The sequence below is a fragment of the Phaenicophaeus curvirostris genome, chromosome 8, assembly GCF_032191515.1.
Source record: "Phaenicophaeus curvirostris isolate KB17595 chromosome 8, BPBGC_Pcur_1.0, whole genome shotgun sequence".
NCBI lineage: Eukaryota > Metazoa > Chordata > Aves > Cuculiformes > Cuculidae > Phaenicophaeus > Phaenicophaeus curvirostris.
Window position 1 is genome coordinate 32857353 of NC_091399.1, and position 117366 is coordinate 32974718.

Sequence of the window (117366 nt, forward strand, 5' to 3'; positions counted from 1 at the left end):
AATCAGATCATCTCTCCATTTTACCACTCATGAAAAAGCCGAAAAGGTCCCATTCTAATGTGCCAGAGGATTGCAAGATAAGGTGCCCAAGTGTGAAGCCTGGGTACTGCCATTGCCTCACGCACATTTACTACGGACAACTGCTCTCCAGTTACCTCCCTCTGGCTCTTCCTACCTAAGTTCTCTAGGTTTGCTGGGATTTCTAATCACTGCTACGGACTTGATCACCAGAATGAAATAAAGAACTTGAAGCGCAAACAATGGGTAAGATACTGTACCTAGTACTGCAGGGCAGGTCACAGAGAAGGTTGCCTTATTCCTGAATTTATTACATTAGCTCTAATTATTAGGATTTTAATGCATCTGCCAGATTACATAAAGGACCATGTGTAGTCCTCCTATAGGACTGAACCAGCAGCCTCCAATAACACTGGGCAAAAAATTCTTGTCCTCTCAAGGAAAGGCACAAGAAAGCTTCTAATACTGGGTGATGGGTTATATCCACAGGAACTAACCTTTACCTACAATCCTTTCAGATTATCCAGAACCTTCCTAGAAAGAGAAGAAAGCATATAATTTCAGTAGCCAGTATAAATAATAATGAAGTTGATTATCCTTTGAACAAACTACTGGTCCTCAATGTGTACAGGTATATTTTGGGAATACGGGAATTTAAAAAAATTCTTGCTAAGTGTGTGTCAAGACTCCACCAAAGTGATTTCATCTTTATTTTATGTAATGCAAATGTATTTCACTTTTGCCATTCACATTCCCTGTTCAAGAGAATAAAAAAAAACCTTAGACTTTTGAAAATGATAGTATTAACATGAAGAACAATAGGCAACTTTCTTTTGTCATCATGGGAAAGCTGCAATAATAATTTCTTTAAAGAAAAGATGTAAATGCCATAAATCTAAATTACCAGGGAGCAGATGAGGAGGCTAGTCAACAAATCATTTATTATTATAAAATAAAAGCATCCTTTTATGCATATGAGCAACACTGGGGTAGTTGATTTCACATTAAGAAGCTTAAGAACTAAGTTCACTATTCCAGTTTCTTTAGCATGATCTTCAAGACTTTTAATTATTTCATCACATCCATGTCGTAACCTCATTATACAATCCTGCTCCCAGCCTCTTCTGGAAATCCTTCTCTTATCACCTACTTGCTTTTGACACTAGGCTTGTGCCAGCTGCAGTACTTAGGCAACGCGCCTTCCCGCCCTTCAGCCACAGCCCATTGGTTTCTAGCACCAATTATCTACTGTTTTAAAGCACTTTGAGTGCTTTTCACTTTAGTGTCAAGGTTCGGTAAGATGATTACTAGATGGTTTGGCATGGTTTCTCTGCCAGGAGCTTGCACTCATCTCAGAGGAGACCTCTCTACAAGAGCTACATTGGCAGTCTCCTGCTCAACCATGTTTGTCCATAGACTTGTCAATCCGTTTTTTCATAATCATTTCCACAAGTCATGGTGGAGCTGTCAGTCTCAGTGGTCTTCTAATTCCCTGTGGTTTCTCTTGAAATACTGCTTAAATCATGTTGTTCACTTGGGAGCCAATAAAACACTTCAGCAGTTTTGACTGTCACTTTTCTCCAGCAGAGAACAACCCCGGCAGATACAGCTGCTATCTCCCTCCCTGTATGCTCCCCATCTCCCTTCGCCTGCTTTCAGCCAGAAGAAAGTAAATGCAAGTGAGAACAATTTGGAATCATATAATGTTCTAGGTTAAACAAATCAACCAACCAACTAACCAAAACACATACCCCTCAGGCTAATTTAAGTTTACATGAGCAAACTCCCCCACCCAAACCATTCCCCCCAACCCAAACCCTGCTGGCCAAGCAGTAGTAGCAGCACAGAAAATACATCTAAAAGGCATCAGCTAAGGACTATAACATAAGGCCTTCCTTTATGGATTCCTCTGGGAGCCCTGTGCACTAATTGCAGATAAAAATTACTGCTACAATTAGTCTCTTTTTTCTCAAAGACTAGAGATTTTTGTCCTTCACTGTGTAATTGGTAGAAATGGTGTTAACTATTAGGGCCCCCTTTCAGTTAGCAGTTCTAGGTAAGGATTGCTAGGAACCGTCACATAAAAAGAGCACTACGCAGGAGTAGGGGTTTGCATACATTGCTCTTGTTAAAAGCAAAAGCCAGTCAAGGAGAAACCAGCCCAACACAAGGTCTATACTGGCTTCCTGCAGTGTAGGCTGGTGGAACAGGAGATGTTCTTTCGAACTAGTGATCTAGGAAGGGCAAGGAATAGACAAATGTAAACTTTTCAGCAGTGTGCCCATGCATGATTCAGTATTCATTGCAAATATTAGAACTGCTGAATTTCAATCCAGCAGCTACCTGAAGAGTGCCCACTATCAGGTGCTTTGCAGAAAGGAGGTTAAAAAACCCCCAGCAGTAGATGACTAGGAAAGAATAACAATGTGCCAATATGGGAAGGAAATTTCTTTAATCTTCCTGGCTTTGTCCTGAAAGCAAGAATCTTGTTTATGTTTTGTAAAACCAAACTGATCTTTTAGAAGCAAAGCAAAACAGATGCAGCTGCAAAGGTAAATTTATCTCACCTTCTTTTAAATATCTAAATAAATATCTAAATATCTAAGAATTAGCTGGTTTCAGCTTTTTGTCCACACTTCTCCTGTAACCAGTGGAAATAATAGGCAGCAACAAGCACTTGACAATTCATCCCAGCCCAAAAGAGATATTTCACCCTGTAGCAACATGTGCTCCTGCTACTTGCTGTTGGAAGGGACGCAGGTGGCTGCCTTGTAGCACAGGCCTGTTTTATAGACATTTATAGGCAAGCAAGATGGATCTCAAGTGGCAAGATTGCAATGTGCTTACCATTAACAATAGGTAAACACTGAAAAGCAGAGATTCATAAAGATTTTGTCCATCTCTCACATTTCCCACAAATTTTTATGAAAGACATCAAATGCAGATCAACTCACACTTTGATAAATGTACTATATTGATCCTATGTCACTGAAATCAGTAGAAAACCAAACATCTATTGGTACTGATACGAGTCAGCAAGGGTTCAAAAGTACCCATGGTGGAAGCTGCTGGTAACTTTGCCTGTTGATGCTCTCCTTGCTCCTGTTGTTCTCCAAAGTCATCAAACATTCGCACAGGGAATGTGGAGGTGGCTCTGGTACATAGGTGCACCTCCTAACTAAGAGTAGCAGGGGTAGGGGTGAGACATTTAACACTTAAACCACAAGCAGTGTGGGACATCCAAGTAGAGCTGTGGGATGGCGTGACTGCATGTTAGAGCATAATGAAATTCTATTGCATTAGGAGGTTCGTCAGGTTCAGACTTAGACTTTACTACATGAATTAGTAAAATCATAGAACGGTAGAATGATTTGGGTTTGAAGGGACCTTAAAGATCATCCAGTTCCACCCTCTCTGTCACGGCTGCCGACACCTTCCAATGGATCAGGTTGCTCAAAGCCTCATCCGATCTGGCCTTGAACACCTCCAGGGATGAGGCATCCATGACTTCTCTGGGCAACCTGTTCCAGTGCCTCACTGCCCTCACAGTGAAAAATTTCTTCCTAGTATCTAGTCTAAATGTACTGTAACTCAGTAAATAGTGTAACTCAGTACAGTAAGTCAGTAAAACAGGGCCTCAATTTGGTCAAATGGAAGGCCAAATACCTAAATCCAAGAAGTTGTGGGAAGTTGTTTCTCTTCCATAATCTTTATTTCTTCCCTGGTTGCACACTTTTTATTGGTTTGTCTGGGAGATGCTCCTTCATGAACAAAACACCACAGGACTGGTCCATACTAACATCCTTCAGTAATAGATTGCCATTTTGCAAGTCATCCACCGTAGATTCACCCTGGAAGCAAACAGCTTTAGCTGAATGTTGGAAAAAGCAGGACAGGCTATTGTGATGCAGAGGGATTCAGGCAAGAGCTTCTTGTTCAGAGGAAAGGTGCTTCAAATCCTCATCTGCATAAGCAGGAATAAAAGTCACCTCCCCTCAAGTGAATGCCACGTCCAGCAGAATGTTCTTATGAAGTTGTGATTTCTGGAAAAGAAAAGCAAATTTCATTTCATAGCCTGATTTTAGTTCCATATGTGTTTTTATTTTCCCAGAGTAGGGGTTTGAGTGCAATAACCTCTGCACAAAGTTCTCCTTTTCCCTTTGCACCTTTGCTGATGTGCCCAGCTGGGTGCTAGTGCACGGCTGAGCAGGCAGCAGCTATGATTACAGCTCTGCAACATTTTCATAAAAGAGAAGCACAGCAATTTTCTCTGTCAGACTGTCATGCAGTATAAAAACCCTATTTCTGCTAGACTATTTCAGCTTAAGTGCACTGTTCGTGCCAGCCTCAGCTAGAAAATAGCACCGTGCTGCATCATGAAAAATTTCAAAGTGAAGGCAAGCTGTTCCAAAAGCAAAGGCCAAGGTGTTCTGGGCAGGTGTAAAAACACAGCCGCCAGCTGTGCTTTGAGATGGACCAGATGAGAAGACTTTGAGATGGACGAATGAGAAGTCCCAGTGATATTAGGACTAATCTAGATTCCTGAATCAAGGTGGCAAAATTGGAGGCAGTTGCAAACTGCAGTGCTGTGCGTCGCTCACCACTGCTGCAACGTGCTCCAGCTCGGCTCCAGCTGGGTGCATGGCTTTCCCTCAGCTATTGCAAAGAACAGCAGGCCCCTGCTTGCAAATCTGGCTCAGAGTATGGCAACTCCAGGCAAAACTTCTCCAAGACAGAGTAAATCTGATAACAATACTTTGCGCTATATCACCTTTATGTGCTCCAATGTCAAACGTTGCTGGATCAGGATGGTGCATTTTACAGACCCATGGTGAAGATGCAATTGATCACACGGTGGGTAGAGCTTGGGGCAATGAAAGGCTGGTTTTGTTGATAAAACCAGAAGGGGATGGAATCAGCACTTAAGTGAAGGCGGGCTAGAGAATGGCTCTTCCAGTGCAAGGGCTTCAGGGGACTCCCTTTGGCAGTGAGCCGTGGGGCGAAAGGAGCCATAGGTGCTGTACACTCAGCTCTGAGCTGTAGAGTTCACCCAGCTCAACAGGGTGTGCCACTGCTCACCTCGGCTCTTCATCCACAGCCATGATGCAATCCAGTGGGCTTCTTTTCTGGAATTTGTCTTTATTCTGATTTTAATCTTTCTTTCTGTTTTTCCTCTTCCAGCACAGGGCTCCAGGGCAGAGCTGTCCCTTTGCTCGTCCATGACTCTCTCCTCCTGTAGCTGCTGCTCCTTGAACAGGAGTCCAACTGAAGCAGCAAGTAAGTTTTGCACTCTAATATCAGGAAACCTCTTCAGTGATTGTTTGTGGATCTCATTTGTTTCCCGTGTCTATGTGTAGTTTCCAAAGCACAACTCACATGGAAACATGAAGCATATTTTGTTTAGAAACATTCTCAGAGCTTCTATACTACAGACAACACTTGCTCAAATGAATAAATATATTTCATTCTGCCAAACTTACTGGGTTGTTTTGTTAGATATCAGACCTCATCCACATAAAATATTTTTAATTAGTAGCTCTTTAGTGGTCATGTTGCCTTTCTTATTTGCCTTATATTAAGGACAGTTAATTTCTGTGTTTCTCTGGTCTACTTGAGATGTACCTGATTTGTGAATGAAGAGAACAATAATGTTGCTTAGCACTTATACACCACTTATTCCATTTTGCTGCATAAATAGTAACTGATGAATCTTTCACGAGAGCCCTGAGGAATAGATTAATTATATTATCTTTCTAGTTAGAGAAATAGAAGCAGTGAGGTGAAAGACAATATGAAAAAGAAACAGAAGTGCACAGATGTACTTTTCTAAGCTTTTTTATAACATATGAAAGAGGACTGTAGATGTTGATTATAATTCTGCTCACAGTTTACACTTAGGTGTAACAGGAACATTAAATCGTGCCTTCTTCTGGCTTTACTGGGAACGTGACAAATGAGGAGCAAAAACATCTTTAGAATTTAACTGAGAGGTCAGAAAGTTAAACTATCGGGAAGGATTTTTCTTCCAAGCATTTTATTTCAACAAGCATTAAAGATAGCAAAGGCTCAGAAACAGAATGAATGAAAACCACTTATCTCAGTTAGGCACTGCTTCCTCACCAATCTGCTTTCTTCAGAAGTAATCATCCTGCTTCTCCAAGCACAGCCTTGCTTCAGTGCGTTCTAGGCTGCTTTGTGTCAGGTGCAGGACCCCACACCACCGTCCCTGGACCTGTGCTTTAAACCCAAACTAAGCAAGAAAAAAAGAACCTGGTTTTGGACAGATGATAAGCACTGGCTGTTTTATTATCCTCCCCTTGAAAAGCTCGCTGGTACTTCTATGGTGGCTTTGAATATATTTTATTCCACAGAGCAGAAATTAATCCCTTCCACAATTAAGATACTTGATTCTCTGATAGCATTACTGTCCTTGACGAAACACAGTACATAATTGAATTTTATAGGTCGTATTCGTTGAAAAATGCATTTGTCCTTTCAAAATAGAGACATTATGTTCTTAAAATCCATTTCTAATTGAAAAGCCTCCCACTACCTACACACAGGTATGAATGTTTTCTGACTACTGCTAATCAGACTGCAGGGTTGAAGCATTTCCCCTTCAAGGGAGAGTGAGATAAACTCATGTAAATGAAAGAGGGGAAGCAACATTAGTCTCAGGAATTAAAATAGATGGGCTTATCCTGACTTCCTTTGAGCTTGCAGAGAGTGAGTAAGAACTGATTGTAGAGCATGTTCAATTAGACCTGATGTTTCTATATACAGTGTATCATGAATGATGTGTTTATATGTGGTAAACAATGTATTTATATGGTGATGTCTGCTCTGTAAGCTGAGGTATGAGTGTAACCACACCAGTTTGCCTCCTCTCTGCAGTCTGGCGCTGCAGCATCTTGTGGATTAGATTTGTGGACAGCACAACAGCGCTCAGGGCCAAACATGCAGCAAAGATGTTGCTACAGATGATTTGCCAAGATAGCATTTACTGGTGGGTGAAAGGACAGACCTTGATAAGAGTTTTGAGGCAGTAATACTAAAACTGAAAGCATTCAGCAGAGTAATGGAGACAGATAAGTTCTCAGAAGTACAAGTCCTCCTTGCTTGCCATGAATGCCCTTGTATTGGCACCACGCATAGTCCTGGCATGCCCTCATCAGGCACCCTGGGTAGCCTGTGCTTCTGCTTTCAGGGACTGCCTGGCATGTACCAAGCAGGAGAAACTGGGAGTCCTTGCACAACAAGCCTGTGCACACCTGACAGGTCTCCAACTGCTTTGTTGAAACACCAGAGTCTTTTCTCTGAGGCACTAGCAAAAGTACAAGTATTACTTTGACTCTGTAGGTCGACCTGCCTTCTTCAAGTGTTCTTTTAATGTATGCCTTGCATATCTTAGTTAGCACATTGCTACTTCTTGTATTAGCAGGGCTGCCACGATGCTTTACAGACCATGCATTATGAGAAACAGCAGTTGTGTTTACACCTTTGTAGAGCTGTGGCTTCCAGCTCATTGTGTACTTGGCAGTGAGTCTCTGCTGGTGATTTTGCGGTCTCTATTAGGTAAGCACTTTTTCTTAGTTAACGTTACCCTCTTTACCACACTTATTATTAGTCTTGCAGTCTGCCACCACAGTCATTTAAGATGCAAAATACAGTATATGACCAGAGCCACATTAAGAGTTCCTTGTTTACAGTAAAAAAAAATGTACCATTTTCTGATGTAGCTGTTAGAAAAAATATTGCAATTCACATCTTTTACATAGATTTTGCCATAGAAAAGGGCTATATGACTGGGAAGAGACTGTAACCATGCATTCACTGGTCTGGAGTCAGGATAGTCTGTGCCTCTTGTGCACTCCTGCGAAGCCTGCTGCCTTCTTTGATGGAGTTGTTGCTCACCTCAGTTTAATGCATGGTATTTTTTGGTTCCAGGAGAAAATCAGTGAAATTACTAGCGGTGATGTCCCAAAAGATTTTCGTTTCAGTAAAATAAATTGTAAGTAATCACAAGGCAAAGAAGCTGTTAATGACTAACACTATTACTTTTGATTTATTTTTTTTAACAAGGACACCAGCACAAAGCGCTGCACTTAAAATTGTTTATTTGCTCTGAATTGGCCCCATTCAATATCCTGGCAATCCGAGGAACCAGAAAACCCATCAATGTAATTTTATTTTTTTAAGAAAACAAATGCAACCATGTACTGTGTCAGTGTGGTCAAATTGAATCTCACCGCATCTTCTAGTCTCTCTCTGAGCTGTTCACAGGTAAAAATCCTCCTAAATCTCTTCTTTGCAGCTCCCCCAGCTATTCTGTGGTGAAGGTGCCTCCTCAGCAGGGTCTGTGTGTTTCCAGGCATCAGTAAAGACCAGCAGATCGGGCTGATCTCTTGCATGAGTGCGTCAGATTTTGAAAGAGATGCTTATGGCAGAGACTAGAACATGCTAAAAGCCATGAGATCCTAGCAAGTATGAAGAACATAATTGCTTCATCCCTCTGCTCTTTAATGGAGATTGCCCCCTCTGATATATAAAAACATATTGATTTTTCTTTTGAGTCAATGATAAAATGTTTCTGCAGCTTTTCTTTTCATTAGGCTGTGTTTGCTACTTGTGTCAATAAATCATAATGTTGAGCTAAATGGGAGCTACAGTCTTTTAGCCCTGGATCTCTGACTGGGGCCATCAGTCTGTTATGTCCGAGGACAGCATCCCACAGTTGGAGATGCTCCCTACAGCTGTACCTGGGAGGCCCAAAGCAAGGAGTTACGGAGAGTCTGGCAGTTCCTTCTCATGTTTGCTGGAGCTACCAAGCTAGCACTTGGGATTTAAAATTGTGAACTCTGAAGCACGAGGGATGAAGTGAATATTAATTCAGTTATATATATAACTGAAGCCCTTCTGAGGAGAGTGAGGAGGCAGCACTGACCTGAGAAGGGCAGTTCAGAGTTTTAATGCAAAGAGGAAATAGCAGGATGTGCAAATGGGATCTGGTGTTTTATGCCTTGGAAATCTAAGAGCATTGTGTTGGTCAAAGGGATTTGAGACCTTCTGCTAAATGAGGTGCTTGGAAGGAAATGGGCTGAGATGTTGGCTTGCACCAGGAGACTTTTTACAGAGTTCTCTTTTCACCTGGTCCTCACTGAGCTTCCTCCAGTTTCCTTAGTCTGAAAACAGGAGGGTTTGGTGGAAAAAAAATTATGTATTAAGCCATCTTTGCAGAGGACAATGGCTTCTCAACATATTCATCAAACAAACCTTTAGAGGCACATTTACCAGATTAGGGCTGGAAAACCATCTCAGGCTGCTTATCAGACCAACAGCTTTGACCTGTTGGCTGTGCTTCCCAGAGAAGTGAAAGTGCAGGGTTGTCTGTGCCAGCAATGGACGCTGCCATGGGCTCTCTTTTCTGGGGAAATGGGCCACAGCACTGCAGAGCTTTCATTTTCAAATAAAATACTTTAAATAACATCAGGATGTAGTGCGCATTCTAGCACCTGTCCTAGAAGAGAAACTGGGAGCAGCAGGTCTCCACTATTTGCCTTTTCTCTGATTCCAGATATTAGTCAGCTGGCTGGGATTTTTGATGCAGTCTTAGTACTGGTGCAAAAGTAGCAGCATATCACTTGGCAGGTAAATCTCTTTTCTTAGCAATAAATAAATAAAGCAGTTAATTTCTAGCATGTTATTGTGATGACAGCACTAACAATAAAAATGAAGTACAGTCACGCTTTGACACAGATGAAAAATCAATCTGGGCCAATCCTTATCACTAGTATAAGAGGCTACTCTCATTTATTCTGCATTTTTACATTGACCCTTTGCTAGTTATCTTTTCTGATACTGAGGAATTGTATCTTGTCTGCACTTCCCAGCATGTTGAAAAGACTGTGTTCTTCACCTGGTTGTAGAAAATGTCCTACTGTAGTCAACTTGAACTAAATAAACACCCAAACCAAGTAGGGCTTCCCTTAGACTGCCAAGACTTCTGTATTTTTGCAGCTGTTGGAACAGGGTCTTGCTTGCTTGCATATTGTCCTTTCACTGCTGTCATTCACTGGATTTGTGGTGGATGAAGAAATAATAGAATAATTTGGGTTGGCAGGAACCTTTAAAGCCCCTCAAGTCCAACCTCCCTGCAGTGAGCAGAGATATCTTCTGCTAGATCATGTTGCTCAGAGCCCCCTCCAACCTGCACTTGAATGTTACCAGGGGTGGAGCCTGAAGGGCATCTTCAGGCTCTCTGGGCAACCTGTTCCAGGTTTTCCATGTTCATTGTAAAAAAATTCTTCCTTATATTCAGTCTGAATCTCCCCTCTTTTATTTTAAAACCATTATACCTTGTCCTATTGCGACAGGGCCTGCTACAAAGTCTTTCCCCATCATTCTCATAAGCCCCTTTAAGTATTAAAAAGCCGTAATAAGATCTCCCTGGAGCCTTCATTTCTCCAGGCTGAACAACCCCAACTCTCTCATGGCTTTTCTCATGTGGGAGGTGCTCCAATCCCTGATTATCTCTGTGGCCTCCTCTGGACTTGCTCTAACAGATCCTCGTCCTCCCTGTGCTGAGAACTCCAGAACTCAATGCAGGGCACCAGGTGAGGTCTCACCAGAGTAGAGTAGAGGGGCAGAATCACCTCCCTCGACCTGCTGGTCACAATTCTTTCCATGCAGCTGAGGATATGGTTAGCATTCTGGGCTGTGAGGACACATTGCTGGCTCATGTACAGCTTTTCGTCCAGCATGATAAATATGAGCTTTCTGCTGGAAAGATCAGTGAACATAGGGAAACATTGCCTGCAACTCTAAAGCCTCCAGCAGAGGTTAGAAAGGGCAGATAACTGTCAGGAAAAATACAGATAAATCTGGCTTGGGACAGGGAAATAGACTGCTTAACTGCAAGATCCCTTCTAGCTCAATTTGCCCAGGTTTCTACATAGCAGATAAATTATTAATATGCGTATTAGTATCTCCATGTGGTGCATTTTAATATTGCTCATACTGCAATAAAATTTTATTTCCTCAAGAGAGCATTCATACAAAATTACCTTGTGCCATCTGCAAGAATGAAGAGAGCATGACTTCTGCATCTAAATACAATGTTTTCATGATAGAATCCTGGTAAGCAGTGGCCAACGTGCTGAAAAGCAATGCCTGATGTTAAGTGTGCATTGCTGTGCCCTGAACAAGGCTGGGGTGTGCTTGGAATTGATGCCTTTTGAACAAACTAGGAAAAACAGCCCCAGGTCATGGGTGATCACAAAGGACTGGACCACTGGGAAACAGCCACGCCTGCAAAACAGAGAGAGGCTTTGTAGAAATAAAATGAAGAGTTCAGTTTGTTGAATAGGAAGATATGAGCTGTAACAGTCTGGGCTGCTTGCCTAACTCGATGGACCCACTCACTGAACCTCCAGCACTTCCATGCTCTCGGATTGGGGCAGTTCTTCGGTTACAGCTCCTGGACACCAAAATGAAGGAGAACTCTACTGCTTGTTGTGCAGCAAGACCCTATAGTCTTTGGCTTCTGAAAAGAGAGGTTTCAGCCCTCACATCTTCTCAACAAGAAATGCAAAGCAGGTCCTGTAGCATTAGCAAACCAGTCTGCTAATCACCATCCCTCTGTTCGTGAGCTAGGCAGGAATGGTGCAAATTCCTGGAAAACAGTTAAAACCTGAATGCAGCTCCTGCACCACTGCCTCCCATCTTCTTTCCCCAGGCTGTCTTTCTCCTCTGAGCCTTTCAGGCAAAGCCAGCAGCCCTACCTAAAACGATGGGATCATTTAGTATGCGCACCAGGCATCTGTGAATTATCAGATTTGTTCACAAAGTTCTCTGGTATAGTCACAACAGAAAACTGGGGGGAAAAATAACATAAAAGTGATACAGCCTTCCCATATTTGTGACTTTTCCTCTTTTTTGCCCAGTACAGATTAGTGGTGTCAGTACTGACTTTTTCTGTGCCACAGGATCTGGTGATTACAAACCACCACAGTGTACAACTCTTCGTCCACTCACTGCGTATATTGCCTCATTGATTATCAACTTTTGTCTGTGATCCAGTCGTTTCTGTTCATCTGCTGGACCTCATCTGCCCTGTCGTTAGATCGGTCTCCAGTTTCCATAGAGACAGCAAGCCTCACCTTGCCCTCTGAATCAGGGTTCCTTTGTCGCTTTTCATGATTGCAGAAGGTCATTAGTTTGCTCCAGGCACTTCAGTAGAGAAAAAGATGTATTTGATTCCCTCAGCATAACAGTAATTTAAATGAGAGCAGCCTCAGAGTATGGAGGGACTACAGAGAGCAGATTATTGTGCAAAGGTCACTGCACAGAGGCTTTAATGAAACAGTTTCGTGGAGCGCTTGATGGCAAATGAAGGCAGGACCTTGAGTTCTCTAGAGGAGACAAGGCTACTTTCATTACTTTAACGCAAAAGCAACAATGTCCTTAATTCAGAAAGCCAGAAAGCTGAAGAGACAGTGATTATAGCTCCTAGGCATTAGCCGTGTCTACTGTGACCTGCCCCTCCTGTTTGCTTGAGACTGGTTGTGCATGTTATGCCTCACGATGTGCTGCTGTGGGTGCATGTGGCTAACAAGAAATACATCTCTCTGGAGCAGCTGAAGGCAGCGTGTGCTCTCCTGTGCAGGAGGGCAGAGGAACAAGCCCCAAATCTCACCTCCCATTAGCACTTCTCTGACAAAGCAGTAGCCAGCAGAAACACAGAGACCTTCCAGAGCAGCACCTGGAAGGGAAGGGTGCAGAAAGGCAAATTCATGTAACTCGATGTAGTGGTATCACCTGGAGCAGTTGCCTACCAGAAACCTGTCCAGTTGTGTTTCCTGTGCTCCTGCAGGAAAGAAATAAAAACTGAGCCATGTTTTCGTCCTGTTATCTCTCAATGCCCAAATGCCAACTATTAGAGGCCAATATTGGTAGCCAAGGGAACAGTCCTCCCACAGGAAAATAAGAAAAACGCTGCTAAACAGCACTTAGAGGGAACAGCACACAAAAGGCTCGACAGATCATGAGAAAATTTGGATCTTGTTGTGGGGTTAGGGTTTTGAGGGTTTTTTTAAGTATAGATTGCTAGCTCTCATTATTTTGTCCATTCTGAGTGCTTAGACTGCCTGCAATCTAAAGTGTTGGGGCATATTTCAGGCTTTAATGGGTTCTGGGAATGCTTCAAACAGCTATTGCATTCCCATCAAATAAATGCACAGCTGGGTCTGAGCTAAGAAACTTCCTCAGTTTCCAAATATCAGACCTCTGTGTTTGTGTGCACCTACCCACTGGTTCAGCCCTGGCTACAGGCAGAAAGAGAAGCTGCCCATGATGAAGCACTACATTTCTGTCCCAGCCCTCACCTTCTCTGCCCCACAGGGGTTTAAACTCTGTGCAGGTCCTTATTTAATAAATGCACATGAACAGCGGTGTGTTGGCATCATAGGGGCATATTCCTACTAGGAGTTTCACTCCATATAGATCATAGAGGAATTAGCAGAGAAGGTCTTGAACTTGTAAATGCTTTCTGTTTCAAGATGTCTAGACACTTTGTAGATATCTGAGAGCTAATTTGATCTGATTTGGGATTGTCTTTCAGAACAAACATAATCTGAATATTCCATAATCTGGATCTGGTTCCTTCATTAAGTTAGCAAAATAGGCTTTGGATTGTGATGCTTTCCTGGGTTCAGGAGATATTTCAAGAGCCAAACTGAATTACTTGTCATTTTCTTTTACCAATTGAGCAATGAGAATAAACAGAATTAACTTTTAATTAATTTATCAGTTGATCTCATTTTGTATAAGGACAGGTAAGTTCTAGGTAGAAATAATTCCTCTGCTAAGCAATTTATTCTGGCTTATTTTTGTTGTGAACTCACACTTCTTTCAGACTCTAGTATTTTGATCCTGTTTTTCATCAACAGCTCTGCTATGAATCATCTTGGAGTGTTTGGGCCAAGCTAAGTTACGTGCCAGCAAACCCTTCAAAACAATCGCATAGGTCCCAGCTGTGGGAAGCTGGTGTGTGATGCGCTGCAGAAAGTGTGCAGAGTCCCTTTGGTTTTAACCAGATTCATAGGCTGAGCAGTGCTGCACATAGCAATTTCTAACAAGAAACAGCATTTATGTTTGTCACCTATTAGTTCAAATCTCCAAGCACAGAGTACTCAATCAATTCCTCTCCACAGATTCATCTGATCAGTTTGCAGCATCATGACAAAATCGGAGAAATATCCCATATCCCAGATTGTGTGAGGGCTTTCCTGAAAGAAAATATTCCAGTATTAAGGTTCAGTGCAATTATTTTTCACAGTTACATCTGTTTTCCAGTCTCACAATATCTCTGACTCACCGTAGTGAGAGGAACTGAATCAAAAAGCTTCGTTCTTTCATATGTAAACATCAAAACATGTCACTAATTTTCTTTCTGTCACCTTATTTATGTCCCCAGGCAACAATAATGCCTTTCAAGAGCACTAAGCCAAGCATGAGCAGCCTGAAGCTTGCTGCTCTTCAGTGGTATTAGCAGTAGGCTCCTGAGCACCAGGTGTTTCCGTTTGTCTCCATATGCCATTTTCCTGGGTCACGTGTGCAATGCTGGCTTTGCACTCTGGCAAAGGACCTCACCTTTGGCTCTCCAGAAGTCAATGTTTCGACTGGTGCTTCTAAGATATAAAACTTGCCCACAATTTGGCTGGAAGTTCTCATCAATTGTTGCAATGTGTCTGTTTGAGCTATGAGAGCAAGTGTCCTGTCTCGGTAGTGCATAATGCTGAGGGAAAAGATTCGTTGAAATCAAATGGATGTTATTTATTTATTCAAACCATAGATCAAACCCCTTTCTTGAAATTGTTCCCTGAAGATTATAACGAGGAGAGCAGCACATTAAAATGTTTCCAGGGCTCTGTGATAGTTTAAACACAGCCTTGGGTTGCAACTTGTAACTGCACCATATCTACGGCAAAATCATCCTGCATTTTACAGGATTGAACACTTTACATTCTTACCTAAATATCACTGGGGACACATACAGTTACTGCATAAGAAAATACATTCTGGTGATAGGCTTTAGTTTAGCACGCATGTTAAGATGACATTAGATGAGGAATGTTCAAAGAAAATTAGAACTGATCTCTAGGGATCACCTATCTTCTATCTTTTATAGAACTATATTAACTAGCTTTTAATTTGTGTTGCAATTTAAACCATCAACAGATCTGTGTTGTCACTGCTTTGGCAGCGTGATCTGTAAGTGTCCATTGTTGTGGGAGCAATGAACTGAACAGCCAGCAAACACCACACAGGCGTTTCATGCTGTAATAGACAGAAAACAGAAATTACAAAGCCAAATACACTACAGAGACATTTTGGTTAACTTTTAAATGCTGTAGGAAGTTTTTCCTGTTTGCTGTAACAAAACGTTTGTGCTGCTCTTACAGAAACCACTGCTTGTATTGAATGTCAGTCCCTGGCATCCACTGGTATCAGCCCCTGAGTTCTGAGGAACATGTAAAACTCACAAAACACAGTAGAAAGGAACTTGGAATAAGCTCAGAGTTTCATAAAGATCTAAAGCTTTTTACCTCGAATGATTTATGCTTCCTCTGAGGGCCAGTGTCTGTTCATCACGAATACCATGGATGTGGGAGCTGCCAGTCCGAGGCGCGCTTGGCTCCCTGTAAGAGCTAAAGTCAGTCTGTCTCAGCCTGCCTGACAAGACACTGTAGATTTCCTTCATACCAACTGCAGAACAAATGCAAAACAGTACCACAGAGAAAAAGTTCCACTTCAGAAAGCACACAAACTCACCTCCTTGAAGTGAACACAGCCACAACAAACTGCTTGCAGTGTTGTCAGCGTCACAGCTGCTTATTTTCTCTCTGGCAGTTATCAATGGCACTTGTGCCGGGGAGGTTATTGCATCTTTCCAGAATAATACTCCACAAATATTATCAAAATAGCATTCAAAGGCCAGTTTCCCATCTTAATGTTTCTTGGCTTGTGAAGAATTGACAAGTCCTTGCCATGCTAAATATTCTTTGGAGAATAATCAGTTTTGGCCCCTACCAAAATTTGTGACCTGAAATAAGGCAATGGCCGGTCAGGGCCTCGTCCTCCCTTTCTGTACTACAGAAAGATCACAGGTTCCCTTCTCAGGAATTTGCAGAGCAAGTTGTGGTAAAGCAGTGAGATTTTCCTGGGCAGGAGGCTCCACAGGAACGTGGCTCCCTTCCAGTCACAACAGAGCTGGAAGGGAACCACCTCACTCCTTTTCAGTATTTTTTTGTGAGACAATGAAATACTCAGACCAGGTCATCAAGTGTCAAATAAGGGCTGTCAAAACTACAAACTTCTAACATAAATTCAGGTCAGCCTCATTTTCAAATTATGAAATTACATCATGGCCAAACAATTAACATTTTTCTTGGATGGCTTTCTTACCCGACTGTGTATGTAATGGCTCCGTGAGCTGAAAAGCAGCTCTGTGTTTCTGGTGATTCACTGGGTAAGTGCACTAGAACCACAGAGGGTGACAGCTGCTGTATGGACATACAGCTGGTTCATCTTCTTTCTTTCTTCTGTTTTACCAGAAACCATTTGGTTGCCAAGAAAAACACTCCAGTCTAAGTTTAAAGAACAGACAGAATAATATCTTTTAGAGAACTCCCACCATACTAATGAATTGGAATTTATGTATGCGTGATAATCATGCTGCTCACAAATCCCCATGTGAAATCACCACTCCAAAGTGCCCTTAGTTTTATAATACCGTATCACATAAATTTCTTGATGGTTGATCTAGGGGAAAAAATGATTGCAAATAAGACTATATTACAAAACAATATTACAAACAAGACTGTAAAACAAAATGTGTATGTAAAAAGTATAAAACATTATATTTGGAAGGAATATACCATTGGTAGTCGTAACTAGTGTTTGAGCAGAAGGCAATAGCAACAAATTAGAAATATGTGATATAGTCTGAAATTAGTGCAATTAGTGGTTACTGTGTTTGCTTCAAGTGTGAGTACTGAAAAATGAAAGCACTAGGAGGCTATAGAAATGGCATATGACATCAGACATTGAAAACTTGGCACAGGTTTGATCATTGAAGTCTTAAGAGTACTGGAGAAATCTGTTTTGTATGGATTCTGGGCTGTATTGTTGATACAGTGTCTGGGAAATCAAAGCAGGATACTAGTGTTTGATACTGAAACAGGTACTAGGGATTTTGTACAAACTAGGATCTTAGATTGTGGGTCTCTGGATCAAGGGTGTCACTATGGGTGTGTACAAATGGCCCAATACCAGAACCTGAATTGAATCCCTTGATGTCACCCCAGCACAAACTATTGCAATAATACAATAGGGTGTATTACCTATTTTTATTCCATTTCTTGCATTTCCTCCCTCTGACTTGCTGCTTCACCCCAAAAAAGCTCAGCCACAGCAGAACTGCCTAGTGATTAAGGCGCTGGTAAGCACAATAGAAAAGGATTCTTCCTTTTCCATCTACAAAGGAGAAAAGCTACCTAGGAGGGTTCCTCTCTCTCCCGATGAAGTAAAAAATTGCTGATAAGAGTGAATGTCTTTCTGCACTGAACAAAAAGTTTGCACTGTAGCAAGGGACACAGTATTATTTGGCATTCTTGGTGTGGTGATTACATACAGCAAGTCACCCAGACTGTCCATCTGAGTGGGTGTGTACAGCTTCAAGAGCTACCTCCACACATACCTTGCACACAGGAGTTGTTATTAGCTGCTGAATAAAAGGCAAGAAAACTAGAGAACCGCTTTTATTACAGTACAACAAACAATCACCAGAACAAATCAATTTTTCTGTTTCTACAATGTCTTGCAGTTCTTTATTGGCCAGCATCTTTTGTCCAGGCTTAATCCAAATGACACTTAACAACACAGGATGATGTGGTGCCAGTGATTTTTTTTTTACATCTCCATACAAAACCAGCAATCTTTTCACAGCTGCAGGAAGCATCCCGCAGTTAATGTTTTCATCAATTAAAGCCATGTTTCCATAAGTCTATTTAATTAATTAGAGTTGGTCACCATTCTCTCTGAAGTATATTACTGCTTTATTAAAGGAGGTCAGCTGTATCTTAGATCAATGCAAACACATGAAAGAGAAAGCAGACAGTGGTTTAGGAGCTGTGAAATTGTGATAAACTCCTTTATTTCTTAGACAAGAAAGAGATCAACAGGTCTCCCATATTTCCAAGTATGCTATTATGATCGCACATCTATTGCTCTTTATGACTTCAGAGGCTTTGGAGGAACAATTTTCTTCCCAAGAGGACATAAAATTTAGCCTTTGTAACATCAGATAAAATGAAAGAGCAGGAAGGTATTGGCCTTCTGGTAATACCCTCATAATATCAGAGCAAGTTAGTTATAAGCCAAGATTTGCAGTGTTATTTTCACCTCTTAACAGATTTTGATTATGTCTCCTGCATGTACTGAGAAAAGACTGCTATTAGTAGTCTCTGCTATAGACTGCATTAACCATATATAATTTATATTATGCTGAAATGAGAAAGGCTGATCTTTTTCTTTGATGCTTTGTCACTTTGAAGGAAGGACAGTCAAATGGGAAAGGCCCTAACCCATCTAATGCATCTGTTACATCTTCCCAGCATCTGTGTAAAAAAGACACAGGTATGTCTGGAGCAGGCAGCAAACTGTTCAGAGACAGCCTGAAAGCACTTTAAACTGGTCTTTATGGTGTTTCAGCATAACAAAAGAGCCTTCCTTAATTTGGGTTTGCCTTTTCAACTGGTGGTACAAAATTTGATGATACTTGATAAACTTATCTGTACCAACATAGTTAACAGCTTCTATGAAAATAGGTCATTTTATATTTAAATTCTGCAAGTCTCCGAGTTCTCATGTGCTATGAAAAAACCTCCCCAAAACACACATTTTATACATGACTTGAATTATCTGCGACGTGTGTCCCTTCTATTGAGGATGTTCCCAGATGCCTGTTTGCTGTGTTGACACAAGTTCTGCAGAGGGATCATTGACAATCATGAGTACTCATGGAAGAAAGCCTGCTCTAACATGGCAGGTCTGTTTGGACTGAGGATTTGAACAAGGCATTTGGAGGGAGTGAGCATTATGAGCTAAAAAAAGAAAGATCAAGCCTTAAATTGTCACCCAATATTCAAACACTTTGAGCCACCTGAAATTCCTTATTCTGTACTCATGGCTTCCAAACTATTTTATTACTGTGCTGTTACACTCAGCAAAGGTAGCGTTTACTTACCTTTCCCAAGTGAAAGGAGTGCTGAGAGTTGTATCTAGCAAAGAATCAGGCCAAGTGTGTTCCTCTAAAAGACCTTCTTGAACAGCCATGAAATATTAACTGCTGTTAACAGAAAAATTAATCTCACTTTTGTCACCTTATTTTCCTTGCAAGCAGCTGTAAACAAGAGCCCACGATGTGCAAGAATGCTTTTCACATACCGCCATCTGTTGTTACAGTGCACCCACTGCATCCCTGTGCTGCTGGGGCTTTATTCCAGCAGGAAGCAAATCCTTTCAAGTCTATTAAAAAGGCAGTTAGGCTGGAGGAACTGCTTTAGTCTGTATCTGCTCTGCCCAAGACAGCATATGAGATTCCAACAATCCTGCTTTCAAATGCAGCAATAGTCAAATTAGTGTTGTTTTTTCTCCCACTTAATTTACTTCCATAGGAGGTTTGTACTCGGACCACAGCCAGAGCGTTCATGTTCTATATCAGCAGTAAGTGTACAGCAAAACATAAAAACAGGTATCACAAACTTTGCATGTATTTATAAGAACCAAAATTATAAAAGCTCAGATAAATACATGAATACATTTATATATTCTGTCCTAATTTAAGACTGCTGTTTCAGAATATGTATGTTTCATTACAGTTTGCATATATATAAGCTATGGATTTCAGTCCAAACTCTGATCAGTTAGCACCTTGCTCCCTAAATCTGTACTATAAAAAAACAGAACATGTTTCAGAGGCTGTCAGGAAAGTAAAACCATTTGTGGGTAATTGAATAAGGGGTGATCACCGTGTGTTGGAGAATGATCCTAAAGCACTCAGGTACAGGTAGCCCTCAGATACCCAGCAATAAACCACTTGGCAAGGTGCTAAAACATTCCAATAAGAAGTATCTAAAACCTGTGTGCACACCTTGTCTGAAAGGGAATCTTCCCACCTTGGATACTTGCCTGCAATTCAGCAGATCTAGGCCAATTCCTAGCTCCTTTACTTCTTTTCTCTGCAATCTGGGGCAGCCCTCTTAAGCTCTGCCCCTGTAGCTCATCTGCCCAGCAGAGCTAAGAAAGAAACTAACCTTTCTTCCCTTTCTATTTCCTTTCTAAGATCTACAGACGGAGATGTGTCTATGGGCATACCGCCATACAGGCTCATTACTGTTCTGGGATCGGCATCATCTGCATGTGACTTAAGTTTCTAAAGCTAAACTGACCAGGGAAAAGCTTCACACCTTCAGGGCCTAAAGCAGCACATCCCCTGGATCTGCAAAGGTCACAGACAACAAAAGCCAGTGTCCAGGATCAGCACGCAGCCTGAACGAACTCTGGCAGTTAGCAAAGCTGACAGTACGAGGAAAGGACAGTATTCCTGTGGCCGAAGAGTTAAAACCATAAGCATGGTTTTAAAGCGGAAGCGATCAAACTTAAACACCATATCAAAGCAGAATAACATCTCTGCCTGTTCCAGCTGGAGGTTAGCTCAGAAAATATGTGGGATTCATGACAGTCTCTCAAGAGCAGAAACCTTTACACAACAGCAAGTTTTTCAGCCTGAACCCAGGACGGAATTACAGTTCCTAGTTATAAACATTTGCAGTGGAAGGAGGAAAAAAAAAGATTTTATGGACTAATTTCATACTTGAAACCACACAAAATTCTAGCAGGTCAGATGTTTTTGTTGTCCTTAAAGAGAAGCAATCTAAGCAATACACTTATGAACTTGTGTATTTAAAAACGTAGAAAGGCACAGCAGAGTTGGTCCTGTTTGTGGCATCCACAAAAATATGTTTATTTGCATATGCAAATACTTACAGGACATTTGATTATTATGACTAAAAACTGCAAGTGCATGATTTAAATAACAAGTTTATTTGCCATTTAAAACTGCGGTCTTAATAACTGCAACTGATGGGCTTACTCTCCAAACTTTAAAGACATTGAGGCTTCTTTCTGTTCTTTATGCAACTTTTTTGCTCTGTTTTCCAACTCCTCTGCCTTAGCATCATTCTTCTCAATGCCATCTCCCAGTCTGTACATTCGACTGGCATTGGCACAAGCCCATATGTGACCCAGCTCACATCCTTTCAGTGAGTACTTCAAAGCGTGGTTCATGTCCTTTGGGATCCCGGGTGCTCCCTGGAGGTATATTACGCTGAGGTTGAAGCAGCTAGGAGCAAAATTGCCATCACAGCCTTTTGTGTAATAGTCTCTAGCGACAACAGGGTCAGGTTTATCATCGTTTATTCTCCCATCATGGGCCAAGAGCCCCACGTTGTGACATGCATTTACTGACTTCTTCCCCCCTTTCTCACATGACTTCATAAAGGAGTTGTAAGCAGCTTTCAAATCTAGGTCAAGTCCACCTGTCAGCCAAGAAACCAAAGATTATTGGAAAGACACACAAAAACAGATGGGAGCTCCCTGCTTTGAAGCACGCTTCCCAGTGCTCTTTGGGAAATTCAGCATCCCTCACTTCAGATGATACAGACAAAATTTTGGACTTAAGAGCCACTATCATTGTCTCAATTACAAAGGTTTTGCTAATGTCTTCAAGTGAGGAAGCCCTCCTCCACTCCCCAGTAATCACATACCTTACATAGGCAAAAAAAGCCCTCAAAACAGAGAACACTCTTTCCAGTACTACATCTATGTATTTCTCACTTCTTACACTAGGCAAAGTATCTTTTTGCCAGTGCTCCTATAGGTATGTGAAGATTATTACTAGTTTTTAACTACAGTAAAAAAAACATCTTCCATACTAGTACCGCCTTTGGAAGAAGACTCGTTAGTTTAACTGCTTCCAACTGCTGTACTAACAGATACACATTGGGCAGATGTGGGGCCTAGTTAAGTGTCTGTAAGCAATGCTACAGTCTGCAAGCTTATTTCTTCCTTACTGTGTCTAAAGAAAAACAGCAAGATGAGACAAAATCCAGATTTTAAGAACAGGACACACAGTAACATTCAGTACTGCCTCTACTTACCACTTATACAAACATAATTATAAAAAATAACACATACAATTAACCTAAACTTGATTATTCAAAATGAAGCAATTTCAGGTGTTCCACCCTTCCTAAGCTTTTATTGTAGAATTATAGAATGGTTTGGGTTGGAAGGAACCTTAACGATCACCAGGGGAGTTTCAGGCTGGACATTAGGAAAACATTTTTCATGGAAAGGGTCATTGGGTGCTGGCAGAGGCTGCCCAGGGTGGTGGTTGATTCACCTTCCCTGGAGGTGTTTAAGGCACGGGTGGACGAGATGCTGAGCGGCATGGTTTAGTGATTGATGGGAATGGTTGGACTCGATGATCTGATGGGTCTTTTCCAGCCTAGAGATTCTATGATTCTATGATCTAGCTCCAACCGCTGTTTATCATGTGACCATAAAAGAAGCGGGACAGGTTTTCAAGGTCAGGAGGAAATGTAGGACTTCAAGTTCCTTTCGAAAAGCAGGAGCTGCGTTTCCCCCCGCCCCCGGGCGCCCCCGGAGGGGCTCCCGCTGCGGCAGGGGCACCCCGGGCCGGTGTCCCCGGCGCTGCGGGCGGCGGCGGGACAGGGACTGCTCCGAGGGGGACGCGGCGGCCTCACCCGCCCGGCTCACCTTTGCCGACGGCCTGGTACGCCCCCAGCTTGTAGCAGCTCTCGCTGTGCCCGTGGGCCTCGCAGTTGTCGCGCAGCACCCGCGCCGCCGCCACGAAATCCTTCTTCACGGCGTCCAGGTAGTCGGCGAGGCGCTGGCAGCCTGCAAGGCACCGGTGAGGGGGCTGCGGCTCCCGCCGGGCCCGGGGGCGCGCGGGGGGCGGGGGGCCGGCCGGGGCCGCTTACCGTCCGGGTCCTTCTCCCTGAAGCACTGGTAGCTGTACTCGATATGCAGGTTCTCCAGGTAACCCCTCACCTCCTCCTCGTCCTCAAAGTTGATGAGCCCGGCCATGCCGGCCGCCTCACCGCCCGCCGCGAGCGCCGAAACATCGATGCGCCGCCCACCGCGAGCGCCGAGACATCGCTGCGGCGCCTTTACCGAGCGCCGAGACATCGCTGCGGCGCCGCCCGCCGTTCCCGAGCTCGGTCCCCGCTGACACGTTGGGTCACCGGGGATGCTGAGCCAACCACGGCCCTGGGCAGCCTCTGCCAGAGCCTGGTAACGCTTTCAGTGAAGAACGTTTTTCCTGATACCCAGTCTGAGCCTCCGCTGGCACAAGCTGAGGCCGTTTGCTCTCATCCTATCACCTGTTACTTGGGAGAAGAGACCAGCACCCACCTCCCTGCCTCCTCCTTTCAGGGAGTTGTAGAGAGCAATAGAATCATAGAATCACCAGGTTGGAAAAGACCTCGTGGGTCATCGAGTCCTACCATTCCTATCTGCTACTAAACCATGATGCTGAGCATCTCATCTACCCATCCTTTAAACACCTCCAGGGATGGAGACTCAACCACCTCCCTGGGCAGCCTCTGCCAGTGCCCAATGACCCTTTCTGTGATTTTTTTTTTCCTGATACCCAGTCTGAACCTCCTCAGCGCAGCTTGAGGCCATTGCCCCTTGTCCTGTCCCCTATCACTTGGGAGAAAAGGCCAGCTCCCTCCTCTCTACAGCCACCTTTCAGGTAGCTGTAGAGAGCAATTAGGCCTCTCCTCAGCCTCCTCCAGGCTAAACAACCCCAGGTCCCTCACCCACCCCTCCTAAGACTTGTGCTCCAGCCCCTCTACCAGCTCTGTTGCCCTTCATGCTCCAGCCTCTCAATGTCCTTGTAATGAGGGGCACCCTGTGTCCTCATGTTCACCTGCGCTGACCCATCTCTCCTTCTTACATTGCTACTGATGGACACTGTGGAAGTTTTAGGTAATAATGCACTTTTAGCATCTGACTTTCAGAGTTTTGCACCACCGGACACACATGTGTGATATCTTACTCAGGACAAACACACTACGCATGCCTTAGACACCAGGGCTGCTTTATCAGTCCCTCAGCACGCCGCCTGCGTGCTTTTCTCTTGGATTCACAGCTACATTATTTCCAACTCAATATTAGAGCTGGGGAGTCACTTTTTGTGACTTTTCCCAGCAACCGTTCTTTTTTGGGGTACAGTGAAAGATCTCACAGTTGCTTTTTTAAGAGATGGAACCCTGCACGCGTGTGTGGCTGAGCAGGCAGTGCCAAGGTTCTTGAAAACACCCAGAGTCTGGTAAGCAATTACCACTCAGATGTGATATTGCTTACACAAAACACAGCACGCTGTCTTAACTCCAGCAGTTTTGAGCACAAACTGAATTTTCTGAGAGTATGGCAGCAAATAAGAAATTCACGTGATGATTGATTGTAAAATAAAAATATTACTGCCTTTGCTTCAAAGACTTTGTCCTTTCCAATATTTTACCAGTGAATGAGTGTTTCTCACAGAAGTAAAGGCAATAATATTTTTATTTTACAATTCAGCGTTGCATTGGATGCCCTTCTAAAAAAGGCATGCCATCTTACAAAAGCAGTAGGTATATGGACTAGTTTTAGACAAAGGACCATGTAAGTCCTCAAAGAATGTTTACTTTTGGGTTATCCAACCGTGTCTGGAGACTTCCTTCAGGTTATCTCCTGACTGAAAACAATTATATCTTACAAGACAATGAAGTATATCAATAAATTCTGGCAGCATTTATTCCCTCAGGTTATTTATCCACATCTGGAGATTTTCTGCATATTATGCCTTGATACAAGACAGACTTATAGGACAAGATAATTAAACACACAAACCAGATGCAGCAAAACTTATCAATTAATTCCCGCACTCAGCAGTGGCCCAGGTGGCCCAGAAGGCCAATGGCATCTTGGCTTGGATCAGAAATGGTGTAGCCAGCAGGTCCAGGGAGGTTATTCTCGCTCTGTACTCGGCACTGGTGAGACCGCTCCTCGAATCCTGTGTTCAGTTCTGGGCCCCTCACCACAAGAAGGATGTTGAGGCTCTGGAGCGAGTCCAGAGAAGAGCAACAAAGCTGGTGAGGGGGCTGGAGAACAGGCCTTATGAGGAGCGGCTGAGAGAGCTGGGGGTGTTTAGCCTGGAGAAGAGGAGGCTGAGGGGAGACCTCATTGCTCTCTACAACTACCTGAAAGGAGGTTGTGGAGAGGAGGGTGCTGGGCTCTTCTCCCAAGTGACAGGGGACAGGACAAGAGGGAATGGCCTCAAGCTGCACAAGGGGAGGTTCAGGCTGGACATTAGGAAAAAAATTTTTCACAGAAAGGGTCACTGGGTGCTGGCAGAGGCTGCCCAGGGAGGTGGTTGATTCACCTTCCCTGGAGGTGTTTAAGGCACGGGTGGACGAGGTGCTCAGGGATATGGTTTAGTGATTGATGGGAATGGTTGGACTCAGTGATCCAGTGGGTCTTTTCCAACCTGGTGATTCTGTGATTTTTTTTGAAAGAACGCTCAATACTTTGCCCTTTTCAATATTTTACCAGCGAATAAGCGTTTCTCACGCCAACCCCCCCTCGCAGCGCCTGTGTGCCGGGAGGGAGGGTTTCCCCCCCCTGCCCTATCTCGGTTTTGCACCGACGCAAACGGCGAAGCTCCAGCCGGCAAGGCGCGTCCCAGGAGCGGCTCCTTTAACGGGGCCGGGCTGGGCGCATTCACTTCCAGGTCGGGGAGCGTAAAAAACAGGGAGGAGGGAAAAGGGGATTAAAAAAAAAAAAAAAAGAAGCCCAAACCCCTGGAGCCGAGTTCCGGGCCCCGGCTCGCTCGGCAGCGGCGCCGCGATGGTGAGTGAACGGGGTGGGGGGGGAGGCTGAACCGGCGGGCGAGGGACGGCCCCCCCGGCCTCGCAGAATCGCTGGGTTGGGAAAGACCTTGGAGCTCGTCGAGCCCAAGCGTACCTGCCCGCGGCTAAGCCAGCCCTGAGCACCTCGCCCGCCCCCCGGGATGGGGGCCTGGCCCCTGCCCTGGGCGGCTCTGCCGGCGCCCGAGAACCCTGATGTCCAGCCTGACCGTCCCCTGGTGCAGCTCGAGGCCGTTGCCCCTTGTCCTATCACCTGTCACTTGGGAGACGAGCCCAGCACCCCCCTCGCCGCAGCCTCCTTGCCGGGGGCTGCAGACAGCGATCAGCTCTCCCCTCAGCCTCCTTTTCTCTAGCCTAACCCCCCCCCCCCCCAGCTCCCTCAGCCGCCTCTCGTTTGTTCTCCAGCCCCTGCAGCTCCGTTTTCTCCTTTGGACACGCTCCAGCCCCTCCATGTCCTTGTAGTGAGGGTCCCCTGTGTCCGTCTCCCCCTCTCGGGTCACCACCTCCTCTTTTCGGGGGGCTCGAGAGGGCAACGAGGGCTCCGCTCAGCCTCCTTTTCTCCAGGGTAAACAACCCCCGTTCCCTCAGCTGCTTCTAGAACCCACGAGCTCCAGGCTGTTCACCAGCTTCATTCCCTTTCTGTGGACGCGCTGCAGCACCCCAATGTCCTTCTTGTACCGAGAGCACCAAAACTGAACATGGAATTCGAGGTGCCGAGCGCAGGGGCTCCATCGCTGCCCTGGTCCTGCTGGCCGCGCCGAAGCAGGCCAAGAGAAAAGGGTAGAGGGGCACTAGCAGGAGTTCCTGGGTGATCTAGTCTCATCCCTTGTTATTAGAAACCTAATTTCGTTCAATCCCCTAATAAGGCTTTTTATATTAAAAGTAGGTAGCTTTTGCACCTGTTGTCCTATTCAGTGGACCAAGGTAGAACTTTATTGTTGGGGGCGTTTGAGCTATGTGTGAGAATTAATTGATAAGTTTTGCTGGATCTGGTTTGTGTGTTTAATTATCTTGTCATATAAATCTGTCTTGTATCAAGAGAGAATATGCAGACAATCTCCAGGCATGGATAAATAACCTGAAAGAGTAAACTCTCAGAGTTGCAAGAATTTATTGATATGTTACTTGTCTAGAAAGATGTAGTTGTTTTAGGTCAATAGATAACCCGAAGGAAGTCTCCAGACGTGGTTGGATAATACAAAAAATAATGAGTGCTCTTTGAAGATTTATATGGTTCTTTGTCTAAAACTAGTATATATACCCACTGCTTTTGTAAAATGCGATGCCTTTTTTAGAAGGGCATCCAATTCAACACTGAATTGTAAAATAAAAATATTATTGCCTTCACTTCAAAGACTTTGTCCTTTTCAATATTTTGCCAGTGAATGAGTGTTTCTCACATATGTAAATTTATGGCAAAGATTCTAATGTGTGGCATTTCTATGTACTGTTGTTGCTGTGCTGGCACTGTGTTTCACCTTAATAGCTTTTTTACTTCTGTAGTTTTTATACACTGTGCTATATTTATGCATCACCTTTTGAACTGCTAGGCTAAGAAAAGCTGGTATTGTTTTCCACGCCCAACTTGCCCTTTTCCCCAAATCATTCTTGTAGTTGTTGATGCAGGTATCTCAACCAAATTAGCCCCATGAGATCTCAGAGTCTCTTGAAAATTACATACTGCTTTGATTGTTACTTGCTGCTTTTTCTGATACCTTCTTTGGCCACTTCACATTGTTTTCTTGTGGTTAAGCAAACCATTCAAGTTCTCCTATCCAGTCATTTCCAAATCGATGAACTCATATCTGAAGTTTTTGTTATTAATCTTGAAATATGTGGCCTTACTATGTAGTTTTAGTGTGGCACTATTTAATTTTAGACCTCTTGTGATCTCAGTCAACTTTGTATCACTAGCAACTCTAATCATTGTTTCCACTTGTTGTGCCAGAACAGTTAATGTTAAACTTCACTTTTGAGCATAATCCTTCCTTGAGTCTCGTTAATAAATTTCTTTCATCTCTTTTATTCAATTTAATTTAAGTAGGATAATCATTGTTTCTTCATAACGTAAATCATGGAACTGTTTATTTTTCACTGCTTTTTCTTTATTAGTGCTCAGAGAATTTTGATGATGGCTACTTGAGTGGCTCTTTTCTTGATCATTTTAAGAATGTTCTAAGGCCATGGAGAGATGGAAAACAGTTAGAGACATGGTATGCCCACCACCAAGGACTAAGGCTCTAAATTACCCCTTGTTTTCCTGATAACTTTTTGAGAGGAATAGCTGCGCTGTTTAAAAAATCCCTTAACTTGTACTTCATCTCCTTCTTTGAGACTTCAGAGGAAAAAAGCAGATTGGCCTGGCATACAGTGGCATTACGCATTTGAGTGTTGTCATACTGAGTCTGCAACCAGGTATAAAAATTGAGGAGTACGACATATAAGTGGCTCTGTTAGAAGTGGAATTGGTCTGTCATCCAGTGTTTTATACTGGTTTATTGAGGGATAAGAAAACCCTAAAAAAACTCCCTGTGGAAAAAAAAAAAATGATTTTTAATGGCTGTGACAAACAAAGTCGGAAGGAACTGAATCTCTCAGGCTGGAGTTGGTAGGATCATGATACCCATAGAGAGAAGGCCCACGCAGCAGTTGAATTTACTTTTTGTGTGAAGTTAGATGTCAATTACTGATGGAAAACAGCAGTTAAACTTGGCTGTTTTTTTAGTTATTTCTGTATAAGCACGTGATTGCATGGTGGTGCTTCTCCAAAGAAACAGGATTTTGATTTTTTACTCATGCTCAGCCAGTTAATCCAGGCATAATGTTGGGTTTGAGACTCGCTGGCTTATTCCAGGTACTTCAATTTGTCACCTTTAAGCTCTTGTTTCTTGTTAACTGTATTTTGAGATATGTTAAATGTATTCTAGCAATGTTTAAAATTGATTCAGGGAGTTTGAGAGAAATTGTGGAGGTTAGTGCTCTTGGTGAGAACCTTTCCAGCTGCACTAGTGGTTAAGCTGACCTGGGTAATGTCATACTGAAGTTGATATTGTATTTCAGTCCAGTAGAGGCTTGGATTACCGTTAGGCGCCAGTGGCCATGCGGTTTGATCCGTTACCCCACTGGACGCTGCTTTTTTTTGTTCACCTTGGTTATATTAAGCACTTATAATTGATATCTTTTTTATATAATTAATTTAAGTAACTGTTTATAAACCCACCTAAATGTTCTACTTTTTGTACTGTTTCATAAGCTAAGTAGCCTTAGGTGTATCACATTACTCTTACGGGTTTTAGCTAATGACGATGCTCAAGCTTGCATCATGTAATGCATAATTCTGTGTTTTGGAGCATTTCTGTTTATTTTCTAGCCACTGAATTAATTTGGTAGAATGAAAGGAACTATGAGGGTACTTGGAAGTGTCGGGTAATTAATATGGAAATGGAAAAGTCAAATATACATAATAAAAGCTACTCAAATCTTTATTCAATGTGAAAAATCCTTCATTGTGATTGACACACATTACAACCTGGCTAGAGTATTAGAATCAGAAAATCAAATGAGCTGAAAGCAAATGCCAGATTTCTTTTCAAGTTGACATTCAAAAACATAGCTAGAGAAAGGAAACTCTTAAATCCTAACCTTGTGAGAGCTTAAATACAACTGACACTTTTACTAGGAGTTCTTTAACTGGGCAGTATTCTGCTTATATAAAGAGAAGCTGAGAAAAGGGATGCTGCTAGCTCACATAAAAAGGTTTATAGATTTGCATTCAGGCTGTTCGGTTTCAGTAGCAGACAGTCTGGGGAGTTCTTTTTATGATCTTTGTCAAGGGAGTTAATTAGATAGGCCAAACGTTTTTATCTCTGTCTCCCCAGGTTACCCAAAATCTTCTTTAGGTGATTCTTCAGCCTTTTGGCCACAAGTTGAAGAAATATATTACAAATGTCTTCTGGAACTGGTATAAGTGGAAATAATAAAAATGATACTGTGTTGTCTGCAAGTGTAATTGATTCCTGCTTGTGTATTTTATTACTTTATTGTATGGAGATGTCCTATAGGAACTTCTAAAGGGATGATTTTATATGAAAATTAGAACAACCTTTCCAAATTACAGATTGGCCAGTGAGAAGTACTGATTGAAAAAAATAGTTCTCCGAGTCATATGCTAGTGGCCTATCTGCAAGGCTAAAAATTCTCTTTGGAGGTTTCTCACTGATATGTGTTTTAGCTTTTCTGGTAGGAATTATGGAACGGTGCCAGAAGGAATGAGGAGAGCTAGTATTCTGGTTTTGTTATATTTAAGTATGGAATTAGAAGTACAAGATCTAATGGGAGATGAGGATATCTTTGCTTCAGTGGAAATAATTTTCATATGCATTTGAGTAAGGATATTGATTTTTTTATTTAATTGCCAGCTGTCATAAGTCCTGTGTTTGTGTATTAATTTCCTCTTCCCCTTAAATAAAAAAGCACTGTTTTAAAGTACTTGGTTGGTGTTTCCCTTAAAATTTCTTCAGGCAATGTTGCACATTATAAAGAAACGAAAGATGTTCATGGTTCCAGATTTTGTTCTTCGTTTTCATATCAGCTTAACATTGGAGGCGGCCAAGGCTGTTCTTTATTGGTAATGTGGGCAAGTTGCATCACAAAGTGACTCTTGTTTCTTCCACAATAAAAAGTAATAACCAAACTTTTTTTAAAAAAACAGTAAAAATTAAGGACTTGGCAAAACTGAGTTGAAGGAGTTGGAAGTTGCACGTCAAAAACTGCAGAAAGACTTGTACTTTAATAATTTGGAGTTTCTAGTTCCCAAACCTGTACTTAAGCCATCAGGAGTAATCTCTCTTTGTTGTCAATACATGACGTATTAAAGATAAGCTCCATTCCATATTTGCCCTAATGCAGTACCTCCCAGTCTTCAAATATATGCACCTTACTTTGGAAGACTTATTTCTGTCATTTTCTTTGTATGTCTGCTAGAAAACCTTTTCTATATTTCTGTACCTCTGTGATGTGCTTCTTAGACAAGTGAAGCCATGGAAGAGAAGTTAAATGAGCCAGGAAGGAAAGGTGCAATTACCCAGAACTTTTAGTATAAAAGGCCAGCTATAGTTTTTCTCTCAAATAAGATATGGCAACAGTTGATGCTGTTATTTTCAAAATTGTCTGGGGGAGTGTGTACCAGTCACTCAGCCTTCTTTTGTGTGGTGCTGGGGATGATTCACAGGGCTGCGAGTCATTCTTTATGTTGATTAATCTGTGTGACTGAAAACAGTAAGCTATTATTAGAAATGGAATAAAAAAAACCTTTTGATTTTTGATTTTTGTGCATCAGTGTACAATCTCAAACTCTGAAGTAAAATTTTAAGTTTATGTTCTGCCTTGTTCTTTGTACCCAGGACTCTACTATAGATTATTTGCAGGTGCTTAGCTTAAAAAGGAGGATATTAGTATCTATAATCAGAAGGAATACTGCAATGGTTGTTACTTTATTGCTGAAAAAACATTGGGATTGAAATACTTCTTTTTGAGTTTCTGTTTTTTGATCTGAGGCTGTAGCTGCCCTTTTAGGTATCAAAAATTGGTCCTAACAATGTATGAAATTTATCTGTGTTTCTGTTGTAGGCTGGTAATAGACTTCTAATGCTTAAATGAAAGATTAAAAGAAATAGTTTAAATCAAGAAGTAAAATTGGGTTTAAAATCTTCCTTCAGTCTGTCTTGACTGCTTAATGCCCAATAGATTCCATAAATTCAGATTATCTGGTTAGCAATTACTTTTTTCTTGAGCGGGGCTCCGGCACAACAGACCAGACTGGATGGGGTTCTGGGGTTGACTTGAGGAGGAGGCTGCCCATCAGTTTGGCCAGTTGTTTATTGTGTGACCTGAGGGATATATCTCCTTCTGTAGTATTTTCCTGTTCCAGTGAGAACCAGACTAACGAAAAAGAGAATGGTTTGCCTAAAAAGAACATTATAGGGCAATGGAAGATTCAGATTTGACTAAATCTCCTTTGTTTTGTTGTGTTTTGCATATGGCAGGAGGAAGCTTCTCCTTATTCTTTACTTGACATCTGTTTGAATTTCCTGACTGCCAACCTAGAGAAGTTTTGCACAGAAAGGCAAGATGGAACACTATGCTTGCAGGAGCCAGGAATGTTTCCTCAAGAAGTGGCTGATCGCTTGCTGCAGACAATGGCATTTCATGGTAAAAACACTTATTTGTGGGTCGTCAGTGAAAATACTTCACTGGAATGTGACGCTGCAGTTCTAGTTGAATCTGATGTTGTGGCTGTTAAAACTGTGCCCTTAAATCTCTTACTGGAGAATTTCTGTTATCTTGGCTTTTTCACAGCTAGGTAGTTCTGCCTCAAAAGTCCTTTGCCTTGGGTTTATGATTTTAGTTTAATGTTCCTTTAATTGAATGATCATTAATAGATGTTCTTTCACTTATTAAAAAGGAGATTGGATTCTGCTTCTTCTAGCAGCACGCAAATATTTCAGTGTCTCCTGTGAAGCAAGTAATTGAATTTTCTTTACTATGTGTCCTTGTGGTTAAGCTAGGAAGTAATCTTGTGATTTTCATTAAGAGTTTCTCATCTTTTATTGAAGTGGAGTTAGTTGCTTCAAATGAGTTCCAAGAGTAGTGTAAACATCTGTGAAAACCACATTATGGTGTTCTTACATTTTAGGTACTGGGATATCATGTTCTCTGTCAGCACATCTTTGAGGAGAGAGATACCCTCTCCTTTCCTTGTCTTAAGAATGACAAAGGCAAACCTTGTGTCAATAAAAACTTCTAAGCATGAAAAGAGTAAATCTATAGGTTACTCTAGAGAAAAGGCAGGAGACCTGTTTTCGTTAGACGTGAGACATGACATAGAAAAGTAAATGTAAACAAATCAAGCATCCTATCCTATAGATGGAGATTTGATTAGGTCTTATTGTGCAAATGCTGGTGTTCTAGTTTTCACTCTAGAGTGAAACTATATGTTCTTCCTAGTCCTTTTGTGTGCATGCTTGTGCAACCATACCCTTCTCATATGGCTTTCTATAAAGCATTAATCCTCTATGGATGAGATAGAAATAAGAAATCTTGGTGTTCTTAATGCATTTTGGATAATCCTGTGCATGGTACTAAAGGTGTTATTTCAGTTCGGATGTTGCCTTATGCTGCAAGAATTAGGCTACTTATTTAGTCGTCTTGTTACAGAGCAAAAAATTACTAATCTCAAACAAGGTTTGTTGCATTTCTTTTTTTCATTGCTGCCTTTTTCTCCTTCCCATCCTTTCCTTGTCCTCTTCTTTCTCCTCTTTGAAGCACTTTAAGTTTCTTTCTCACATTGAGCTTGTTTCTGAGCAACACTCCTACCTTCTTCATGCGGGATATGTAGAAGAACTTAAATAGCTTAGTGTTTTGATCTTACTTATGAATTTGGTCAAATGCTAAGTTATTCAGCTGAGTTGAAGCAAGATGAGAACTAGTCATTGATTGATTGCTGGCACTGTCTTGAGTTTAACAGAACTGTGACCAGGAAAGAATAACTTTCAGAAAATTTGAAATTCTGTTTTTAGTACGTTTCTTGTGGTTCAGTGAGAAAATCCAGAAAACGCAGGCAGGTACTGTGTATATGCTACATCTTAATTTATCTGTCCTATTCTTAAACCTGGAACTTTCCAAAAATGAGGTCGTAATCTTCAAAGTGGCATCTCAAATGTAGAATTTTGAGATCGTGGCATAACGATCCAAGACAAACTACTTTGCAACTGATTTTGTTAGCGCTTTGTAACCTTTGAGTTCTTAAAATAAAAGTGGTATTCTCTAACACTGGAGCCAAACACTAATGCTGTTTTCCAACAGGGCTTCTGAATGATGGAACTGTGGGCATCTTCCGAGGCAACCAGATGCGTTTGAAACGAGCTTGTATCCGGAAAGCAAAAATCTCTGCTGTGGCTTTTCGGAAAGCTTTCTGCCATCACAAGTTGGTAGAACTTGATGCTACTGGAGTGAATGCAGATATAACAATCACGGACATTATAAGTGGACTTGGCAGCAATAAATGGATCCAGCAAAATCTGCAGTGTCTAGTGCTGAACTCACTAACTCTTTCTTTGGAAGACCCATACGAGAGGTGCTTCAGTCAGCTTTCTGGGCTTCGTGCGTTGAGTATTACCAATGTTCTGTTCTACAATGAGGACTTGGCAGATGTTGCTTCACTTCCTAGATTAGAAAGTCTGGATATATCGAACACCTCTGTCACTGACATAACCGCACTCCTCACCTGCAAAGACCGACTCAAGTCTTTGACCATGCACCACCTGAAATGCTTGAAAATGACCACAACCCAGATTCTGGATGTTATAAGAGAACTGAAATATCTGAATCACCTTGATATTTCAGATGATAAACAGTTCACATCAGATATAGCACTTCGTTTACTGGAACAGAAAGATATCTTGCCTAACCTTGTGTCTTTGGACATTTCTGGAAGAAAACATGTTTCGGATAAAGCTGTAGAAGCGTTTATTCAGCAACGGCCCACGATGCAGTTTGTAGGACTGCTAGCTACTGATGCCGGGTACTCAGAATTCCTGACAGGAGAAGGAAACCTAAAGGTTAAGTGGGGGAATTAATTTTACTGACAAATTACAGTGTGCAGGAAAAATAGAACTAATCATTCATTTGTAATAAATGTATGTGGGTGTTCCAGAAGGAGGCTGTGGGTTCTTTTTTTTTTAACTGTTAATTGTAATTACTGACTTTATGTCAAATTCCTACTTAATTCTGGCATAGAAACTGCTGAATTTACATAATACTGTTGTAAGAAGCATCTATTTCATGTGCCTTTTCAGTGAGCCTTAGATCCTGATTTAACATGTCAGATCTAAGAAATGAACTTTGTCTAGTCTGAAGTCATTTACTGGAATAATATTGTCTAGTTTCCTGCACAGTATCTAGCGTAAGGCAGCAATAAGAAAGAGGTGGAGGTACAATTTGCGTAAGCTTTGAGCAGTTCATTATTAGCACAGCAGAAAGAATAAAACTTAATAACTGAGCTGCTGTTGTATTCCATCACCACTTTGGTTTGCTTTTGCAAACCCACCTTGAAGGGTCTTCTGGTGATGAACTTGTGGGAAGTAATTGCTTAGGATGAAAAACCTCCTCTTCTTGAGCAAATCCTAGATCACTTAGCCCCTTAGGGTGAGATGATCTTTGCTGTTTATCTTGTAGTTCCAGGCAACAAGCCGCTGTCCCCCTGTTCCGTAGAATATGCATGCACTTACTGGACCATGAGTGTATCCTGTCCCTGCTGTGAAGGGATCAGAGTTACAGGTGAAAAGATTTTAGGCATGTCAGTTGTATATAATCTTTGACTCCGAGTTTTGTTTTCTACTGTGGCATGAGGATGATGGAAACTGCTGAGGGTAATAAGGAAGAGTTTGCATAATGTGTCCAGAGTTTAGTTTTTCTCCTGTGCAAGTTGAGTTTTGCACTTCAGTTTTAAAATTCAGAATGCTCTTGTTATAAGCAAGTGACGTAACACAGCTACACAATTTTATGGTTTTATTTTCCTGGAACCTTTCATAGTTGTTAATGGCCAAGCCTCTTGAGTATTTAGTTGTCACTGTTGTTAGCAATGTGTATGAATGTTGAAATGTGTTGTTGGAAAAAGCAAGTTCCTTTTTGGCGTGATGGATATACAGCACCTGGAAGTTACACCTCATGTATGGAATAAAATTATTCAATATAATCCTTGCTGTTCAGAATACGTTCTTCATACAAGTGTGCCATGCAAGGGCAGGAAGAAAGAAGGTTCTAGTAATGTGAGAATCACGATGGACTTCTTAGAGCGTAGTTAGCAAAAAGCAGTTTGCATTTCTTTTTTTGGGGCAGCTTATGTTGGTTATGTAACACTACATCTACTTAGTGGATTCATACAGTTCTGCTTAAAGATATGACTGAAGCCTAATTTTGGCTTATAACATGGAATCTTTATGAACAACGCCTGAAGATTGTGTAGTTCTGGATTAATATGGCTGGATAAAGTAATTTGATCACTGAAGGGTTTGGCTAAAGATATCACCACCTTTGAAACTTATTTTTAAGAATAAAATTTTTAAAGTAAAATAGTGACATCGTGAACTAAAGATTATTTCTCTGTTTGTAGGTGTCGGGAGAAGCAAATGAAACTCAGATTTCTGAAGCACTGAAGCGTTATAGTGAAAGGGCCTTCTTTGTGAGAGAAGCACTCTTTCATTTGTTCAGCCTGACGCATGTAATGGAAAAAACAAAGCCAGAAATTTTAAAGGTAAAATAATACAGTTTTGTTAATTGTAATGCGTTGTTCCTTAACCTAAGCCCATCCCCAAAACCCTAGTATAAGCTGCTACATTTTTTGATTGTAGTTTTTAAGATTAGAATTATAACGTTAGGAAAAAAATAACTACTGTTTAAACAGTCATAATGTTTAAGATGCCCTGTAGCATTTTATATTAGGTAAAATTGATCTGGACTAACGTATAGTATCTGAATTTGGCAGCATCTAAAATATTTTTTTGTGTAATTTTGAATATGATATGAAGTTTTTCTCAGATGCTGAATTCTGTCATTAGGACATATATGGGCCAAATCAAAGGTCTACCTGGTCTTATTCTTCAGATGCAACGGTGTCTTCTGCTGATTCTTACAAAACTGTGATAATAAGGAAGGCATTCAGTGATATTTCTCTCCATTGTCACCTTCCAGTGCCATAGCAAGTGAATAAATATCAGTGTTCTATAGTGGGCTCTAACTTGGAAAAACCTATAAGCTTCTGTAGAAATCCATTCTGGGCATTGGCTTTCCATGTCTAGAACATCAGAAATGATTTAATTTTTACTGTGATCATAAAAAGTAGGGCATGATTTTTGTTTTTCCTATCCTCTTCAAAGCTGAACAAGTGACCTTGATTTTGTTGGCTTCAATATCAATAAGTCTTGGGCAATCAATCAACAAGAAAAATATTTTCTTAGGTGAGATTCACAATCAATATAAATAGCAGAAAACTTCATTTGGGAAGAAGCTGTGAAAAATATACCCTGACCTAGCAGCTTAGGATGTGATCTGAAATGGCTAATTGCCAATCAGTGAGCCACTACAATGTTACTGTTACACTGCAGGAACTCTGTCCTACCTCATCATCTGAAAGCATTTGATGATTTTTATCCCTGTATGTAGAGCTAACCTTGAATCTTTCTAGGAGTCTCCTGCATTCCATGCAGCTTCTCCTTTGACAGACTGCCACAACCAGTGCAAAAGGACTAGAATAAGTAGATGTTGTCAGGTTTGAATCACCAAGCAGAAGGAAATGTTCTTCCTGAGAACTAAAATCACACCAGATGGATTTTTCACTTGAGGAAAAAGGGGGCAGAGATTGGGTGCTGTGAGTCATTGTTGTGGCCTCAAGCAGTGGTGGATTGCTCTTGGTGTGTTTGCACAAACATGTAAGTAACTAACGTGGGCAAAACTCTTGCATTTCAGCTTGTGGTTATTGGAATGAGAAATCACCCCCTGAACTTGCCTGTGCAGCTGGCAGCAAGTGCATGTGTCTTCAATCTAACCAAGCAAGATTTAGCAGTAGGCATGCCGGTGCGACTTCTGGCTGATGTCACTCACTTGCTCTTGAAGGCCATGGAGCACTTCCCAAATCATCAACAGGTAAAAGACGAAATTTCTCTATTTTCTGAAGGTTACTCAACAACTTGTGACCTCAAGAGCAGCTGTAAGCAAGTGCTCATGCATATGTGCTCATGTAGGATTTAAGTAAATGCTGTTTCCTTTGTGCTTTATAGGGCTATAGTAGAACTAACCATAACTGTAAACGCTAATGCTAGTAGAATGAGTGTTTCCATAATGTGGCTTCTTGAAAAGACTTCCATGAAATAAAATTAAACTCATGAATGAAGTAGAAAATAGTGTTGTGTGTCTGTTGTAGTTAGAGCTAGTTTTGCTGAGAAGAGTGGCAAACGTCCCACCCCCCAGCCAAAACAGGAGAAAGATAGAAATGAGAGATGATGATGTTGGATAGCTGACAAAATGATTTTTATCCTGATGGAACCATTATCCAGGCAGGATTAAGTAGAAAGGCACAGTGGTTATATTGTCCTGTCTTAAATCTCTTCTGACAAACTTTGGTTATGCAACTACAAGTTATTTCCTTATGATTATTCAAAGATTTGTGCTTGATAAGAATGACCAATGCATTGAACGAACTCTTCCTTCAAAGAGTCAATGTGGAAATCCTCTGACTATAATTGCTAAGCATGTTTCTGAATGTACTGTGGCTGGAGTTGTTTGAGTTTCATCATTGATCAAGTCCCTGGTTGCCCAGGGAAGCTGTGGCTGCCCCATCCCTGGAGGTGTTCAAGGCCAGGTTGGATGGGCCTTGGGCAGCCTGATCTAGTGGGACGCGTGTGGGGACCCCCATGGCAGGGGGTTTGGAACTAGATGATCTTTAAAGTCCCTTCCAACCTGAACTATTCTGTGATTGTATGTGTCTGAAGTAATTATTTTTCATTTCTCGTAGCTGCAAAAGAATTGTCTTCTTTCACTGTGCAGTGACAGAATCCTTCAGGATGTTCCATTTAACAGGTGAGTTTTAGATGTCATTTAAAATGAATTGCAGCATTGCAGAATGTTTTTCTTCTTGTCTGTTTAGTGTCCAAATGTGCTTATGATTACTTGGTCTCTGGAAAGTCATGGCTACCCTAGATACTAGATGACCCTTCAGAAGGTTTGTTCCTCATGTCATTTTTGCTCAGTCTAAATTGTTCCAGTGTGCTGGATTTGTCTGGCCTACAATATTTTGGGCCTGTAAGTCACAATTGAGTGTAGGTCTGAAAAAAATTCTCTATGGTACAGGTATTTTTTACTTCACATATATGGCTCTATTGCTGATTGCATGTAAGGGAAGTCAGGATTTCTCTGGGGAACTATGGGATTGCTTTTTGCAGAGATTTTTCTACTTAAATGCTTTGCCTAAATATTTTGAAGCATGTTAGTTCGATGCTTCAGATGCTTGTGCCAATCTTTCTTCCTTCTTTGGAAGCAATTCTTGTGCAGTTTGATGTATAATTAGAAGTAGTAGACCCTAAGCAAAGAGCTTGAAGCTGACTGACACTTGTGCAGTACCTGCAATCTCACTATATATTTCTGCCTTTTTGATGCAAGGCATGTTTCTCCCAGTTTCTGTTGTCTTGCATGTGTTTCTATCTGATGTGTCATCTTTGTACATCTTTCTTTTGCTAAGACTTATGAGAATTCTTAAGACCGAATTTATTTTTCAATTCCAGGTTTGAAGCAGCCAAACTTGTTATGCAGTGGCTGTGTAATCATGAAGATCAAAACATGCAAAGGATGGCTGTAGCCATCATTTCCATCCTTGCTGCAAAGGTATGAAACTTAAGCTTTGAGTTGATAGGTTGTTGTTTCCAAAATCTAGACCATTATTGATGTAGCGTGGTTTTGTTTACAGCTTTCAACAGAGCAAACAGCTCAACTTGGCGCAGAGCTCTTCATTGTTAGGGTAAGTCAGATACTTCCCTGACAGTCAAAAGTACCATCCTCTCCAGCTATTTATGCTAACGTGATTCCTAAAGATAGAAAATAAACATCAGTAGATAGAATGCTAAGAACATGTCAACCTGTATTCATTTGAAGGTTCTTTAGAACAGAAAACCCTAGAGAATTTATTGAAAATGTATATATTGGAGACAGTGGCAATGAGACACGTTGGCATAGACAAAAAGAAGTGAAGTGGAAAAACTTGACACAATTAATAGATAGTAAAATCGCAAGACATCTCTTATATGAAATCTGTTGTATAAGACAAAAACTGCTCAAAAAGAGAATATTTGAAGCAAATGGTTAGTGCAGCCAGTGTTCATATGGTGTCCAGAGTTCTGTGAATGGCTTTGTGCTGTCCGGAATAGTTCTACATATGGAATTATGGTGATCACAAAGGAATTCCTCTAGCAGGCAGCCATGTTCAAAGGGAAGGAGAAAAGTTTAATTGCCGTTTTATTTTGTGTAGTTTAACTCAAAACATGTAGATTTTTACTCTGCATATGAATGAGAGCTATGCATTACCCTAATTGGCACAGAAAGAAGCAGAGGAGCTAATAAATCTTTGATAAGCAATCATAACTGGAATTTTTTGATTGTTGTTTTTCCAGCAACTTCTACAAATAGTTAAACAGAAAACAAATCAGAATCTTGTAGATACCACCCTCAAGTTCACGTTGAGTGCACTTTGGAACCTCACGGATGAATCTCCAACAACGTGTCGGCACTTCATTGAAAATCAAGGCCTGGAGCTTTTCATGAGAGTCTTAGAGGTGAGGAGTGTGGTTTTGGTGGTGGATTATCAACATGTATTTATAATTAACATTGTTTCAGTAATAAGCATAAATGGTTACCTATAGTTTGTTTCTTTGTTCCACAGTCTTTTCCATCTGAATCATCCATCCAACAGAAAGTTCTTGGACTTCTGGTAAGATGAACACAAAAAAAAAAACCATAGAAAAGCCTGGAATATATCTTTTTTTAATCGATTATTTATTTCTTTTACCCTATGCTAATATTAGAACTTTTCTAATATTTTTATATTCTTTAATGTTTTTTTAGTGTACCTTATTCACAATTGACATTGTTTTGGACTGTTTCACCACTTTTCCAAAGCCACTAGTTATATTGAAATTGATTGTTGTAGCAAACAAAAAGAGCTCTTAAGAAAGTGCAGTGAATGAGGCTTCAAATGAGTCTAAATGCAAAAAGTACATTGAAAATCAATGGAATTCAGAGTTGTACACTGCTAAAGTTTACTGAAATTGGATGTCTTTTTGAGAATGTTAAAACTAGCCTTTAATTTAGTGTAATCTGCGTGTTAGTGTCCCAAAGTTACTTATGAGAAAACCTCTTTGGTTTTGAGGCCAATTCCTGCATTAGACTTGAAAAGTTCTCAGAATTGAAAGTAGTATTTTAGCATCTAGTGGTCACCTGGATGCATGAGTATCTCATCCTGGTGTATATATGGGTTTACTTACACAATGTAGTTTATTTATAAGTTTATCTTCCTCATAAAGGGGGTAGGGGGTTGGAGAACAGGTCTTATGAGGAATGGCTGAGAGGCCTGGGGTTGTTTAGCCTGGAGAAGAGGAGGCTGAGGGTAGACCTCATTGCTCTCTACAACTACCTGAAAGGGGGTTGTGGAGAGGAGGGTGCTGGCCTCTTCTCCCAAGTGACAGGGGACAGGACAAGAGGGAATGGCCTCAAGCTCCACCAGGGGAGGTTCAGGCTGGACATTAGGAGAAAATTCTTCACAGAAAGGGTGATTGGGCACTGGAACAGGCTGCCCAGGGAGGTGGTTGAGTCTCCTTCCCTGGAGGTGTTTAAGGCACAGGTGGACGAGGTGCTGCGGGGTATGGTTTAGTGTTTGATAGGAATGGTTGGACTCGATGATCCGGTGGGTCTCTTCCAACCTGGTTAATCTATGATTCTATATGGTATTCTTTCTGTTGATATTTTCTCTTTTCTTTCCCCTTGCTCCAGAATAACATAGCTGAAGTTAAAGAACTTCATTCCGAATTAATGTGGAAGGACTTTATAGACCACATCAGTAAATTGTTGCACAGTGTGGAGGTGGAAGTTAGCTACTTTGCGGCAGGGATTATTGCTCATTTGATATCTCGAGGAGAGCAGGCCTGGACATTAAGTCGCAGCCAGAGGACTTCTCTTCTTGAACAGCTGGTACAGAAATGATGGTGAATTTTATTATACTCTCTTATATTTTTTCAATGCTTATATTTAACAGTGAGTGTTCTTGGTTCTGTATTTTGCAGCATTCTGCCATTTTGAATTGGCCAACCCCAGAATGTGAGATGGTTGCTTACAGGTAGGTGTCGTCTTGATTTAGAGTTTGGAAAAGAAACTGAAATAAAACTTGTTTACTAAGCAGAGTGAGCTGTTAGCCAGATATGGTGATTTTCCACTGGACAAAACCTATTGACTTAAAATATCCAGCGTGTTACTCTTTCCTATGTGACCAAAGAAAGTTAGGAGCTCCTGCAAAAGAAAAATATAATGTTGCTCTGTCTGCCTTTCTCGTTTAGCCTTGCATGACTAAAAGACTTAAAGATTAACTAGTACGGTTATATTGACTAGCACTAGGTTAGCACTCTGTTCTAAGTAAAGAAGCTTGAGGACAAAAATACAATTAGGTAATTACTGCCCATGTAATCCTTATTTCCACTGGTTTTAGTCCTGTTTTTAAGGAGTACCGTACCAAGTGCTGTCATTAAAGCAGACCACATATCTGCTATATATGATTTTCGCTAGTAATTGTCTTAAACATTAGAAGGCTCGCCTGCTGCATCTGAAATGCAAGTTTATCAAATGTCTCTCCTAGTTAAACCTGTAAACCTGTAGCTAAACAAGTTGACAACATGGTGACCTCTGAAGTAGTAATACCTAGTAAAGCACATTGCTGTTCTTCTTTTTTTTTTCTTCTTTTTTTAATAGGTCTTTCAATCCGTTTTTTCCTCTGCTTGGCTGTTTTATGACGCCTGGTGTCCAGTTATGGGCAGTGTGGGCCATGCAGCATGTCTGCAGCAAAAATCGTATGTATTAAAAAAATATTACCCTTTTAAAATTCTTGTTTCTTATATTGTTCACTAGTATGAAGTGGGAAAAATAAGCATTCCTAGGGTGATCGCTCCTAATCCTCTCTAGAAACTACATTTAGGCTTTAACTACGTGGGACTGGAAAAAAGAGTAATGAAAGTTCTTTGTATCTTTTTTACTTACTGGAATGTTACTGTTAAATGTGTAGTATTAATACCAAACTGTGGTTATGTGTTAAGATTAACTACAGTTTTGTCTTGCACAGATATTTTTATTCAGAAATGTAAATATTAATAACGGGCAACACACAGTTTAAATTAAGAACCATGACTGTAGCAGGTAGCTGTGTCTTACCATCAGAACAGAAGTTTCAGGTAATCCTCATCTCTAATCACCCTTTTGCAATAACTTACTGTAACATGTAGATCAGTTCTTTTAATCTGTCTTTCCTGTCAGCAAAATGAGAACACCAACATCTTGTTTGTAAAATGTTTTGAGAGCGTGTGATGAAATGCACAAGTGTTGGGAAAGGAAATAAATCCCCTGAGCATAGCTAAATGTAAGACAAACCTGAAGGACAAATCTTCCTGACTAGCAATACTTTTGTCTTTACATAAATGTGTATGATGAGAATGTGTATTGTCACTAACTTCTACCTGATATAAAAGTATAAAGAATTTTCTGTGCTATTTTTTTTTTTATCTTATTGATGGCAGTATATCTATGCTTGTTCATCCCTGTCCCATAAATCACTCTTCAGCAAAAAGACACGTATTTGGGAGTAAACAATAATGTGGCATAATATATAATTGCACATAAAATACTGTTTCTTGCCCTTTATGGAGCTCGGAACTGTAATAGCACCGTTACCAAGGTACACTGTCCTGAGATCTGTGAGGACTTTTCCCATATTGAAGTAGGACTGTTCTGACAAAGTTGTTTTGCTGGTCAGACTCTGGAGAACAGTTTTTGATTAAAACACTCTAATTGTGCATCAATAAAATTAAAGTCAAGCTATCTGCCCCTCTTTGTGCCTTGCCCCTGTTAACTTAGTATGGCTCTATTTGCTCTGTTTATTTTTAGTGTTTATTTTATGCTCCCTTAACCTCTGAGCTTTCAACATGCCGAAGAGGTTTGTTCTGACAGTGAGTAACTGCTCTGTAAAATGGAGAAGCTGGAAATACTCCTGGTTTGAGATCAAGACAGTATTCCTGAAGTTTAATTCTGGTGCCAGAAGCTTCTGGACAAAGTTGCAGAGAAACCAAATGTTTGGTAGCAAATATTATAACTCACTCTGAGGGAAAATATGTTTAATTCTGACAGGTTTTGGGGGAAAATCTTAAGCTTTTGGTGCTTGGCACCAAGAAGGCTTTTTGCCCTGGAGAGGAGATGTGTTTTATTTTGACATCTGCTTTTAGATGAGGATGAAAAGTAGCCTGGAACTAATGGAATTGATTTTTCTTGTTTATTTTTCTCCTTCTTTTGCTGTATTTCTATACCATATCCATGTCGATGAGCTCACTTAACTAAAGTATTAGTAGCACTGCAGTGTGATCCCCAGTGAAATGCTTAATGTCAGCATTTAAATAGCTCTGGTGTTGCTTCACTGAGATGAATAGTGAAATGGGGCACATCTGAGGTAATGCACTATGGATTGCGTTACTATCACCCAGACCTTTTAATAACAACTTCTGCAGCTTGCATGTTACATTAAATACATGGCTGTCTTTATAGCTGGTCCCTGCACGTAAGAACACTGGACCTGATGTAGCTGTGCTTCTAACTTTTAAAAATCAATAATGAAAGTGGAAAGAGAAGTATAGTTTTATCCCTGAAAAGGCAATCATAGCAACTCATAACTAGTTAAAGGCCATCATCAGTAGTATTAGCTGAGGGGAGACCTCATGGGTCTCTAGAACTACCTGAAAGGAGGTTGTAGAGAGGAGGGTGCTGGCCTCTTCTCCCAAGTGACAGGGGACAGGACGAGAGGGAATGGCCTCAAGCTCCGCCAGGGGAGGTTTAGGCAGAGGACGTCAGGAAAAAAATTTTCACAGAAAGGGTCATTGGGCACTGGAACAGGCTGCCCAGGGAGGTGGTTGAGTCACCTTCCCTGGAGGTGTTTAAGGCACGGGTGGATGAGGTGCTAAGGGGCATGGTTTAGTGTTTGATAGGAACGGTTGGACTCGATGACCCGGTGGGTCTCTTCCAACCTGGTGATACTATGATTCTATTTGGCAAATTGTTTTTGAAGACACTAGTTGCCATTCACTCTACAAGCCTGTACAATTGATGTGGTATACCTGATGCCATTTTTGGTATCTGTTTGGTACTGAGGCTTTTTGGTAAAGGTGATATTTTTATCTGGATGCTCATAGTAATTCTGATTCCTATTTCTTGAAATTTATATATGTGCACTTAAAATGCCCATAGAGGAGGTGGGGGCAAAGAGAGAATGCTATGCATGTTACAAGGGCCCTTTCCAGTCAGCTAAGTAGATATGGAAACAGACCCAATTACAATCTGAGTCCTGTCCAAACAATTCTGTTGTTTTGTAGTAGTCACTTGTTAAAGTACAAATGTACTTCTGAAGGCACTTCAGGGGGTGTCTAAATGCTGCCTGGTCTAGGATACAGAAATGGGTTTGAATTGGTGTTTACAGTATCTGCTACATTTATTCTAGATACTTTTCTTTCTTTAATTCCCTTTTTAATCTTTTTACAGCTGCCAGATACTGCAGCATGTTAATTGAAGAAGGTGGTTTACAGCACTTATACAACATCAAGGAGAACGTTCAGACTGATCCACATGTCCAAAGGATTGCTATTGCCATCCTAGATAGTTTGGAAAAACACATTATGCGTCATGGGAGACCACCACCGTGTAGAAAACAGCAACAAAATAAACCGAACTGAAAGCTGCAGGTATAGGAGTGTAAAGTATTGTCTTTGTAATAGTCCTTTCTGGTGTGTGTGTAGTTGAAGTAATTTTTAATATAGTGGTCACCATTAAAGTTATTTGCCGATAATTGTGGTACCCAGAACCGTGTACGGTAACTTTTGGTTAATGTCAACTTTAATGGCAACTGCATATGCAACTTCTAAAGGGTCACTGCTTGAGCTGGTCGTACCTGTAGGATTCCTGCTGTCTGTGAAGAGATGGGACTAGTACAGATCAATGTGCACATCTGAAAAGAAGACTTCCAGGAATATCTTGTTTTGTGACTTCTGGGAGAGGAAGTTACTTCATCCCTACGATTGCTGTTCATAACACTGTTTACCAGTTTCGTGTTTAATAGAACCGTGTGTGGTTGTGAGATTCAGCACTTTTACGGATTAAGACAAAAGTATTAGGTTGGTGCAAAAAAAAATTGCTGTTTTTAACCATAAGCTTTAAAGTAGTCTATCTTAGTTTATAATAAAATTTATTAATGGGAATAAGAACCATTAGAATCTATGCATTTTTGCTGACAAGAAACAAGTATGTCTATTCCAGCAGTATGGAATTCTGGATTCCTGGAACTGATGAATTCTTCAAAGGTGTTTTGAGCAGCTGCATGGCAAGCATCTCCTGCAGGAAGTTGTTGAGATGCTTGAAAATGTGTTAATCAGTGGGAGTGAGGCCTAGTGGGTAAGCTGGGTGAGGTGGAGTTTCATAGCCCAGTTCGTGCAGCTTCTGCAGAGTCATTTGTGAGATGTGCAGTCAGGTGTTGTCATGGGGGAGAATTGGTCCTTTTCAATTGACTGATGTTGGACATAAATGTTGCAGTTCTTGGTGCATTTGGTTGATCTCCTGGCGATGTTTCTCTGCTGTTAAGGTGTTGCCAGTATTCAAGAAGTTGTGGAGGATTATTCTACTTTCCAACCGCCAGAGACCATAAGCTTCTTTTGATGCAGCTTGGGTTTGGGGAAGTGTTTTGGTGCTCCACCTCAGTCCAGTCACTGCATGGAATGCCAGTGGTTGTTGTATGGAATCCATTTCTTGTAACATGCCACAATGCAATCAAGAAATTAATCACTTTTATTGTACAAAAGCAGTGCAGAGCAAACTTGATAATGGTGATTTTTCTGGTTTTCATTCAGTTTGTGTGGCAACCATTTGTGGAGCTTTTGTGATTTTTCCAGTTTGGTGCAAATGTCAAACAACTCTTGAATGGTTAGCATTTAGTTCTTCTGCAGCCTCCTGAGTTGGTTTGTGTGGCTCTGCTTCAATAATGGCCTTCAACTGGTTGTTGTCTATTGTAGAAGGATGTCTGCAGCCCTCCTCATCTTCAAGGCTCTCATTTTGGTTCTGAAATTTTTTTGAACCAGTGTTGAGCTGTACATTTGGCAGTCTCCGGGCCAAATGCTTGGTTGCTGTTGCTAGCACTTTTGCTGCTTTATGTCCCTGTTTGATCTTGTACAACAAAATCACTCAGATTTGCTTTTTTCCATCTCTAACTTGACAGTGTAATATAAAAAATATAAACAGTGAAACCAAACCTGGTAGCATAAATAAGTAGAGTGAATTTCATGCTTTAAAATGGTACCTACGTGAATACAGTTAAATAAAAGTTTAATGCAAAACAAGCATCACAGTTTACAATGACAAAAAGGGCAATTATTTTTGCACCAACCTACTACATGCATGCAGGTTACAATGAGACTTGTAACTAAGGCGACCAAAAGTCCATAGTCTCATAATCCTTCTAAACACAATTAGGGCCTTCAACTTCCTTTGCCTTTTGCCTGCAAGTAGTATTCTTCTGTTTTCCTTACTGCTAGAACAATGCCTTTTTGCAGTTCAGCTTTCCCAAGCCCTGCTCTTAGTAAGGTGGGGATCAGCATTGCATCAGGGAAAGGGGAAGCCTGCTAAAGTAAAGCAATAGAAGCACGATTAAAAGGAGACACAATACTAAAAGGATGAACTAAGCTTGAAATTTTAAACTTGATAACATGAAGGGGTTTTTAATGTCGTCTGACTGCTTTTGGTTGTGTGTGATATTTTTCTTTTGTTTTACTGATAGGGAGAGGAGAAAGCTTGTTAGAGCAAAATACTGACTTGCCTTCATCATGAAGAGGATTGCATGTCTTGACAGGAGGCCCAGGGTATTTGGTCACCTTATTTGTAAGAAACTAATGACTGCTCCGTTGTTTTCTGTAAATATTCTCTCGGTATTGTGCAGTGAATTGTATTTACAAGTCATCACAGTGCAAAATATCAACCAGTGTTCTGTGTAAGCCCTGTGTCAATTGCATTGTTCTGTGGAGTGTGGAATTTTACATAAAGATGCTAATTGTAACAGCTTATTTATCTCTTGGTTGCCTATGGGTTTCAAATCATGTATTGAATGAAACATATTGCACAGCATACAGATGCCTGATAAAATACAAGTGATGGAAGCAAACTGCATGTCCATTCAAATTCAGTTTAATTTCAGGTATTGTTTGTTTATCTAGTTAGTCTCCATGTATCCATGGCAACTAACTGATATAAAGCGACTTTTCTATAAATATATTGGTAATTGGTCTTAAAAAGAAAACTTATGTTTGGTAGCTTACTAGCAGGGATAGCTTCTTTATGCTGACCATGTTTTACTGGTTTTAACTCCTTCCCTCTCCCAGCTCCCATCCTTCAAATAAAAACATTACCTCTAATCCTCAGTGATATAGTTACTGTGTATTTCAGCAATTTCAAAAGGTACTGATCCAGTAATTTCATCAATGTTGTGTAATTACTTTTTGTATGAAGGTATAATTTGGCTGGCATCATTTTCATGTGTGCATCTGTTTATATACAGTTTTCTTGACTTGGAAAGAAATTAAAATAATGTAGATTTGAGTTATTAAGGTGGTTTAAAAAAAATGAAAACGGGCCTGCAAGCCTTTCGCACTACCCTTCTGAGATGTCTGCCGTGGAATTTCCGTTACATGAAGTGGAACACAAAGCTTGTCAAAATCGGTGTTAATAGAATGAATATAAATCAATTGCTACAAGATACTAAAATAAAGGTGATAACTCTCCTTATGGTACTGTTTTTTCCTAACAGCGAGAGAATTTGTTAAGCATCTCACTGAAAGAGAGGGAGAGGGGAGAAAAATCTACCACTCCCTGCAGTACAGAACGAACAAGGTGTTGGTGTTAGTCCAGATGGTGAAGGTGTCGCTGTATGAAGTTCTGCAACCAGCAAGCACAGTGATTGTAAAGGGTAAGATAAATTGTGTGGCATGTCTCAGCACTGGAGAACCTCCACACAGAGTGAGAAAATAATTTCAACTTCCAGCCAGGCAACAGAATGGGAGAGATGCCACACCTGAGGCATCTAGCGGGGACTGATAGGGTGGCCATATCTGTGTGCACATTCAGGCCTTGCAGTTTCTCAAGCACTGATGCCAAAGACATCAGTGCTAGTTGGCTGGAGCGATAGCTCAGTGATTTGGAGTGAGATGCTACTGCTCTGATTAGTTGAAAAAGCACTGATAACAGGAAGCAAGCTGAGGAAGGTTTTCTTTCTTCAGGAGTTAACTTTCCTTTCACTTTCTTTTTTTTTTTTCTTTTTCCCTATCAGTGTTTTGGTGCAGCGTGGTTTTCTGGGTTTGGGGGTTATTTTTTTAATCTGCTTATGGAGAGTCAAAGCTGCTCCGTACTCCTTATTTGACATCTGTTTGACAGCCATAACTACTGACTGAAGACGTGTGCCCTTTAAAAGATATATGAAGTTAAATCTTTATTTGGGAGTTATTACAGCAAAATGATCCATTGGAGTATTCAGAAATGCAGTCTTAAGGCAAGGAGCTAAGTACACAGAATGCAGTCATAAAAATAATCCTGAGGAATCAGTGGCTCCTCTTCAGTCCTCCTTTACTTCCAAAAAATCAAGAGGAAGCTAGGAAGCATTATTTGCCGATGAAACGAGGTGGTCGTTTCTCCCTGAAGGCAGCCATCCCTTCCTGACGGTCTTTTGTGGGAATATTCTGTATTTAAAAAACAAAAAAGCATCTTTTTTATTGACAAATCTGATGTGTTTAAGTGCTGATGATGTGGTTTTAAGTGCTGACTAATTGGGCAGTAGTGGTCTAAAACTAAGGTTGCTTTTCTTTCATTGATGCATTAAGTTTCACCTTCCACATTTTTGCAAAGAGAATAAAGAGACTGGATTGTAATATAGATCAGAAGGAAAGCATCAAAGACAAGGACCACAGAACAGCGAACTGTACAGGAATAGAGTTTTCTACAAATTTAATACTTTACCATCTTAGGATACACAAAAAGGCGTGCTAGTTACACTGTTCCATTAGCCAAGAAAGGCGATTGCTCTCAAAACTTGTCACAAAGACTGACTACAGAAGAATTAGGGTTTTTTTCAATTTGTTAAACCTAAAATAGTTTGTGAGCTCATCCTGTAACTAACATTGTTGAAACTCAGAATATACGATCAGTTTAGGCAGAAGAGTATTTAAGGAAGGACTCCAGCCGCAGGCAGAGAGGTAGCTATACATGATGCAACAATTAATATTCTGAAATGGACATACGGAACTGCACTCAACTATGCTCTCAAAGCTTTCAATTTAAATGTTAGTGTCCCCTAGAGAAAACACACGAGGACGCTGTGAATACTTGGCTTTAGAAAATGCACCATTGTTCCTTTCAAAAATGTGTTCTGAAGGTATCCTACCTGGGCATAACACATTCCCTCAATAGCCATCCCTGATGCGATGTCAACCTGGGGATGAGAGGGAAGGAGTGAGATTTGTCAGAAGTTCAGCCCTCAAATCAACCAACATTCACTCCTAGTGAGTGACTTTCACTCCTGTATTAGAACTACACGGTTAGCAGCTAGTAGTTAGTAGGAAAAATATCCTGCCATATTAATTTAAAGGAAATACTTAAACCCCCCCAAATGGTTTAAATGCCTTGTCTAAACAAGGATTATGACTCATCTGTTCTCAACACTTTCACTGTAGTAATTTAAGAACCACCTCCCTCCTTCCTTTACTTCAGTATTTAAAAAAAAAATTACCTCCATTCCTCTGTTTATTGCCAGTTTTCCCATTTTCACAGCAAACGGAGCCTACATTAAAAACAACCAACACACATTTAAAAATAAAGCTACATCAGTTCATAGAAGTCTCACAACACCGTTATCCTAGCTCCAAATGACATTTTAGTCTATAGAAATTTCCAGTGAGTTAATAATTAAACAAACAAACAGTTTGGCATTATTTACAGTTAACAGAGAGACGTGATGCAAGGTTTCAGCATCTCCTGCAGGTCTGTGTAACTACAACTGAGAGGTAAAACTGCCCTACAGGTTAAGCAGTTGAATGTTAACACTTGTTCCTACAGAAACTGCATTCACATAAAAGGACAGTTAAGAGACTGAAACACCAACACTAGGAACCACAACTTTAATATTTCTAGAAAGGCATTTCAATTGTTCCATTTGCTGTCTTAAGGAAAGCAGAAATGTTGTCTTTACATTGACTATGTGCATAGTGCACCTACCTGAGGAAGGATTTCTTTAGCCAAAGCTAATGCTCTCTGGTAAGCTGCATCTCCCTCGTTGTTTTGTGGCACTGAGTGATTTACTAATCCCATTGAGAAGGCTTCTTGTCCGTCAACCTGTCTACCAGTGAAAATGAGCTCCTTTGCAAGACCAATTCCAACACATCTGGGCAGGCGCTGGGTTCCACCTTGTGACAATAGCAAAAAAACCCAACTTTCCATTTCTGAGAAGTGCCCCAAATTCCAATAGTATGTTGTCTCCTTATATAACAAGGAGGACTGAAAAATAAAGGGATCGTGTGTTTCTTTAATAACTACAAGCTGAATATGTCAAGATTTTGCAAAGCATTGGAGAAATTTCAACGTCCTTTTCAAGTGTTTTGATGAACAGGAAAAGGTGTAAAGGGACTTTCCTCATTCAAAGCAAGTCGTGAGTCAGAGCTTGGAACAGAACTCTTGATTTATAGATTTCTTGTGTCACTGTAAGATGCTACTTCTAATTTACACTCAAAACACTTCCAAGTGCTCTAATGGCAAAATGTTTACTATGCAGCTAAGACAGTAAGAGACAAGATTTAATAAAGGTTACCTGCTCCAGGAAGAAGCCCTCTTGTGGTCTCAATAAGACCCATTTTAGCCGATGAAGCTATTAAAAATAAATAAATACAGGGTTTAGTTCCTTTTTGATCTCTAGAACTACAAATTTTCTGCACTGAATGGATTAATAAATCTACAAACTGTCAATACTGAACTGGAACTCCATTTCTCCAGGTAGCCAGAAAGTCTTACTACTACAGTGCTTAATCAACATCTAATTCAAATCAAATAAGGGATGTGTAGTATGTCTGCTTACCCCTAATGGAGACATTTTATCTAAAAAATGAACCTTGGGTCCATAATGGATAAAAGAATGGAAACAGAAGGAAGAATTCTTCCAGTCCAAACTGATTTAAATAGGGAAGGTTAGATCCCTCCAGTGCTGATCCAATATTACACGATACTAACTATTCAATTCTACCAATAGTTTTCTAAAGGAATCCTAATCTTGTCTAAAAACAGGCGTTACTTTTTATGGTAGAAAACTGCCTTCCCAATAGCAACTAAATGCCACAATTTCTGGACAAATGCCTATTCATTTCCTGAACTGTGTAAGTTCCTCTCTTAGCCTACTGGATTCCACTAACAGTCAGCTATCATACGTGTCACTTCTCTTTAAAATATACCACTGATTACAAAAAGAATCCTAAATTAAGCAACACACAAACCTGCTACTCGAAGGTCACAAGCTAACGCCAGTTCTAGTCCACCTCCCAAAGCGTAACCATCGATTGCAGCAATTGTGGGTACGGGCAGTGCAGCTAGAGAAGACAACACAGATTATACAGCTGTGTTCCAGCAGTGGTGTTCCACCAGTTCTTTTCCACTCACTTCTGGAACTTAAATGCTTAAATTCTAAAGCTTTTAGTAGTTCTCAAATTCAAAAATTGCACAAGAATTCTTCATCTTCTGCCACAAACGTTCTGTCTCTAAACAGCAGCAGCTGTCCTTTTGCACTTCTCTCTTCTTTGAAAAAAAAAATGCAAAACATTCTTGCATGCAAAGCAGCGTGCAAATACAAAGTACTGCAACATAAACAGGATGAATTATCTCCTTGCAAATGTATGATGTGAACATCCAGCTGTTGCAGTTTAGCAGTCAAAGACACTTTCCCTAGTCCCAATTACAAGGATTGGCTTTTTCGGTGCTTTTGTTAGCCAAGGCTCCTGAACTTAGTAAACACTGTTGTCATCTCCTAGCTGAGGAACCCGAGGTACATGGAGATCAGCTGCTTGATTAGATACCTTTTCAAATACTCAGGGAGCTGGAAGTGGATTTCAGACGTGTGCTAGTTCTGTGCTGTAACTACCTCAGCCCAGCTGCTTCTGTGGTTTGTGGCACAGGGTCATTCTCTCTACATCGTTGTTTGTTTTTAATTACTGCAATTCTGATTGGTGTTTTAGTCAGATTTCACTTTGCTATTCCTCTCCTGTGACAGCAGAATAATTCATAAATAGGGGAAGAAAATCAATTGCAGAAGTCCACATTCCTTTTGCAAAAAAAAAAATAAAAATGAGTCCAGGGGACAGAACTGTAGGAACAAACCTGTCATTCAACAAATCCATTTAGTAAAACCACTCAGATATCCAAATCCATGTTCTTAGGTCATTGCCACATCATGAATGCTTCTGAGCATGTATTGAGCACGGGGCAGCCAACATTGCTCCTTTTGTCTAGCACCATCTCCAAGGATTACATAGAACTGTATAGAAAATGTTTTCTTATAGCAAGTACTTATTATATGCATGGCTGCGTGCTGCTCCTCATCACGGAAAACGCAGTACTGAAAGGCATCGTGTCCTTGGAGTGGCAGCAGGATAGCTCGTATTTAATTCTAATCAGATCATTGTTGCAGGCATAAGAAGGAGTCATTTGGGAGACTACTCCTAAATGGACAACCTGCTGGGTCCAGCACCCTTCTCCTCCTGCAACATTTCTCAATGTCTCAGTACAGGTCATCTAGAACAAAATTTGCAACTGAGATAATAGTTTACCTATTTCATCCATGAGATTTCTCAGCCTTTTAACAAAGTGTTCAACTTCGGCATCATCCATCTTGGCACGTTCCTTTAAGTCTGCACCTAAATATAGGAGAAAAAGGTTAGAATCCAGGAAGAGGGGAAAAGACATGTGAATGGTGTTCTCCCCATCCCTCTCGGAGGCCAGATCATTTCAGAAGTCCTGAAATACAGTGTTCTGGCTAAGTAAGGTCAGTGGAAGTTGGAGTGTGGACATGTGGGCTGGAGCAGCGGCTAGGGTGCTCCTCTGTGCCCTTCCAACAGATTTCACAGAGAAGCACCAACGGCTTTATGTAAGGATGATAATCCATAAACTGGAAAACAAGGGCTCCAATACCAGAAGCACTTGGGCTTGAAGATGGTTATAAATGGAAAACAAACAGTAGCACCATGCAGGCTGTGTGGCTCACTCCATCACGCATCTTCACCACTGAAGCCAAGCAGAAGGCACACAAAAGAGAGAACATGTTTGGCAATTTGCTACACAAAAGCCAACCCATTTTTGTTTTAGCAGGCATTTCCAATTGCTTTTCTGCACGATATGATCAGCAAACAGCCCTAAGAGCCTTCAATTATTTTAGCAATAGTCTGCAGAGCCTTTTAACTTACCAGCACAAAATACCCCTTTCACCTCACTCTTGAACACTACCACCCGGACCTTCTCATCAAAGCGGAGCTGTTCCAGAGCGCTGAACAGCTAAGAGGGAGGGAGTACAAACAAGAGAAGAAAAACTTTAAGCACATGTATGTATAAACCTAAATTAGAGCAAGCTCTTAATCTATGACAAAAGTTTTGTTTCTTCTTCCCCTTGCAGGTGCCAGGAGGAGCCAGCAGGATCCTTCCATGACAGCCTCAGAATGATACATTTCCCCATCTCTTTTATTCTTCCACTCAGAAATGAACCTCTGCTGTATCCTGAACTCCCCTTCCTGTCCAGGCACATGCCAGAGTATGTTTTTCTTGCAATTATGCAAATGAGGATGTTATTTTGCATCTGAGTTGGCTAACTTGTATCACTCCAGTATCTCTGTCCAGTCCACATCTGAAGCTACTGCAGTAGACACATCACAATCTCTTTTTCTTCAGGCTAATCTGCTGTGCCCCAGTGCAGTCTCCCACTGACTTTAACCTAGAGATACAGGTTCTGTTTCAGATTTCCCACCACCTTTCCTACTGCATTTAGTTATCGATTATGATTCCCAATACGTTTACAGGCCAGGCCCATACTCACTTCATTTACAAATACTTTTCCCAATGAATTTCTCGCGTGGGGTCGGTTCATTAGGATTTCAGCAATACCTTAGTAATAGGAGACAATTTCAGTTATACTTCATTTAATTCTGTGACACAGTAATTCAACTGGGAACAATATCTGCATATGCTACATCTTCTCTTTCCTGAAAATGCATATAAAGTATATTCTCAAACAATCAGTTATTTTAAAAGTGGAGGTGATAGACCGTGTATACTAAACCCATTATGCAGGACAACTACAAAATCCAGTAGCACTGCAAAACGTATAAATAACCAGCCTTTTAAAAAAAGCACATGACATCCAATAATACGTCTTGGAGTCACTGGAGGCATGGGGAAAAAACCCAATCAATCCACCCTAGGTTTCCATTTTGAATGCTACTTCCCTTTTTAATATACAGTCTTACTGTGTTCAAGTATTTTCCTTAAGGAAGAAAACCATCCTCTTGGGATTGCTGTTTGCATGAGAATAGCACGAACGCTCCATTTGTGTTTCAGAACCATTTTGAAATTGCAACTCCATTTAATTGAAAGTTAATAAGCGCATCAGTGGAAAGGACTTCACCCGAAGTTCCTAAGTCCAAGTGGTAAAATAAGACCACAACATCTACCTACTTCTTCCTTGCACTTATATTTGTAAATCATTATCCAATGGTTTCTGCACAGTTTGGAGTTTCCTTGGCTGGGCTTCTGCTCCCTTCCCAGGCCCAAACACTGTAAGATGCTGTTGCTGCTGTTGCAGGTGCAAAGATGCACCTTGCATCTCTCGTGCACAGCCCTTTTGCCCTGCTAGATCTCTGCCTTTATTCCTCTGCTGATGTCAGGGGAAGAGGTGACACAAGAGGTGTGTCACACAGGAACAAAGATACAGGTAACAGCAGGCACGGGCCAACCATGGAAATTCCCAGTTCTGGAAACAGCATTGGTGTATACATAACTAACAAAACCATCAAGAACTGCTTGTAAGCTCTTCTAACGTTTACCACTGCCAGAAATTAACTCCACTGGGAGTCTGAACTCAAACTCCAGTCGCTCAGTGACTCTCGCGCACAGACGGGCACGGACATGCCCAGGTCCTGCCCCACCTTCAGGTCTGTCTGTGACCCACAGTGGGTACCGCGATACACCTCAGCTTTATAAAAAAGGCATTTCTCTTTCTCTTTGGCAGCTGGACTCTTGAGAAAAACATAAAGACAAAGGAATAGCCCCTAAAAGCAAAGAAGCGACAAGCAACTGGCCCACTATGGGTGCTGCCAGTTGCCTTTGGGGCCAGAGGGGAGTGGAGCGAGGGTGGGGACCCGGGGGGGGACACGGCAGGTGGGGCTTGGGGGGTGACACAGGGTAAGAGAGATGGGGCGGACAGGGCAGGAGGGCTGGGGGGGACACATACACAGGGCAGGGAGGGCTTGCGGGGGTGACAAGGGCTAGGAGGGCTGGGGACACACACATACACATGGCAGGGGAGGCTTGGGGGGGTTACACGGGGCAGGAGGGATGGGGGGGTCACATACACAGGGCAGGAGGGATGGGGGGGACAGGGCAGGAGGGATGGGGGGGACATACATAGGGCGGGGGGGCTGGGGGGGTGACACACACACGCGGGCTCGCCTCAGCGCCAGGGCCCCATGCCCGGCCCCGCAGGCCCCGCCGCACTCACCGCCGGCCCCGCCGCCCACCAGCACCTGGGCGCCCCGCGCGGGGACGGCGGGGGACGCGGGGATCTCGGCCCCGCGCAGCAGCGCCCGCCCCAGCCCCAGCCCCAGCCCCAGCCGCAGCATGGCGAGCGGCGGCCACGCCTCGCCCAGCGCCGCGTCACGGGTCAAGGGTCCCCGCGGCGCCTCGGGCCCGGCGGCGGCGGCTGGAGGGGCGGCAGCGGCCACAGCGGGGGCTGCAGGGGCAGGGCGAGAAGCAGGAGGAGCAGCAGCGGGGGTAACAGCGGGTGCGGGAGCAGGAGGGGCAGAGGCGGGGGCAGGGTCAAGGGCAGCAGGAGGGGCAGCAGCAGCAGGAGGGGCAGGAGTGGCAGGAGAAGCAGCAGGAGGAGAAGCAGGAGGGGCAGCAGGAGCAGGAGGGGCAGCAGGAGCAGGAGGGGCAGCAGGAGGGGCAGCAGGAGGGGCAGCAGGAGGGGCAGGAGTGGCAGCAGGAGGAGAAGCAGCAGGGGCAGCAGCAGCAGGAGGGGCAGGAGCAGGAGGGGCAGGAGTGGCAGGGGCAGCAGCAGCAGGAGGGGCAGGAGCAGCAGCAGCAGGAGGGGCAGGAGCAGCAGCAGCAGGAGGGGCAGGAGCAGCAGCAGGAGGGGCAGGAGCAGCAGGAGGGGCAGGAGCAGCAGCAGCAGCAGCAGCCGCAGGCCGGGGCCGGCGCTCTCTCCCCGTCATGGTGCCGCGGCGGGTGTTCGTGGTGGGCGTCGGGATGACCAAGGTAGGTGCTGATCTCTTCTGCCAGTGGTTCTGTGATTCTTACCCCCTCACCTCCAACTGCGTTTTAAATAACTTTTTTCTCTTCTTGCTGCGTGTGGTGGGATGGGACGAAATAAAAGGTGACAGGCTCTGTTCTGTCAGTTGTTTTTATTGGGCTGGGTCACAGAATGCAGCTTGGGGAGCTGTTGGGCCTCACCTTGAGCTGGTTTGAGGTGCCCTCAAGGAAGGAAGGGCAGCCTGGAAGAGACAACCAAAACTTGTCAGACACCGTGTTGCATTTTAAGCGTTTTATTATTATATCTTTTGGATATGTATCCTTTCTTAGTGATGGTACATCCACTAAATCTTGTATACCTTCTCGAAACAATAGCCTGTGCTTCCAGTCTGTGTAATCAGTGCCACAGACCGTGCCTTTCATTTTCAGAAGTGGATTATCCCAGCTATAAGTTTAGTGTGGTTTGAGAAGTTGTCAGTACTCTTTCCCCCTCTTTATTAGCCCAAGAAACCTCTGTCGCTCTTACAGACTTTTCCAATGATCAATTCACTGACTGATTTTTCTTACGAGCTTCAGTATGAAGGTTCTCTACCTAAATTAAGGAAAGGAGGCACTGCGGAAAGTACAGCTAAGTGTTGTGAAAGATTGGAGTTGGGGAGGTAAGCGTAAGGAGGTAGCAAATTAACTTTTATATACTAACAGTGAATGTCAAATAATTTGTAAAACTATAAGTAGTGTGAGGATTTCTTTTAGCAGTGATGCTTTTTGTTAATAATGTAAAAATGCAGAACATGTATTTGTTGGTGGACTTGAAAGGGTCATACTACAAGAAAAACAGAAATACCAGCTCTACTCCAGTGGTGAGAGGTAGGGTATGATATGATTTGTAACAAAATGGAATAAGGCTTTGGAAAAGGAACCTTACATAAATAAAATTCCATACAAAGAACAAGCATGTTCTTGTTCTCAATAGGAGTATAACAACATAAAGTGAAAGGGAAGTATGTATCAAAGCCTTAGTGAAGACTATGGCATGTGTTATAATGAATTGGTGAAGGTGACAGTTACTCTCTTTCACACCCACCACCCACAAGCTTTGGACAGGGTTATCGCCCATCTTCATACAAGCCTTGGGTCTTATTTAAGACTGAGAGGAATGATCCTCAGTTTCCAGAAAACTATGCTGTTTTCTGTTCTTGGCCATCACAATGTCTGGCAGTAGTCCTTGGGAACTGAGCAGATTTTGTCCTTGCACTTTTGGGTCAATTGAATGAAACTGTTTGCTTTATTTATTTAAAACTGATTGTTCACAAACCTGTTTCTAAGTTAAATATAAAGCTTTTAACTGTACCAATTTGAGCAAAAGATATATTAAATCTCACTGTGATTTGTTCTTGTTCTTTTTTTTTTCTCCTTTTTTTTTTATCAGTTCACAAAGCCTAGCGAGAAGAGTACTGATTATCCTGAGATGGCTTTTGAGGCAGGTAATTTAATAATAAAGCAAGCATTTAGTGTGATTGATAGTATTTAAAGTCTTTTTGTTATACATATGGAAGAACAGATACTGTTCAGTAAATAGTTGCATATAAAAAGCAAATCTAAAACTGATAAAAAAGAACACTGGCACAAAATCCATAACTGACCTGCTCAAATCACTGCCTTCCAGTAGTGAGGTCAGAAGGGTAGGTTAAATTCGAATTGGATGCTTAAATAATTTCTTACCTACCTATATTATTCAAACACTCTTTGATTGGGACAAACAGCCTTTGTGCATGAACACAAAATTGATAGCATGAAATTTTTATCAAGGAGCTTGTTCAGAAGTCAAAATACTGCAAAATTGTCCTTAGGAGAGTTACGATGAAAGACTCTCTTAACCATTTGCATCACAGGATAAGGAATTTTATACCTCTTTTGTTTGTGAGTTTGCTTGTTATGTTGCTGTGAGAGCTGCATTTTTTTTTTTCTTCAACTGTTAAACTTTTTTTCAACTTTTAAACTTTTTTTAGGCCAGAAGGCTTTAGCTGATGCTGGGATTCCTTATTCAATGGTGGAGCAGGCATGTGTGGGTTATGTTTATGGTAAGTAATGTCATTTGATTGGGATGTGACATCTGTGACATTTGCAGACATCTGTGTGGATAAAGTTTTATTTACATCTGTGTGGATAAAGTTTTATTTACATCTGTGTGGATAAAGGGTGGGGGATCCCATCAATTTCGTGTTATAATATTTAATTGTGTCAGTTTATAGAATCGTCTCATAATTTTTAAAAAATATTTCTTGTGATGATAGATCGATGTCTGTTTATTTGTGGAGTTTACAGAAAAGGCCTTGACTCTGTGAAAGTCCTGCTCAGCAGTAAGGAAAACACCCTTCTATTATCAGCAGTTTTCAGCACCAATTTGACACATAGCCCCATAACAGTTACTATGAAGAAAATTAACTTGATCCCAGCCAGACCCAGCACATTCTCCACCCCTTATTCCATACCATTTATGTCATGCTCAGGTCCCTATCCAGTATAACCTCATTAACCCTCACCCCTCTTCCCATCCTTCATTACCATTGTTTTATTCCCTTAGTCTATAGATCATCCCTGTAAAATGTCCACAAAATATCCACTGAGTTCGTTTAGTCCATGAGTCACAAATGAGTTTTTTAGATAAAAATGCGACTTAACCAATGTTGATGGCAAGGTCACCCTAGGACTTGCTACATGGAGGAAATGTATGTATGGAGGGTTGGGTTAGAATTGATTTGGACTTATTTACCTTTCTGCATCCCCAGTCCTTGTGTAAAGGAGATCCTCCCATCTAGTCATGAGATTCAGAACCTTACTAAACTCCTGCTCAGAGAGGGTCTAGGTGTGGCAGGATCCAGTTCTAGTCCTGGACTGGACTAATTGTTGGCTTATGGCTAAGAGATACAGAGGCTAAGAATTATATGTGTTTATAGCTTAAGGATTTTATGTGCACACCTGCTTCTCTGTGTCACTTAGCTAAGATTTCAAAATTCCATTATGATTCCCCACTTCACTTACCTTCAGTCTGGGCGTCCAGTGTCTGTTTGGTCAAGTTTGAACCCAAGGTTTCACAAAGCAGAAGCATCAGATTTTATTAAATAAATTATTTAATGGAAGGATAAAGCAGCATGGTCAGCTCTGGAGAGAGAGGCCAATAAGAACAAAGAAATCCCTGAGCAATTGTACTCTTACAGACTATTTACCTGCCCCTCACATGATGGTTCAATTCAGTAGTAGTATTTGGGTCCTCATTGGATTTCTTTCCTGTCTTTCAGATAGGTTGCTATCTTGTCTAGTTGCAGTTGTTGTTGATGGTCTGTATCCTTGAAGCCTCTGTACCTTCTGATTTATTTTGGTTCTAGAGGCCCTCTTTTGACTTACTAGGTACAACTTCATAGCAAGTCAAGGTGGAAATATACAGCTCAGGGGCTAATGCTTCAACAAATCTAGCTGCTTATGTGAAGTAAGCAAAGCTGAGCAAATAGCTCACTAATTCACACAATATTATAACTCTAAGTGATTTAGTCTATTTAAAATGTTACTTAAGCTAGACAAGTAACCTCTGCTAAAGAGAAGAGTTGTCTGGCATGCAGTCCAGCTGCTGTTCAGGGAGAATTCATATGGGGCTTCCCTGTGATCTGTTGTTTGTAAAGTTCTCATTGCTCTGAGGAGCCCCCTTGGGAGGTGTCCCAGTGCACAGGGAGGTTGTTGCCATGCAGCCACACTGCCCAGCAGGGGTAACTCAAAGAAAATTCACTTAGGCTGTCATGTTTATGGGATAAAAGTGGTGGACTTGTAGTCAAATTGCATGCAGTAGGTGAGGTATCCATGAGGCTCCTTGTACCCACAACTTTTTCATTTTCAGTGTTGCTCTGCCTGCAGGTTTCATAAAGGAGTTTTCAGTTCAGCCACAGCCCAGGCCTTTGCCTCCTTTGGAGCCTATACCAAACTGCTGCTGGTTTGGTTGAGGAGGGTTAAGTGCATCCATCTCACTGTGACTTTGGGCTTTATCTGTTACGGTGATCAGTCAGGACAGGAGAGGTGGTGTGTTGCATGGAGTTACTGGGCACCAAAGCCAGCTCAGGTTGGGTCACTGCTGCACTTTCACTGCATTTTGTAAGGCTTATCCTCTGTTAGTTTCGGTGGTTCTTGCTATCGCAATTCCTGCAAGACACAGCTCAAGTCATAGGTTACAACAATTTAGAAGTGTTTCCATTATAATCTCCACCCTTGGTTCCTTTGGGACAGGCTATACGGTTTAACATTGCAATGCACTCCATCTCTTGCTCCTAGCCTGGCTAGCAGCAATGGGTTCCTTCTATAGTAATTCCCGTAATATGCAACTGGAGTCCTGGGTTACAACAGTGTAAAGGTCTTTCCATTATAATCTCCACACCAGGACCCTTTGGGCCATGTTATAGGGGTTTAGCATTGCAGCGAACTCCTCCCCTTGCCCCTGCTCCACCTTGGGCACACCCGTGGACTGCAGTCCCTTAGGAGTGTGCCTGCCCCAAGTGGAGCCTTATCTATGAGCCACAGTCTTTTCAGGGGTATAGCTGCTGCAGCATAGACTTATCCACAGCCACAGTTGCTTTGAGGTGCACCTGTTCCAGCGGTGCGGTATCCATGGGCCACAATGCCTTTGGAGATACACCTGCTCCAGCATGGCCTTATCCACAGTCATAGTCTCTTAGAGTAAACCTACTCTAACACGGCTTTGCCCATGGCTGCAGTCCCTCCAGGGGACCTGTGCTGTGGTGGGCTTATCCATGGCCACATGCTTTGAGGTGTTCCAGCATGACCTCATGCACAAACACTGTTGCTTCAAGGTGTAACTGCTGCAGCATGGATTTACCTACAGCCACGGTTACTTTGAGATCTACCTTCTCCAGTGTGGACTTAGCCATGGGCCACAACCCCTGCTGTGGCACAGATGTAGCCCTGGCCACAGATGCTTTGAGATGTACCTGCTCTGGCATGGACTTACTCATGGCTACAGACACTTCAGGGTGCCCTGTGTCGGCTTATCCACAGATAACAGTCCGTTTGACTTTAGTTCAGACTGAGTTCCAGCCTGCACAGCAGCACAGAAACAGCAGTGACCTCCATGCCATCTGCTAGTCCAGGCACATTGCTGTTGATGTTATTAAAATGTTACCAGGCACAGCAGACTGAGATGATCAGCAAGTACAGCAGCATAGCAAGCAGTGAAAGCAAAAAGCAGCACTGATGAGCACTAGACTCTAATACACAAGTAAGGCAAACAAGCACAGAAGCCTGCTGGTTAACGGCTAAACAGCAATAACAGCTATAAATTCTATCCAGCACATTCTGATCAAACCTGTCGTTATTGCAAACCCCATGTTGGGCACCAAAAAGGGCTGTCGGGGTTTAATGCCAGTCAGCAGCAAAGCACCACAAAGCCACTCACTCGCTCCCTGTGGTGGGATGGGAGACAGAATCAAACAGCTAGAAGTGAGAAAACTTGTGGGTTGAGATAAAGACCATTTAATAGGTAAAGCAAAAGTCATGCATACAAGCAAAGCAAAACAAAGAATTCCATTGCTACTTCCCGTCAGCAGGCAGGTGTTCAGCCATCTCCAGGAAAGCAGGGCTCCATCATGTGTAACAGTTATTTGGGAAGACAGACACCATCACTCCAAATGTCCTCCCCTTCCTTCTTCCCCCAGCTTTATTTTGCTGGGCAGTATGTTGTGTAGTGTGGAATATCCATTTGGGCAGTTGGGGTTAGCTGTCCTGCCCAGCTTCTGCTCTCTGGTGGGCTGGGGTGAGAAGCAGAAAGGCCTTGACCTCGTGTAACCCCTGCTCAGCAATGAAGAAAATATCCCTGTATTACCAACCCTGTTTCCAGCACCAAGCTGACACGTGGCTGTTATCCTAGCTACTATGAAGAACATTAACTCTATCCCAGATAAAACCAGCACAGCCCTCAAACAGATTTCTAGCAGACGTGCTCAGCAGAAGCTTTCAATTTGCAGTCACTTATTGTGATGAGAAGGGGTAGTGTTAAATGACTAGTTCAAACCTTTTCAGGTCACTCCAATTCCCAGATGCACAATGTCGTTCTCAAAGCAGTCCAAATCAAGTTTCTCTTAGGGGGAAATCTGTTTCTGTTCCAAAGAGAGTTTTCCATTTATTTTCTTCCTGTTTTTCTATTAATGACTGTATTATGGCAACTGAAGTAGGGTCAGTCATCTGTAATCCCTGCAGTGCCTTCCAAGCCACATCTTTGTGATAGTTCTGTCCATTGATTCAAAATCTCTTCTCATAGAAGCAGGACAAACTTATCTTTTTAAAATCTGATGGTTTTCACACTGTTTATAAGGTTCTTGCACTGTAGATACTTGAGAAAGATACTCAAGATGGCAATTCAGAAGTTTGGGTTTACAGTTGAAAGTGGTACATGTGTTGTGGGGTTTTTTTTTTGCACATGTGTTGTGGTCTTTTTTTTGCTAGTGAAATTTGAGTATGTACCTTATTTTAACGTTGTGTCTCTGTATAAAGGTGACTCAACCTGTGGACAACGAGCTATCTATCATGGCCTGGGTTTAACTGGCATTCCTATCATTAATGTTAACAACAACTGTGCTACTGGGTCAACTGCTTTGTTCATGGCCAGACAACTAGTAGAAGGAGGTGAGTTGTTTTGCTCTGGGGCTTGGTAATACATATTCTGTGTTTCAATAAAAATAACTTGAATGAAGAACAGAACTAGTGAATACGTGAGTACTCTGAATTGTAGATGTCCTATCCTCATAGGCAAAAACAGGTAAGTAAGTTTTTTCTGGAGGGATTGTTTGAAGTAGTGCAGAACAAGTTGCATTATAGTACTGCAAGACGTCATCTTGCTGGATGAAAAGGAGAGAAGAATCAGCTAAAAAGCTTTTGCACTTTTAAAAAAATTTTTCATTTTAACTTGAAGTTAACATGAATATTTGACTAACACATTGTTGGAAGGGAGGGGAAGAGAGCAATGCCTTGTGGCAGACTATGCTTTGAACTGACAGATGAGTGTTTCCTTTTGTTTCTCTAATTCCTTTGTGGACTTTGATAATTTCTTGTACTTAAATGCTGATGTTTCTGTAATGGAAACTATAGCAACACTCCATATGACTTTTTCTGGTATTTGTTGCAGAGACATAAGTGCTAGGTGATTTAAGATAATTGCTGTCAAACAAACAGTTTAAAAATAAACTCAGATCCTGTAGTGATCTCTCATTCTTCAGTATCAGTATGTTTGTATGAATACTATTCCCATCACAACTTGACTCTCTTTCAAAAAAGAAGAAAGGAGGAAGAGCAGCTGGTAGGTGTTCACGTATATTTCTTATAAGTGAGTAGTTGTCAGTACATACTGTCATTTATAATAACATTGTGTTTTAAATAGCCACAAATTTTATTTTAAGGTTTGGCAGACTGTGTTCTGGCGCTTGGCTTTGAAAGGATGGCAAAAGGATCCCTTGCTGCAGGTGTAAGTGTCTGAAACTTTATACGTTTTGTTGTATACGTAGATGAAATTCACTCCTCATTCTGAGACATATTCTCATAAATACCAGTTGCTTTAAAATGCTGCTGCAGGTGTTTACAAAATAAACCATTATTTTGATCCACTGAAACTTTTAATGAGTTTTATGATTTTGATTGCAAAGTACAAATTTTGTGTGGAATGCTTTAAAATTAATTTTATGTAGTATGTCATGCTTCTAGTATTTTGCCATGAATATTTTGCAGGATGAATAGGGAATAATGAAAATACCGGATAGAATATTGAAGCATTGAGCAATTGAAGTGTCTCTCTCAAAATGACACAGCAAATCGAAGAAAGAATCTGGGTCTTCTGGCTTTTGGCTTGATGCTTACTCAGTTGATCAACTAACATACTTTCCCAAAAAGTAAAGGCATCTGTAAACCTTTCTTTCTTGTCTCTTCTTTGTTTTTACTGGAGAAGAGCGTGTGGGGGTTTGTTTGTGTCTTGCCTTATGGCCCAAATGTTGTTTAACCACATAGCTATCAAATTTCATAGTATATGCAGAGGTTTGAGTGAGAAATGTTAAATTAACAACTGATTGAAGTGAGTAACATGGTTTACGATGTTTCGTTGAAGCGTCATTGAAAAAACTAATACATAATTATTTTTATAACTTAGAACTATGCTAACTGTAGGATTTAAAGCTGAGGTGAAAAATGCCTGAAGACTTCTGCTGAAAATAGTGGCTGTGATAGAAATCACATAGGAGTGATCCTTGCCATTAATCAGTGCTGTGATTATAGTGTTAAGCATTTTCTACTTATTTACTCTTTCTTATAGTTGGGAAATTATGAATGCTTCAAAACATGTCACTGAAGTGTAACTTACTGTCCAGTGGAACTGTTCAAATACCAGAAAAGACTTTATTTTGATTGAAATCCGTGGCACTTGTGTGACGATGTTGTAAAGAAAAGGAAATTATGACTTGCTTTATAACTGTTGCTCTTCTTTATAGTTTTTAGATAGAACTAATCCAATGGACAAACATTTGGAAGTTATGGTAAATAAATACGGCTTAGAAAGTGCTCCACTAACACCTCAGATGTTTGCAAATGCTGGCAAAGAACATATGGAGAAATATGGTATGCTAAAATACATTTTTCACTGCCCTCTTTTAATGAAGTTATTTAAAAAATATGTACTAGGATTTAATTTTTAAAACGTGATAGCATTCAGTGTCCTTTATTTTACCCAAGTACTACAACTGCAACATCTACAGCTAATGCATACGGGAAAACATTTGGATGAAGAGTTTATTTACAGAAAAGTCGGTAATGTGTAGGCAAACAAAAACATAAGGAGATGAAATTAAAGCTGTGATGCAGAGTGTTTGGTAATCCCCCTAACAGTATGGATTGTGCTTCTGTAAGTTCTGGGTGATAAGGTTGCTTAACTTCCTGCATTTTGTCATTGTGCCTGGATAGATAGGCTTGGGATGGAATTGTCTGACAAAAGATTTTGGCTATTTAGAATAGAACCATAGAATCATAGAATAGAATCATGAAATCGTTTAGGTTGGACAAAACCTTTAAGATCATCAAGTCCAATTGTAAACCTGCCACTGCAAAGCCAGCTGTTAAACAGTGTCCCTAAGTGCCACATCTGCCCATCTTTTGAAATACCTCCAGGGGTGGTGACTCAAGCACTGTCCTGGGCAGCCTCTGCCAGTGGCTGGTAACACTTTCCATAGAGAATTTTTTCCTAATATCCAGTCTAAACCTCCCCTGGCGCAACTTGAGGACATTTCCTCTTGTCCTGTCACTTGTTACTTGGGAGAAGAGACCATTTGATTCAATATACAGTACTAGGCTGTTGCTACTCCTTTCTTACTGCTTCACCAGACAAGTGAATTGGCTCCAAGGTAACAGGCTGGCCTGTTGAACATCTTTTATTTGCACTTAGTTTTAGATTAGTATATGGAAAACATTTAGACTTAAGGCTGCAGTTTTTCACTGCAGCTGTTTTGCAGTGATAGGGAAATGAGTATTCAAGTTTCAGTAATATAATAATACCTTAAATAAAATGCACTTGTTTCCTGTATTTTTATTAGTAAGTGTTAAATATACAAGTAGGATGTTCTGTTAGCTAAGACTAAGCCATGTTTAGTAGTCTCTATCTAATTTTTAGATGTAAGTTGAGTTCTGAGGAAAGCCTTGATAATGTTAAGTTTCTTGTAAAGGTGCTTGTAAAGGTCAAATTCTTATTACACAATATCTAAAATGCTATGTTAGCACTGTCCAGGCAAACAAAGTATTTCAACACAGCTCTCTTCCCTCTTCCAGGGACAGATCCAAAATACTTTGCAAAAATTGCATGGAAGAATCATAGCCATTCAACTAAGAACCCGTGAGTAATTGTATTGAACATACGTTGCTGTTAAAAAATTCATGCGAAACTGAGTATTATTTTCGGAAATACTTTGCAGAGTATATTCTATATTCTTTGTTATGGAAGGAGAATTATACCCAGCATAAATTCTGTATCCAGTACCTTGTATTTTGTAAAAACAGCACTATAGCTACCTAATAAATGTGATATTAATATGTCAATTGCTAATGGCTGTGTTAAAACTAAGATGGCATCTGTATGTTTTTCTTAGGTATTCCCAGTTCCAGACAGAGTACACGCTAGATGAAGTTCTGCAATCACGCAAAGTTTTTGATTACTTGACTGTCTTACAGTGTTGGTAAGGAGAGGACTTACCATTGTGAAATAAATCGTGATGTTAAGACAAAGAGGGTCAGACATCTATTTTAAAAAAAGTCTGTTTTCGTGTAAGTTAAAATGTACGGATTATTTTAAGTAAAACTTCTTGTAAATAAAACAAATGTGGGAATACTTTCTTGACCAAACACTATCTAGATACTTGTTCACTGCATAGATCAGAAAGCTGAAACAGGTTTTGTACTTCGAGGCTCTTGCATCATTCCTTATCATTTTCCAATGTGATCCATTGCTGTTACGTGTTAATTCTGCTCTTCAGCCTCTCGTGTACACTCCAGAAGTCTTATTTTAACAATGTATTATAGCCAAGTAGAAGCTTTGATTTTTTCTAAATTGAAAACCTTAATGCCACGTTTCTGTTTTGATGTCATGCTTTTCAAACGTCTGTTATAAATTTTGCTGAAAGTGTCCAGCAAACACTGATCGAACTTACTGTTTCAGTGGCATCAGCCAAAGAAAGTAGTTTTTTCATTTGTCCTTTTTGGGTTTTTTTGTTTGTGTTGGAAGATAATTCTATGGAAGATTGACATTATTTATTTAGAACGATGACTTCATTGTTTTTCTTTCTATCAGTCCAACATCCAATGGTGCTGCAGCTGCGATTTTGGCTAGTGAGGACTTTGTGAAAAAACGTAAGTTGCAGCCAAAAGCTGTGGAAATTCTAGCCCAGGTGATGGTTACTGATTATCCAAGCACATTTGAAGAAAACAGTTGTATGAAGATGGTAAGTTTACGATTCTGTATTCCCTGGTACTCCTCAGGAGCTTTTTTAATTCCTGCAAGTCCTAATAATGCTGTAGATATTCTCATGTCAGTATGCAAACAAATTATACTCTGTGGTGAATGTAAAAGTTATTTCATTTGGGCAGGTAGAGTAAGCAAAGAATACTGTTGTGGAATAAGAGAAAGAAATTTATAAAGAGGCTATCAAAACCCTAGTTTTTAACAAATTTATTTAAAGGCTACATTTTAGGCATTTTGAACAGCAAGAAAGACATCACTTTGTGCTTTCTGTTTATAAAAGTAATGAAAATTAAATAAAACTTTTACTTAGGTCTGTGTAATACAGAAGCTGAAATAACCTGATGGATATAGAAAAACCTTAACTGCAACAATTGGATCCCACTGTAAATTGACTAAAATGATTGGATGTAAGTCAAACCATTAGAATACCCAATAGTTTCTATTGCAGTTGTGTTCTGTTTGGGTTTCAAATATAGCTCTAGTTAGTTGGCTGACAGAAAAAGGTAGCAAGACAGTTTGAGGATGGTCTGAGTCGTGCAAAGGAGCAATTTGGCTTGTGAGCCAATTCCCTGGAAAAGTCTCCATGTGCCAGCAATGAGACTTGGAATGTATTACTTCTTTCTATGCAATTTATACTGTATGAATACTAAACTGTGATATGTGATACATTAAAACAAATTATGATGCCACCTCCTTAGCTTCACTTACAGGGAGTGTAGAAATAAAAATGCTAGTTATGTTTCTTTAATGACATTTTAACCACAATTTCTTCTTGTTGCAGGTTGGCTATGATATGACTAAAAAAGCTGCAGAAAAATGTTTTGAAAAAGCAGGCCTAAAACCTACAGATGTTGATGTGATTGAACTTCATGACTGTTTCTCAGTTAATGAGCTCATTACCTATGAAGCTCTGGGACTCTGTCCAGAAGGTAACAGCATCATTGGAGATCATTGTTTTACTAAAATGGAAAGCTTTAAAAATATCTTTTTATATGTTTGTATAATCAGAACTTTGAGCTGTCTATGGGACAGATCTTCTGTATTTGAAAATCTTATTAGCTAACCTCATAAGAGGGAAAACAAATTGCCAGTGTAGTGACATAAGGAAGACCTGCAAACTCTAGAGCTAGTTTAACAAATGATCATGTTAACTTGATTTCTGAAGAAATACACAAGGGAAAATGAAACAACTACATGGAATCATACTGCTAGCTTGTGTGGGGATGGCTTTTTTAAGCAAGCAGAGCAAGGACATTAAGGACTCCTGTGATCTTTCTCAGTTTTATACCTCTTTTTTAGGGCTATATACTTACCTAACCTAAGATTTCCATCCATCTTTTTATTTCCTTAAACCATTACCTCTCGTCCTGTCACTGCACTCCTTGATAAAAAGCCCCTTCCCAACTTTCTTGTAGGCCCCAAATTACATTTTGCCAAAATTAGTTTAATTTCAGTGAAATGAACGGATTTTTGCAACAGGTTAAATGGCAGTGGAGTTTAGTTCTATGTATGTAAGACAAACTATTAAAATTTTCCACTGAAGAGGTTTCTGTCTGAGTTTAGATAAGTAATGCATTGAACTGCTGCTTCGGTATTTGATCTTTTTAAGGGCTAAATGTATTCATGCTTTGCATAAATAATCATCTGATGTTATCTTTCTCCAATTTGTTTTTAACCGATTTTGAGAAAATACCACTTTCTATCACTAGATGGTGTATTAATTCTGAGCCTTCTCATTGAAACAGACGTTCATAGGTCTTCAGGAATAATTTTTATGTTTGTAGGTCTTCCAATATTTGCCTTTGAATGCTTGCCATTTATAATCATAGAATAGTTTGGGTTGGAAGGGACCTTAAAATTCATCTAATTCCAACACCCCTGCCACGGGCAGAGACATGTCCCACCACCCAAGGCTGCCCAAGCCCCATCCAACCTGGCCTTGAGCCCCTCCAGGGATGGGGCAGCCACAGCTTCTCTGAGCAACCTGTGCCAGTGTCTCACCCCTCTCATGGTGAAGAATTTCCTCCTTATGTCTAGTCTAAATCTGCCCCTCTCCAGTTTATACCCATTATAAATACAGGAAACGTGGCAGATCTTTTTTATACATCAGCATTGATAAAGTAGGCTGAAGAAGCTGGTACAAGAATAAAGGAGTAAGGGACTGGTTAAAAGGAAGAGCTGTCTGATGTAGGCACAGGGACTAACAGTCTGGAAGGCTAAGCAGTTCTAAGCATTAGTACTATGAGAGATTTTATTTACTGTCTTAAGGTCTTAAGCCTTCTCTGTGGCAAGGGCTCACATTCAGCTTGGTGTTCACCAGGACCTCCATGTCCTGAGGGTCACACACTACAACTAACCCCTCTTTTACAAAAACCATAATTATCACTGCAGTTTCATTAATAAAATAATGAACAGATTCATAATATTGATTATATGATAACACTGTATATCGACAAAACAGTTCAACAGCAAATTTAATAAAGCTTCTGTATTGAATACTGGCCCTTTTACTTCTTTTCCGTGTTATGCTTTCTTCAGTAGAATAAGCAACTCTTATTAATGTAGTTTGGATAACTGCAATCTGCTCTGTAAAATCTGTGCTGCAGTATTCCCTAGGTTTTGCCGGACATGCAGAGTCCTCAGATAGTGACAGTAGAACTGGTAGGATTTTTTTTTAAATGAACATTTTTCTTTTATACATATTGTTTTCTAGGAGGAGCACGTGACCTGATTGACAGAGGAGACAATACTTATGGAGGAAAATGGGTTATTAATCCTAGTGGTGGCTTGATTTCAAAGGGACATCCACTTGGTGCTACAGGTATGCAAAAACTTTTCATTTAGTCATGCTGGTTAGGTATGAGATACGGCTCTTGGGAGGCATAAGGTTCCCACTTTTATTTGTCTGTATGAAATATGAGGGCTTCATAAGACCAGAAGGAAGCTCCAGCATTGATTTGCATTTCCATCTAATGCAGGCATTAGAGCAGGTTGACCATGCAGGATTGCTTACCCATAAGAATTGAAGCATGAATTTGATAATTAGCACTTACTTAATTTTATGGTGCTTTTCCTTCTGTTGTCATTAGAACAACCTTCAAAACACCTTAACATTTTTCTAAATAATTGCTCAATAGTAGAACTTCCATTGAATGCAGTTTGAGTAACCATTTTCATGTGTTGTCATCCTTTAAAATTCAGATTTTGGAGATTTTTACTGCATCTGAATAGCCCGTACCGTTGTTAGCTGTAATAAAAGCTATTATCTGTTAAGCCTTGGATGTCAAAATATTTATCTGATATTTACAACAGAAGCTCAGTTAGTCACCGTTTCCCAGCAACATAGGTTTTCCTTTTTCTTTGTTTTGATTTTTGTTTTCTTTAAACTGCTATGCTTGCTTCCAAATGAGATGGCTCTTGGATAAAATTTGTTTGGAATTATGAAGATAATTCGCCTTCCTTGTTTGGAAATGAGAAGTTGTCAGAGAACTGAAGAAGAGGAAACCTTGTAAAACAACAAACCTTACTCTAAATGGCTGTAACAGCTAGATAATCTGCAGCTAGAGCAGTGGGGGAAGTACTAGGAAACTTTGGAAGAAAAACATTCTAGGTTAATGAGACCATGGCTATCTCTGACAGGATGAGTGTACTCCATGACAGGGGGTTTGGAACTGGATGATCTTTAAGGTCCCTTCCAGCCCAAACATTCACAGAATTACGGAATGACTCGAATTGGAAGGGACCCACAAGGATCATCGAGTCCAACTCCTATCCCTGCATAGGACAACCCCAGAACTTACACCGTGTGTCTGAAGGCGATGTCCAAATGCTTCTGAATATAGTCAGGCTTGGTGCCTGTTCCAGTTCTCCACCACCCTCTGAGCGAAGAACCTTTTCCTAATAATCCCTGGAAACATTCAGGGTTAGGTTGGATGGGGCTCTGAGCAATCTGATCCAGTTGAAGATGTCCTTGCTCATTTCTGGGGCGAGGTGGAACCAGATGGCCTTCCTGGCCCCTTCCAACCCAAACCATTCTATTATCCTATGGTGAGATGGAGACCAGGACAGGACCCGCTAGCTGCCTTGGCTTGGAATACGCACAGCAGAGCTGCCAGCAGCGATTGCTCCACAAGTGGCTCCCATTTCACTCAGAGGGCTTGGTTTATTATTATTACTATTACTATTACTGTTGCTATTGCTATTACTATCGATGGAGAAGCTTTTGCATCAAACACCGAGGCCATGCTCGCGATGAGTGGAGCCGGCTCGGCTCAGGGAGCATCCTTTGGGATGTTCTAGACGGCAGGGCTTTAGTTCCAGGCGCGGGGAGCCGGGCTCGATGGGCCCTACGGGCCCCCTCCCGCCTGGCAGGCCCGACGCGCGGGTACCCACGTGCGCTCTGTGCTCGATTCCCCAGGCCTGGCGCAGTGCGCCGAACTCTGCTGGCAGCTGCGCGGCCTGGCCGGGCGGCGCCAGGTCCCGGGGGCAAAGGTGGCGCTGCAGCACAACCTGGGCCTGGGCGGCGCCGCGGTGGTGACGCTGTACGGCATGGCCCCGCGCCGAGCGGCCAGGTGAGCGCCCGCCGCGGGGGGCTCCTCCGGGGCCCGGGGCACCGTGCCGAGAGGCCCCACCGTGCGGGGCCCACGCTTAAGACAGTCCCCACCTTGCACGGTCCCCACCTTGGAGGGTTCCCACCTTGCACGGTCCCCACCTTGGAGGGTTCCCACCTTGCACGGTCCCCACCTTGCAGAGTCCCCATTTAGAGGGTCCCCACCATGCAGAGTTCCCGTTTAGAGGGTCCCCACCTTGCAGAGTCCCCATTTAGAGGGTCCTCACCATGCAGTCTCCACCTTGCAGGGTCCTCACCGTGCAGAGTCCCCACTTAGAGGGTCCCCACCATGCAGAGTCCCCATTTAGAGGGTCACCACCATGTAGAGTCCCCGCTTAGAGGGTCCCCACCATGCAGAGTCCCCATTTAGAGGGTCACCACCATGTAGAGTCCCCGCTTAGAGGGTCCCCACTTAGAGATCCCCACCATGTAGAGTCTCCACTTAGAGGGTACCCACCATGCAGAGTCCCCATTTAGAGGGTCCTCACCATGCAGTCTCCACCTTGCAGGGTCCCCACCGTGCAGAGTCCCCACTTAGAGGGTCCCCACCATGCAGAGTCCCCGCTTAGAGGGTCCCCACCTTGCAGAGTCCGTGTTTAGAGGATCCCCACTATGTAGAGTCTCCACTTAGAGGGTCCCCACCTTGCAGAGTCCCCACTTAGAGGGTCCCCACCATGTAGAGTCCCCACTTAGAGGGTCCCCATCATGCAGAGTCCCCACTTAGAGGGTCCCCACCTTACAGAGTGTCCATCTTGCAGGGTCCGCACTTGCAGGGTCTCCATCTCTCTGGATGTGTTTCTGCAGGGCACAGCACAAAAAGACACACTGCTGAGCACCACTGCCAGTGCAGCATTTGTGCAGAGGTCTTGTCATTGAACACTGTCACTGTGGGTTCAGTTGTGGTGTGAACTAAGCTCGTTTTGAGCCTTGGCTGTGGTCGCATATCTTCATGTTTCAAAATCTATTTGGTTTGGACTATTTTTTCGCCCCATGTAAGGAAGAAATTGCACTGTAAGTTAAAATTTGCTTAACAGTTGGAACTGTTGTGTACCTACAGTGCTGCAGATGTGTACAGAGATTATACCTTACGCAGTGCCTTATTCCTGATAAACAGCATGCGCTGTGAGTTGTAAGTTGTTGAAAAGATAACAGCTCTCGTGATTTCCTGTAAGGAGAAGTCTAATGTTTTCACGAAAAAAGGCAAACTAAACAAAAAAAAAACAAAACGCACCACACTTCCAAGTACAGAAAAGACCACATTAAAATGAATTAATTGAAACTCAAGGTTTGCCAAAAAAAGCAATACATCCATGGGACTAGAGATACCCACTGCTTTCACTGCTAAAATTGTTACTGGCTTGGTTTCACGAATAATTGCTTTCAGCTGTACGTGTTGCATGTGGTATTCTAAGTCCTTGTTAGAATTCAGGCACTTTACTTGTCCAGTCCTGGCTAAAGAATCTGGACTTGCAATTGGAGCACACACTTCAGAGTGAGAGGAGAACACTGCTATGAAGCTGTCTTGCAATCTGCAGTAGTTTTGTGCTAGGATGGACAGGAATTGAGAGAAAATACTGAAAGTTTACAAATATACCAGAATTTCAGAAGATACTTTTTTAATTCACTGTTGCCTTTATGTTTTCATTTTTGACTTTGCTTAGGAAGATTGAGCTATTATTTCTGGGTTTTAAAGCTTGATGCCAGTACTTTCTATTTGCTCTAAAAACCTGTTAACAGGAAAATTTATATACTGGATTTCCAGAAAGAAATATTTCTCTCCCAACTCACATTTGTAATGTCTGCTTTATCTAGGCCTGCACAGCTCCTGGGAGGTAACGAGAGAAGCAATTGAACTTTGAAAGGCTGCACCAATAACTTTCTGCAGTGCAGTGTCAGAAGTGATAATAATCCTATCATTTCTGTGATCCTGTAAGAGGTTAGACCGTACGAGAAAATAGTGTGATCCAGGGGTAGTCAGGTCTTCTCATGGATTCTCTTCAAACATGCTCAAAAAACTTGGCAATGGATGGTGGTACACAGTTTTAAATCAGAGGGGGAAAGGCTGTTATAGGGAATAAACCAGTTTCCATTGCTTTGAGCTTTGTCTTTAAAAATACTGTAATTAATGGAACAGGGAATCTGTTACTGTTTGTATACAGTTAACCTTGAGGTACTGCTAGAAGTAGTGCCATCCTGTCTGGAAGAGCTTCCATAATTTCAGGAAGAAACTAAGTCTAGTCTACTACAGCTCACTTCATCTTTGTTGGTAGTGAGAATTTTTAAATTCTTTTTTGGGTGCAACTCAAAGCAGAGAAATCTTAGCAATACTAGTTTCATCTCGCATTAGAGAAGCTTAAAAACCTACCTGATGCAGGGAGTTGCACTAATGTATATCAGACTTTGGAACGAAAGAGCACGGCTAATCCATTCAGATGCCTCTTATGTAATTGAATGATATTGCGTATTGTGTAATTAAGAGAAAAGTGATATTTTATGTTTATGAAGAGACTTTGTACGATTTTTTTCTACAGCAATGCACGTAGACTTAATCATCAGATTCAGATCTAGCCTGCAATTAGTGGCTTTAGTAATAGCTGCCAAGAAAGTACATTGGGGTAAATGACAACAGGACTCGATGCATTTTGGATTAGTCTTTGAAACAGTTCTGCTTTTTATTTTGACACCTTAAAATTTTGCATCCTATAAGCACAGCCTTGGTTTATCAGCAAAATTGATGTGTCTTGTTCAGATGTCGTCTTCTTTGCTGTTGCCACCCTAAGGAAGAGAGGATTTGTTTTGCTCCCCAACTTCTCCAAAAGTTATTTCTCTGAGATGGTGTGTGTTCTCCTCTCTCTTGTGTGGCAGTAGTGATTGCTTATTTATCTTAACAAGATTAATGGTTTACTTCTATTATAAAATTAATGTCCTGTCTTTATGTGCAAAGCAGTCCAGATACTTGAAGTGCTTGTAATTCAAGCTGTCAAACCCACCAAAGACCAAGCTTCACTTCGATATCCTGTAGTTGCTCTATACTGCTGAAGTGTTTTGGTGTGGCTGCTCTTGCTGGTATTAGGCCTCTTCATGATAATTTGAAGATGCTGAAAATGTGATTAAAGGTGTGTGAATGAGTGGGTTTTTCATTTCAGCACTGACCGTATTGAGGCTGTGCCTCTCAACGCAGCTGTTGATGGATTTAAGTCATATTTGGTCTTCAAAGAGATTGAAAAGAAGCTCCAAGAGGTATTTGACCACTTCTTTCATACACGGTTTTAATTTATGACAGAACATGTGTGAAACCTGATGGGGAAATAGTAGCATCACTCAGTTCTATAGTACTGGTCATTGAAACAAATGTTACAGCTTTGAATTCTGCTGTGTCAGATCTTTGGGTGCTCTGCCATGGTTTGAAATTATTTTTTTCAGAGAGTTTCTACCTGCATAAGGGCATTTCAGTAAAGGCAAGTTTAGATTGAGTATGAGGAGCTTGCTGACTAGCATAAGAAACTTCATGTTTCATGTTTTGTAAGTGTTATTAGAAATAAAAATCACATTTTCAGACTTACATCAAGACAAGACTGTTAGGACAGTGGTTGTTTTTCTTAGCTGATAGATTTTCGTATGCGTAGTTATAGTTTGGGAGGAGGAGGTTGTTTGCTTGTTTTTAAATTCTTAGTAAAAGAAAATAGATATTTCTGTGTTAGTAGAAAGGGTGAAGGATTCTAAATTACTTTCTGTTAAATTAAAAACATTTTAAAATTATTTTTAAGTAAATGAATAACTTGCATGTTACATGGTCATTACAGGAAGGAGAGCAGTTTGTCAAGAAAATTGGTGGAATCTTTGCCTTCAAAATAAAAGATGGTCCTGGTGGGAAAGAAGCAACATGGATAGTAGATGTGAAAAATGGTAAAGGATCTGTGGCAATTAATTCAGGTCAGTACTATTTTATTATGTCATTGTAGAAAACATGTAATGAATATAAATTCGTATTCTGTTTAAGCTGTGGTGATCTTGAGCAAAAGTGGTTAAATACTTTAATTTTAAACTTGTCTTATTACTGACATTTTTAATCCATGATGTTTCTGAGCAGGAATTAAACATAGTCTACTCTGAATTCTGTCTAGATAATTGCATGTTTTCTTAGAGGCTCCAGACAGATCTGTTGTATGACTTTTACAGGAATCGGAATTTAAAAAATTCAAGCCTCAGTGGTTTGTTGTCTTTGTTGTGTTTATAGGTGGTAAGCCAGTTTGTTACTTTTCCTCTGCAGCTAGTTAAGCAATAAAAATTAACTGATTTCAATATAGTACCAGCTGACATAAACTTCGAATTCAGTTTTGGAAAAGACAAACATAAATAAGACACAGACTGGGTAGTGGTGGGGAACCCTGTGAAAGTATTGGAAACAAAGAATTTGTACCCTTGCTGTGAAAATGTCTTGTCATGTATCTGGAGTCATGCATCCTAGTAATGTAATTAAAAAGCCAAAGACAGTAGTCTGTCCTCATAATCTCATATGTCTGTGAACCTGCATCCTAAAGCTTTTAATTAAAAACACGACAGGGAATTTGATTTGGAATTCATTGATCTGAGTTATTACAAAAAGAAAAGCACTTTTTTCTGTTGTATGGACACTTTTTTATCAGAGAGTTAAGCTTAATAATACTCAAGTGTAGGAGAAGATGTGTGCCGTTTTTAGCCCTTTGGTGTAATGTATCTATCAGAGATAATTAAAACAATTTTTCAGCTTATTTCTTGTAGGAAGTTACTAAACACTTATAGATTTGATTTAATTCAAATGAGTGCTTTTAGAATGCACATGTTGTTCTTGTTGAAGGAGAGGGCAGGAAATGCCTGAAATGTCAGTGATTAATATTTTCAGAGTGTCACGGGGGAAACCACATTTATTCTGAGTTAATCTTAACACCAGCAAATTTAAGCTTGCTAAAACTTTAGGCAGTGATCAATGCTTGCTGTTAGCATTCTGTCTGATTACAAGCAGATTATTATTTCTTTTCAAGGAATGATTTTGCTTAGCGCCTTTTAGAGAGGTTCATCATTCTTCAGTGTTGGGTTGGCCAGTGTTATGAGGTGGCACAGATGCCTGTTGGCTATTGAGTGATCTCTTGCTGCTATTTTTATTTGTACGTACTTCAGGTACCATTTTGCTAACCTGTAGTGTCAACAGGTTCTTCACGGAGTTGTGGTGTCTATTACAGTTCCATCCCTTGGTTTAAATCTTCATAGTCAACTCTGTCTTACAGATAAAAAGGCGGATTGTACGATTACTATGGCTGATGCTGATCTGTTAGCTCTCATGACTGGCAAAATGAATCCTCAGACAGTAAGTATAACAAAGATGAGAGGAAAATAGGACTGACTTGTTTGTCTGTTTGTTTTGAGTGTGTTCAAGTTTATTTTAAAAAATCCCCTCCAAAACTGCCATGGCTGACCTGACAAGAGACAATTCTCTGAACGAATTGGTAAAAGTAAGAATAGTCACGAGACTTTTGAACAGCTGCATCTTATCTCACATATCCTGCAGGAAATCTAGAAAGGGATATAATAGTGCTTGATTTGTAGAGGAGAGGGAGGAAAGTAGTGTTCGCACGTTGGCCCTGTTTTTGGAGGGCTTTATGCCTATGATTATTTGGTTTTTTATTCCTTGATGTGTCAAAAGCAGCCATAGTGTACAAGTAAACTGGATATTTAAGTTAATTTTAAGTTTCTATTTTCTACTTCTAAATTTGAAACGCTCTGGGTAACATTTTTCTAAGATCTTTTTCACCTGGTAGTCACAGGGTAGATAAGAATTTTCACAAACTAAAGTGCATCTAGGAGAAGTTTGAGGGGTAAAACACATTGTAGAAATGTTGTGATGTACATGTAGGAAATTCAGAAGCAATTGTAGTTTTACATCTACAATTCGCATATCTTAGTGCACGCAGTTCATCATGCTGTTCATCTTTTTATGAGGTCTGGAGGGAAAAACCCATATCTTCAGCATGTCAGCTTCACAAACTAGTTTTGTAAAATTGAATTAATCAGTGACGAAACCAGTGATAACCCAGGGGCGGATCTGAGTAAGAAATCAGTTGTTGCATCTGCTGTGTACACAATTGCTTTATTGTCTTCAGCTGAAATAGTGGACTTTTATTCTATGAACTGTCATCACCAAACTGTTAGGTGTTCTGCCCTGCTTTTTATACAGTTTCATTATTGTGATAATTGAAGAAACAGGCAATACTGAGTTTATTTTCTTTAGGTATTACAAATATAATAACTTCCTCAGTTTACTGTTGTACCTTCTAGTGTCAGCAAATACATCTGCTGGTGAATGTTGAGGTGTCTCCTAGAACAATTGGAATAATAAGACTGCAGGCCAGGACCTGCACATACATCATAGCCTGTAACTTCAGTGAGGAGTACATTTTGGGTAATATGTTGTATTGCATTTCATGTTATCTTTCTTTCTTTTTAGGCATTCTTTCAAGGCAAATTGAAAGTTTCTGGGAACATGGGCATGGCAATGAAACTTCAGAATCTACAACTTCAGCCAGGCAAAGCTAAACTTTGAGCTTAGTGGAGTGAATAGTCAGTACTTGATATTCATGACAAAAAAATAGAATAAAACTAGATGTTATCAATAATGTGGCACAGACTGGGTTTGATTGGACCTCTCTCACCTAAATTCTGTGGTGAGAGACTTTAATTCTCCTAATGAATTCCATCAGTTTCTCTATGGCAAAGATTTTTAGGATAAGCTTGAGGCACTAACTCTTAAAAATGGTAGATGGTGGACATTTGTGACAATTTTTGTTGTAATCAATATGAAAAGAATTATGAAGCTTAGAGTTGAATGAGGCTGTTTACTGTTGTTCAGTTCAGTCGGGGAGGGAGTGAGGCAGATTATAAATTGTTTGACATATCGATTGAATGAGTTGCATTTTATTAGAAACTCTTATTGGTCATACAAATGCTTTCAGGCTTCCATTCTAACAAATTTGCTGCTTCTTACATTAAAGTGGTCTTGTAAATGGGATCTCTTAACAACACTTTTTAGAACAGGCTTTAGGAATTTGCTATGAAATACTTTTCTTATTACTACTTTGGAATTAAAACATAAACAAGGTATCCGGAAATAGGCAAGAACCAGAACGTTGCTATGAGATTCACAGGATTTGATAATACTTCACCTTGAAAAAGGATTATGTTTGCCAGGAGAGCTCAGAGGGAGTATAACAAGTCTTTTACCTGTTTTCTCCTGAGAATATCTGGTGTTGATCATTATGAAATTCTTATCAGTAATGTAAAAGCTTTAACTTCTGTTTTGGGAAAATGTATTCTGTTTTGAAGTTTAATAAAAAAATATACTTTTCCTGTTCTTCTGCGTGTCTCCTCCTCAGATTTGTAAGCGTGGATTTAATGTGAAAGCACTGAATTGACTAATTTGTTGTCGTGAAGGGTGCCTGCAGTCATTCATTTTTTCCTCCTCAGGCACAGTCAATAGATACTCCTTAAAGTGTATTTCAGTCCTGTGTATACACCTCACATGCTCGTATATGTGGGGCATGACTGGGGAACTTACCCATAAACTTTCATTTTAACTAAAACCGTAATGAAAATGAAGTGATTCAAGTCAATCATTCTACTTACCTAGTGTAAATTGTTAACAGACTGTTGAGCAGTAAGAATGGCTGTACAGAATCAGACCAAAAACTAATCTAGCGCACTGTATTTTCTGACTGTTCATACCTTGGAAGGAATATTAAGATGGCCTGAAATACGTTCCTAGCTGCCAGTGTTTTTAATTTTTTTTTGCAGCTCACAAATTGGAACCAGAAGTGATGCTTATGTGTATAAAGCTCTTGATGGATGGTCTCTCGTGAGTTTATCCAGTCCCTTTTTGAATCGTTGACAGCTTCTTAACTTGGGTCAAGAATTACTGTAGGTTACTGTCACATCATGTGGAATTAAATTTATTCCCTTTTATCTTACACATTGCAGTTTTATTTTATACCTCTTAGTTGCTTCTTGTTTATTTGGAGTTATTTTTTACTAGAAGAAATGGTGAACAGCTTTGAAGCACTCCTCATGTTTACAGTCTTGCCCTGTGACCTTTAGGCTTCATAGTTTAAAGAAGAGGACATTTTGTTCAACAGTGTCACATGGAGAGGCCCTTATAACCTTTTGGTGATCCGCGTATCCTTCCTGTGTGCTGCATTCTGATTGTCCTATGTTAAGACATGAACATTTTCTGCCTTTATTTTAATTTCCACAGCTGCTTTTCTGTCCACTACTAGTTTTCAGCCATTTTCTTAGATACCTTAAAATTGGGGCTTCATTTCTTTCATTTTACTTCAGTGCTGATTTCTGCACTGTGAAGTTGAAACTTTCTAATTCCATAAGCATTGCTTTGTTTGTACTGAATTTATCTGTCTTTTACTGTCCAGACCCTCAGTGTTCAGACCTACTTGCAGCTTCTGCGCTCAACCCTCATCTTTAATATCTGGATGAATCAACTTTTATCCCCACACTGTTCATCTTCTTTTCCAAAGCATTAGTTTGGTGTTGAATGGGACAGAGATGGCCTTGCTCCACTGAAAACTTCTTATAACACAAACGGGTCACATGAATCGGGTTTCTTCTTGTGTACTTGTTTATTGACTCACCCTAAGAATCGTAGTAGGTAGGAATTGTATCTCTCCAACAAAAGCAAGTTTAGCGCTCTACAAAATAACATTTCCTAGTATATCCACTACTTTTCCCTGTATTCTTGCTGTTTGGCTTGTGGGTTAAAACAAAGGGGAATTACAGGATTGCAGCAGTAATTCTGTACTCAAAACATCTGGTTCCTCTGCAGAGTTGCATATACACCATTACATTAGCAAGTGTTGTCCTCCTTTTGAATCACCTTTGGAGTTTGTTTGCTACCAAGGGAAAGCAGATCCAAGCCTGAGGCCATGGCCTTCAGAGAAATCTCTGTTTTATTACAGAGCCAAGACTTTCAGATGTGACCACCTGCAGATATGATGTCGTCATAACAGAAAGATCCCAGATTCCTAATGGATTGTAGCTAGAGGGAGTAACGCGGAGGTTGGCACAGCCTACCTTCTCTGCTTGGAACTAAGAGAGCTAGTCAATTTTTTATTTCTCCTTCTGCAGTATTTAAGAAGCTGGAGTAAAGGACCAAGCCATGTATTTACCTCATAGAATCATTTGGTTGGAAAAGACCTTTGAGATCATCAAGTACAACTGTACCTGTCCACCACCAAACCATATCCCTGAGCACCTCATCCACCCATCTTTTAAATACCTCCAGGGATCTACCGGTTAATGTCTTATTTAGACATCTGTCTTGAGTTACTCCTTTGTTTTCAGCACCTTCTTTGTGTCATAACTTGCTGAGTATATTTTAAACATATAAAACTAATTTTCCCTTTTCTGGGAGTGAGGGGTGTGTGTAGGTCTTTTCTAAAACTCCCACATCCTCCATTTACATTCTGCAGTCTTGGAGTCTGATAACTTTTATTAAATAAATAGCACAATGGACAGAAATAATTTGCCCTGGTCTTCGTGATAAGGAAGTAGGCAAAGCTCTGTGATAGCACATTTTGACATTATCTTTAAGTTTTGTTACTTTTTTTTTTTGCATAACTTACAGAAAGCATTGCCTAAATTTGTTCCATTTTAGACACCTCTTTACAGAAGTTTTCTTTCTCACTCCATGCTGCTGTTTTGACCAAGCAGCGTTCAGCACCCCTTCTCTTGCTAAAGTCCTCTGTAACTTTAAATCAGTTTTTCTTATGATGTTTATGTGGTACGGCGATTCTGTTATGTTAACTCGATTCCTTGAGGGCAGAATCAGAAAGGTAGTTAGAGGTACCAGGGCGTTGCCAGCCACTGAACACAGCAAAGTTTAGATTTTTGGTTTCAAAAGCCTGGTGTGAAGAAAAAAAAAGAAAAAGCCCTAATCCTCTAGACAGAGAGCCTAGTGTTCTCAGACTCCCAACTCACATGAGGAAATTTCAGCTTTAGCCATTAAAATGCTTGGGAGTGTTGTTCTTCCTTTATGGACTCTGATGAATACCCTTTTCAGCTATTGGTTTCGGGTTTTTTTACCAGTTATGATGAAAGTGTTAATTGTTTGACAGCCAGAGGTGCTTCCAGGTGTGCAGGTATATCTTAGGTTTACTTTCTTTTGTAAAATTCATGTAATTCTTTCAGATAAGAATTTTCATAATAAAGAAAAAAACCTAAAACATTTCATTGCAAATGAGAAGCAAATAGATTTGTCAGAGTTGGAGCCAATGGTGTCCAACTCAGCAGATCTGGCTTGCAGGAATTTGAGTGAATGCTTTGGGTTTGGTGCATAGATTTTATTTTCAAACTTTTACATGAGTTTTTTGTTTCAGTTCTGCTTTGCCTGGGCAAAAATAACTGCAATGAAGTACATTACATTTGCACACTTCATACCATGTGCGGTTCAAAAAGTGATAGCTGGTTTTTTTTTTACAATTAATTTGAGTCATTAGCAGTACAGCTGAGTGTCAGATCATGGCTCCTTTCCTTAAACAGATGTGCTGCTTCAAGATATCTCAGTTCCTCCGTCGATCAGGTAACAAATAGTAATTTGTTACAGAATTCTGAATTTGGGATATTTGCAAGAGAGCTCTCTGATGATAAATGAGGGCGTATCCATGGGCAGAGGAGGCAGTCCAGGAACAAGGCAGTTACTGCAGCTGGGTGGTGCTATGTGGGGCCAACCTCACCTCTGGATTTCAACTACATAGAGATGCGTGAGACAGTGCCCAGTACAGGTGCTCAGAACTGCAGGTGTTGGAAGGGAAATGGAGGATCTGGCAGGTGGCTCATCAGGGCTTTTATTTGGGTAAAGCAAGTGCTCTTAGTCCGAGGTAATCTGTGATCCCTTTGGGAAGCAGCAGAGTGAAATTCGGTTGCTCAAGTGAGGAGGTGGTGAACAGCTGAGTGTGGTTTGTGGTAGCTGGCTTAAGGAGCTGTTCTCTTGGGTGACAGATCATTTCAGGATGCAGGAGGATAGGACAAAGGGACTTGACTACATCTTCCCTTTCACAGTAGAAAAAATCTCCAATAATCACAAGGCTGGATTTGTCCATTTCCCATATGTCCAATTCATCTGAGGTTGGTTTAAACTGTTACCTCCTTGGAAGAGGAAATACATCGCTTCCTGTTTTACAGAGCACTGAGCTGGATGTCAGCTCTCGTTAAGCAGAAAAAAATATGAATGCAATTAGCCCGGTGGATAAAAGGCAGGAAAAAGTCTCTTAGCTATGAAAAATCAACACTTGAGGAAGCAAACCACATGTGAAGAACAAATGCTGGAAAAAAAACCCAACTGTTTGGAACAAATTATTACTTAAATAAACAGCAGTGTAATTTGTTGGAGCAACAGTGTGAGCTGCTCTGTACCCTGTATCTGTAAGAAGAATTCATTGCTAACTTACAAGCAGATGGCTTTATTCGAACCTGGGTGGGTTCTCTGGGAAATGCTGGTTATATACTGTGATAGAAGAACAGAAATACCCTTATAATGTTGCAGCGGGCTAAAAGGAATATGGGTAGTATAAAACCAATACAAAATAAGCTGTGTCTGTATCCCATATTTCAGGTAGATTAAAAGCAGTCATGTTTTTTAAACTTTTTTTTCTTGAGCAGCACATGTCCTCTGGGAGAACAGACGTCTAAAAGTTCCTTTGGATCAAGCACAGATGCCAATAGGCTCATGGCCAGGCTCTGTTGTGCATTCTTAGGTTTGAAAAATACTTCCCTTCCTGCTTTGCAGACAAAAACCTCTTTTACTCTTTGTGTTTTTATTATTCATTTTTTGAAGCAAATGACAGCAAGTTACTTAAAAGAATTTTAATGGGCTTTTTTCTCTCCTTTCAAATAAAGGCACAGTACGAGCGCATAGCAGTGGACACTTCAGGAATACCAGTATTTGTGTAGAGTCTTATTCAAATCAGATAAATAAAGGTGAGAGTAAAGAATGTTTTATTACCTTTTTAAGATACAACTTAAACTTTAATCTGCATGCTTCATGCCTCACTCCATGCTGATCACAGGTGAGCCGGTGCCTGTAGAACCCCCGTTCTTGGAGCTCCCACTTCAATAAATCTGTTTACACCTTGTTTTCTCTGCAATGTTGTTGCTTGACTGGGGTGTCTATTATTTGAGTTTATCATTTCGCATCTAAATTTAGCCTATTGTCTCTTTAGGACAGTGACAATAGTTGCGCAGTCAGAGCTCAGCAGGTCTTGTGGGTTTGAGTTACCTCTGTGCTGCTCCGATCCTCCGAGTTTCGACGAGGCAAGCCCAGCCTTGGTGCGGCTTAGCTAAGTCATCCAGCTTTCTTTGTTACAGTAGTGGAATACAGCGTGCTGCACGCTGCAGCTTAGCCCTGGGCATGTCTTTCTGCTGCAGTCTGCAATGGTATCTTTCAGAAATAAGAGCTCAAGTTAGCAAAGTCTGTCTTTGAGCACCACTGGGGTTTTGTTCTACTGGAGGAGTGCAGAAGGTTGGGTCGTGCGCAGTGCATTGTGCTCCAGGCCCATTGCAAAAGCGCAGTGGCATGTGCCTTCAGCTTCAGTTTTTAAACCTGAAAATGTTTCTTCATTTAGGCTGCAACCACTACTCACACAAATAAGCAGGGTACATGCAACAGCACAAAAGCTCGAGCTTGATTGGAAATGTTTCCTACAACTAATTCTGTGTTGTAAGTCTTGCAATGGGAGTTCTTCCCTCTGAAAGCTCCAGAAAGTTGTAGTGAACAGAAACTGGTTGCACAACTCCATGCACTGTGCCAGGGCCACCCACCTTTGGGGTGGGTCAGAATGCCTTTAGATGGGTTTTGACTCCAGCTCTGATTCTTCTAGGGGTTTCTGTGGATTCCAATTACAGAAATGCAGCACTGGGCCCAGGGACAGGAGATTGTGAGTTTGGGATATGTTGATGTAAGATGTGAAAGAAGTGAAAGCTTGGAAAAAAACAGGCTATATAGGTAATTTGTAGCATAGTGTAAGGGTGTGAGTGTTACTTTTGCACATGAATATCAGGTTTCTAGTAGTGTGTCTGTCCTGCTGGATAATCCTGGGCTGATTATGACACTTCGTGTGCCTCTGTTTCCCTATTAAGGTGGGCATAATGCCCCTCTTTTTATAATGTAGTACCTCTAGATGCTATGTGACAGCTAAGTTCTCTGCTTAAACAGCAAAAACACATATAAAAATGCACTTTTGGGAAAGGGTGAATCCTGCTGTGGGCTGCTCTGGCATCAGTAGTGAGCTAGGTAACCACCCTTCTTCTGCAGGCTGGGGTAAAATGAGGTGGTCCTCCAATATAAGCACACATTTTTTTTCTCCTCCTCTTTGAAAACACTGTGTAAATGTTCCTTTATGGATGTGGGGAACTGTAATATAGAGAGGGTAGCAGGCAAATGCATCCTGGCTCCCTAAACCACTAAGAAAAAGCAGCCAGCTTTGTTTTGTTTTGTCTTTTATTTTCCTTTCAGTTAAAGCACACCTCCCACACTAACTTTTGAAACTTACACGTGGCACAGAGGGGGATCAGTTCCAGTCGATATGAGTCTGGAAGAAGAGAGGGAGGAAGTAGCTTAATTGCTTTAGACTTTAGTTCAGCTGGAGTCGAGAGGAAAGAATCACTGTCCCTCTCTGTGGAATTCAGCAATAAGGTCGTGTTCTTGGTGAGGACAGATCCTCTGTGGATTTTGTGGAGGTAATGTACGCATTCACAAAACAGGTGGCTTTATATTTTAGAAAGTAATTGCTGTCAGTGACAGAAAGCTGTCTTCCTTTCTTGGAAGTGTTGCTGTTATAAACAGCTTACTTCTCTCTATTTTTACCAAGAGGGGAGAAATAAGGAATGAGGCTTCTAAACGTGACCAGGGCTGGAGTGTGTGTCTGTGGTGCTGGGGTGTTTTGATGTTTAGTGCTGTAATATGGGGTTTGGGAGATAAAAAAAGAGATTGGGTCAATGGGGTGTTGTATCAAAATTGGAGACTTTGCCGCTAAAACATTTATAGTTTAAGCCCATCTGTCCCCGGTCCCCGAATATCAATTGATGAGTTGAAAACCAGAGGGAGTTAAAGGGGAGAGAGAGACAGAATGCAGGAAAAACTGCCGATCTATCTGTTCCTAGCTAATTTGAACCAGACCCCCCAGGGAACGGGAGGACATTCCCACCTGGAATTCAGATTTTGTGTTGAATGTGGCTGAAAGTAAAGATCCAGTGACAAACAGTGCAGCTCCAGTATCCTGCAATGAGATGCTAAAGCACACACTGTCTCTGCCTCTCTTCTGTCAATTCCAGCATGCTTGTGTTTGGCATTTGTCATGGATCTTGCAAACTGTGTTGACATAAAGCAATGGGAGATTGTTTCTTCCCTAGGTCTTTATATTCAGACCATAGCTGCTTCCTCTTTCCTACTCACATTTTCCCATATGGTGACTTTGGAAAATTCTTCTCCGATTTCGTTGGGAAGTTCAGGAAACTCTCGTTGGTAGAGGGTTGCCTTTTACTCCCTCTAATTCTGCTGCTCACATCTGGAAAGGATCTTGCTTGGAAAGGGGAGACTCGCTTTCTCGCTTTGAGCTCAGCGCCTGTAACTGACATGGCATGAACCGCGGGAGCCTGTGGGGGGAAGAGAAATGTTCTTCTCCATTCATCTGATTTCTGCCGGCAAAGGTGAGGTTTTCAGCACTTTCCTTTTTTTGAAAAGCTGGATTCTCAGACACCATCCAGCAGCCTGCCTTTCAGCTGCCGCGTTTAGAGAGGATATGCAATGTGAGTAACAAATAACAAATTCAGTTAGCCTGTTGATATTGACGGAGGGGATGTTTTTCCATCTGTGTGTGTGTGTCCTGTGAAAATGTGTGGGGACAATAACAGATACAGAGATGAGATGACGGTTGTTTATTGAGGTAACTGTAACCACTGAGAAGCACGCATTAACTCCCGAAACTTCAGCTTGCTTCTTGAGACAGCACTTTGCAGCGCTCTCCCTCTGGTGCTGTGTGGCAGCAAAGTGCAGAGATCAGCAGTGCTTCTGTCTGGACTCAGAAAGATGCAGCCACAGAAACCTCTGAGCTGGTTTCAGTGTAACTTCAGGTGGAAGGACCTGTTCCAAAGCCCACTGACAGCAAGAGGACTCTTTCTAGTAAGTTTTGAGCTTCCACTTTAGTAAGGTTTCTTAATAAGGCTTTGGATCAGGCCCATAGGAATGAGTTTAAATGGAGTGAGTGCTTCAGACTTTCTTTGAACTAGAAGAAAATCAAAATCATGTTGGTTTTACTGCCTGCACTCCAGATGTAAGCAGATGTTTCTGTATCCAAAGTGTCTCCTTGTGGCACCAGAGCAGCATCCACTTCAAAGGCTCTGTAGCAGAAGCATGCATGTTGATGACAATGGGGTGAGATCTCCTTAGAAATTCTAGTGTGCAATAGATGCAATATGTCATGTTAGTTTTTTAACATCTTTTCAGTCTTATATGTGGAAAATGAGCGTGTTGCAGATTTGAAGAGTTCAATACCAACCTTGAGGTGACTGTGTGCTATGGAAACAGTGTTGGTATTGTTACAGCAGGGTTGGTCGTGCCGTGCATATAAAAGGTGGTTTTTTTTAGTTTCTTTTATAAATAGCTGTAATAGTAAGCTGATATATAGGAAAAAATACTGTTAGAGATCTACTTTCTGAGATTATTTTCTTTAAGATTTCTGAAATGTTTTCTGAGATTAGGTCACCAAATACTAAGGATTTTACTAATCTACTATTGGCATACCCATACAGCCAATTTTGATCTCACTATTTATCTCCAGGTGCCATATAGGAAACATCATCTGATCTCTGAATGTTTTATAAAGGAGATTAATTTCATTATATTCAGCTTTTACAGAAATGGAAATAGTGGAATAGTGGAGGACGGGGGAGAAGGATCATGGAAACAATGTTAAATGCCTTAAATCACCCAGCATTTGGTAGCAAAGACCAGGAACAGAGCAAAAACATCCATGTCTCAGGATGCCCTGTCTTCTATTCCCACTTTCTCCCATGTCTTCAAGTGTAAGTCAGTGTTTAAAGAAATTATTAGAGATTTTCATGACTCTGAAAGCAGAATCTTTCTAAAGCTTCCCAAGAACCCACAGTCTGTGAGAGCCCCAGAGAGAGTTTCAGATGGTGCAAAGCAGGAAAGTCCTATGGATGTAGACGGAGATGTGCTGGTCCTGGTAGCTGCCAGTCTGGTTCTGGCAGGTTCTTGCTCCTGATGCAAAGAAGGGACTTGGGTAGCAGAGGTGAACACAGTACTTATTTCTTGTTAAGGTCATGAATCCATTGTGCTTTTTCATGGTAAAAGATGAGCCTAAGTAAGAATATCTCATCCCTGTTAAACGCTTCTGTGAAGAACAGCTGCAAGGAAAAAAGACAAGCCACAACCAGCCCTTACTGCAAATCATTATGTATGAAATCTGGAAGGGCAACAAATGAGACCGAGGGGGCTGGCTTAGGGCCAGCTGGCTGGGGCAACAGATAATCAACTTCTGTTTGAATTATTTTAACCTGTTGCCAGAAAGATAAAAGCTGAACCTTAGCCAGGCCTGTAAGGTTCAGATCAGCACTGTCCAACATCAATAGGAAGCCCATTTTGTTTTCAGTAGCCATGAGATTTTGCTATTTTTCCCTGCATGAGAAGCAGCCCCTTGGAGAGGCATCCTGACAGTGTGAGTCACTCTTTTCCAGCACACCTTGTTTACATTAACAAGAAGAGCTTCTTCCGTATGCAAAACCATGAGGCACAGTATGACCAAGAGTTACATAGAAATAATATTGCATAACCTCCTCTGTAAGTCTCTGGGATCATCTGACCTTTCTCAATACGGCACCAAGTTGCGCCAGGGGAGGTTTAGACTGGGTATTAGGTAAAATTTCGATACTGAAAGAGTGGTGAAGCATTGAAACAGGCTGCCCAGAGAAGCGGTGGAGTCACCAACCTTGGAGGTGTTCAGAAAGCATGTAGACGTGGCACTTCATGACATGGTTTAGTAGATATGGTGGTGCTGGGCTGACAGTTGGACTGGATGATCTTAGAGGTCTTTTCCAACCTTACTGATTCTGTGATTTTATGAGTATGGGAAAAACAATAATGGTGGATGAGAATGCCAACCGTATCCATGTCTGCATTAGAATTAGTGTGGCCAGCAGATCAAGGGAGGTGACTCAGCCCCTCTACTCTGCGCTCATGAGACCCCACCTGGAGTACTGCGTCCAGTTCTGGAATCCTCAGCACAGGGAGGACATGGATCTGTTAGAGCAAGTCCAGAGGAGGCCACAAAGATGAGCCAAGGGCTGGAGCACCTCTTCTATGAGGACAGGCTGAGAGAGCTGGGGGGGTTGTTCAGCTTGAAGCAGAGAAGGCTCCGAGGAGACCTTATAGCAGCTTCCAGTGCTTACAGAGGGATACAGAAAAGATAGAGAGGGGCTCTTTATCAGGGAGCACAGTGACAGGACAAGGAATGTAGATTTAAGCTGAATGAGGGAAGATTTAGTTGGGATATTAAGAGAAAATTTTTTACTGTGAGGGTGGGGAGGCACTGGCCCAGGTTGTCCAGAGAATGCACGGCGGCCCCATCCCTGGAGGTGTTCAAGGTCAAGCTGGATGGGGCTTGGAGCAACCCAATCCAATGGGAGGTGTCCCTGCCCATGGCAGGGGAGTTGGAACTGGATGGACTTTAAGGTCCCTTCCAACCCAACCCATTCTATGATTCTCTGAACAAGTAACTGGAGGGTTGAGGTGGGGAAGGGGGCTGGGGATGATGCTGACTGCAGCCGGGGTCACAGTCCCTGAACGTGAATCATAGAAGCATGGAACCATAAAACCACAGAATAGTCCAGTGCTGAGGCAGCCACAGCTTCCTTGGGCAACCTGTGCCAGCGCCTCACCACCCTCAGGGTGAAGAAATTCCCCCTCCTGTCTAGTCTAGCTGGCTGAACATGAGCCAGCAGTGGCCCAGGTGGCCCAGAAGGCCAATGGCATCTTGGCTTGGATCAGAAACGGCGTGACCAGCAGGTCCAGGGAGGTTATTCTCCCTCTGTACTCGGCACTGGTGAGACCGCTCCTCGAATCCTGTGTTCAGTTCTGGGCCCCTCACCACAAGAAGGATGTTGAGGCTCTGGAGCGAGTCCAGAGAAGAGCAACGAAGCTGGTGAAGGGGCTGGGGAACAGGCCTTATGAGGAACGGCTGAGAGAGCTGGGGGTGTTTAGCCTGGAGAAGAGGAGGCTGAGGGGAGACCTCATTGCTCTCTATAACTACCTGAAAGGAGGTTGTGGAGAGGAGGGTGCTGGCCTCTTCTCCCAAGTGACAGGGGACAGGACAAGAGGGAATGGCCTCAAGCTCCACCAGGGGAGGTTTAGGCTGGACATCAGGAAAAAAAAATTCACAGAAAGGGTCACTGGGTGCTGGCAGAGGCTGCCCAGGGAGGTGGTTGAGTCACCTTCCCTGGAGGTGTTTAAGGGACGTGTGGACGAGGTGCTGAGGGACATGGTTTAGTGACTGACGGGAATGGTTGGACTCGATGATCCGGTGGGTCTTTTCCAACCTGGCGATTCTATGATTCTAAAGCTGCCCCCGCGCTGCCGTTTGCAGGGGCGATGCCCGCCGGCGGCCGGGCGCCGCTGTCGCTGGTGTCACTGCTGTCACTGCTGTCACTGCTGTCACTGCTGTCACTGCTGTCACTGCTGTCACTGCTGTCGCTGGTGTCGCGGGGCTGCGCCGCCGCCCGGCCGGCCCCCGCCTGTCCCCGCGACTGCGGCTGCACCCAGGAGGGCGTCGTGGACTGCGGCGGCATCGACCTCAAGGAGTTCCCGCTCCTGCTGCCCGAGCTCACCAACCACCTCTCCCTGCAGGTAAGGCCGCGCCGGCCCCGGCCCTCCTCCGGCAGAGGCACCGAACCGCCCTCCGCTCCCCTCCCCCGCACAGCCCAGCGGGGAGGAGCGGGGAACGGCCCTCCTGGTTCTCTCCCAGCAGCTCCAGGGGGAGAAAAGATAGGGAACGGCCCTCCAGGGGAAAAAGATAGGAAACTTTTCTCCTTGTTCTCTCCCCGGCAGATCCTGGGGAGAAAAGAGAGGGAACATCCCTCCTTGTCCTCTCCCCAGCAGATCCAGGGGAGAAAAGATGAAAAACTTTTCTTCTTGTTTTCTCCCCAGCAGATCCAAGGGAGAAAAGATAGGGAACTTTCCTCCAGGGGGAGAAAAGATAGGGATATTCCCTCCTGGTTCTCCCCCCAGCAGATCCCAAGGGGAATAGACAGGAAACTTTCCTCCTTGTTCTCTCCTCAGCAGATCCAGGGGGAGAAAAAGTAGGAAACTTCCCTCCAGGGGGAGAAAAGATAGGGAACGTCCCTCCTTGTTCTCTCCCCAGCAGATCCAAGGGGAGAAAAGATAGGAAACTTTTCTCCTGTTTCTCTCCCTGGCAGATCCAGGGGAGAAAAGATAGGGAACTTTCCTCCAGGAGGAGAAAAGATAGGGATCTTCCCTCCTGGTTCTCTCCCCAGCTCTGAGAAAAGGATTTTTTTTTTTGTCCGAAGTAATAATGAACTGTTCCTGGTGAAGCCTTTTCATTTTGACGTGTTTCTGAAGAGCATGGGCTAGCTTGGTTCATTAGCGAGATGTGTTCTGGCAGCAGTGGCTGAGGTGCCCCACTCCAGACCTGACCTGAGCACTGTCCCCGGAGCCCCGTCTCCCTCCGTCCCTCTCCTTGCAGCACGTGGACTCGGCAGGGAGCAGGCGTCCTGCGGCCAAAGGCGTCCATCACGCAGAGCAGCGTTACCTGTGTCAGCCAGACAGCTGGGCTGCACATGACACTTGGGTCACTTTACCTGGGACACCAGTGCTGTGCCAGCAGCACGTGGTTATCCTGCAGACACAGGATGAGTCTTGTCAAGACAAGGGTGTGTAAGGAAACCAGCCTCAGACCACAGATGGAAGCAGCAACCCATCCTACACTGTCAGCAGGTTTCCATGCCCTGCTGGAAGCTGACTGATCCCTACCAGCAGCATTTGTGCAGGCATTCTTTCCCTGCCTGCACTCTGACCCCTGAGGATGTTGGCAGGGCTGGACCACGGCAGCCCCATTGCCATCCCTCCCTGAGCCTGCCAGGGTTCTCCACAGTGCTTCTTTGGCCCTAACCAACTGCTTTTTGTTTATTGCTCCCATTTGCCAGTTCTGTTCAATGGATGAATTGCAGATTTTGCTCAGAGCTTTCCATCCAAGTGCAGCATAGTCAGAAAACCTGTAATTTCAGCTGGCACTTTCCTCGGCCGATCTGTCCCAGGCATGTGCTAGCCGTGGCTCCTGCCTCTGCTGCCAAAAGCAGAGAAGCTTTTTTGGAGCGGCAGCTGTCACTCTCTGTGTATTGGCCTGGCTTCCAGCACAGTGGGTCCTTGACTGGCCCAGGAATGCTGAAACAGTAGAATCGCTCATTAATGGTCAAAATGTTAGTCAGCAAGTTAATGAAAATCTGATGACAGTCACACCTGACAGTACAACTAGAGAAAGTTTGACTCTCCCTGCCCCTGACAAGTTGTTTTTAAAACAACACATAAATGATAGAAATAATAAACTTGGTAATCCAGAGTGTCAACGTTGTAGCAAACGCTGTGCTGCAGCTGGGAGGTTTGGCTGTGGCTGATGGGTTATAGACCTTGCCAGGCATCATCACACTCTGCGTGTGCTACCAGTGCGTAAGCCAGATATTTCTGGAGGAAAGCACAAGCTATAAAATTTGGTTCAGGCTTTCAAATGCTTCTGGATTTGAAAGTCTTGGGTTTGAGATCTGAGTCTTGCTCTTTACGGAGAGAAGTTTTAACAATGATTTGACATGGTGAGTTTGTTTCCAAATTTTATTGGAGTTCACAGTCTGGGTTTATCTGGATCCTTCTTGTATTTCTTTGCTGATGATTAATAGTCTCCATTTTCTTAGAATAACCAGATAGAAGAAATATTTCCAGAAGAGCTTGCTCGTCTTCACAGACTGGAAACTCTTAATTTGCAAAACAACAGGCTAACTTCGAAAGGTAAGCCGGCAAAGCCCTGAAGTGGGCAGAGCCTGTGCCTCCACAACACCAGTTTATGCAGTGAAGCCAGTGACAGCTGATAAGGAAAGCCACAGGTTGATGGATTGACTTGATTGGAGTGGTTAGCTCTCAGCCTCAGTCCTTTGGCCATCAAACAGACCATGGAGGCACTTTATCATCTGAAACATAATACTCAGTGTATAAGAATGCAGCCTTACTGAACCAGTGGAGGAGACCTGGCAGCAGCACAGTGTACTGTGGCGTGAGATCTTCTCATCCAGGAAACTCCCTCCAGTCCCACAGGCACATCAATGCAATGCACTTGAGGAGCAGGAATGTTTATGCGCTGAATGATTTCCTTCTGACTGACCTTGTTTCTTCATCCACTTGTTCAGTTCAGTCTAGTCACTCAGTTATTGTAGTTTAGTCCAGTTCGATCCTTGTTGAGTTTAATATAAATTATATATCTATATAATATATATTACATAGATATTATATATTATAATATATAATACAATATACTATAAATAATACCATACCATACCATACTATACTATACTATACTATAATATAGGATCTTCTGCCCTTCTAAAACCGTTTTGATATTTGCAGGCAGGTTTTGCTTGCTAAGTGATATGCTTATCAGAGAAGCTTGATGAGGGGATAGTAAGGAAAGCAAAAGAAACAAAGGACTTGGAGTAAACAGTAAGAGGATATGCAATACGTAAGATGTAATTGTTGGTAATTTGTGTGTCACCCAGTTCCTCTGAATGCTGTTGTTGTCCTTATCCAATGATGCACAACAACCTTTACTGAGAATGTGGGCATGTTATGCATGGGACCCAAAACATAGCACTCTTACATAGCACAAGGAAGGCTGCGCTTAACAGATTCAGACTTTGACATTATTGCCTTTGGGACTTGATGTTTCTTTCACAAGCTTCAGTGCAGCCTTGAGTTTCCAATATGTTTTGCCGTGCAAAATAGCTTTACCTTTGACTTGTGCTAAGTGCCAGGTGAAAATGTTATTTGCAGCCTTTCCATTGTGTCAGCAATTGTGCTTTTGTGATTGGCTGGATGTGGAGTGATTCAGCTCTAAATTAACAGTTCCTGGGGGAGAATAAGGTCCAAGTTGCATCACTTCTCTGAGCTTGTTCCTGCATGGCTACGGGATTATGGGGGAACAGAACAAGGGAAGGGTTATGACATGCAGATAACTGGTGTTATTTTGACAGCATTGTGGTCATAGATCAAATGGATCTGATGATTAAACAATCTCAGATCATGTCCTTCCAAGAAAAAAATATTTGCAAGTTCATGGGGAAATGACAGAAAAAACTTCCAGATAGCGTGGTTGCTGTGAGCACCGATAATTAGCCATACAGCAAGTCTACACAGCTCTGTACCTGATCTTTGCCAGTGGGAATGGCCACAGTCCACATTAGGATTTTTAATGGTCTTCCATTGCTCTTAACACTCGGTGGGATTTTTCTTTTATTTAATAAACCCCAAAGACAACAATAGGTCTGAGTCAGACTGTTTCAGTGGTGATGAAAAATATTTAAGTCTTATAGTAAAGATATTATCTGAGAGAGAAAGCAACCCTCTGGTGTTTTCACTCAGAGAGACAGTAAGGTCCCAGTGTCACTGATTAGTTATTCCTGTTTTTAAGGGTTGCCAGAGGAAGCATTTGAGCATCTGGAGAACCTGAATTACCTGTACCTGGCAAACAATAAGGTAAGAGGCTCACAGGGCTTTCAGATTTATTTTTTATTTGTGTTACGAGAGTTAAACAAGCAAATCTTCCATTCTTTTAAAATCTATACCCTAAATAGGTAAAATTGTGCTAAAATGGTGTTCTAATGCGGATTCATCTAAGGTCAAGACAATCAGTTAGTATGCTAAAAAATTAGAGGGTACACGTGCCTTTTGAACACTTACTTGTCTGTCCAGCTGGACAGATAAGGGAGGTGCAGACGGCCTTTGCATTTATAAATTACTACTGGCTTCAGTAGGCTTTGGATCAGCTGCAGGCAGATTTGGTAGCTGCCTGTATGCAAGTAAGCTGTGAGATAATGATGTGAAGTGCTGCGTATCTTGACAGATGAGGCTAGTTGAAAAACTTGTGACCAAACACATCCTAATACCTATGTTTGAGCCATCAAGATCTGTAAAAAGCTATCCAGTTTTGCGTGACTCCAGTTTTATTAGATTTCATGTGGGAAGATACCCACATACAGTGAAACTAAGCAAGTAATGAATTTGTTACTTTATTTGCAGTGGTAGGAGCTGAATTTCTTTTTTAATGGAGAAAATCCTAGGTGCTTTCCTGTTAGTGACCCCAGTTGGATCTCATGACAGAAGCACATCTTTCCTGCCAATGCTAGGAAATGAAATAACTTCTCACATACCCTAATGTCTTTGTCCACAAATGTTTGCTACAGATGGAATTGGGATACCACAGAAAAATATAAGTTAAAACATGAGGCAAAGCTTATTTTGTCTACAAAACCCCTGCCCTTCCAGCCCTCTCTCTCTTTCTCTCTCTCTCTATTTATACACTTTTTTATATGCATGTCTGTATATATATTTTATTATCCTCTTAAAATCTGTGACCTTTGATGTTTTGTTTATATGCATGTGACCACATCCAGGTTTCAGTCAGGCCAAGACATATCCAGAATCACTCCATAGGTTTCTGTATGGAGTGACTGAGAATAGAACCCATTCCTTAGTACAGTAACATTGTGTTCTTTTCTCCCTTTCAAGCACCATTTCCATATAACGATCTTGGCAGTTAATAACTCCATAAAAAGGAACAAGCCAGACTGTGACTAATATTCCAGAACTTTGCACTCCAATTTTCCCCGTGTGACAAAACAAAGTGTTTGGTTTTTCTGGCTTTACTGCAGAGAGAAAAGGATCCCAAAAGAAAATGCAAACATCAGCGAATGTCAGAACTAGTTACAGTGAGAAGTTGTGGACCCACAAAAACCAACACATTTCTTTATAAGTCACAAGCCAGGATAAACCAGATTGGCTTCAAACTGCATCCACTCTGCATCAGGAAACACTGCAGGTCAAATAACTGGTGTCTGGAGGAGAGCAGGGATTTGCTGGTAGTTTGCTCCTTGTTTTATGGATTATCTTAATGCCTTTTCATCTTCATTTGTGATCCCATCAGATGTAGCTAAATTATCTTTTGATAAACTACCATAGTTGATAAGAAAGAAAAAATGGTAATAATAAATAAATAATAAATAATAAATAATAAATAACAAATAACAAATAACAAATAACAAATAATAAATAAAAAACCTTCTGTGACTTATGAATAGCAAGTACTCACAAGTACAGAATCAAAGCTATATTTACTTTTTAATTTTTTACCCCACTAATAATGTGTGCCTAGCACGTAGTATCCATAGTAAACCTTGTTAATAACAGAAATCTCTTCCATCAAACTGTAGACCAGGCCCTGAAGTGATGTTATGATTTACTATGAATTGGTGATTTTGATGTCAGGTCTTAATGTTTCCCAGTATCCCCAAAGTGACACAGGATTCACCAGGACCTAATAATTCTGTTTATGTAAAGCTTGCCCAGTACCTGAAGAGGTCTTACAAGAAAGTTGGGGAGGGACTTTTTATAAAGCCATGTAGTGATAGGACTAGGGGGAGTGGCTTTAAACTGGAGAGGGGCAGATTTGGATGGGCCTTGGGCAGCCTGATCTAGTGGGAGGTGTCCCATGGCAGGGGGGTTGGAATTAGATGATCTTTGAGATCCCATCCAACTGAAACCATTCTATAATTCTGTAAACAAGAAAACTGGTTCCAAAACTGGTAATGATTTTTGTATAATCCTTCTGTGTTCATTAGTTAACTCACTAGTTAACAATAGAGAAATGCTGTTCGCCGTATGGAAAGGAAGATCCAGCAGTAAAGCTGCAAGAAAATTGCAGCTGGAGAAATGCAGCTTGCCACTTGGTAAGCAATATATTAGACAAAGCTAGTCAGTCAACTTTACTTTTGCTAACGGTTACAACAATCCAGCATTAATGCTTGAAGGATTAATCCAGCATTAATCCTTCAAGCAGTCAGCCAGTGGAGATCAATTAGTCTCATGACTAAGTGCTGAAATGCCAAGCCCCGTCCGGAGCAAGTGAAAACTCTTTTTGGATGAAACTTGTCTTTCTCTTTCCTCTTTCTTGTGGTTCTTGTGGCTTTCTTTTCACATATATCTCAGCTGTGCCCTTTGTTTTGCATGAAAGTTATGACCTAACAGACTGTGTTTCGGGAGAAAAGCTTTAACTGTGTATGAAAGTGATTAAGTGTATTTCCTGTGTCTGATTCTCAGTAAGATGTTGTGGTAGAGACTTATTTCTTTCTGAGATGCTCTCAGACCTTCCTTGTCAGAGATGAGTGCCTTTATCTGCTTCTCTGAAATCAATCTCCCATGTCAGACAGTGAGAGATGACCAGTAAAGCCAAGAGCAGTACTGTGGTAATTATAGTAATATGTAAAATGCCGATTTCCACTGCTTACGTGCTCTCTGGAAACGCTGATAGGAATGTGAGCTGTGGGAAAGATCTTTCTTGCATTTGTGACCATTAAATACTTAGGACAACTAAAGGAGGGAGCTTTTTGCACAAGTGAAAATGAAAACCTGTAAGTAATGTATTTTCATCTTTTTAAAAATTGGACTGTATTGTGAGTCCAGTAAATTGCAAGTTCATTGGTATAGTCCATTGATGCGCACTTGACAAACTAGTAGAGAGAGATGTAGACCCTCTTTAGGTAGATACGTAGTTTAAGGCATGGGTTATGCAATCCTCTAATGTCTACTCTCTCAGACAGCTAATCTTTTGTGTGTTTTGGGGTTTACATTACTATTATTAACCAATGTAGTTTTATTGTAATAAAAAAAATGAAATGTTTTGTCATCACTTAAGTCTTGCTATGCCTGGCTGGCTATAAGGACTAGGTCCTCTTTCACCCAACAGTGTGATGAGGAAGAAGCGTTACTGATTCAGAGAATTTCAAACTAGAAGGCAAATCTCTTCCATTGCCCTGAGTTTTCCATTGTGACCTCAGAGCTTTAGATGACAGAGACTTCACCATCTCCCTAGGAACAATTTTCTCTCCAGCGCCTTTCAGAGTGTACATAAAATATTTTAAGAGTGGTCTCATTAGTTCTACAGTTAACACCTGTAACCAGGGTGATCACATCTGCCTATTGCAATTTATTAGTCTTCTGCTTATGTACTCGGGGATCTACTACAGCATCTGTATTCTTGATTTCTAGGTGTATGACTTAGCTCTTAGCAGCCACTCAGTGACCTTAGCTATTGCATTATCTGGATACTCTGTAAAACTGAGCTCTTTTAATCACTGGTTTTCGCTCCACCAGTTTTTGTTCAGATACAGATTTTCCTAGTGTTTTTTTTTTCAGATCACTGATAAAAATAGCAATAGGCCAAGAGCAAACTCATCAAATCCTTTACCTCTTGTCATCTATAAATTTTTTGAGACAAGACCTTTCTGTATTTTGTTTCTGATACCACATTTATTTAATGAACAAAGTGCAGTAGATCTTTGCTTTGAAGTCCCATTTGATATTCCATCATTTGACTCAGAAGCATCCCTGTCCTTTGGTAACCCAAATACTCTGTTGAAAAGATCATTGTAAATAGAAACAGTATTTGAACAGACATATAAAGTGGCACTTCCCCCCCCCCAAATATACTTAAATAAGTAGTAGACCACTGTGGGGTGGATTGGGATTTTTTGGCACAGCAGACAATTTTCTGATTTCTTCCACCAAAAGCAGACAGGACTCTTCCAACCAAAACAAACATTCACTTATCTTGGAGCAAAAGTCTGTCTCCTTCCTGGAGAGATTAGTGAGTGAGGACAATTTGATTTTGTTCATGCAATCTGCATTCACTTTCATTTACTTTTGCCTGTTCAGAGAAAATAAATTTGCAAGTGTTCAGTTGCTGGTCTAATACTTGGTTAAAACATTTGCTGCATTTAATTGGAATTCTGTGTATTTCTTTTACAGCTAACAGTGGCTCCAAAGTTCCTACCAAATACCTTGATAAGTGCAGATTTTGCAGCGAATTATCTCACTAAGATATATGGGCTTACATTTGGACAGAAACCAAACTTGAGGTAAGGGATCGGGAAGTAAAACAATAATAGTGTTCTGCCACTGCTTGGAGGCAGTTGGTGAGTGATAAGAAATCTGACTAAACCATAAACTTTGTTTATTGCCTACTTGTGATTTTTGGAAAGAAGCTGTCTGTTATTCTCAGTGTGAAAGATCAAATAATCTCTCAGACAAACACATTCCATGGGCTTTTACCAGCTGCCAGACACTTTTATGTCTCCTTAAATTGTCTCCTTTTTATTTGTGTATCAGTTATGAGTTGAAAGAAACAGCCTCGGTTTCTCAAAATGAAGATTAACTGTTCAGAAATCCTTAGTTTTATTATAGTCTATTTGTTAAATAGAATCAGGATGAGAGTAAAGTACTCAGTTGAGTATAACTCAATTGTATTAAACCTAAGCACATTAGTGCCTTCAGAAGTGGTTCATACCCTCAGGTCAGGTTTCAAAGTTCTCTTTACTAGTTTCAGGTTATGATTTTCTCAGCTGGATCCAGTACAGCGCATTGACCCATCTCAAATGCAGATGCACACAGACCACCTGCTGTGAGATATGGTCTTTTCCAGAGTCACTTAAAGTAATCTAGATGGACACTGCAGCATCTAAATCCTGCAAAGACATCTTAAACTCTCTTGGTAGCAATTTACACATCTGAGTTTGGAAGCAGTTAAGAGCTGTCCCAGTTGAGCTCCCAGAACCCAGACTTGCGATGAAATGAAGAACTCTTGGTTTCTGCTGAATTTATTGAGAGCTGAAGCTACTCTGTGCTTACCAGGCCTCTAGTCTCATAGGCTTTTGGTAGCTGAAAAGGCTGAGTCAATATTTCTGGCAATATCTCATAATGAAAGAAGCTAGATTTATACATGTGTTTTTTGCACTCTACTATGCCAACACAAATTTTAATCAGAGTAGTAACTCTCTGTTTTGGGGCATTGCTGATATAAAATCCTATCACAGTTGTTTCACTTGGTTTATTTGTTCCCAGCAGAGTTCATGGTCTCAGACTGATTATTTGGAAAGCGGTGCTTTCTGAAAGGCAAATATTTACAAGTTAAAAGTGCAGCTGACCAGGCAGGGTGAAAAATATTTTCAATGTGGCTCTGAACTCCCTGGAGTGTGTGATCCCACAATTGTGTTTCCATACTGAGCCCTTCCTTCCTTCCAGAAAGATGTTGCCAAGTTCTCTGCAGTTGATGGGGAATCCAAGGACAAGTTAAAAAAGCATACTTTGACACTGTGCTCCTTTGCCATTTTAACCTGTCTCTATAATTTTAGCTGCTTGTTGCATATTGGGGTACGCATAGGAAAGGAATGGGTAATCAAAGTCAATACAATCCTTACAATATCTTTTGTTAAAAAAAAGTATGTCGAATTCATTTAAGCCAATGAAAAGCAGGAATAACTGCACAGGTGTCAATTGTTTTATACAGAATGGAAACCTATATAACAATGTATGAATGCATTTTTAAAAATCTGATTGGAGATACGCTTCGCTGAATATTAAAAGTCAGAAGGGCAAAGGGAAAATAAGAAAATATCTTTTTTCTTGATCCCAAATGTTCATTAAACAAAAATCTTCCAGATTGAGTAAATCTGCTCTGTCTTTCTGTCAGTGTTCTGCATGGCTATAAGTTTTAGGAGTAGGAGAGAAACTGTTTCCTGGGATATTTCCAGCCTTCATGGGAGCAGTAAGAAAGGAGGTGTGAGAGACAGCACTTTCTTAAGAGATCTACAGATTGATTTTTCAAGCCCAAGAAGCCCAGATTTGATTCCAATTAGAAGTTGAAACCAGGGTCATACCTGTTAATCAGATATGAATTCTAACCCTCTTAAGTGAGGCTACCACATCGATGTTCTTTGTTTCAAAGCACTGCATGATCCCAGACTTGCATTCAGTTTCTTCTTAAGAAGATAAGGATACTCATAAAATTTGTATTCACAGGCAAGTTTGGGTTTTGAATAGACCTAACTTTTAGAGAGTATTTGGAACAACCATTTGGTTTTGCTTCTATATTCCTTGATAAATTAAAGGACACTTTTAAAAACAAATTATCTCAAGAGAAGAAGAAAAGATTGAAATATAGTTTTTAAACAACTTTCTCTTGTTTAACAAAATCTCAGGTCTCACTATCTGTTTAATTTAATTGTTTTTCTCCATCCAACAGATCTGTGTATCTTCATAACAACAAACTTTCAGATGCTGGGTTACCTGATAATATGTTCAATGGCTCTGCTAATGTGGAGATACTCATCATGTCCAGCAACTTCTTGAAGTATGTTCCGAAGAATCTTCCTCCAGCACTATATAAATTACACTTAAAGGTAATGACAACAAGGTTTTTTATTCCTCTATGATTGTGACCAACTGCTGTGTTTGTGTGGGATTCAAACTACATAGCCAAGCCATTTCAGTGCACTTGGAAACATTCCCAGGACCATTGTAAGTCTTGTCTGCTATATCCTCAACAGTAGCCGTCTCCCATGTCCTTACTTTTTTGTTCATAAGAAACAGTATGTTTTTACAAAACGCCAAAATGCTCACAGGGGACAAAAATGCTTCTCTGTTTTCGGGGGAATGTATTGCAGATGCCTGTGTGGTAGCATTGTTGGTCTCTTTCCTGCATATAGTTATGTTAATACAGATTAGTACAAGAACATAGACCAGGCTCCATGGCCATCCAGTGCCTGGCCTCCCGGTTAAGTTTGCCACTGATGATACTGTTTTTCCTGACAGCTGCTTGCCCGCTGTGTACTGGCTTTGCTCCCTAAGTAATTTCACATAGACTACTGTTTCCTAGCACCAGTGATTTTTGTTTGCTACTGAACTGGCAATTCAGACAACACAGAGAGAGTTAGGATCAGTGATTCTTTACTGCTGCAACTTTTCCAGCAACAACGCAATAGCAGAAGTTGTAGTATTAACTAGTATCCGTATTTTTAATTCCACATCATCTGATTTCGATAAAAGCATTTCATCATGTTTGTACTAGAGATCTCAGCCTTGTTAACAATAGGAGAGCTTGCGGCAGTGGGGAATCCTGATTCCACTTGCTCCTAGTGTTGACAGATCCTTGGACATGTGTAAACTGAAATCTGTTATCAGACCCTGGACTTAGGCAGTTCTGTGTTGCCTCCTGGTTTTCTTTTCCCTTGAAGGTTTCACCACTAATTCCCTTTAAAATCTTCTGGAAATCAGGCTTCTCCAGCTTGAAGAAAAGTAAAGGCAAACAGTCCGATCCTTTAAATTGCTGAAATGCCTCTGCAAAGTGTGAAGTTACTAGTCTCTTGCATTTCATTGCTGTTTATAGGTAATCATTATCTCCCAAAGGGTTCTCAGAGTTTGAGGACTTTGAACTCATATCCTTCCTTGCTGTTATCAGTTGTGTAAGGGCAGAGGCGCTGAAGAGGAAAATGAGCATTTTGTTTTCAAATGCACTACCTATCAGTAGTAACATTTACCTTGATATTTTGACTGGGAAAAAAACAGGACAATGAGAAATAAGAGACAGCCAATAGTGGACTGAAAGTGTATTTTAGATGTGTTGATCTTTCTTTGTCTTTCCCTATTCATTGGAACACTTAGACGAATTGGTCTGTTGTGGTATCCACTTTCTATTAGTTGGCACATAAATTAAGTCCAGTCTGCCCATCACATTATTGTGTATATAGGGATTGTGGGAAGTTTAACAAGTTCAGTGTCAGTGTTTTATATATCCTTTTATAAGTCTTATAGTTTCTATATGGAATTTCTAAGTGGAATTTAGTTTTATGTTTTATTTGTGTCTGCCTGCTGCCTACTTCAAAGACATACTAAGGCAACAGGATTAATTACTTTGAAATCTGCATTGCAGGAACTGTACTTTTTGGAATGGTATTAATGTTGGAAGGATGGCTGGTTTCCAGCTTCCAACCTAATTCTTCTTTATGGTGAAATGTGTCTTCCAAAATCCAGAAATTTTGACCAAAATCCAGTGGTAGCTGCCTGGATCACATTATACATTTGCACACAGGTGGAAGGACTCTCAATACAAAATCAAACCTTCTGGGTTTGGGAGGCGATTCTAACTCCTTAGCCCAAAGATTCCATGGTGAACCAATAAAAATAGGTTGTAGTTTTTCAGTCTAGTATTTGTGTTTATTTCTTAAGCAGCATGATAATGCCTTCTGAAATGCCCCTTTTGACGTTTAATTGCCTGGTGTTAGTTGAGCAGAACCTGAATGTCCTGTGTTGTTTCATGCCAAATAATGTGCTTTGTGCTTTTCGTGACTGTAGAACAACAGGCTAGAGAAGATTCCCAAAGGAGCCTTCAGTGAACTTACAGGTCTGCGGGAGCTGTATTTGCAGAATAACTACTTGACTAATGAAGGAATGGACAATGAAACTTTCTGGTGAGACAGATTTGTAGTTTGCACTCTGTTTGTGTCTGTCCACCTCTTCTGGTACAGTAGTGTATCTACTGATAAAAGTACATCTTAAGAAGCACATTTATTAAAAGCTGCATGACATTGTGCATTTCTCTGTTAAGTCTATATGAAAAAAACTTAGGTGCAGATGCTGCCATTCAGAAGCAAAGGTCCGGTTCAGTGATTTGAATTCACACTGCAGAATACTTTTATACAAAAGACAGAACCCTGAAAATCAGACTGCACCTCTCCCTGATTACCACAGACACAACCACACCAGATACTAAGTGCCTTCTGGGAAAAGCCCATCTAGAACAATGTTGTAAGCTGGTCCCTGTTCTTCCAAACCAGTCAAAAGTGAGGTTATTTTGACTTTCCCATTTCAAGGGCAGCTCACTGGAATTTAAGGCCAGACCTTCATCTTCACTAAAGCCACTTCTGTGTTTCTGTGGAGGCAGCCACAGACACAGTTGTGAATTCGCCTAGCAGAGCTGTACCCCAGTGCAGATAAATTGCTGGAGTAGGAGGGGATGCAATGGTATTGCTCAATAGCCAGATGGCTGCAAAGGCTTTGCTACAAACTTGCGCAACAGAAATAGCCCTTGGCTGTCCTAAATTTAGCCTGGGACTTAGCACTTCAAAAAGTTAACATTTGTGTCTCTGCTTGCACTGGGTGCTGCCCTTGCTCTACCTGAAAATCTACGTCACATAATCTGTCCTGCTCATAAGTTATTTCTGTAAACCTTTCTGATCTAGAGATGTGAGAATGTGTCGAACTGTGCTTTCTTGTTCAACATCCCACTCCCAGAAACCTCTCTTAGTAATTTACCATAGCTATGTTGTGTCTGCCCCCAGGCCATGTTGGACATATCATTGCTGTTAAGATTTTGATGAGCAGAGCACAGTAGCTGTAGCTCAGGCACCAGTCACAGTCGGCAAGGGGGGTGAATATTGCTCCTTGCTCTCATGATACTGTCAGTAGAGCACAGCACGGTGCTATTGAGATGTGCCCAAGCTGGGCAAGCGTTACAACTTGCAGCAATGAAGTGCTTTACCCAGAGAGTGTATTCACTCATTCGGAGCATGCTTGGATAGCTGTGAACAGCAGTGTAGTAACCAGTAAGTAATGTCTGTAATACATTAGTTCTTGCATTTCCTGAAGATTTCCTAGTCATCTGCAGTGGGTTATGCAGTGCCATGCAGATTAAAAGTCTCATTTAAACTGAGAAACTGAATGGAAATAGAAGGGAATAGAGGGCTCCTCAGTTCTGGCATGTAATACCATTGATCCACATCCAGTGGTATAAGTGGCTAGTCTGAGGATTTATTTTAGCTTCAACTGAATCCATGGAATCCAGATTCAGTAGCTTACACAAAGCAGCTCTAGCCCTGACTCACTTCCATAATACTGGAGAGTCAGGAAAAGTTCACTACCTTAGCCTAGGACACTGAATTAGCATATCTGCATTTCGTAAGAGTAACATTTCATCATCTAAAAAGCAAACCTGCTCTTCGGTTTTGATACACATTTTCAGATAGAGGGAAATTACTCATTCTTAGGCTACATTTCTGTGAAGCCGAGAGCTAAATTCTGTGTCCTAATTGTGCTCTCACGACACCTTTATTGTGGTATTTGTTCACTGAAATTGCTCATTTGTTGCTGTCTGTGGTGTCAGTTGAGAGAACAGTAGGCTGCAAAACTAATCTTGGTTCTCAGCCTGGTGGCAGTTTGGGTGTCAGTGGACTCCAGCAGATTCTCTTGCTAGAGTGGCTGGGGAGCAATTGCAGCACCTGGTCCTAATTCCTAGTGGCAACATGGGAGCTCCTTGTTTTGCTGTCCACATCAGGCACGTCATGGGACAAAAAAGGGCAGTAATGGGAGCTGTGCTGGTGAGAAAGATTCTAAAGCAAAGACTGTAAAATCATAGGAGAAGTTGGTTACTGTTTCACCTTGCAGAATCTAAATGGAAAGTGTTTTCTTTCCTCCTTTCCCAAGGAAATTGTCTAGTCTTGAATATCTGGATTTGTCCAGCAATAACCTCTCACAAATCCCAAGTGGTTTACCTCGAAACATCATCCTCCTCCACCTGGAGAAGAATGCAATTAAGGCGATTGGCAGAGATGTCTTGACCCAAATTAAGAACCTGGAATACCTTCTGCTCCACAATAACAAATTAAAAGCCCGAGGTATTCACCCATTAGCCTTCCATGGCTTAAAGAAGCTGCACACTGTCCACCTGTACAACAACATGCTGGAAAGGATTCCCAGTGGGCTGCCCCGGCGAGTGAAAACACTTATGATCCTTCATAACCAGATCTCTGAGATTAACAGGAATGATTTTGCTACCACTTACTTCCTTGAAGAGCTGAACCTGAGCTACAATAAGATTAAAAGTCCCCAGATCCATCGGGAGGCCTTCCGTAAACTGAGGCAACTGAAGTCCTTGGATCTTTCTGGAAACAATCTCCACACAGTGCCCTTTGGCTTTCCAAAGAACTTGCAGATTCTGAAGCTGAAGGAGAATGAGATAAGCATCATCCCCAAAGGGACTTTGTCTGGAATGACAAAGCTGCGGGAACTGTATTTGAGCAACAATAAACTGAAAGTAAATTCCATTTATTCAAGAGCATGGGAAGACCTCAGCAGTCTCCAGGTAGAAACATCACCTTCTCTAATTGTGTTAATAATACTGATGTCCTCGTCTGTCTGTCTAAGCCAGTTCATGTAGCACCAATACTAGATGTGCTCAGTCCTCATGTTTTGGGCTTGCATTGTAAGGTCTACACCTTCTGTTTCTAAAGTAGAAATGATGTGCTGTTGTGCTAGAAGTGGATACCTCTCACTGCTGACCTGGTCAGTGGACCACCATGTACTGCTGATTCTTGGAAATGTAAAGATATCTTTGTTTACGAACTTTAGCGATGTCCTGTATGTTCAGATAAACATTAGTGAATGTTGTCATTAAAACTGAAATTATGCCTTTCAAATAGCTTGTCTCCCAAAAGATTTAAAATCAGCTCTGAAGAGAGACAGCAGGAGGAAGGAATGCATAAACAAAAACACTCTTAATTCTCAAAGCCCCCACATCAGCTTATAGTCAGACAGGCCAAGCTGTAGGATTTAGCAGCTCAGCTGGCTAAGGCACCTGGATAGCAGCTAGGAGGTCTGGATTCAATCAGCAGTCTTCTCATTTGCTTAATTGTTGGAGAAAGTTAAACACAAACCATAAGGCAGGCAGTAATAATCACATTTGTGCTGTGCAAAAATGACCTTTCAAAATTGCTACACTGGCTGAAGGACTTCTGCATTTCCTTTTAGGCTGCAGTACATATGGTTAGGTCACTGTACAGGCTAAGTATGCACATCTCAGAGCAGAGCAGGGAGAAGGGACACAGAGCGTATGTCACACAGGCCCCGCGGGTTTTCAGACAATCCAAATGTTCATATAAGTGAATATTTCCCTTTCTGTTGTTTCTAGGAATAAACAATAGCTTGCTTTTTAGTCAATGTGTATCAGCAGTGCAGCAACAATATCTGTAGAGTCCTTAGGTGTGCAGCAGCGGCAGGTTTGATCCATGGCTTTAACAACAGAGTTTGCATTTACACATTGATCTTTTTTTTTGTGTGTGTGTGTGTGTGTATGCATGCAAATATATCTAAAATGAGAAGTAGTCTGGAAGGAAGATGCTGTTGAGAATTACAGATGCTGGAATTGTTTCACTGCCATTGCTTAAGAAAATGTAGGCACTGTCACCTGGTTATTTTTATTTCAACAAAAGGCAGCTCCAGCTGGTTGGAGTGACAAGCTCTCCTTCTCTAAAGGATTCATAGCTATTTAACATTAGTTTTATTCTACTGCCACTCCCTTGTAGTCAGTCTTAAGCCAGAATAATGTGTGGCTGAATCAAACATTGGCCCTTCACTTGTAGCTACCCCACAGCAGACCCTGTTCACTTTAAACAATGTAGAGGTAATAGCACATAGTTAAAATTCTATATGAATAGTGGTGCATTTCTGACTGTTGTTTCTTTCTGGAACAGTGTTACTAATGGGTAGTTGTTTTCATGGTAGTATATATAATACTTTTTTATAATTAAGGGCTTAACTGTGCAATTGGTTTACGAGTTGGTGCACTGGAGCAGATGTGCCAAATAACCATCAGATAAGATGCTGGTTGTGCATGTACTTAGCCTATGCTTCAGTCCACACTGTTTCCATGGAAATCACTGAAGGCTATCTGCAATTGCAAAGCTAAACATTTACATAATTGTTTTGCAGACTGGGATTATGTGAAGAATAAAACCACCAAAATTGTGACACTCCTTTGCAGAACTGTAGCTTTGAATAATGTGTAACTAGTATGTCAGCTTGATGATATGCAAGTGCTACAATACATGATAACAAATAACTTCTACTGATCCATTATCTTGTATAAAATTCATCTGAGAAGTGATCATGGCCTTTAGTTTTGATGTCATGTGTGCTCCATGTTGGAATATTTCCAAGTGTTTATGTCTTAACTCTAACGAGTCACTAACCTTAGCTAGTGAAGTGCTTCCAGTAGCAGCTTCCAAAGTATTGCCACATGTATCTGAAACCCAGTCTGCTTTAAATCCATCAGGGAAAGAGATACGGAAATGTTGAGACTTCTAAACAAAACAGCATAATGTATCATGTGAAATCATGATGCTAAATAGTAGTGTAAGAGAGCAGAATTGTCATGGCTATGCTTACCTTGATGAAAATTAGAGGTGGATTAAATTAGTTTATGCTATAATAACACTTCAGTTTTTCCACCATGAACTCAAACTGAATCTTTGTGCATGGCTGATAATTTGCAGTTTCCTTGGTGTTTATCATTTTCCTGACCTCTCTGGAAGGAAGAGATTCTGAAGCAGACCCACCAAAGTACCATGTAAGAAATAAAGCCTATTTCCAGATGATTTTCAAACACAACAAATCCTGGATAAGCTTTGCATAAACATCTCACTTCTGCTCTGTTAACATATTGAGCTTTTTATAAGTCTGTGTAGACATATAAATGCATGTGTATTTTTATAGACTTGTGTGTGTATGTGTATATATATATATATGAAAAACAGTGGATAAACTCCCAAAAGACGTGTGGGTGTGGGTGTACAGAGCCAGCCTTTGGAAGCTCATTTGTTGTCAAACTTAAATATCTTTTGGGAGTGCTGCTAATACTGAAGTTCAGTTATTTATTTGACCCCTTGTCTCTTCCTTGCAGTCACTAGACATGGCTGGCAATCAGCTAACTTCTATCCCACCAGGCCTGCCAGAATCTTTAGAATATCTGTATCTTCAGAACAACAAGATCACCACAGTTTCAGAGAATGCATTTGAATCTACACCCAATATAAAGGGGATTTACCTCAGGTAAGGTCAAATTACCACTTCAAAAACCAAGATATTTTCATCTTCATCCACTTTGCAATTCCTTACTTTTTAGAAACTATTTAAAATACTAGCTTTCTGAATAAGCAACTTTGTTTTATAGCAATGTATGGTGAAATTATGTTTGTCTGCTCAGAAGAGACACGGATACACATAGTGAGCTCTTCCTATTTGGATAGTTTGTCCTTTTTGTGCTTATTAGAATGGATTAGGCTTGTTAGAAATTCTGGGAAATTAATGTTTAATGTTGTGTCATATTTCAATATTCAGCTGTGAGCTAAAAGTTTACAGTCCACTTGTGAGAATACAGCTTTGCCTGTGTCTGTTAGACCTGGATTTTGACAGGGATGACAAATTGGACTCGATGGTTGGACTCCATGATCTGGTGGTTCTCTTCCAACCTGGTGATTCTATGATAAGTTACAACCGTGACAGTTAAGTAATGAAGTTTAGAAGCTTTTCTGTTTTTTTTTCTCTTACTCTGTCAGTTGGATTAGGACTTTGTTTTTATAGGTGACAGATACTGACCCTTTTCACATACAATGTAAACTCACAGTAATGTAACCAGTTTAAGCCAGATTTATACCACAAGAAGTGAAGCAAGAATCTGGCCCAGTAGTATATCCAATTTTAATCTGATGGAGTATTACTGAAAATATTATTTAGAAGTAATTTATGAACCCTACATAATATTTGATTAAGCTGATCCCTTGGATGTGTTCAAAAACCCTAGACTTCCTGCTGCACAAGACTAAATATGACCTTATTTTGTCTGTGTGACTAAACTGTTCTGTAGTTACGAAGAGTTCTGAATCATACCTTTTTGGATGAATTATTCCATACCAAGCACATAAAATCACAAAGCCTAGTGTAAATTAAAGAAGTCTGTCTATTCAGCTGCTCACATTTATGAGATTTTAGTGAATGCTTGGATGCAAAACAGAAACCACATATCACATTCTATATTTCTATATAAAGAGAAAAAAAGGAATTTGCAAAACTGTTTTGCTAACATATTCAAGAGGCAGCACCACCCAAGCTAAGCTCTGTTTCTTAATGGGAGGCTATTAATCACTGCAATGCTGTGAAACAATAATATACATCAGGAATATTAGACAGAATATGATTTTAAGCGTGTTGGAGAGTAACAGACCAACCAGCATATGTGAGAGGTTCTTAAAAATTGCAGATTAGTTTATTTATATCCTTGGAAACCAAAAAAACAGATGAAAAAATAATGCCTGTTGCTTTATGTCGAAAGGGATATTTTGTACCAGTATTTTGAGTTTTGTGGGAGAAGAATTAAACTATCAAGGGATAACACAGACTCTCACAAAAAAGCAATTTACACTTTGAAATGTGGGCTATGGAGCAGATGCCTTTCCTCTCTGGGAAGCAGGCAGAATACCAAAAGAAAGTATTTGTGGGGGAGGAATTCCAATATTATGATTTTTTTCCCTTGGTGAATACAGTTATAGAAGGGAGAAGAGGGGCTGGAGTGGAGGGAGGTGAAGTTTTTTTGAGAGCTTGGTCAGTGAACTTGAAATCAAAGGGAGATACTTAAAGTTTCCTAGTATTTTTCTGCAGAGTCCTTTGTGATGATACAGAGTGCTGTCAGAAAATGTATTCAGTCACTGTGTTTGCCTTCTTGCTTTTCAGTACCTGATTTCCCTTCCTTTTTCCATCCAGAGGAGTCAGCACTCCTCTGTTGTGGGTCAGTGTAAAGTTAGAGTAACTCTGCAGAATGACTTCTGCTAGTCTCCTTATTTCTGTGTTGGATATAAAAATAAATTTATTTTAACAGAAAGGCCTTTTTGTTTGTTTAAAGGTTTAATAAGATTGCAGTTGGAGCACTGAAGGAAAATATCTTCCAAAACCTAAAGCATTTACAGGTACTGGATATTGAAGGGAACCTTGAATTCAGCAACAATTCAAAGAATAAGGATGACTCAGAAGAGGAAATTGAAGATGAGGAGGAAGAACTGAGATAAAACTTGGACTCACACAAGCACGTCATGTGGGAGGTAATAACTGCAGTTGAGTTAAATCAAGGACCCAGTTCTCACACTCTTGTGTAAATAATTCCAGTTTACAAGTATGATTGAAACACAAGTGGGTGCCTGAGTCCTAGGGAGAATGCTGTTTGTGAAAAAACTGTTTAGTTTTAGCCCTAATCAACATTTTGTCACGGAGAATGACAAAAGGGAGTTCTAGGAATAGTGCTAGTAGCCTGAAAAGATGATGAGGATGAAAGATCAAAAGGGGAGAAGCTACTGGGAAAGTAAAACATTAAATCTTCTGGCAGGGCTATATGAAAACTTTGTAAGAAAAGAAATAATTTATATCTACAGACTTAGAGTACAGATAATTTCTGAATCAATTGGTTTCGGGCACATGTGACATGTCAGCAGGTACTAAGTTTAGCATATTCTGGATACTGTATTCCATTATGTAATTGATTTTTTTTCTGATGTTTTTGCAGGAAAACATATGGAAAATTACGTATATGCCTGTATATATATCTATCTAGATATACAGAGAACACTTAGCAAAACGTGCAATGAATTATGCAGAAACTGTCGTGGCACTGGGCCAGGCTCATGGAACACAGTGTGTTACAGTGCCTTATTCAGGGAGAGACCCTGAATGCCTTTCCAAAGCTTCCAAATCATCTTATACAAGACCCAGGATCATAAGGGATTGCTCTGGAACTCACAAAAGCTGGCTTTTGTTTCTTCTGTTTCTCTTTCTTCACTGTTTCCATCTGTAATAACAATATGGGACTGTTTTGAACACATGCCTTAAAATGCTGCTTTTGTCACTGCATTTTGAATGAATCATGTATATGCTGCTTTTCTTTTCCTCCACCCTAAAGAAGCTGTTGCTGATCAGGTGAAATGGATATTTGCAGTAAGTTCATGTGTGGAGCAGTATATTGAGGCATTTTGGTCATCAAGCAGCAGCAATAATTCTGGATACAATTATTCCTCTGCTATAGCAATGTGTATATTTGGATAAGAAAAAAAAGTAAGGCTGGATCCCATAGTATTTTATCTCTACTGCCAAAGCCTGCAGTACATGCCTGTTTTAGAAAAGTTTTAAGATAAAACAATTGCTCTTGTGAATATATCTATAAATATATATATATATAAAATCTGTAAGTCTGCCTTCCAGAGCTTTGGTAGTTTCTGTATTGCTGTTGTTTGCCCATGTGGCAGTTGTGTGAAAATCTCTGAAGGTACATCCAGAAGACTGACTAACAGAATGCAGTTTAATATACGTTATAGAATTTTTCACATAATGTGTATTATTCACATTAAGATTCAAAAGTGAGACTAATGATGCAAAAGAGTTAAGTGAGTGTGGGATGACTTAGGAGAAGACTGTTAAGCATCAAGAAAAATTTCTTTGTTGAGTTCAGGTCTGGAGACAGTGCCTGCTGTCATACTCTCTTAAAGCCTCACCTATTTTATGGTGTTGAGAAGTTTTAGGTCCTGTTGGAATCATTAAGGAAACCAAGGAAAAGAAGATCTGGATGGCAAGCTGCCTATTTGATTATGAAGTCCTTCATCTTTGATAGATAATCTGCTTGAGGAAATGGTCTTGTCTTTTGAGGATTTCTGATTGAACACATGTTGTTTTGCATACTGCATTCCAGGATTTATTTGGAAACACAGTTGGCTTAATTTTTCACCAGCTGTTTTTCCTGCTGGAGAATATCTAATTCTACATTCTCCCTTTGGGTTCCCATAGCACGTGACAGTAATTTCAAGCTGTTATTTCCTACCTTAGACAATTCAACACAATCATGAATCATAGAAGAAAGGATTGCTTCCTGAATAAAGTAAAAGCTTGGCCCTAAAAATTTCAACCCCCCCCACATTTTTTAGCATCAGCTATACAGCTGAGCAATAAGACAGCCTTCCAAATGACTTTTGGGACAGATTTCTGTGTAAAATGTTTACAGAATATAGCTCAAATAAATTAGCTATCTCCAGCAAACCCCAGTGGAAGTTTTGCTAATCTTTGGTGAAACAGACTGATTTATTATACCCCTGAGAATATGCAGGTTTGTACAGTTTTATGGAGAACTTTTCCATTATCTTTAAACTTCAGTCCCTTACACCGCAATTCGGTGAGAAGCCTGGTGCCCCAGACTCCCTTTGTATTCCTTGAGAGTCTGATGTTGTGAACGCAGGGGTGAAGGTACATTTTTAGCACCTTGTAGCATCAAGCCTCAAAATTCAGGATGATACATACTCTGTTAAACATCTTAAATCAAGTGTAAGCCTTTGCCAAAGTAGATACACCTACAGTCAAGGGGAATATCCCTTAGACTAGTAGAGTTAGGAAACCCTTTTCCAAGTTTATTTCAAAATAATAAAGGGGACAGTGCTTCCCAGCAGCGAAAGAAGACACCTCTTTCCCCTCAATCAAAGCGTGAACACCCACCCCTCAAAGGAATGTCTTGAATTTCATGTAAGAGATTGATGAGGCAAAATCACAGGCTCGATTTCTTGCTTATTTGGTGTCATCAGCACCCATGATGTTGGACATAAACCCGTCAAACCAAAATAGCAGTTTGTTTCTTTCAAAGGAATAAGAGGCTCCTTGAGAGATGATGAGGAAGAGTCAGAAGTCCATGGGGCGAAGCCTGCATATTTTATTTGGCTGTGAGTGACACCTGTAATCCCAAAGTCCATCCCAGACCTTGGGTGGAGCAGGACCCAGGAACAGGGTCTTTATTGTTCTCTTCAGTGAAAATGAGGAGAGTTGGAAAGTTGAACTCTACTTCTGCACAAAGTTGGACCAGAAAAAGGCAGCATAACTGTTTTTTTTCATGTAACTTTCTTCCTGTGAATTGCTTGGATTTGGGAAAGAGACGAATATAAAGTTTTTAAGGCTGATAAATATGTATGGATAGTGAAAATTTGGAAGTTTAAAACTTTCAGTTGGCAACTTTATTCCTAATTAAGTGTTTGCACATGCTCAGTATTCTTGCACGGTCTGTATGCAGACTGAGGTCCAAATTTATTTACTGTTTTCTTTTTGAAGGATGTGTTTCCTCATTACAGAGGGCACTGCACAAAACAGGGAAAAAATGGCATTTTCCTGAGATTGGATAGACTTTTTCACAGCAACAGCAACACAAATGCAGCATGTGAGCTACCATGAACACAACAGGTACCAAAATAGCCCCTGAATAATGAGCTTTTATAATGAGCACGTAACCTGGCCGCGTCTGCAGTGTGGATGGGCCGTTCTGCAGCCATTCTCTCCCTTGTCCCCATTCCTTCAGGTTCCTTACGCCCACAGATGTCCCCCTCCTGAGGACTGGGGCACCCAGTGCCTGCTCCCTCCCCACTCCCATCTCTGCACACCCTCCCTTTTCTTCTGCCCTGGGTAACCCCAGGGGCTTATTCTTTGGGGGCTTCTGGGGAAAAAGACCAAGGATGTTTGTACCTTCTCAAAGGTTTGATCACCCTGCTGAGGGGGTTATGGCCCCTTTTCCCTCTCTGCATGCCAGGAGGAGCTGCAGGGCCCACGTCAGTGTGGTGAGGGGGTTAGAATGGATGTGGAAAGCCAGTTTCCCTCTGCTCCCCATGTTCACAGAAGCGGAGGCCTTCTTCTGTCCCAAGGGGAAAAAAGGTCCCACCAAAGGTGCTAGCGCCATCCTGCCTACAGTGAGGAGAGGCTCTGGCCGTGGTGGATCCTCTGTGGGGAGGGAGGTGGCACAAGGCCGAAGCTTTCCCTCCTCTGAGATGGTGCCGTGTGAGTCCCTCTGTGAGGGACAGAAGGACCTCATGGGTGACCAGCAGACCCCAGCTTTGGCTGGCAAGGGTTGTGGGGGAATCCATGGTACCAGAGAGGGAGGCAGGAGAAGGGTCTGAGGGGGTTCAAGCACCTTCGGGGTGTGGGGAGGAGGCTCCTGCTTTGCCCCCAGGACCGAGCCACACCATGCTGCCATGGTTGGGGTTTAAGTGTCGTGTCTCATAAGAAAGATGTGCTTTACACCCTACTCTTATAAGGAAAAATGAATTAAGAAAGGAAGAAAAACTGCCAAAGGAAAACCTTTGACAAGATTTGAAGGGGGATGTGGTGGGGCAGCAGCCCCCGGCTGCGGAGCTCTGGCAGCGGTGCAGCATCTCCGTGGCGATGCCTCCCCCGAGAGCTGCCAACCACCCTCCTCACAGCCAGCGCTGGGTCAGACAGCTGGGCTGGGGTGAACATCTGCTGGATCTTCTGTGCTCTGGGGACCTGGAGATTACTTTCATTTTAGCTCCTTCTCACAAATACCACAGAATTGTCCATTGAAAGGGATGTTGGAGCTGGATACTCCAACTCCTGCAGGTGCCAAAGAGTCGGGCTGGCAGATGTGCTCCTGAGGCATCTGTGGTACAAAACCGCTCCTCCTCTTTTGCAAGAGGGATAGAGAGGACTCTTTACTGAAAAAGCTGAGGCTCTGGAGTAGCAGAAGTTAGGCACATGCAGGACTGAGGCTACAGACCTGCATAAACGAAGTGGAGAAGAATGGGAAGTGTCCTCTTCCCTGAGACCCAACTGCCATTTCTTCTGCTCCTCGGTGGTCCATGCGGAGCAGAGAGGCAGCAAAGAGTTTCACAACTGTTCTGTTTTGATGGTTGTTCCTGATGCTCAGTAAGAGTCTAGTTTACAATGCTTTTTGTCACCCTGTTGACTGAACCCATGAATATTTTTACAAATTTTGCTTACAAAAAAGTAATAAGAATAAAGACATATTTTACAACTAATATACTAAATGGAGAGCACTCTCTCAGAAAGTGTCTGTGATATAGCCAAATATCTTATTAATTGAATTTGCTCTGTACTGTCGTATTGGTGGGTCTTTCTTCCTGGGTTTGGGAATAGTTGTCCTAAAACCTTAAACTTATTTAGAGTTTTATATAATGTGAATTTAGCTTTGTTTGGTTTTTAAGACGTTTTCTTCTCTAATGGGATTAATTTATGGAGATCATTGTAATTGCTTTATCATGTTGCTAACGTAAGAACAGAAAAAAATCCCCTAAAACCTTCATTTCCTTTAGTGAGGAAAATATTGGTGTGCCCTGTAGCTCTGATTCATGCT

At 41.3% G+C, this 117366-nt stretch overlaps 5 protein-coding genes across 8 annotated transcripts; 3 read left to right on the forward strand and 2 right to left on the reverse strand.

Annotated features, from left to right (window-relative positions):
- Nucleotides 1–19199: 19199 nt before the first annotated feature.
- On the reverse strand, nucleotides 19200–23283 carry COA7 (cytochrome c oxidase assembly factor 7). The gene is made up of 3 exons (XM_069863138.1): nucleotides 23145–23283; nucleotides 22921–23061; nucleotides 19200–21677 (listed from the first exon to the last, which is right to left on the reverse strand). Exons 1-3 carry the CDS (start codon nucleotides 23248–23250, stop codon nucleotides 21229–21231), a joined length of 696 nt encoding a protein of 231 aa, XP_069719239.1. The 5' UTR covers nucleotides 23251–23283; the 3' UTR covers nucleotides 19200–21228.
- Nucleotides 23284–25934: 2651 nt separating this feature from the next.
- LOC138723779 (protein zyg-11 homolog B) lies at nucleotides 25935–48743 on the forward strand. Of its 2 annotated transcripts, XM_069863155.1 has the most exons (15): nucleotides 25935–26061; nucleotides 32123–32288; nucleotides 33942–34696; nucleotides 36250–36390; nucleotides 37602–37778; nucleotides 38647–38711; nucleotides 39413–39512; nucleotides 39595–39645; nucleotides 40295–40456; nucleotides 40564–40611; nucleotides 41670–41867; nucleotides 41960–42012; nucleotides 42639–42736; nucleotides 45462–45661; nucleotides 47743–48743. In XM_069863155.1, exons 1-14 carry the CDS (start codon nucleotides 26059–26061, stop codon nucleotides 45650–45652), a joined length of 2208 nt encoding a protein of 735 aa, XP_069719256.1. In that variant the 5' UTR covers nucleotides 25935–26058; the 3' UTR covers nucleotides 45653–45661; nucleotides 47743–48743. The 2 variants fall into 2 exon arrangements, with proteins under 2 accessions (XP_069719256.1, XP_069719255.1); XM_069863154.1 differs by having other exon boundaries at nucleotides 45462–48743.
- Nucleotides 48744–49417: 674 nt separating this feature from the next.
- ECHDC2 (enoyl-CoA hydratase domain containing 2) lies at nucleotides 49418–56855 on the reverse strand. Of its 2 annotated transcripts, XM_069863162.1 has the most exons (10): nucleotides 56749–56855; nucleotides 55069–55136; nucleotides 54446–54533; nucleotides 53813–53899; nucleotides 52487–52579; nucleotides 51811–51867; nucleotides 51222–51409; nucleotides 50737–50787; nucleotides 50392–50439; nucleotides 49418–49690 (listed from the first exon to the last, which is right to left on the reverse strand). In XM_069863162.1, the coding sequence occupies exons 2-10, from the start codon at nucleotides 55117–55119 to the stop codon at nucleotides 49613–49615; spliced, it is 741 nt and encodes a 246-aa protein (XP_069719263.1). In that variant the 5' UTR covers nucleotides 55120–55136; nucleotides 56749–56855; the 3' UTR covers nucleotides 49418–49612. The 2 variants fall into 2 exon arrangements, with proteins under 2 accessions (XP_069719263.1, XP_069719264.1); XM_069863163.1 differs by lacking the exon at nucleotides 52487–52579.
- A 526-nt stretch (nucleotides 56856–57381) lies between these two features.
- SCP2 (sterol carrier protein 2) lies at nucleotides 57382–80532 on the forward strand. The gene is made up of 16 exons (XM_069863139.1): nucleotides 57382–57503; nucleotides 58927–58981; nucleotides 59507–59578; nucleotides 64047–64178; nucleotides 64949–65013; nucleotides 66026–66152; nucleotides 67353–67416; nucleotides 67670–67756; nucleotides 68368–68518; nucleotides 69320–69467; nucleotides 71252–71359; nucleotides 72956–73109; nucleotides 76294–76387; nucleotides 76951–77080; nucleotides 78412–78491; nucleotides 79629–80532. The coding sequence occupies exons 1-16, from the start codon at nucleotides 57459–57461 to the stop codon at nucleotides 79722–79724; spliced, it is 1608 nt and encodes a 535-aa protein (XP_069719240.1). The 5' UTR covers nucleotides 57382–57458; the 3' UTR covers nucleotides 79725–80532.
- A 6210-nt stretch (nucleotides 80533–86742) lies between these two features.
- PODN (podocan) lies at nucleotides 86743–114662 on the forward strand. Of its 2 annotated transcripts, none has more exons than XM_069863157.1 (11): nucleotides 86743–86920; nucleotides 91843–92102; nucleotides 94178–94271; nucleotides 95944–96008; nucleotides 100335–100444; nucleotides 102607–102763; nucleotides 104715–104830; nucleotides 106842–107499; nucleotides 110095–110243; nucleotides 112090–112285; nucleotides 112744–114662. In XM_069863157.1, exons 2-10 carry the CDS (start codon nucleotides 91848–91850, stop codon nucleotides 112250–112252), a joined length of 1767 nt encoding a protein of 588 aa, XP_069719258.1. In that variant the 5' UTR covers nucleotides 86743–86920; nucleotides 91843–91847; the 3' UTR covers nucleotides 112253–112285; nucleotides 112744–114662. The 2 variants fall into 2 exon arrangements, with proteins under 2 accessions (XP_069719258.1, XP_069719257.1); XM_069863156.1 differs by lacking the exon at nucleotides 86743–86920 and adding an exon at nucleotides 87239–87889.
- Nucleotides 114663–117366: the final 2704 nt, after the last annotated feature.

What these genes read in the sequence shown, in the direction of transcription:
- COA7 (XM_069863138.1), bottom strand. Translation starts at nt 23,250, where the DNA reads ATGGCCGGGCTCATCAACTTTGAGGACGAGGAGGAGGTGAGGGGTTAC. An exon ending in CAGGGAGAAGGACCCGGACG is followed by an intron (nt 23,062 to 23,144) that starts GTAAGCGGCCCC and finishes GGTGCCTTGCAG; the next exon opens with GCTGCCAGCGCCTCGCCGAC. An exon ending in GTACCAGGCCGTCGGCAAAG is followed by an intron (nt 21,678 to 22,920) that starts GTGAGCCGGGCG and finishes CTTGGCTGACAG; the next exon opens with GTGGACTTGACCTAGATTTG.
- LOC138723779 (XM_069863154.1), top strand. An exon ending in CAAAGCCAGAAATTTTAAAG is followed by an intron (nt 36,391 to 37,601) that starts GTAAAATAATAC and finishes CTTGCATTTCAG; the next exon opens with CTTGTGGTTATTGGAATGAG. An exon ending in TTTTCATGAGAGTCTTAGAG is followed by an intron (nt 40,457 to 40,563) that starts GTGAGGAGTGTG and finishes TTTGTTCCACAG; the next exon opens with TCTTTTCCATCTGAATCATC.
- ECHDC2 (XM_069863162.1), bottom strand. Translation starts at nt 55,119, where the DNA reads ATGAACCGACCCCACGCGAGAAATTCATTGGGAAAAGTATTTGTAAAT. An exon ending in TTGTGACCTTCGAGTAGCAG is followed by an intron (nt 51,868 to 52,486) that starts GTTTGTGTGTTG and finishes TATTTTTAATAG; the next exon opens with CTTCATCGGCTAAAATGGGT. An exon ending in AGGGAATGTGTTATGCCCAG is followed by an intron (nt 49,691 to 50,391) that starts GTAGGATACCTT and finishes TTTTAAATACAG; the next exon opens with AATATTCCCACAAAAGACCG.
- SCP2 (XM_069863139.1), top strand. Translation starts at nt 57,459, where the DNA reads ATGGTGCCGCGGCGGGTGTTCGTGGTGGGCGTCGGGATGACCAAG. An exon ending in CAGACAACTAGTAGAAGGAG is followed by an intron (nt 64,179 to 64,948) that starts GTGAGTTGTTTT and finishes TTTTATTTTAAG; the next exon opens with GTTTGGCAGACTGTGTTCTG. An exon ending in TTGAAAAGAAGCTCCAAGAG is followed by an intron (nt 76,388 to 76,950) that starts GTATTTGACCAC and finishes TGGTCATTACAG; the next exon opens with GAAGGAGAGCAGTTTGTCAA.
- PODN (XM_069863156.1), top strand. Translation starts at nt 87,853, where the DNA reads ATGTTCTTCTCCATTCATCTGATTTCTGCCGGCAAAG. An exon ending in TGTACCTGGCAAACAATAAG is followed by an intron (nt 96,009 to 100,334) that starts GTAAGAGGCTCA and finishes TTTCTTTTACAG; the next exon opens with CTAACAGTGGCTCCAAAGTT. An exon ending in AAGACCTCAGCAGTCTCCAG is followed by an intron (nt 107,500 to 110,094) that starts GTAGAAACATCA and finishes TCTTCCTTGCAG; the next exon opens with TCACTAGACATGGCTGGCAA.